General features: G+C 40.7%; 5 protein-coding genes and 1 pseudogene across 5 annotated transcripts; 4 read left to right on the top strand and 2 right to left on the bottom strand.

Annotated features, from left to right (window-relative positions):
* Positions 1-4,099: 4,099 nt before the first annotated feature.
* On the bottom strand, positions 4,100-22,548 carry LOC139472396 (uncharacterized). Its single transcript, XM_071254871.1, has 14 exons — positions 22,228-22,548; positions 19,494-19,640; positions 17,994-18,163; positions 17,092-17,197; positions 15,635-15,735; positions 13,376-13,537; positions 11,725-11,818; positions 10,949-11,018; positions 9,933-10,224; positions 7,565-7,622; positions 7,053-7,270; positions 6,684-6,774; positions 5,322-5,439; positions 4,100-4,424 (listed from the first exon to the last, which is right to left on the bottom strand). The coding sequence occupies exons 2-14, from the start codon at positions 19,621-19,623 to the stop codon at positions 4,226-4,228; spliced, it is 1,809 nt and encodes a 602-aa protein (XP_071110972.1). The 5' UTR covers positions 19,624-19,640; positions 22,228-22,548; the 3' UTR covers positions 4,100-4,225.
* Positions 22,549-29,674: 7,126 nt separating this feature from the next.
* Positions 29,675-50,339, top strand: LOC139472230 (uncharacterized). Its single transcript, XM_071254610.1, has 14 exons — positions 29,675-29,824; positions 34,093-34,262; positions 35,845-35,950; positions 36,608-36,708; positions 38,018-38,179; positions 38,792-38,885; positions 39,716-39,779; positions 41,108-41,301; positions 42,169-42,416; positions 44,362-44,419; positions 45,392-45,606; positions 46,968-47,058; positions 47,709-47,826; positions 48,771-50,339. Exons 1-14 carry the CDS (start codon positions 29,689-29,691, stop codon positions 48,964-48,966), a joined length of 1,953 nt encoding a protein of 650 aa, XP_071110711.1. The 5' UTR covers positions 29,675-29,688; the 3' UTR covers positions 48,967-50,339.
* Positions 50,340-65,890: 15,551 nt separating this feature from the next.
* On the bottom strand, positions 65,891-69,832 carry LOC139472251 (phospholipase A2 phaiodactylipin-like). Its single transcript, XM_071254641.1, has 5 exons — positions 69,687-69,832; positions 68,965-69,089; positions 67,961-68,126; positions 67,406-67,588; positions 65,891-65,942 (listed from the first exon to the last, which is right to left on the bottom strand). Exons 1-5 carry the CDS (start codon positions 69,830-69,832, stop codon positions 65,891-65,893), a joined length of 672 nt encoding a protein of 223 aa, XP_071110742.1.
* Positions 69,833-85,070: 15,238 nt separating this feature from the next.
* On the top strand, positions 85,071-107,583 carry LOC139472510 (uncharacterized). The gene is made up of 4 exons (XM_071254987.1): positions 85,071-85,379; positions 87,529-87,619; positions 106,371-106,568; positions 107,123-107,583. The coding sequence occupies exons 1-4, from the start codon at positions 85,071-85,073 to the stop codon at positions 107,581-107,583; spliced, it is 1,059 nt and encodes a 352-aa protein (XP_071111088.1).
* Positions 107,584-112,756: 5,173 nt separating this feature from the next.
* Positions 112,757-118,414, top strand: LOC139472172 (uncharacterized; annotated as a pseudogene).
* Positions 118,415-119,287: 873 nt separating this feature from the next.
* LOC139472171 (uncharacterized) lies at positions 119,288-123,710 on the top strand. The gene is made up of 3 exons (XM_071254548.1): positions 119,288-119,366; positions 122,770-122,937; positions 123,247-123,710. The coding sequence occupies exons 1-3, from the start codon at positions 119,288-119,290 to the stop codon at positions 123,708-123,710; spliced, it is 711 nt and encodes a 236-aa protein (XP_071110649.1).
* Positions 123,711-124,358: the final 648 nt, after the last annotated feature.

Here is a 124,358-nt window from a genome sequence, read left to right as displayed (position 1 = left end):
GTACTAACAAACACGCCCTGTTAAGAACTTATTAATTCAGGTCGTGATATCATACTAATGTTTAACACGAATGCATGAAAAATTTCACTGGTCTAAGATTCTATATTCACGAATATCCTTTACTCGACTCCAGCAAGGCGGTCTAACTCTCTCACTCACTCAACTAGGATAATCTAACTTGATTCATCAAATCAAACAAAAATTACATCTATAATAATTTTGCAAGATCAACTATTCAAATCTCATTTATCCCAGACCAGTGAAGTTTCGGGTTAGAATAGGTCCTCAGCAAATGCTTGTCTTAAAAGGCGACTATGCATGTCGTAAGAAGGAGGATCGGGTGGTCAGGCACGCTGATTTGGTTGATGCATATCATCGCATCCCAATTGTAGATCGATGCTCGTGATATCAATTAATGGATTGTCTGGTCCAGACTCGATTATTCACAGACCGCCGTCATCGACAAACAACAAACAAACAACTTCATTCAACTCATCGATGATACAAATCGGAGTTAAACAAAGCTTCTGTCTTTTATCAAAGGATTTGGTTTTGGTTTGTTGTTTAACGCCGCACTCAGCAATATTCCAGCTATATGACGGCGGTCTGTAGATAATCGAGTCGGACCAGACAATCCAGTGATTGACAACATGAGCATCGATCCACGCAATTCGGACCAATGACATGCATCAACCAAGTCACCGAGCCTGACCGCCTTTTACGGCAAGCATGGGTTGCTGAAGACCTATTCTACCCCGGATCTTCACGGGCCTTAATCAAAGGAGGTCCGGTAATGTTAATAATGAATCGTGGATCGTGGCTCAAAATATCGATCAAGGTCCAGGTTCGATTGTTTACAGACCACGTCATATAGCTGGAATATTGCTGAGTGCGGCTTTAAACAACGAACAAACCAAACCTTTTCGAGAATGTTGTTGACTTTCTGTAATGCAGAATATCTAAGTAGTCCAGTGTACACGGTATTTAATCGCTGAACGGCAGATCTCTATTACACGCTCCATTGAACAGATTACACCAGAAAAGAAGCAAACGCGTTCGCACGTTAAGAGGGAAGAAAATCGTACTTTTAGTATATAAATGGCTGAATATACCAACTAAATTGTGCACACAAGATGTATATATGCGTAATATACCACCACACCAAAATAATGGTAATACCGATAATTCACTACATTGTTTAATGCGCTAAAATTCAACAATGCTGATGTTTTGATAATATCACAGTCATATTACATTTTTGACAAGTATAATTCATTTAGATAGTTTCTAGGATGTTCACTCGTCTGCATTGATTTAACTTATTCTTATATCTTGAGGGGGCACGGGTGGCCCAGAGTTGCGTCCCTTGGGCACGCCAGAAACCTATGATTGTGGGTTTGAATCCCGGTTCGCCCCGATTATGTTTCTAGGTTTGTCAGCACCATGCCCGTGCTCGTGGGTTTCACCGAAGTGGTAAACGTCTGAGACCTGCATCACTTCGGGCTTTCCTCCCACATTAAGCTGACACGCCGCGATATAACTGGAATACTGTTAAAAGCGGCGTTAAACCAATCTCACTCACTTATATCTTGATTATCCTTAACGCTGAAAGGAGGGGCACCGACAGTTAGTAACAATGTGACCTTGTTGAACGGATTACGCCAAGGGCAATGAACGAATCACACATTTTTCAAATATGTTTGAACGCATTACACCTTTGAGTAATTGCTTTTTGAGATACATTTTTTTTATCGAATTCACTCACATGTGTTCTTGAGAGTGGTTGTCAGGTCTCTCCCCGAGTAGGGATATCTTTAGGGTCTTGATAAGCGATGAGGTTCCACTGTTTATATACTCTCCAAAATATAGGGGATAATCAAATGTAAATGTTATGATCTCTCGTTAGAAGAAAGATCAGATTTGAAAAATGGCTGCCGGAGATAGAACGTTTCCGGAACCAAAACCTAACACCCCAACACACCCGAGACATTCCACGTTGACGATTGAATCGCCGATGATCTCTTATATTTTTTACAGATGAGTCCAGACTTTCTGGATAGGCGTGGACGTGTCTAAGGACGTCCTGACGAAGGTCATGCGAAGGTCAACGTAAGGGAACGTGACTGTTTTGGGGGTCGGGTCTGTAAAGATATGGGGCGGGTTCACTATGACCGCTAGAACATCACTGCATATTGTCCATAGAGTGAGTGAGTGAGTGAGTTGGGTTTAACGCCGCTTTTAACATTATTCCAGTTATATCACGGTGTGTCAGCTTAATGTGGGAGGAAAGCCCGAAGTGATGTAGATCTCAGACTTTACCACTTCGGTGAAACCCACGAGCACGGGTATGGTGCTGACAAAGCTAGAAACATAATCAGGGCGAACTGGGATTCGAATCATAGGTTTCTGGCGTGCCCAAGGGACGCAACTCTGTACAGCGAATCGCGGCGTCTTAGACGACTGGGCCACCCGTGCCCCCTATTGTCCATGGAAGTGTGACTGGACAGTACAACCGAGACAACATACTGGATGGTGGCGGTTCCGCGTCATATGTTGTTGGTCTTTCCATTGTCTTTCAAGACGCTAACGCACTGTCCAATCCGTGGACGTATCGTAACTGACTACCTCCAGCAACAAAACATCACCACCATGCAGGGGTCCTGACCTTTCCCTCAAACAGCCATACAAGGCTCCCTCGGCTTGTCATTTGGAGATTGATCGGGCCCTGCCACGCCGTATAAACGGGCGTATGATCATTCGTGGGCGCATGACATACTAATCAAGTCATCTCAGACATTCATGTCGTTTGTGTTGGATATTTGTGGCAATATGGTGTTGTGGACATTCTCTCCACCCTGTTGGTTCTGAGTGCCATAGGCTCTACACCCAGAGAGGAGTATCACTATAGAAATATTTGTATATGTCATCCAAAACAGGTGGAAACAAATGAAGATGGATCAATTTAAAAAGCTAACATCTGATTGGCGCATGAACTCAGGTATCCTGCTTCTTGATTGGACAGTCAAGTGTCACCTGACAAGACCTGGTTGTCCGGGATTTGTTGTATTCATGTATAACATTTTCATGAGATTGAGCCTCAGACTTCACTGACATCCTAAACTTGCCCAAAACCCATTTACAACAACACACCATGTATTTATAACATATTTATTTCATAAAAAATAATTTATAATGATCATTGAAGTCTGTATCACATGTGGATATTGCATGATAGTGTTACAAAACTAGCGGTACACTCTTTGTGTGAAGTTAATCACCTTGAATATGCAGATAATTATTACATAATTAATTCTATTTGTTTGGCTGCACAAGGTCTTTAAATGACATATAAAAGAAAACAAGTAATAAATAAGAATACTCTCGGGTAAAAATACTGACCTCATTGTATTTATTTGACAAAACAAGGGTAGGTTCTCCTGTAAAACAGTGAGAAAATGAGTTGTGTCTAATGCTGCTTCGAACTAGGGCTGGGACGATACATCAACTGTGAGATCCGATACGTATCACGATACCTTACTCATGATCTGATATGTATCACGATACTTGCATGTGCTCTTATCTGTGGCGCTAAGCCATCTTTTTCATAGACAGGATAGCCAAATACCTGTCACACTGATGATTTACAGTTGGCAGTGTCAAGTATGGCGCAACAGATGAAAATATTAGTGTTTTCACTCTTAACTTGCACTACTGATTAGTGTTTAGTGGGACAGTTATTAAAGCAAACATATAAGGTCAGAATCGATATTTTTTACTTAGTGTGTGACTGTGATCGATACTTGTATCGAGAAGTAGAAAATCGCGATTCACCGTTGCATCGTCCCACCACTACTTTGAACAGTATTCCAGTCAGGGCGTCAGCTTGATGTGTGAGGAAAGCCCGAAGTGATGCAGGTCTCAGACATTTACCACTTTCATGAAACCCGCACTGGTATGGTCCAAGCAATTCAAATCTGCATTATGAATTGCGGCACCTGAGACGACTGGGCCACCCGTGCCCCCTCCAAAAATAATGTACCAGGCCCACTGCTGATATTCTTCTGGAATATTACCGAAAAAAACAACTCACCCTCTTACTCACTCACTCACTCACTCACTCACACACTGATGGCAAGATTTGTCATACATGTTTTAGAATAGCTGCTCTGTAATCACTGGAAGGAATGGATTATAACAAATCAACAATATAAGGATTGAAGGCATCTCATGACTTTGGTTTTCCACGAAACCTAAAAATTGCGTAGCCGGCAGAGAAGTAAACTATTAGCGTTACGGTGAGGGCCATAACATACATGTACATAGGAAGTACAGTCCCGACCTGCTCCAGCACTACGTCTGCCGTTACAAACTCTGTACCATTGCGACCACACTGGGGATACGTGTCCAGCGTAACATTCGAACATCTGAAACAAAAAACAAACAACTGTCCAATTTGTTTGTTTGTAATTCAACTCTGTACTCAATATTCCAGATGGCAGCCTTTGAAATAATTATATCTGGACCAGACAATCCTGTGATTGATATTGTACACAATAAACCGTGCAGCCAGGGTACAATGACATGCGTCAGCCAAGTCACCACGCCTGACCACCAGCTTTTCTTTTTACCTCATATGAGCCGATACAGTTATCCGATTTTTTAGAGCTAAGCATGGTTTAGTATGGGGTTGGCCATATATCAAAAATAAATTCTGCAACAAGAAAGATCAGTGTTAAAGAACAATAGCTCACAAATGAATCCTTATTACTTGAAATCACAAACAAACACTGAGAGATCTTAGATGCAAACTGCCAATATAAACCTACTGCCACTTTTGCCTATTGTATTGTATTGTATTGTATTGTATTGTATTGTGAGAGGTACTACTTTCAAGTGAAACCTGCTCAGAGGTTTTACATTTTGAATTGTAAGACCTAGGTTTTACAACTGAAGTGATATAAACTGGCCTTTGGATATGAATATACTATTACTTTTTCATTGCTTAAAATTCACAAATGTTTTTTCACATGAAAATTCCATGACATGAATCAAACCTGCAACCTCACATAAAGTGTAAAGTTTTGTAACCCACTGGAGCAGGTGATAAAAGGTTGTTTAATTTTACATGCCGTGATTTCAGTTGTGTGCATGCTGAAAGTGGTCTTTCTCTTGCACGCTTTGATCAAATTCCTTTTATACCGCGACACACTGTATTGTTTCACTATAAGGTATGCCAATGTTTCCTGAATTTTTCGGACATTTCTTACATTTAGACGGTTCATAAGTTGGATCTAGTTAACATCTAGACTGAAGATACTCACGGAATTGGGGTGAAGTCAGCAAACTCCAGGATTAACATGGCACTGAGGGTGTGTCCAAACACAGACAGGTACCGAGACCAGAACAGCCATGGCGGCATCATAGTTATGTAAAACCCACCTGGGGAACCGAGTGGACTGGGTTAGAAACTGCCAAAAGTTCATTTTCTGCACCAAATTTCTCAAAGGTAAAGCTGTGCATAAGACAAGAACAATCTGGACTATATTCTCGTATACATAAGTGCTAAGGACTGATAAGAGTTTCTGACACCATTTATCTCCCAAACAGGCTTCCACGGCAGATATAACTTGGGTGAGATCAAACAACATATGCATGGAGATAACTCTACAACAAATTACATCACAATGCTTTGCAGACCATATTTTGTGTGTGATGTCATCGGTTACGTTACGTCACAATCAAATGACATCACTTATCTCATTGAGCGGGTGAGCTGTACTTTTTACACTCAAAACACTAATGTATACAATCTGAAATAGCTTTTGGATGATAAATGGAGATTCACCCTAGTATCTTTTGCTATCAAACACTCGTAGATACAAGTTTAAAGCTCATGGCCAAGCCTCAGGCTCGTGTTGATATATTAATTTGATATCCAAAGTCCCTCGGGTGAGATTCTCTGTATGTGTCCCTAGGGGGGATGCAGAGGGTCCAGAAAACCCATCCCTACCCCCCACCCCACCCACTGAGAGAGGATTTTGATATTCTCTTGAAACAGGAAAACGGATGAAGAAATTGGTGACTGGAGACATGACACATGACCAGCACACTCAAGTGTTCCTACAGATGTTCTTATTGGGCGTTCATCAGGACTCGGAGGCACAGGTGGCCCAGTCGTCTAAGGCGCCGCGATTCGCTGTGCAGAGTTGCGTCCCTTCGGCCCGCCAGAAACCTATGATTGTGGGTTCGAATCCCGGTTAGCCCCTATTATGTTTCTAGGTTTGTCAGCACCATACCCATGCTCGTGGGTTTCACCGAAGTGGTAAACGTCTGAGCCCTGCATCACTTCGGGCTTTCCTCCCACATTAAGCTGACATGCCTTGATATAACTGGTATACTGTTAAAAGTGACGTTAAACCCAACTCATTCACTCACTCACTCACTCATCAGGACTCGAGGTATTGTACTCCAGTGACGACAGACGACACTACACATGACCACCACACTCAAGTGTTCCTACAGATGTTCTTATTGGGGGCTTATCAGCAAACAACAAGTCAGCAACGGGCGAGAGAGAGGTCCTTATCACTGGTGTGTGTGACAGTCCACTTACGCAAATATGGGTATAGGTTGCTAGTGTATTGTGCATTGATGTAATCGCTGATTAGTGCAGATGTACTCACCAACCATTATCAAGGACACCATCGTGGTGCTGGTGATGGTGAGGGCCAGCCGAAATTTCCAGATTCCCGTCCCGATCATGAAACCAATTCCCTGGACAACAATCATACATGAGGTGAGGTGAGGTGAGGTGAGGTGAGGTGAGGTGAGGTGAGGTGAGGTGAGGAGGTGAAATGGGATTTAACGTCGCTTCCAAGATTATTGTACTTATACAGCAATGTGAGTGCGTGCGTGCAAGAGATTTCGAGAGACATTGCACATTTACACTTTGTCAGCAAAAGCAAATCTTAGTAATCGGAATCAGGGTCACACAAACCAGAGGTCAATAACATGAGCGTTTATCAACAACATGAAATCCGTATATCCCCTACCTTACAGTTGAGGACATGGAGGATCATGATGGCGAGTGAGGCGAAGAAGACGTCGGCCAAGGGTCGCAGTCCCGCCATCCAGTAGCTGATGGTGTAGTAGCACGCCGGCAGGAGAAAGGTCAAGGGCAGCTCACTGGTAATTTTGGCCAGATATAACGAGGACAGTCGGTACATTCCAGCTCCTCTCTCCTTCAAGTGAACAGGGCGTTCCTCAGAAACTACAATCAGGAACATTTCCTATTTATTGTGAATGTAATATGAGACAGTTCATTTGTCTTACATTATTTTTTGTAATGATATGAGAATATTTATTTTAATTTGAAATTATTACATCATTATATACCTTAACTGTCTGGAAAGGATAAAGGATAAACTGGGACTAAAGAAAACTTGTAGAACTGAAAACAGCACAACCCCAGTTGAATATTTCACCTATTGTTTCAACTGTCTTTACAACCATTACAGAGTATTAGCAGACCTGGGATTTCTCTGGTTACCATGGTTACACTTACAAGAGACAATACCATCAAAGATGGTGATGAAGCCCATGTGACCAATACCAAAAAACAACTGCAAGTGAAAACAAACAGTTAGTGAAAACAAACAGTTAGTGAAAACAAACAGTCAGTAAGTGAATACTCTTTCAGTGAGTGACAGAGTGAATACCATATTCGACATAATAAGCGCCCAGGGAGCTCTCAAAATTAGAAATAGGGGGCGCTTATTAGAATATTATTTTGGTGAAATGATAAATTTCGTGGTTTATGCTGACGGTCTGAACTGTTTATATACAACAGATATATTTTTCCAGAATTTAATTGCCCAGAAATTGAGGGTGCCTATAACACACGAGTGCGTATTATACACGAATAAATAAGTCTTGTGTACATTGATCAATCGGAAGGGATGCTAATTGGGATTGTTCACTTACCAATATATTAGTAAATATCACCATGGGCGCTTATTAGAGCGGGGCGCTTATTAGATCAAATACGGTAAATGAAAGTGTTAAGAAAGTGAGTGAAAGAGTCATGAGTTTTGGCACTTTTAGCAATCTTCCAGCCATGTCATTGTTGGGGGCAGCAAGAATGGGCATCACGTTGTAACCACAAGGGGAATCAAACCCAGGTTTTAGGCATGAGAAGACTGCACTATAACCACTGGGCTACCCTAACTGCTCCTGAATGGGGGAAGGGTTGAAACCTTCAGCTTGCAACAAACAAATGAACAAGAAATTTGCTATCACAAAAGCTCAGTGTTCCAAGTAAAAGAATATATGACACCTTTTCTTTTATTTGTCGTTTAATGCTACACTCGGCAATATTCCAGCTATATGACGGTGGTCTGTAAATAATCGAGTCTGGACCAGACAATCCAGTGATTGATTTCATGAGCATCGATCCACGCAATTGGGATTGATGACATGCATCAACCAAGTCAGCAAGTCTGACCACCTGATCGTGTTAGTCAGCTCTTACGACAAGCATGGGATGATGAAGACCAATTCTAACCCAGATCTTCAAGGGGGGAGAGAAGCATGGGTTCATGAAAACCAATTCTATCTTCATGGGTTATTACACCATTCCAACAGGGAGACAGATGGGTGAGTGAGTGAGTATCGTTTTAGGCCGTTTTTAGCAACATCCATGTGGGGAATCGAACCCAGGTCTTTGGTGTGACAAGTGAACACTTCAACCAGTAGGTTACCCCACCAGGAGAACATCAGGGCCCTGAACAAATGTAGAGAGTGGACCAGACCAGGGCAGTACTGGGTACAGTTATATTGTACTTCATGGTCAAAACATTTGTTTTCATATGACATCAAATTTAAGATTCCAAACAAAGTGAGCTTTGCAGGCAATTTTGAAAAAAACATTATTTCTGTCAAAAGCCAGGATTTTAAAAAAGTTCTTATTTTCTTAAACTCAGAGGTGTTTTAACTTTGTATTCAATGCAAATATGTAAATCATATATTAAAGTCACTTCTATTTATATAATAATAATAATAATTAAAATGTGGTATTTATTACTGACACATGCAGATTTGGGGCCAATTGGGGTGTGTCTGTCTAGTGTCTAGTGTCTATCTCCTTTTAAAGAATGACAATCCCTAACATATAGAAAATTAAGTGAGTGAGTGAGTATGGTTTTACGCTGCTTTCAGTAATATTCCAGCAATATCACAGCAGGGGACACCTGAAAGGGACTTCACACATTGTACCCATGAGGGGAATCGAACCTGGGTTGTCGGCGTGATGAGCGAACGCTTTAACCACTAGGCTACCCCACCACCCTAGATTAAACAAAAACAACAGGTTCACATATGAGTGAAACACAGGTGTCAAGGGTATTCTTACTTATATAAATGAGTGTGTGCTGCTTCGTGCCACCCTCATCAATTTCCAACTACCGTATTCGACGTAATAAGCGCCCCGCTCTAATAATCGCCCCACTCTTATAAGCGCCCATGGCGACATTTGCTAAGATATTGGATTGTGAACAATCCCAATTAAACCCCCTTCCGATTGATCAATGTACACAAGACTTATTTATTCGCGTATAATACGCACTCATGTCTTATGCGCGCCCTTAATTATGGGCATTTAATTCTGGAAAAATATATCTGTCGCACATTAGCATTTCAGGCTGTCAGCAGAAACCATGAAATTTATCTTTCAACTCTGTTTTTTTCACCAAAATAACATCCTAATAAGAGCTCCCTACTTCTAATTTTGAGAGCGCCCTGGGCGATTATTACGTGGAATACGGTATATGCAGGATAAATAAATGGTCAAATTTGGAGTTCAAATTTGATATTCCTTCAGTAATATTTCAGACATATGGTGACCGCTGCGCAGTCGGTGTGTGTACACAACTCACCAACCCCATCCTGTCTCTCACAGAGTCAGCCGTCCTGGGGATCTGGAACCAGATGAACCCCACGATGACGGCTAGCGCCAGCATGCCAATGATTGAATGCATGGACAGGATCCGACCACGTGACTGCTTGTACGTCCGCCACATGTGCATCTTGTACTGTGTCCAGAAACTGGTGGGATAGCGGCTTCCTTGCCCAGGATCAGGGTCAAGGTCAGGGTCAAGGTCAAGGTCAGGTGTAAATACAAAGCTGGCTTCCTGGCATGGTTGTGTAGATTTAATAACTTCGGCATTTCTTGGAGGAACATAAAACAAAGAAAAACAACACTTTAATCAGCACACAAACCATATTTCTATGCTGCTAACATTTCTTTAACATGTCTAAAAATATACACATTGATGTAGTTGTTGGCACATCTTAGGTATTTATTCTGCATTGTTTGGGCAAGGCCATTTTTACTTTTTTTGACGGGGGGGGGGGGGGGGGGGGCAAATATTTGTATAAGTATCAAGTTCAAGTTAACTTTCACAAGGAAAAATGTTTTCTATAAAAAATCCAGGGGGGCAACTGCCCCTCCTGCCTGCCTGGCTGGCTACGGCACTGTTGAGTGTCAGCAAGCGTGAAGTGTTCCATTGCGCATGCATTGTAAGTTGGTTAGAAATACAAATGGTTGATTTTACATCATAATCTCTTGTGTTGTTGGTTCAATGAATTACGAATTTGGTACAGTTTCTACATGAACACATAACAGATGTCATAACAATTAAATGGCATGAATTCTATCATAATGATAATTTTGCCTATTGTTCTGATTTTGAAACCAGGGAGAATGGGTATAGTGCTAACAAAGTTAGAAGCATAATCAGCGCCAGTCGAGGATGATAGGTTTCTGGCACATCCAAGGGAGGCAACTCTGCACAGCGAAATACAAATACAGCTCCTAAGATACTTGGCCACCCATGCCCTCTGGAGCCATCATCTTTCATTAAAGCTCCACGGGTAGTTGTTTAATGGGTACCTGGAAGTGCTCCCTTGTGATCCACACACCAGCCTCCCCACAGTGTCATCGTCCCGCTTCAGCATCTCCACTGCAACATCAACCACAGCTTCAGATAAGTGTGTGTGTGTGTGTGTGTTTGTGTGTGTGTGTGTGTGTGTGTTGCCTGTAACATCTTTGAATTGTTTGAACATAACAGATAACAAAGTGTCACAATTTATTGATAACAATTACTATTACAGTATAATAAAGAAGTTGTTATCCATAAAATGTGACTGCTCTGTGACAACTTCTTTGAAACCTTGTTATAACAGGTAAGTCATTCATATGTACCGGTAGTTGATTAGTTTTCATTTAAGTTAAACCAGCTCAAAAATATTTAGTTCCACTGCACAACAGGATCAGTGAAAAAGGAGATGGAGATGGTGATATCCCTTCCAAAATGAAGCTTAGTGGTGAAGAGGTCCAGGGTGCCTATGAAGATTCGGGGTAGAATTGGTCTTCAGCAACCCCTGCTTGCCGTAAAAGACGACTATGCTTGTCGTAGGACAACAGGATCTGATGGTCAGGCTCGCTGACTTGATTGATATATCACATTGTATCCCAATTGTGTGGATCGATGCTCATGATATCAATCATTGGATTGTCTGGTCCAGACTCGATTATCTACAGACCGCCGTCATATAGCTGGAATATTGGGGAGTGTGGCGTTAACAAGAAACAAACAATACTTATCACAAAATGGGGATAAAATCCCCTGGACAGTGCAGGATGGTTATATTGTTGTGTTGACTTACACATGAAGTCTGCCGGGTTGCAGTGCGGGGTGCACGGCAGCCCAGCATCAGCAAAGAAATCCAGAGCTTCGTCAGCCTGGCCGAAGTAGGCCACCTGCAGGGCAGAGAAACAACACAGTCTGAATACCTGGACGCTTATATACAACTAACCAGGACAAAGTGATCTTAGCGCTACGGCTATCATAAGCCAGTGATATAGTATGGGAGTCACCTCGCCTTAGCGTAAAGACAGCTTTGTGGAACGGGGCCCTGAATGTTGAATTAAACGCTTTCTGAAAATACAGTGGCGGTCGGGTAGCCTAGTGGTTAAAGGGTTCGCTCGTCACACCCAAAATGGGTACATTGTGTGAAACCCATTTCTGGTGTTCCCAGCCGTGATATTGCTGGAATATTGCTAAAAGCGGCGTAAAACCATACTCACTCACTCTGATTATACAAAGGGTTAGTCATGGCCACCCTGTTAGTCGGAGACTTGGTTGGTTGTTTTTTTGTTTTATGCCGCACTCAGCAATATGACAGCGGTCTGTAAATAATCGAGTCTGGACCAGGCAATCTAGTGATTGATATCATGAGCATCAATCTACGATGCTCAACCAATTCAGCGAGCCTGACCACCTGATCCCGTTACTCGCCTCTAACGACAAACATAGTCGCCTTTTACGGGTTAGTCGGAGAACAGTGAAAAAATGGTGAAAATCAAAATATGACTATATGTATATATGAACGATATGTATGTATGATACATATGAGTATATGTTGCTTTTTCCACCTAAATCTAGTTATTCTACATAAACTGCTTGTTGGGTGTGACAAATGGTGTCTTCCCAAGCATTCACCCATGTCCTGTCCAACCCACACTGATCATCCTATATACACTGTACGATATTAGTTGGATGTGACTGAGTTGGGTTTAATGTCTGATGCAGGTCTGAGATGTTTACCAAGGTGGTAAACCCCCCATGCACCGGTATGGCGTTGACAAACCTTAAAAGATAATCAGGACCAACCATGATTTATACCCACAATCACAGGTTTCTGGAACACACAAGGGCGTAATTCTGCACAGCGAATTGCGTCACCTTAGACGACTCGGTCACCTGTGGCCCTTCCTGTACATGAAATGAAGGCAGCAGCTTTATCATCTTCCGTTGCTGAGTTGACGAGAACACACAGGTAACTGCAGGTTTGAATAAGAACCCAAGCCCCGCAGTTACGAGTATGTTCTCTTAAAACACATCCCTTGTTGCTGAGACCGCCTCTGTGGTCGAGTGGTAGAGCGTCTGCCTGGAAAGAGGAAGGTCCGGGGTTCGATCCCCGGCCACGTCATACCAAAAGACGTTAAAAGGTGGTACTTGTTGTTACCCTGTCTGGCGCTCGGCATTAAGGGGCTAAAACAAGGACTGGTCGGCTCAGAGTCAGTATACTGTGTCTGAGTGGGGTATTCATGTTAAACTGCGGCATGGTATCTCAGTGAGCTAGCACTATAAATTGGCATCAGTCCCGACAGGTACAAGCAGCCACACACACACACACACACACGCGCATGCACGTCGCTATATAGGTGCAATAATCTTGGACGCGACTATAAACCTAATTTCACCTCACCTCACCCTTGTTGCTGGAACCACGACAACTCTACTTGTAGACTGACCTTGCCCTTGGCTAGCAGCATAAGCCTGGTGAACATGTAGAACATGCGACTGGAAGGCTGGTGTATGGTGACGAGGACTGTCTTGTTGTAGTCTGAGGTGTAACGCTTCAGTAGAGACATCAGGTCGCAGGCTGTGCTGGAGTCTAACCCAGTGGTGGGTTCCTGGAAGAGTGGGTGAGTAGATGCGATTGTCAGACAACACAGGTGAATACTAAGAATTTAAAAACTGGGGGTTTGGTGATACCTTAGTGAGCAAGTGAGTATGGTTTTACGCCGCTTTAAGCAATATTCCAGCAATATCACGGCGGGGGACACAAGAAATGGGCTTCACACATTATTGTACACATGTCGGGAATCAAACCCGGGTCTTCGGCGTGACAAGCGAAGGCTTTAACCACTAGGCTACCCGACCGACCCTGGGTGATACCTTAGAGTAATCTTATCTATAACAGTGACTAGTTTCAAGCTAGGTTGTTCCCACCAATGTAGTGTAGGTTTTGGAACTCCTTATGCACCTTTCAGTATCCAGTGGTCCACAGATGATGCGTCAATGGCATGTACTGGTGGACCAGTGATATAGTGTACTTGTGGACCAGTGATATGGTGTACTTGTGGACCAGTGATATAGTGTACTTGTGGACCAGTGATAAAGTGTACTTGTGGACCAGTGATATAGTGTACTTGTGGACCAGTGATATAGTGTACTTGTGGACCAGTGATATAGTGTGCTTGTGGACCAGTGATATGGTGTACTGGTGGACCAGTGATATGGTGTACTTGTGGACCAGTGATATAGTGTGCTTGTGGACCAGTGATATGGTGTACTGGTGGACCAGTGATATGGTGTACTGGTGGACCAGTGATATGGTGTACTGGTGGACCAGTGATATGGTGTACTTGTGGACCAGTGATATGGTGTACTGGTGGACCAGTGATATAGTGTACTTCTGGACCAGTGATATAGTGTACATGTGGACCAGTGATATAGTGTACTTGTGGACCAGTGATATGGTGTACTTGTGGACCAGTGATATAGTGTACTTGTGGACCAGTGATATGGTGTACATGTGGACCAGTGATATAGTGTACTTGTGGACCAGTGATATGGTGTACATGTGGACCAGTGATATAGTGTACTTCTGGACCAGTGATATAGTGTACATGTGGACCAGTGATATGGTGTACTTGTGGACCAGTGATATAGTGTACTTGTGGACCAGTGATATAGTGTACTTGTGGACCAGTGATATGGTGTACATGTGGACCAGTGATATAGTGTACTTGTGGACCAGTGATATGGTGTACTTGTGGACCAGTGATATAGTGTGCTTGTGGACCAGTGATATGGTGTACTTGTGGACCAGTGATATAGTGTACTTGTGGACCAGTGATATAGTGTGCTTGTGGACCAGTGATATGGTGTACTGGTGGACCAGTGATATGGTGTACTGGTGGACCAGTGATATGGTGTACTGGTGGACCAGTGATATGGTGTACTTGTGGACCAGTGATATGGTGTACTGGTGGACCAGTGATATAGTGTACTTCTGGACCAGTGATATAGTGTACATGTGGACCAGTGATATAGTGTACTTGTGGACCAGTGATATGGTGTACTTGTGGACCAGTGATATAGTGTACTTGTGGACCAGTGATATGGTGTACTTGTGGACCAGTGATATGGTGTACTTGTGGACCAGTGATATAGTGTACTTGTGGACCAGTGATATGGTGTACTTGTGGACCAGTGATATGGTGTACTGGTGGACCAGTGATATAGTGTACTTGTGGACCAGTGATATAGTGTACTTGTGGACCAGTGATATGGTGTACTTGTGGACCAGTGATATGGTGTACTTGTGGACCAGTGATATGGTGTATTTGTGGACCAGTGGAGAGTGTTTCACAAACCTGTGGACCGGTGGATGGGTCTACATGTGATGTGTCAAGGTGTAGGACTGGTGATGCAGTGACCTTACGATCGCTTCAATGAAGCTAGGTGTTTAAGCTGTATCGTTCAAGATTTATTTAACAACTCACACTGCCATCAGTCTGGTACACAGGGAATAGGCATGAGGCTCTGATACAGGTGAATAAATATGATGCTTAGTCAATACACTTGGTCCAGTCATATTCATTCACTATACTGTTTCTAGGACTAGTTTCATACTTTCATAGTTTGCAGTTAATCCACATCGGCTGAAAAAACAACTAAATTTTAATAAATTACGTTCTGTTAATATGCGTGAAGCCACTTACATCCAACAGCATGATGTCAGGATCCATCAGCAGCTCACACCCAATGCTGGCCCGCTTCTTCTCCCCCCCTGACAACCCGCGCTCCACCGGCCCGCCCATTCCTGGAACACAAACAGCAGTGTGTTACTCCCTGCATCACTGTGCCTGTCACAGCATCACAGAAACTCCTGTCTAGTAAACTTTAGTCTCATGTCTAGACAGTCTCCATGACTAGTCCCAGTAAACTCCAGTCTCCATGTCTAGTCCAAGCAAACTCCAGTCTCCATGTCTAGTCTCAGTAAACTCCAGTCTCCATGTCTAGTCTCAGTAAACTCCAGTCTCCATGTCTAGTCTCAGTAAACTCCAGTCTCCATGTCTAGTTTCAGTAAACTCCAGTCTTCCTATCTAGTTTCAGTAAACGCCAGTCTCCATGTCTAGTCTCAGTAAACCCCAATCTCCATGTCTAGTCACAGCAAACTCCAGTCTCCATGTCTAGTCTCAGTAAACTCCGGTCTCCATGTCTAGTCTCAGTAAACTCCAGTCTCCATGTCTAGTGTCAGTAAACTCCAGTCTCCATGTCTAGTCTCAGTAAACGCCAGTCTCCATGTCTAGTCTCAGTAAACGCCAGTCTCCATGTCTAATCTCCAGTTTGTGACTCGATATTGATATCAAATTTAGTTATAAATTTACAGTCTTTCGCAAAAGTAAACTTAACAAACACGTTTATCATGTGAACATGTTCAGAGGAGAGCATGGTTCACAAGATAATCCTTATTCAGAACCGGAACATGGTATTAGAAAACTCAATGATAAGGAAAGGAGAAGACTAGGCCGTGGTGAAATGACATTCACAGATGAATGGAAACAGTTGTTCTGGAGTGAGTGAGTGAATGTGTTTGGTTTTACGCTACTTTTAGCAATATTCCAGCAATATCACGGCGGGGGACAAGAGAAATGGGCTTCACACATTGTACCAATGTCGGGAATCGAACCTGGGTCTTCGGCGTGATGAGCGAATGCTTTAACCACTAGGCTACCCGACCACCCCTCAATTGTTCTGGAAGGCAAACCTACATTCCTGAAGGCCCATCTGAACAGGACTGCCCTGCCCTGAGGGATCCTTGAAAGGGGCAGTGGGTTAGCCTCGTGGTCAGAGTGTTGGTCCTGGATTCGATTCCCCCCAAAATATGTTATTAAATATGAAAACAGAGTAACATGAATTGGGAAATTCTTAGTTCTAAATTGGGAGGGGCGTCGGGTAGCCTAGTGGTTAAAGCGTTCGCTCGTCACGCCGAAAACCCGGGTTTGATTCCTGACATGGGTACAATGTGTGAAGCCCATTTCTGGTGTCCCCTGCCATGATATTGTTGGAATATTGTTAAAACCTGTGTAAAGCCTCACTCAAGAGCATTTCTATCCCTATTGTTCTTTAACTCAATAAACAAAGGAAAGAGGGACTGGTGCCAAGGGCAACTCACTTGTGTCTTTGCACGCGTTCAGATCCAGTGCGTCTAGAATATCTTGTAGACATGACATCTTTTCTTGGTAGGGCATCTTCTCCGGTAACTGTACCATGGCTGCAAACTATATCATGGCCATTGTTAAAAATATTTTACCTTTGTTTGTTTGTTGTATAATGCCGCACTCAGCAATATTCCAGCTATATGATGGTGGTCTGTAAATAATCAGGTCTGGACAAGACAATCCAGTGTTTGATATGAGCATCAATCTACGCAATTGGGATACGATGACATGCATCAACCAAGTCAGTGAACCTGACCAACTTATTCCGCTAGTCAGCTCTTACGACAAGCATAGTCATCTTTTACGGCAAATATGGGCTGCTGAAGACCTATTTCACCCTGGATCTTCAGAGGTCGAAATACTTTATCTTATAGTCGCCAGTTGAATTTTTTTGTTTTCTACACACATTTGGCGATGCATAAAGAATCTTTGGTGAAACCGATTTGTACAAGTGTGGCACAGACAGACAAGGATTACAGTCAGGTTGAGTGAGGTTGGAATATCTGTTGGTTAATGCTGAACTCAGCAATATTTCAGCTGTATGGTCTGCAAATAATCCAGACTGGACCAGACAATCCAGTGATTGATACTGTGATCAACGATCCGTGTTGTTGGAGAACACGCCATCAACTGAGGCACAAAGACTGTCAGTTGCCTGTCGAGTCCAGCATAGGTTGCTGAGGACGCCCTAATCAAAGAAAAAATAGGCAGTATCAAATAAGGTGTGAAAACCAAGTGATGTTGCTTAAATGGATACTTTGTCCACAAACTGCTATTTTGTTTTTCTTTGCCATGGGCCTGTAGGGCAACTGTAATAATTGCAAACAAATACAGGCTGGAGGTGTGATTTACTTACATACAAAGTTTCCCTCAGTGTAAGATTACACAAAAAGACATCTTCCTGCATCACATAGCACATGTTTTTCCGCAGTCTCCGGGTCAGTTTGTTACCATTGAGAGTTATCTCCCCTGATTTTCTCGCCACTCTACCCGCAACAGAATTCAGAAGAGTTGTCTTCCCCGAGCCTAACAACATAAAAAATGGTGATTAAACCTTGAGACATTCCATTACTTGAGATCTTTTCTGACATGAACTTAAAAACATTCAAAATATTAAGATCTTACCATCTTTCAATTTTCATATTAATTATCTCTTAGTAAACATTTGAACATTAAATGTTATTATTGAAGGGTCTTTAAATTAAATCTTAAATTCTTTTAATGATATCATGATAAAAAAAAGACAAGAGGACAAAGTCATTGATAGACCTATATATGTGCCAAGTTTGGCCAAGAAATATTGTATGGTTTTCAAGATCTGCTCCGGAAACGAGCACTAAACACTAGCACCTATAGCGCCTAAGTCAAAGTTGTTGGAGTTGAAAATCAACACATATCTTTGTTGAAAATCCCAAACTATCAAAAGGCACCAGTTTACCACTAGACCTTTCCGAGCAATTTCTTTGTGTTTAATGCCGTTTATGTTTTATGTGACATATTTACCGATTTATAGTGTGCACCCAGTTTGTACATCAATAAATCCATAAATGCAAAATATATTGTAGTCAATTCTTAATTGAATGAAGTAGGGTGAAAATGCGTTTTAGCATTCAAGATTATGGCACATATATAGCAACGTGTGTGTGTGGTTGCTTCTACCAGTCCAGATTAATGTCGGTTTCATAGTGCTCGCCCAATGAGATACCATGCCACATGTATAACACGAACACCCCACTCAGACAGCAAACTGACTCCAAGCTGACCAGTCATGGTTATATTTTGTTAATGCTGAGTACCTGGCCTTTAACCTCATTGATGTCTATTGGTATGTCACGGCCAATGATTGAACCACCAACCTCCCCTTCTCTGGGCAGATGTAGCCTAGTGTAGTATACTTTCAGCCAGGCTAGCAAGTTGAATAAAATGATATCTAAAAGCTCAAGATAATGGACTAAGTACCCATTACAAGCAAATTGGGAAAAAATATTTTTTGTTCAAAAATGAGAAACTTTATTTTGAGATTGCATTTAATGCAATAACATAAAGCGAAACATAAATAACATAAAATAGTAAACCATTTACTATTTATAGGTCTTGTTATAAGTGAGTACAGGTTTCTTCTACAAAGCCAAAAAATAAGTTATCAAATATGAATACAGAGTAACATGAATTGGGAAATTCTTAGTCCTAAATGGGAAATGTTTAATGACTTTTTTCCAGACTCGGGGTTAAATATCGGTCTCTGAGCAGGTCAAGACAAATCCCTATGTAAATTAATAATTTCTGATACAAGATACTGAAAAGCAGGAAACTAGCCTAGTGTAGAGTGTCTGGCACAGTAAAATAATGCTCCTACCACTTGGGCCCATGACGGCAAGTATCTCCCCACTGTGGACTGCTCCAGTGACATCCGAGAGAATTTCCTTCGCATCAATTGTCACATTAATGTCCGTAAAACATAACTCAGTTGGTCCTGAGGTCTTCATCTTAAAATCAATGTCTCATGAAACAAAACAGAACAATTAAATACAATCTTTTATTTGTATTTTTTTCAAAAATGACACTATCACAAGTAACCATCTCATTTGGAACTTACCAACAATGCACTATGTATTTCCTACAGAAAAAAATACATATCATAATAAATGAATAAGGTTGGATACACCGTATCTTCTCTAAAAAGTGTTATGTATTTAATAGGCCTAGGCTTCCACTGAGTATGTAGCAGCATAAAACACAATAAGTGCCTGGTCCATAATAATAGCCTGGTCTGTAATAAGCGCCTGGTCTGTAATAAGCGCTTGGTCTGTAATAGACGCTTGGTCTGTAATAAGCGCTTGGTCTGTAATAAGTGCCTGGTATGAATTAAGCGACTGGTGTGTAATAAGTGCCTGGTCTGAAATAAGCGACTGGTCTGTAATAAGTGCCTGGTCTGAAATAAGCGACTGGTCTGTAATAAGTGCCTGGTCTGAAATAAGCGACTGGTCTGTAATAAGTGCCTGGTCTGAAATAAGCGACTGGTCTGTAATAAGTGCCTGGTCTGAAATAAGCACCTGGTCCCTAATAAGCACCTGGTCTGTAATAAGCACCTGGTCTGTAATAAGCACCTGGTCCCTAATAAGCACCTGGTCTCTAATAAGCACCTGGTCTGTAATAAGCACCTATTCCCTAATAAGCACCTAGTCCCTAATAAGCACCTGGTCAGTAATCATCACCTGGTCTCTTATTAGCTCTGGGTCTCTAATGAGCACCACATAGGTTAAATCTTAATTACCGCAATGTCACTGTATTAAAGACAGCAGATTATGTAACACCATATGAAATATTAAGCACCGGATCTCTAAATACTGTCAAGTCTTTATTACCCGCCGGGTTTGGACACTTGTTCAAAGAATAAACCCCAAAGCACTTACTTGGGGAAATATGGTAAATCACATATGCCACATGGCAACCATGCTCTAGGTAATGTTTTTATCCACAAAGTGAGTGAGTGAGTTTGGTTTTATGCTGCTTTTAGCAATATTCCAGCAACGTCACGGCAGGGACACCAGAAATGGGCTTCACACATTGTACCCATATCGGGAATCGAACCCGGGTCTTCGGTGTGACAAGCGAACGCTTTAACCACTGCCCTTTATCCACAAAGTAGTTACTCACATGAAATGATTCTCATCGATACTTGAAGTGCTAAAGTTTTTTATAGTTGGGATAAATCCACTTAAAGATTAATATTTTCATAATTGGAAAAAACATATCTTTTACATATTTCATGTTTAAACATGAGATATGACTTAACTCGATATGAAGGTTTGGTTTCTTAACAAAAGTTTGCTTACTTTAAAAAAGCACATCCTGATATTTATATATCTTATCGTAAACTTTCAACACAAGTTAATTGTTGTCAGATTCTTTTAACAACTTTCTAAACCACTTAATTCTTCACAACTTCGCATATTGGGTAATGGTAAAGAGTATACAAAATCACATTCTATGTGCTAAAGGAGCAACGTTACTACACAAATGTATTAAAATATGGGCAAATTCCTCCTAAACATGTAAAAGCCAATATCTTGTTCAGGCTGAGTAAAAACAAAATGGTATTATCAGGAGTATTTCGAACTTCACCAAAGCAAAACATATGTTAGGCCCGTGAAGATCCCGGGTAGAATAGGTCTTCAGCAACCCTTGCTTGCCCTAATTTGATGACTATGCTTGAAGACTAACAGGAGCGGGTGGTCAGGCTCACTGACTTGGTTGATGCATGTCATCGTATCCCAATTGCGTAGATTGATACTCATATCAATCGACCCGTGAAGATCCCTGGTAGAATAGGTCTTCAGCAACCCTTGCTTGCCCTAATTGGTGACTATGGTGACTAGGATCAGGTGGTCAGGCTCACTGACATGGTTGATGCATGTTATTGTATCCAAATTGCGTAGATCGATGCTCATGTTGTCAATCACTGGAATTCTTGTCTGGTCCAGACTCAATTATTTACAGACCTCCGTCATATAGCTGGAATATTGCTGAGTGTGGCGTTAAATCACAAACAAACAAACAAACAAAATAATATGTATGGGCTGGGGAACAGTTGAGGCTTGCAAATTTATGTGTCATTCAAAAATAATTTAATACATATTAAATCTAAATATACATCTCAAAACTGGGAACACCCAAAATGACACAACCCTTTTTGATTGCATACCATAACAAGTTACGTCAGAAACTGTCTTCAGCAACCCATGTTTGTCGCAAGATTCAACAAAATTGATCCGGTTGTCAGACTCACTGACTTGGCTGATGCATGTCATCATATCCCAATTGCTTAGGTCAATGTGCATGATGTCAATCACTGGATTGTCCGGTCCTGACAAGTGAAATATTGTTGATTACGGTGTTAAACAAAAAACAAATTATAAATGCAAACATTAAGTGGACAAGCCCATTGATGAACACATGCAGAAAAGTATTGATCCCATTCCAAAAAGGACTAGACCCCAATAAAAGTGTGATAAATAAATTGATACGTAACTGGCTGCTACCACGGTAGGCCCGTCTGTAAAACAGAACGTCCCAAATAGAAACATTACCTGATATCCTTAATGATCGCCGGGCGTCCACTCAACTAGATCTGCGAGATCAATGATCCTTCTGAGCGGGATAATATAAATAGCAGCGGTTTCGATTAGACCTCGTTAGGCCCTATTCATTAAACAGAACTTCGGGTCGTGTGTGACACAGCGTTATATAGGCCTAGAAGGTGTTAAACTCGTGTCACGTACGTGAACTGAAACTATTTCTCTAAGTACTGAAATACTGAACACCACGTGAGATGAATATTCAAACTGTCATTTCGAATTAATCTGCTAATTGGGAAAACCGATGCTGTGACATTTTCAGCCGGTCCCAGGTGACATTTCACAGGCATTGTGTAATTTGACCTTAAAATGCGGACATACCGGCACAGCACTAAAGGGGATGTTTAAAAGTGATTTCTATTCGTTGGGGAAATAAAAGCTGTTCATCAGATCAGCTCGTCCCCAAACTAACTTCGCTGGCACAACAAGGGAATGTAAGTATATATTTTCATACAGAGAATTGGCTTTTGGAATTTTCATCGTTGGCTTGGCCTGTGGGACTAAATATAACGATTCTATATTTATTTTTTACAACCAAACACGTGTAATATACCATCATGTTATAATAAGATATCCTTTAACACAATTAGGACATCGAACATTTCAATTACCTATAAGAATTACCTTAATGTGGCAGATATGCCGTTAATTTTCCGATAACCTGAAACATTTGTACATCATAGAGCTAAAAAAAAACATTAAAAAAACCCATGCGTTTACATATTCACATAATCTCTCTTTGGTGTATTGCAGTGTTCGCTCAGATCTAGAGCACGTGGTCTGAGTGAGTGAGTGAGTGGATGAGTGAGTGAGTGAGTGAGTGAGTTAATATTTAAAGTCACATCGGCAATATTTCAGCCATATCGTGACTTGGAGTGAGTAAGAGGGATTGAGTGAGGCTTTATGCCAGTTTTAGCGATATGACGGCAGCGTACATCAGAAATGGGCTTCGCACATATTGTACCCATGCATGTGGAAGATCGAACCCAAGCCTTTGGTGCGACGAGCGAACGCATTGACCACTAGCCTACCCCTACCGCCCCTGATCAGAGTAAGTGAGTGAGTTAGGTTACGCCGCTTTGAACAGTATTCAAGTTCTATCACGGATGTTAGCTTGATACCCCTGTGGGAAGAAAGCCCGAAATGATGCAGGTCTTAGAACTTTGGTGAAACCCACGAGCACAGGTATGGTGCTGACAAACCTAGACACACAGTCGTGACGAGCCGGGATTTGAACCCATGAGCATAGGTTCCTGGCGTGTCCATGGGAGGCAACTTTGCACAGCGAATTGAAGCGCCTTAGACGACCGGGGCATCAGAATATCAATGTAATAGAATACTTAAAACATAATCAATGATGTTATTGCTGATAGCTGATGAATTATGTGTGCTGTGTAAATTGATGAATGAAACATACGGATGGATTTCTCCACATTCATTTATCAACTATTAGTGTTAAAGTGTGCAAGTCAAATAATCAGGTACCTGTTGCATCGTAACACAATGTTCGTCATCTATATATATAATCATACAAGTTTATAAAACAGAGAGGGCACAGGTGGCCCAGTCGTCTAAGTCGCCGCGATTCGCTGTTCAGAGTTGCGTCCTTGGGCAAGCCAGAAACCTATGATTGTGGGTTCGGATCCCGGTTCGCCCCGATTATGTTTCTAGGTTTGTCAGCACCATACCCGTGCTCGTGGGTTTCACCGAAGTGGTAAACGTCTGAGACCTGCATCCCTTCGGGCTTTCCTCCCACATGAAGCTCACACGCTGCGATATAACTGTGTCATACTGTTAAAAGCGGCGTTAAACCAAACCCACTCACTTACAAAACAGACGGGACAGTCTGTCAACAATTAAACATATGTGACAGTCTAAATGAACGCGTAATGAGTGCATGAAGCTCTACACAGCAGAATTCAATAAACTATGTATTACTATAGCGATCTTGTAGGGAAGCTGGTGTGATGTGTCGTTTAATCTGCACAGCTGAATCAAAGCGTTGCATAACGGAAACTTGCCTATTAATTTTGTCATGTGTTACAGGTAATTCAAATGTTTCATGTCCTACTTGTGTTAAATGCTACTACTATTATTATTATTATTATTATCAAGCGAAGGATAAATGTACAACAAAGAATTCCTGTGGCCAGGGTATACTTGTTCTGTGGCTTCCAGGTCATACACTCATTCTAACCTTTGTAAAACTAATTAAAATCTAGAGATAACGCGTATATTTATTCGAGAGAGGAAGAATGGTATCCAACACCGCCCGGCAGAGTATGAAAAAGTGTTGCGCCCACATCTGTTCTCAGATTCACTGCTAACGGCTTCTGCTGAATGGTGTTGATCACAGGTAATTTATCATTTCAGTACGTGAAAAACCCCGACTGTTCACTGTTAGTGCACGCGGAACGTGCGTGTTTTGTGATATTGTACAGGCCCCGCACCTCTCGTAAAGTTTTTATATATCGCCCTTTTTTCAAAGTCTGAAATAAAATGTGCATCCTCTATTTAAAGCAACATAGCATCATAACTTTTTTTAAACAAATATTTTTGTGTGTACCACATTTAATGAGAGCTGTAATGTTTGCCCTTGATTTTATAGTCATCTGACAGGCGTCAGCGGGATTGTGTAGACAGATTTACGTATGTAGTTAAGAAAATACTTTACGCCGTATGATAACAACCATTCTTTGGCCACGGGATTTACCTAATTAAATAATTGAGCAAAAATAAAGGTTATCAGATATGTTAATATGAATATTAATCAGACATTTCAACACAAGCTGAATTTCTTCTTTCTACCACCGACCAAAGGTTTCAAGAAATGCATCCTGATTCAAGAAAGGCCTAACCTGGTCAAACTACCAGTAGGTATTAAATGGTACCTACTTTTCTAATGGGCTTTTGAATCGCCGTTGGCGAAAAAAATAAATTGTCCCCGAAAATTCTTGAAATAAATAAATATGCTTCAGACTGTTTAAAAATAAGAAATTACCTTCCTCGTGAATTACATTGCTGCAAGGTGTTTTTCTTTTTAAACAATCATAGTTTAAAAAACCCAAACCATCTAGATTTGCATCTTTATCTCAACAACAGTATTATGAACAAGACGCCTCCTTGAACTAGCGGTGGAGCGTCTGCCTGGAGAGTTGAAGGTCGGGGGTTCGATCCACGGCCGCGTCATACCCCAGAGACGTTAAAAGAGGGAACTTGACAAAATTTTTATACTGCCTGGCGCTCAGGGGTTAAAACAAGGACTGTTCGGGTCGGTTTCAGCATACTGTGTTTGAGTGGGGTGTTCATGTTAAATTGCGGTATGGTATCTCAGTAGGCTAGCACTACACACGCACGCATGCACGTCACTATGTAAGTGCAATAATATTGAACGCCACGTTAAACCCTCATCTATTATGGACAACAGGTTAATTCAGTTTGTATATCCAAGCTGAAAAGGACAGGAGGTTCATTCGGTAAGTCGTGGGTGGAGTAGATTACTGTAATATTTTTTAAATTTTCATCTAATATTTAAGATTTACCGTGTTATGATTCCATATTTATATGTAATCTGTAATAAATCATTATTCAGGTCTATTTCTCTATTGTATCTGTACATGAACGATCAGGTTCACGCCCCAAAGCGTCAAACTGCGCGAAAACAGCACCAGTTTAACTGATTTGTTTGGCTTCCTTGACTGGGCACCGTCCTTGGTATTTATCGATGTCATCCTCTGTACCCAACATCACTTCATGATTCTTCAAATTTCTGTCTCTACATCTTCTGAAGTTTGAAAAACTGCATCACAAAAACACTCAGTCAACACAAACAATCTATAGACTTGAAACTTAGCGTAAGTGAAGTAAGTGATCAGCTCCAGCAAAACCACGTCAGTATATATTTCATTGTATCATGATATCAGAATATCATTGATCATTAGATCATTTGAATATTAAACAAGGCGATCGGAGCCTTCTGAGGCAGTTAATACGACGAGAAAATAACAAATAAAAGTAAAGAAACCTTTTTACCGTAAGCTTAACATTTATGGACATTGGGTGCAGGCTAAAACGGCACCTAAGCAAAACGTCACCGATTTCTCTGGCGAAAACGGCACAGCATTTGGCGAAAACGGCTACTATGTGTAGCATAGACATGGACATTTACTCTTTTAATGAATATCCAAATGTAATCATATGTGCTTTGACTATCATATACACATGGTAAAAATACTGAAAAGTCAATGGTGGAAACTGTGTTTGTTTTCTTCGAATTATTCTCTTATTTTGTACGTTTCTGCATCTGTTATGTGTCAATTTGCATTCCGTAACCAATTTATGTTTGTTTTGTTCCTGGAGCGGTAATCATATAAGCATGTTGTGCTTGTTTACCAGCTTTTCCGACCCGTGAAGTAGGACCCATGTGTTTCCGAAAATGGCGGCTATGCTTGTCGTAAGAGGCGACTAACGGGATCGAGTGGTCAGGTTCGCTGACTTGGTTGATGCATGTAATCGTATCCCAATTGCGTGGATCGATGCTCATGATGTCAATCACTGGATGGTCTGGTCCAGACTCGATTATTTACAGACCGCCGTCATATAGCTGGAATATTGCTGGGTGCGGCGTTAAACAACAAACCAGCTTTTCTAAAAATACCGAAAATCTTTACTTTACTGCGTCTCCAATTGAATGCATGCGACTGCTGACCCTTAGCCAAAAATGCGACTCAATATTAATACGACTCCCAACCTACACACACACCTCCCATTCTCTTTCCACAGTGGAATGATATATATCCTTACAATTTATCTGCTAAACCATTGTTCTTTTATTCGCTTATAGTTGTAGTAGGAAGAATACACTTGCAGTCTGTACAGTGTATATGAAGAATTTCACCTTTCTTGACAATATATTCACTTATTATTTTAAGATGCTGTCTTACAATAGTTTTTCACTTTACTTTAGTTACCGTAGTTGTGCCAGGATCGGTTGTAGTAGTTATGATGTTTCTAGTGGCCGTTTTGACTGTGGATTGTGGCCGTTTTGACTTTTTCTCTGTGGCCGTTCTGACATGAGGGCGTTTTGACCTGCTCCCGGCAGGACTCGCTAGTCGTGGGTTCGACTACTAGATACGCTCAGAGTACAATCCTTGCTTTATCAGCGCCATACTCTTGGCCGCGAGTGTCACCAAAGCTGTAAACGCCTGAATGTGTTATTCAATTGTTTCAGGCGTAAAATATTGCGGACAACGCTTTGAATAGTAATTATGTGGTACGGTTCGATTATGATCCGGTTCATCATCCGTTGTACATTTAGAGTTATCCGCCCTTTCCGGAAGCACGTTCAGTGACAGGAGAATATCAAATTACCTTTCCTGGAGAGGGCAAAAGTCACTAAAAATAATGTCACAGCTGAGAGCGTTTTCAAATGTAAAATGCCCATGTTCAGTTCCCGTAGCGTTGATTATGTGATCAGGGTGTTGCAGGTAAGTCGCTTTCAATTGATGAACCGGTTCACTAACAGGTTTAATCGACTGAAAATGAATATTGTCTGAGCCGAATGCTATTTTACCGGTGTCTACATAAATGCTATTTTATATAGAACGCCTAAACACGAGGTAACTTCATAACTGTTAAAGTCGAATCGTTGGGGTCAAGATGTTTTCCAGTATGATTACCATATGATTGAAGTCGTTCCAAAGAAATGTTTTCTAAGAACTCTTATGATGGAAAATCTTTAAAAGCATAGATTTACTAAACTTCTAAAGTCAATAACCCATGAGTATAAAATCAACCGGTATGAGGTTACAGTTTTGCTGACTTGGGCTTGAAGCAACATTCACTCTCTTGTATTGATCATGTTCATAACATGTTTATTTATAATGTATACATACACACACTGATTCATTACGACAATTATCTGTCAACGGCATAATTGTGCTATATGCTTGATGATGCTATGTAAGGAAGCCGACAACGTCTATGTCAGAGTGACCCTTGGCGGAGTCCGATTTAAGAATTGGTCCCGAGCAATTTATGCTTGTCGTAAGAGGCAAATTATTGGATCGAGTGGTTTGGTTGATTGCATATCATTGTACCCTCGATATCACGGATCATTGTTCAAAATACATGTAATAACAATCACTGCATGGATTGTGTAGTTGAGACTGGATTCTATGCAGGCAAGGATATTGTAGCTGGAATATGGCTGAGTGTGGCCTTCAATGGCAAACAAACATACAATGTCAGATTGTAAGCAAGTCACTTCATATCCAAGACATTTCCTTAACCCTACAATCTAGTCCTCACCTGTTTGACAATTCATTTTTCTATTCATCTGTGTGTTCATGCCAATTTGATGATGTGTTAGCGTAGCACTTAACCACAATACCAGGGGTAGGCATAACCATGGCCGAATAAGAAACTACCAGTACCCTGCTTATATATGTATACATATCAATATATTCAAATTAATCATGTTAATCATTGGTGTTTTCACATCAATCATCTAGTGATTGTTATCATCATTAAACTGAGTGAATGCTTGTTTTAACTTAACAGTCAGCAACAGACAGGCAGGCAGCTTTTTAACACATCACATGTTTGCAAATCAAGTTAGACGAATAGCTTGGCCTCACTAATCATACTATACTGCTAATGGATTTCATAAACACATTCACATAAAAATCCATGACAAAAAATTGTGCTCTCCCTGTTTACAGGGAATTGTTATTAGGGAATGAGGAACTTAGAATTTGGAATTGTGAAAAAATGTATGTTAGAATTGGTAATGTGTTCATTAACATAGTATCAATTGTCTTTAACATGTTTAACAAAATTTACAAATATTCAAATCATAATCCTGGACGAGCCCCCAACATGTTACGAGTGACTTTCCATATGGTTACCAGTCACAAGGAGAGAGGGAGAACACAACAATGGAGACACTTGACAAACTTTAACGAGAGTAACACAAGAATCAAATGGCTAAGATAAAATGAATCAGTTGTATCAGACAGTCTTAGCAAGTTTGAAGTATTATTAGTACTAGAAGTATGCTTTAGAGTTTCTGTGGTTGTAGAATGTGCTCATGTGATTGGTCTGTTACAATCAGGCATAACACATATTACAAGGTAATTTAAGGACAAAATTCTGAGTGTGCCTTCAGAAGTGTATTCTAACTGCCACTGACTTTGTGTGGTGGTCATCAGGTGCCTCACTCTAGCAGTGTGGGTTCGAATCCTGGACGGTACTCAACCCCAAAAGGTACGAGATTCTGTACTTTACTCTGAAAGTGTTATCCCACATATAACATTTGTTACATTTGACCACTTTCTAAATGACATGTGTGTTCATATCATTGATCATGTTTCAGATTTAGTGAACTGGATTACCGACTCAGTACCGAAGAAGATGAAGCTGACACGGTCGGAGCCTCTGGAGTTTCTGTTCAAGGATCTGGAAGTTAAGATTGAGTCCAACACCATCCTTGACCGAGTCAGCGGTGTAGTCCACAATGGAGAGATCCTGGCTGTCATGGGGCCGAGTGGTGAGTAGGATTTGGGATTTTCTAACTCATTCTGTCTTTGATTGCCCTGTGTATCCAGGGCTCGAATTTAGAAAATTAAAATCGGGTGTGCCCAAGGACACTGGACCTGTTTTCAAGGTGTGCCATTTTCAATTTAGGCATGCCTTGTGTTTATTACTAAACAATTTATGAGAAATAAAGATTGTCTGCTAGTTTTTTCACAACAATCAGCACAAATAACCACTTCCATTTGAAATGCAAGACTTACATAATATTTGTGATACTCAGTCAAAATACAGAAAGATGCGATTACATTTTAATGTATTTCACCCAGTCTAGAAATTCTCGTCAAACATCTGTAAGATACAGTCAATGGAAGTCACCGAATACTGCCAATTGATTTTACAACAGGAAATCTTTTGGCCATAGTGGAACATGCCACTAATGGAGAAAACTGTTTCATTTCAAAGTGTAATTTTATCAAGACATGACATAACAATTACCATTAGTAGTTTTAATGAAAATAACCATGCCCATGAGGCATTGTACATAAAATTCAAGAATGCCATTTCCTATTGTATATGTCCTGTGGCAACGCAGACACTAGTAGCCACAACGACTTCTTTCCGCTTTCTTAACCCTCATGCAAACAGTTTCTACAGCCATCAGTTATTTTATTCCTGTTGCTATATTCTAATATGGTGATTGCTCCCTCTGACGAGAATTTAGAAATTAGATCTATGCCGAACTTGTATTCCGAAGAGGCATTTTGATTGATTGTTGATTTCAAGGGCATGAGATATCAGTCCATTCTAAAACATTGTATGCATGGTATGTGCACCAGTGCACGTATCACATCATATTGTTTACATCAACCAGACAGCATTGTTGATGTTCGAATCTTAATGTGACACAAGGCCGGAATGACGTCGGAGATTGTTGACATCGCACTTGGATGTGTGTCATACTGATTTTAAGTAACTTTGCAGTAATTCATGTCTTACCCTCACTCTCGCTTGGGAAATACAAGAATTCTGGGAAATACAAGAATTCTGGGAAATACAAGAATTCTGACACTTTTACTTTTGTAAAATCAGTGTGACCATGGTGACGTGCATGCTTGTTAAATAATCAGAATGTATCACTTCTTGAAGACCGCATATTTTGTTTAAAATTAAGTCCTAGGTGTCGTTTTACAAAACGAGCATAGCGCTACATCTATCATAAGTCTATGTTTAAGGTATGGGCGTTACGACCACCTTAGAATACTTCAAACAACAGCACCCTTAGCTTTGATACAGAAAATATGAAAAAATTACTAGACTCCATTTCATTGGCTTTTAATATTTGAGACCCCAAAATATATTACCAAGATGCCACAGGACTCTCAAGACAAAGGACTCAAAGACAGAAGAAAATCGCTGTCATTCATTGAACTCTATCAGCCCCTTGTTTTTTCCACGATCTCCATACTACATGCTTCATGGACTTCCTCTTGATCATGTTAATAACAGCAAAATATACACCAAATTTTTAATAATATTTATGACATTGTGCAATGTCCAGTTGAACAAATTTGAACCCCCTCCCCAAATAACATTGATATGTGTTTGTGTGGTAATTGACCAACTGGATGTATTTACCAGAGAACAACATGTTATATATTCAACAAATTCCAAACATTTTTATGTTCTGTTTCATTACCCAGTGCAGCGTTAGAAATTGGCTCTAGTCCTACAGTCCTTGCCAAACTACCCAATAGTTAAGGTATCACATGGACAAGTAGAAATTGGTCCTTTTAAAAGGTTTTGCTATATGTTATCATTATCTGATTATAAGGACTAGTGGACAAAAACTGTTAGTTTCTACCGCTGTAATGACAGTAAAAGATAAGATTAAAAGAAAGTGAAAGTCAGTGTGTATTCTTTTATGTTTTTGGGCTTCTAACAGGTCTAATCCCACCATTGTTAGCCTGTTGTGTTTTTCAGCCCTTTTGAACCTCTTATGACTTTTCGTCAGTTCTGACAGAAAAATAATTGTAAAACGAATGAAATAGTTTGGTGTTTTGTAAATTGCCTAAGTCAAAATTTCAATCATTTTACACATTGACTGTAACATATATAAAGATCTATGTTTATTTTGTATCATGCATTCAATAATATTAATTTCTTTCTTTCAAAAAAGCTTGTACATCTTGTAATTTGTTATCAAACTCTCATTAATATACCTGCTCAAGATACAGGTTCATTTTACAGTATTGGGGGTCTCAGTTGGTCTTTCAGAGGGGGTGGGGATGGTTTGTAAGAGACAGTATACACAAATATTTCAATAGCAAGAAGCTGTCATTGAGATCTATATGTTATTTGCAAGGGGAGGGGGTACTGAACCTCACACACATCCCCCTACTCTCCCTCCTTCCCTCCCTCCCCTTACCCCCACAGCTCTCCTAATTCACCACTGAAGTACCGTATTCGACGTAATAAGTGACCCCCTTTAATAAGCGCCCACTGTGATATTTGCTAATATATTGGCAAGTGAACAATCCCATTTTGTACCCCTTCCGTTTGATCAGTGTTCACAAGACTTATTTATTCGCGTAAAATACGCACTCGTGTGTTATATGCACCCTTAATTTCTGGGCAATTAAATTCTGGAAAAATATATTAGTCATACATATACATTTCAGGCTGTCAGTGTCAGCATAAACCACAAAATTTATCTTTCAACTTCACCAAAATGATATTCTAGTAAGAGCCCCCTATTTCTAATTTTGAGAGCACCCTGGGCGCTTATTATGTCGAATACGGTACTTGTGTTTCGTTCAAAGGAGTGCTGTATAATCTGCCACCATCTGTTTACTGGTCCTTTGTCACTGTACTAAAAAGCATGCTTATTACATGTATGATCAACAACTTTATTACACGCACATCGGTATGCAAACATGTAATACATTGGCCAGTTATTATCTATTGTGTGTTTAAAAGTGTGGATGTCATACGTCGAGGATAAACACTTCAATTGTTAGGGCATTCCGTTCTGATTGCTAAACATGTAAAAGGTCAAAATAAAATACTCTTGGTGTGACATAGTTGCATGACATTGGAGAATGTTACGTATCTCTCCCTCTCCTCCTCCCCTCCCTCTCCTCCTACCCCCCTACCCCCCCCCCCCCCCCCCCCCCCCTTCACACACACAAAGTACTAATTCTGAGATTAGTTCTTTAGTCCTTCCTTGCCAAACTTCCCAATAGTTAAGGTATCGTAAGAACGTGTAGAAATTGCCATATGTTAGCATTGTAAGGACTAGTGGCCTAAAAATGCTAGTTTCTACTGCTGTGCTACTCCTTTAATGACCCCTGGCATTTTTGTCAGTCAGATATCACAAAATGTGTTGTAATTAGCATTTCACATTTACTACTCAACATAACCACTACAAACATGGGTCTAATGCTCGCTTTTCCTTTTGAACCTGCTCTGAAATATGTATTGTCAATAAGTTTTGATGTTGGTTGGTTGGTTTGTTGTTTTACACCGCACTCAGCAATATTCCAGCCATGTGACAGCGGTCTGTAAATAACGAGTCTGGACCAGACAATCCCGTGATTAATATCGTGAGCATCGATCGGCGTAATTGGGATCGATGACATGCATCAACCAAGTCAGCGAGCCTGACCACCCGATCCCGTTAGTCGCCTTTTACGACAAGCATAGTCATCTTTTATGGCATGGGTTGCTGAAGACCTAATCCTACCCGGGATAGTTTTGATGTAATATATGTATTGCGATATGTATTGTATCGTGACCTTGCTGTATTGTTTCACCCCTAGTGCTAAGTGTACTACAGGATTAGAAATCCTTGTATAAGACCACCAAACAATGTTAGTTTAGTAAATGTTAGTTTCTACCGCTGGATTACACATGTATAGATCCAGTTACATCCCGTGATTGGCAACATACTGCCCTGGATTTCTTAGCAGCCTATGGAATAATGTTAAAAGCGGCGTTAAACCCAACTCTCTCACTAACACACTCTTAGCAGCCTATAGTGTTTGTTAAAGGTGAGGTGAAATGGGGTTTAGCATCATGTTCAAGAATATTGCACTTCTGTTGTGATGTGAAGACCATTTGTGTTGCCAGTCCTGGTATTGCTGTGATATTGCTAAAAAAAAGTGGCATCGGTCACTCGCTCATGCATTTAATGAGCCTATTGATATTGTATTCATCAAAATTCAACATATTGAATAAAGAGTTGCACCTTTTACATGATAAATACCCTGTGTATTTTTACAGGCTCGGGAAAAACGACAATGCTAAATACAATCGCAGGGAGAACAACTGCACAATCAGGGGAGATAACTCTGAACCAACAGAAGCTGACGAAACTATTGCGGCAAAGAATGTGCTATGTTCTGCAAGAGGACCTCTTCTTCTCCAAACTGACATTGTGGGAGACTCTTTATGTAAGTCTGTAATTGTTTCACTTTCAGTGTCCAATACTGGATTGTCCTCTCCATTCGATGATCACATGATATTGGACATGTTAGAAGACAAAATGGCTACTGTCCAACTGATCGATGTGTATAGGATGTGACAATTATGATTATACAAAGTCTACACACCCAATTCTGAATGGCACAGAGAGAGTCAAGCGAGGTTGAGATAGGACACATACCTGATGACCGCGTTGCCCAGTTATTGTCCATACTTCACAGGTTTGTTTAATCAATGTACAGGTCTCCATTACCAGTGTTTGAAATTTTGTTAAAAACCAACAAGACAGTCGGACAGGTGACCCATGAGAGTTGCCTGCCCATCCTCAAAGATCCTGCCTGCATTCAGACATTTTGAATATTGAAACATCGCAAAAAATAAGAGACAAATCGCTTCTTGATTCAGTTGAAATAATACAGAATTACCTGATTAGTTATGATAAAACTGAATGCTGTGTGTATTCATGGTTGACATTGTTAATGGAGGAATGGAGTGGAGATAAACTCGCGAAGTATTGACAATGGTCATATGCTCTGTCTAACATTTTTGATGAGATTATTTGTGGCTCTAAAATATCAAATTACATTTTAACCTCTAAAATACAACTTTTATCCAGAGCTCCAGATATGCTTACGCAAATACAGAAAAACATATCACCATTACCCAATTGATGTGAGTTGCTTGCATACAAATATCCATGAGAAATTTCTATAAAACAAAAGTTACATGAAAAGGATAAATGAACTCTACTGCAGTGAAAAATGCAAATAAATCTTGCTTGTTGTTAATTAGACATCTATTTCGCTGTTGTGAGTTTATGCGACGTGTTACACTTGGTGAAGCACACAAACAGATACAAATTAGAAGTCGCAGGAAACATCAATATAAACAGAATTAATTAAAAATAAAAAACTCATTGGCACAATATTACTGAATGAATACCCCCAAAGAAAACTGTCAATACCGAATGTAAAGGATAATTTGTGAGTAAATACTCAATGGCTCAAAATATTATCTGGAGCCCTGGTTTTGTTACTTGCCCGTGAAGAGATCACCTGTTTAATAAACATATAGCTGTATTACACATTGTGTAATACCAAAACGAGTGCTTATGTACTCTCGGAACACGTTTTACGAACAAATATTGAAAGCTCTCAACATCCCTTGGCTTATTCAACGACATTGCGGGTGGAGATGATAAATCACTGAGAGGAGCTTATGCACACTCGATGACCCCAGCAACCTTGTTGCTAGGCTGACGTCACATGGCATTGTTTCGCGGATGGATCTTGCAACAAAATTCCACAAATTATGTCATTGGGTACTGTGACGTGATTGTAAACTTTGCTTTCGCTTTCGCTCCTAAGATACCACAACTATTCACTCGTTTCATAAAATTGGTATAACACGGGAGCTTGTTTAGTATTCTATATCTATCTTATGGGTTTATCATTATCAAGTGTAAAGTTCTGTGTTAGTGAAAGCACTTGTTTATATTTAATGCCTGCATCTGACCCACCTGTGATTCATGGCGTGTTCTGTATTCATCAGTTTGCGGCCATGATCCACCTGCCTGACAAGATGCCTCGTTCCGAAAAGTTGTCAAGAATTGACCAGATCATCGATGCCCTTGACCTTGAGGACTGCAAGAATACAGGTGTGTATATGGCTGTGTATTCTCGGGGTGTCAGGCTCATGACTTGATGCATATTGTGATACTTGAGACACGATACGAGATGTATCACGTTCCTGGAGTCACGACACGATATGTATCGTAATAATTACTTTGCTCCATTTTTCGCTCTGTTCCATGTGGCCTGGCTATCAAGAAGTTGTTGCTAACATCCAGTTTGTGTTTTATATGAATGACTGTTCATATGGTATTATGTTTACACTCAGTCACTCCTATGGAGGTCTCTACAATGCTCTACAGATCATCATGCAGAAGGTTTAGTTTCGGAGTAAATTATTTTATGCGATTTTGTGCGATTGTATCGGGCTCTAAGCATTGATTAGAGGTGACAATAAATGCCAATCTCACACACTCACTCACTCACTCGAGCACTCACTCGAGCACTCACTCGAGCACTCAAGCACTCTTACTCAAGGACTCACTCACGAACGTGCACTGTGATAGCGCACCCATGTACTCACTAACACACTCACTCACTCACTCACTCACTCACTCACTCACTCACTCACTCACTCACTCACTCACTCACTCACTCAGAAATGGTTAAATGAATTCAATATCCAAATTTTGTTTTGAAATGAATTTGACATTAAACAGTCACTAATGTTCTGGATGTTTCAGCTATTGGAGATCAGGCCCAGCGAGGTTTGTCTGGAGGGGAGAAGAAGAGAGCCAGCATCGCCTGCCAGCTGCTCACGGACCCCGACATCATGCTGCTAGATGTATGTAGACTGGGTTACTGGGCGTTGATATGAAGGCGTTTTCTTGAAGGTTGCGATTGGATGACACAATACATTGCATTCATTGGTCAAGAGAAAATAAGTAGTGGAGTTCATGAAGTAAATTACTCTTGCCCAAACTAGGATGAGCAGATATATAAAGTTTATCATTCATAACAAAATTTCAATAGCAAAAAGCCTGAACTGTTAGCTAAAAGCGTGAACTGTTAATTAAAAGCGTGAACAGTTAGCTTAAAGCATGAACTGTTAGCTGAAAGCGTGAACTGTTAATTAAAAACGTGAACAGTTAGCTTAAAGCGTGAACTCTTAGCTAAAAGTGTGAACTGTTAATTAAAAGTGTGAACAGTAAGCTTACAGCATGAACTGTTAATTCTGTGGTCCAGTGGTTGAATGTCCACCTGGAGACTCATAACGTGAATCAACGTTCATCTGGCCATGACAGAATTATTTACAGGCCTCTGTGGTATAACATGAATAAGCAATCAAACAGATATGGGCAGATCACAAAAAATTTGAAATTTCCACGTCTAAACATGCTAAAGTTTGACAAGTTTTTTTGTTCGAAATATGAGATGTCATTGTTTACCTTCTAGTACCTCACAAGGCAACTTTAGTTGTATGATCCCTAGGGAGCTGAAAATAATTTCGAATGCACACTGATCAATTGACAGTGGAAACAATAAATTTTGTTTGTTGTTATTGCCGCACTCAGCAATATTCCAGCTATATGACAGCTGTCTGTAACTAATCGAGTCTGGACCAGACAGTCCAATGATTGACATCATGAGCATCGATCCAGTCAATTGGGATATGCTGACATGCATCAACCAAGTCACCAAGCCTGACCATCCGATCCTATTAGGCGCCTCTTACGGCAAGCATGGGTTGCAGATGACCTTTTCTATCCCAGAACAAATGTAGCCTTGTAAGGATCAGTGGGGACATTCAGCACATTTCAAATGTTAATTATGATGTGTGAGTGAGTTAGTTAGTGAGTATAGTTTTACGCCGCTTTTAGCAATATTCCAGCAATATCACGGCGGGGGACACCAGAAATGGGCTTCACCCATTGTACCCATGTCAGGAATCGAACCTGGGTCTTCGGCGTGACGAGCGAACACTTTAACCACTAGACTACCCGACCGTCCCTTAATGATGTGATGTGATGTGATGTGATGTGATGTGATGTGATGTGATGTGATGTGATGTGATGTGATGTGATGTGATGTGATGTGATGTGATGTGATGTGATGTGATGTGATGATGATGATGATGATGATGGTGTATCCAGGAGCCGACATCAGGGCTGGACTCCAGCACAGCCTACACACTGATGCAGCTGCTGAAGAAGTACACCGCGGAGAGCAACAAGGCCATCATCGTCACCATCCACCAGCCGGCCAGCCAGATCTTCCACATGTTCACAAGGCTTCTTCTCCTGGCAAAGGGACAGGTAAACTACAGCAGCTCTTTCCGTATTGATTCTCACTTCCCAGATATAAAGAGGTGATTGCAGGGAGCAGTATGTATACCTTATGTGGTTTCTCCTATGAGCCAATTGTGGGGGGTGGCCCAGTTGTCTAAGGCGCCGCAATTCAATTCACTGAGGAGGGTTGCGTCGCTGGGACATGCAAGAAACTATGATCATGGGTTTGAATCCCGATTATGTTTCTATGTTTGTCAGCACCATACCCATTGTTGAGGGTTTCACCAAAGTGGTAAACATCTATGTTGGGATCAGTGTGAGTGACTGCTGGTTTATGGTTAATTTGTGCATGTACCATATTCGCAGTATTAAGTGCCCTGTCCCCACTTGTGTACAGTTTTCGTAAGCTAACCCTGTGGTCACTTATCTCAGTTCCCTCAACATCCAGCTGACATATCTTGATATAACTTGATTTACTGTTAGAAAAGCGCTTAATCCAACTCACTCGATTTAAGCTGCACCACACAGTAACCATGGTAACAAATAAAGGGATATTGTAAAGTACCGATGCATCTTCTAGAACGTGTGATGTGACTTTCTCTCGCCTAGTTAGTACAATGGGATTGTTTCATCTTTCAGGTTGCCTATTTTGGTGCTGCTGAGAAGACTCTAGATTTCTTTGAAGGAGTTGGTCTGATGTGTGAACCACACTACAACCCAGCTGACTTTATATGTAATTACTCAAGGGGGATCATTAGTCAAAACAAAAGACAACTTTGCGCTCTGATAAAGATTATCCTTTAATTTTCTTGGCTTAACAGTGTTCAAATGTCAAATGTCAGATGTGGAACAAAGACTGTGTCTATTTATTTTTGTCAATTGTATCAATATACAGTCAAGTCTCATTAATCAGACACTCGTTAATCCGACAATCGGCTTTATCCGACACTAATGATGGGGACCGATTAAATCAGTGCTATTTAGACCCGTTAATCCGACAGTCTCGCACTCCGACTCCGACACACCTAATTTGCAACGAATTACCGAAATCACTCATTAATCAACCTACCAATGAAATGACCAACAGGAAGTTGACGTTAGCCACTTAGAAAGCAGCTTTCTTAAGCTTCGGGTATCAGTTTCAAAGTTGCAATTTCCATTCCAGACTATGCTTTTGAAAATATTTTGAATCGGTCATACAGTCTGTAACAGTTTTGTGTTAAACTCTAGAAGTTGCATGATTAAAAACATATCCCACCAACAATGTAACATAACAATATGAATATATTTTATATTTTTGATTACGTGTTTGAATCCTTATCTATCGTGTAGTTGTCCGATTTTCGATCACGAACTTGATACTACTAAATCCGTTTATCCGACATACTCGTTAATCCGACATAATCATATGCAACCATCGATGTCGGATTAATTGGACTTGACTGTATGTCTATGGCCAGGCATTGAAGAAAACGAGGAGATGAGTGGTTGATCGTTTTTTCAGGACATATGTCATGTTGCTGGCAGCATGTTAAGCATACACTCGTGTTGCCATGGTTTCAGTGGAGACGGTGAAGAAGGACGAAGCAACATTGCAGACCATCCTGAAAGCAGCAGAGAACAAGAGGTAGGTAACCATGGTAACAAGGTTGATTACACTTTAGATTACAAGACAGATGTAGGATGCTATGAAACAAGACGTGTGTCACGTACGTTAGGTGTATTGGGGTTTGGGGGAGAAAGTATCTGTGATCCAACAAACAAACACTTAATGGTTGCATGTCCGATCGTCGGCATTGTGTTGGAGAAGTGTCAGAGTCAGTTCTCATGCTCCACTGGTCGGGTCTGAAGTCACACCAGCACTGCCAGACTTAGGTCTGAAGTCAAGTGACACTGCCAGGCCAATATTTACACTTGTGTAGGTCAGTTGTCATAACAACCTGCAATAAAGACACTCAGTTTCATGTTGGGACGTTAGTCAACCCGGGGTCAGGGGCCGTCGGGTAGCCTATTGGTTAAAGCGTTCGCTCGTCACGCCGAAGACCCGGGTTCGATTCCCGACATGGGTACAATGTGTGACGCCCTTTTCTGGTGTCCCCTGCCGTGATATTGCTGGAATATTGCTAAAAGCGGCGTAAAACCGTACTCACTCACTCACTCCCCCAACCTGGGGTCAACAGATTGGCCAGGCCCATTCCACACACCAAAAGCTGAAAGCCTATTCTGAGTCAATGAAAGTCACGTGACACAGCACAAGTTAACCTCAGTTCAATCAAACACCTGCTTTCTATCAAATTTGAATTTGTTTTGATTCTTTCACAGTGTCAGATTGAAACATGTCTGTTAGATAAATTTGTTGTAGCCGGATCACGAGGGCTACATGGGGTTTTGTGCATCCCTAATTAGGTTTAATACCACTTGCTCCGGCTCATGGTATAAAACATAACTCGGGACCCATAAATCCGCATGTACCCCTCTTGATACTGCTCCAACTTATAATATCGTATTCTACGTAATAAGGGGCCGCTCAGGCTGATCTCAAAATTAGAATATAATTTTGGTGAGAAAAGAAACGTTGAAAGATCGTAAATTTCATGGTTTATACTGACAGCATGAAATGATACAAAATAAAAGTCTGTGCGTATTATACACAACAGATATATTTGCCAGAATTTAATTGCCCATAATTAAGGGTGCATATAACACACGAGTGCGTCTTATACACGAATAAATAAGTCTGGTGTACATTTATCAATCGAAAGCGTAATCATTGGGATTGTTCACTAGCCAATATATTAGCAAATATCGCCGTGCATGCTTATTAGAGTGGGGCGCTTATTACGTCGAATACGGTATTGATTTTGCTAAATGAAGTTTGTGCCTGAGCTGTGGACAGAGACTTAAGGTCCTGTTGTGGGTGGTAGTGGCTAAACTCAAGGAACGTTCATGTCACAGGTTCACAGAGGACTGGCCATTAGAACTAAGATGGAATACCAATGACAGGAACAAAACCAGCGGTGCTGACTCTCCGTCCATGTTGTACGAGTTTGAGGAGGACAACTCGGAGCCCCAGAATGGCTTTATTCCCGGGGGAAACACACATGATGTCACCAAGTCTGCCTGCGTAGCCATCAACTACACAAAGAGAGGTGAGCTACAGCTAAAACAAGGTTGATGACTGACATCCTTTTGTTTGTTTGTTTGTTTGTTTGTTTGTTTGCACTCAGAAATATTCAGGCTATATGACGGCGGTCTGTAACTAATCGAGCCTGAACCAGACAATCCAGTGATTGACATCATGAGCATCGATCAATGCAATTGGAATACGATGACATGCATCAACCAAGTCAGCAAGGCTGACCACCTGATTCCTTTCGCCTCGTAAGACAAGCATAGTTGCCTTTTAGGGCACACATGGGTTGGTGAAGACCTGTTCTACCCTGGATCTCCATGGGTCGACTGACATCCTGCATGGAGCCAGGAGTTTATTTAATACTAGAAGATCATTTTCCTGAGGCAAGGGAATTAACTGACTGCGGAACGAGGCTGGAATTTGTCTAATCCTTCAATGTGGCTCAATTGGATCAATGACGCTGAACCTTCAAATGCTTGTTCCCACCAATGATGTCACCAAAGTTTGTTTAAGAGGTTCAGATTTCTGATTTAAATATCGCCATTCAGCAGACATATTGAAAAATCAGTTAAATGGCTATCACTCGTCCCTTTTCATTCAAGTGTTATGAAACTTGGTATATTTGTAGTTAGTAGTTGGTTCCAGCAATCATGTTTAATCTTTGAACTTGGCCATACTCCTAAATTCTCTCCAAATACATTTCCTCACATTGCAAACATCGTTTCCACAGATTATTTATTTTGATATGTTCTTTATGAAGTTGAGTGACTTAACATGCTTGATTAGAACAAAGACTCCAAATGTTTGAGAAAGTTGAAAGTAGGTTCTGTGTCTAAAGTAGAACAACAAATATAATCTGGTGTTGTGTGATTTTCTGTTTCAGATCTGGAAGATGGTGTTGATGTGGAATGTGTTAAAACTGAGGGTTTCTCCCCTGAAAATATGTCCCGGTGGCCAACATGTTTCTGGACTCAGTATAAAATGCTCAACTGGCGGACATTCAAGCAATCTCGGGGCCGCATCCTGTCCAAGTACGCCATCTCCAATGCCTTGGTCCTGGCCATAGTGGTGGGGTTGTTGTGGTTCCAGATGGAGCGCTCTCACAAGACCATCCGTGATAGGATGGGCATGGTAAGGTTAGCCAGTATCATGCTTGATGAGTCAGGGTTGTGAACTGGATGCTATTAGGACTCAGCCCTGGACCCATTTGTCATCATAGCTTCATATCAAAGCTCCTCACAGTGATAGCCCATTCGCGGAGCTCTCCATACTATCGCTGCCAAGCTCCTCACAGCGATAGCCCATTCGCAGATCTCTCTATACTATTGCTGCCAAGCTCCTCACAGCAATAGCCCATTCGTGGAGCTCTCTATACTATCGCTGCCAAGCTCCTCACAGCGATAGCCCATTCGCGGATCTCTCTATACTATCGCTGCCAAGCTCCTCACAGCGATAGCCCATTCGCGGATCTCTCTATACTATTGCTGCCAAGCTCCTCACAGCGATAGCCCATTCGTGGAGCTCTCTATACTATCGCTGCCACCAGTCTCCCCACTGTGATAGGTGACCCCAACCATGCTTGGAGTTGAACTCGCAACCGAAATTTATCTGGAAAACATGGTCAGTCGTAAACCTTTTCAAAATTCACTATGATGGCATTCTCAAAGACATTAACAAAAGTATGAACATTACTACATTTGGGGTTAGAGGTCAAATTTCAAGATTCTTGTAATGGCCGCGCTCACACTGGTGGCAGCAATGTTACCGAGAGTGTAACGAAGGTGTCACGCGCTGGGAAGGAGCTTGGCTTCATATCCAGTGGCTTTTTAGGGTTATGTCCCTTTGATGTCTCTCCTATGGAACAATCACGTTCCATCTCTCATATCATTTGCATTTGTTTCATTTGCGATTGTCACACCGATCTGATCGATAATCAAGATATATTTTGTAATAAAACGGGTCTTTCCTTGCCATGTGCACCTTGATCAAACACATGAAAAGATAAGCAAAATGCCAGTCGATGTCCAGTTGGTGGTATACATGATCTGAGGACATTTCCGTAGATGGTTGTATCAGGTAAACCCTCGATCAAAACCAGTAAGTCAAACTAAAAGATGCGCAAGTTCTTGAGCCAATCACTTAACAGCTTTCTAAAATCATTCGGCTTCATTTTCTTGCTGCCTCAATTCACAGATTTCAATGTCTGCCAAAGTAAACCCTCAGTTACAAACATACACTCCTCAGTAACCCTTTCTGGGTAGGTGCCATGGCACTCAGGAGTGAGTGAGTATAGTTTTACGCCACTTTTAGCAATTTTCCAGCAATATTACAGCCTGGGGACACCAGAAATGGGCTTCACACATTGTACCCATGTCGGGAAACTAACCAAGGTTTTGGGCGTGACATCAAACGCTTTAATCACTAGGCTTCCCTACCACCCCTCATGGCACTTGTGAACAACAAGATGTATACAAATTCCACAATATAGGGCAGCATAGTTGATTGTGTGTGGATTTCCTTGATTATTTACGAGGCTTTGATCACTTGTACTGATGCTGATTGTCTGATTAGAAAGATCACCTGACGTGATCTCCTATGGAGGTGTCTACAGATCTTCATGCAGATGGTTTCGTTGCGGAGTAAATTATCATTTTTTGTGCGATTGTATCAGGTCCTAAGCATTGATTAAAGGTGACAACAAATGCCCATCTCTCTCTCACTCACTCACTCACTCACTCACTCACTCACTCACTCACACTAGAACACTAGAACTCTCACACTTGCCAACTCACTCAGCAGTATAACCTGTGTGATAAGAAGCAAGATTAATCTGTGGATAGCCCTCTAACACACCCTTCATAGATCTGCATCACTTCAGGCTTTCCTCCCACATTAAGCTGACACGTGGTAGAATACTGTGAAAAGCTGCATTTAACCCAACTCACTCACTCACTCAGGGGTATTAATGGCATAAAAGATCTGTTCTTCATACCCTGGAGCTGGACCAGCGTCTATTGCTGACAATACCGCTTCCTTCGCCTGCTGTCTACATAATCCACAACCTCTCATTTTTCAGATTTTCTTCACTGTGATATTCTGGGGACTGTCGCCTGTGTTTGACGGGATAACATCATGTAAGGATGTGGTTCATTATAATGTCTGTTTCCATTGGTTACCTATCAACAACAGCAGCTTCCTTGTTAACATTGGTGGGGGAAATTCTGTTTCACTGATAATTCTAAAGGACCGACCATTTGATATTCTGGGGGAGGAGCACCTGGGATTTTAGTAAAAAAAATAAATTGTCCCAAAAAATTATTGAAAAAACTAGTTATTCATGATTATGCTCCACATTGTTTTAAACAAAAGAAATTGTCTGCCACAAAAATTAGATTGTTTCAAGTTGTTTTTTTAGAATAGTTTTAATTAAAAAAGTATCTGGTGTTGTAGCTGTAGCTGAAAAAAAGATATATCTAATCTCCATGCAGTAAAAGTAAGGTGTGAATTTGGTGTGATTGTTATCAATTGCGTCTAGCACAATAAAATGCTCACTTACCCTCTTCCTTTATTTGGACAGTTTGATTAAATATCTAAGATTTGAGACATACCTACGTTAAAAAATGTAAATACTCTATGACAGACCAGAAAACATGCTTAAACAAACAAGACACATCAGGATAAGGGGGATTCTAAATGTTTTCAGCCTTAGGATCCTAGATTTTCCAATGTGTTTACGTGTCCCTTCTGTTTTGGTGAACCCATTCACGACCAAGGCTTCTTTTGATGTCGCCATCTCTTTAATCACCAACTCACCGCAGAACTTCTTACGCTAATGAACTTGCAATCAATGCACAATTAGAATGACTCTTCTAAACAAGAACTGGGCCCACTGGACTATTGTAAGCCTTTGCTAAAGTATGGAAGTTACGATGATCTTAGCACTTAGATTGCTTTGTGTAAGTGGGCCCTGACTGATACTTCGAAATTGCAGTATTGAGCCTTCCATTTTCCTGTGTATTAAGATAGGGGAGGTAAGTCCTTGTGTTACAAGGTGTTCCCAGTTGTATTTGAAACAGTTTGCAAAATAAATCTATTTGTGTGTACAGTCCCTTCCGAGCGGCCAATCATCCTGAAGGAGAGGGCAGCGGGGTCGTATCGACTGTCGGCGTACTACCTGGCCAAGATGACCAGTGAGTTGCCGCTGGTCATCATCCTGCCGTCTGTGGCCACCACCATCATCTACTGGATGGCGGGGATGAAGGGCGTGGCCGAGTTCTTCGCAACAATGGGCATCATCATTCTTAATGCACTGAATGGACAGGTACAGATATTGTTTCTCAATCCTAGGAAGTGTCTAGTCAACTTCCATTCTTGAGAAATAAGCATTTGAAAGCAAAGAGAATATTATTCTTGATAAGCCATTAAGTTTTTAATAGTTGGTTTACAGATTTTATTGCTGGCTGAAATGAAAAATAAATATCCTGTATGACAATATTTTTATGATGTGGTCAGTAGATAGTATTTTGACAGTAGGTAAAATCAATAAATTAGTTTTACAACTATTATAATAAAATTTTCGTTGTGTTCATTGAAATTCCTGCATTTGGATTAGCTGAATTGGTCACGTGTTATTGCATTCATTTCTCAATGAATGTAAAAAATTAAACCACGCCCACCGAGGCGGACTACTTTTATTACTGCGGAATGTCGGGGAATCCCAATATTACAGTCGAGGGAATTCCCTTTCTGCTCACGTGTATCGTCATGCACAGGGCATTTAGCGACTTTCATGCATATTCATTGTCCAAACTGCCCTTTGAAACTGAAGGCCGAGAATGAATGAAACAGCAAACGTGCAGTCTCGCTCGCCTGTTTTTTTCCCCGCTTGCTTCCGTTCAACTTTCATGTCTTCGGGCTTCATTTCTAACTAGCATTTCAACTGTGTTTTACCGTCATCAGGGAAGTAATGTTTGAATCTGGCGGTAACTGACCATGTTATTTGAAACAGCTGCCTTCTCCCGGACATATTTCTTCCGGTTCGTTACAGTCTGCACAGTTTGCACAACAGTTTTCCGATTCATACCTCAATAAACCGAAAAAAATACACAGTCAATCCTTAATTGGCAAGAATCAGTAAGCAAGGGTAACAATTATCACAGACATACCCTCTTTTATACATGGACGTTTTGGTTCAAAGTTTCTGATACCTCATTGGGTCGGTTGGGTAGCCTAGTGGTTAAAGTGTTCACTCCTCAAGCCGATGACTCAGGTTCGATTCCCAACATGGGTACAATGTGTGAAGCCCATTTCTGGTGTCCCCCGCCGTGATCTTGCTGGAATATTGCTGTTGCTTGTTGATAATGCTGCTTGCTAGCTTATGTAGGATTTACCAGGGGTTAAGGTTTTATTGGACACACTTTTTTATTCTTTGATGAAAGTTTTGTACATTGGTTTATAAGAAATCTTCCAATGGATTGGGCGGTACAGAGACTGGGATATTGATCATTACATCAATGATTGGTTGATAAGAAATCTTCCAATGGATTGGGCGGTACAGAGACTGGGATATTGCTCATTACATCAATGACTTGTGCGTCTTCTCCACGCTTACTTACAGGCCGCCATTAAAGTATAAACAAACACAAGATTCTGTGTGTGATTTGGATGCTTGTTTTTTTCCAGGGAATTGGTCTGTTAATTGGTGCGTGGATCTGGAACATGCAACTGGCCTTGACCTTCACGTCGACCTCCATGCTCACAATGCTGCTCCTAGGTAAAAATGGCTACCACCATAAACCATCTCCATCACACTGACTTGTTGCTTCTCACAGGTCAGGGAATGTTCATATTTAGTGTTACAAATGATACACCCTTGGTTTCCAGGTTAGATTTGGTCCCCAGCAACTCATGCTTGTCATACTGAGCCTGATGGCGTGGCCTGGCCGTCAGGATATATCACTGGATTGTCTGGTCCAGAAGGCATTATTTGTAGACTGCCATATATATTTGGAATATTGCTGAGAGTGGCGTTAGTTTGTTTGTTGTTTAATGCCGCACTCAGCAATATTCCAGCTATGAAGGTGGTCTGTAAATAATCGAGTCTGGACCAAACAATCCAGTGATAGACATGAACATTGATCCATGCAATTGGGATACGATGACATGCATCAACCAAGTCAGCAAGCCTCATGCTCGTGATGTCAATCACTGGATGGTCTGGTCCAGATTTGATTATTTACAGACCGCCGTCATATAACTGGAATATTGCTGATTGTGGCGTGAAACAACAAACAAAAAACAAATCCTTATCCTAGCCTGTCTTACAGTCCCTGAACCATATTATTTTCCTCAGCCCTTACATAAATGCTACAGCCCTAAATACAGTGTAGGTTTTCTAAAAGAGCATGTACTTGTCTGTTTCAGGAGGTTTCTACACCACTCAGTTTCCACCCTGGTTGTTCTGGGCCAGATACGTCTCCATCTTCAGCCATCCCTTCAGTGCCGTGTGTATACTGGAGTTCTCTGACACCCCACCCATTCCGTGAGTACCTCTTTCAGTGTTATGTGTATCCTGGAGTTCTCCGACACCCTACCCATTCCGTGAGTACCTCTCTCAGTGCCCTGTGTATCCTGGAGTTCTCCGACACCCTACCCATTCCGTGAGTACCTCTCTCAGTGCCCTGTGTATCCTGGAGTTCTCTGACACCCCACCCATTCCGTGAGTACCTCTCTCTGTGCCCTGTGTATACTGGAGTTCTCTGACATCCCACCCATTCCGTGAGTACCTCTCTCTGTGCCCTGTGTATCCTGGAGTTCTCCGACACCCCACCCATTCCGTGAGTTCCTCTCTCAGTGTCATATGTATCCTGGAGTTCTCCGACACCCTACCCATTCCGTGAGTACCTCTCTCTGTGCCCTGTGTATCCTGGAGTTCTCCGACACCCCACCCATTCCGTGAGTTCCTCTCTCAGTGTCATGTGTATCCTGGAGTTCTCCGACACCCCACCCATTCCGTGAGTACCTCTCTCAGTGTCATATGTATCCTGGAGTTCTCCGACACCCCACCCATTCCGTGAGTTCCTCTCTCAGTGTCATATGTATCCTGGAGTTCTCCGACACCCTACCCATTCCGTGAGTTCCTCTCTCAGTGTCATATGTATCCTGGAGTTCTCCGACACCCCACCCATTCCGTGAGTACCTCTCTCTGTGCCCTGTGTATCCTGGAGTTCTCCGACACCCCACCCATTCCGTGAGTTCCTCTCTCAGTGTCATATGTATCCTGGAGTTCTCCGACACCCCACCCATTCCGTGAGTACCTCTCTCTGTGCCCTGTGTATGCAGATATCTGACTCTCCACCCATTCCATGAAGATCCAGGCTAGAATAGTGTTAAACAACAATCAAACAAACAAGTCCATGAGTACCTCTTTTAGTGTACATGACTCTCACACACCCTACCACTCACAGATATATTCCATTGTTTCAGATGTGCCAATGTGACAGTCACAGAGTACCCCCGATGTGGCCAGAATGGAACTGAGTTCATAACAGCTGAGATGTTGTTGATAGACTCGGGCACAAAGCTGCCAATGTACCTGTATGTGCTGGCACTACTTATTTTCACCATCATGTTTCGGATCGTCGGCTACTGGGTCCTCCGCTTCCGGACCAAGCCCCACTGATGCTAGACAGGCTCTGTACTTTCAGTCTTTCATACAGTCATATGACCAATAGTTTGAATCCTTAAACAGTTTGGATATTACCGACATTATGCTAAGTCAGCATTCTTCTGCCAATCAATGAAAATCCAGTGACAGCTCGATTACTTACATTATCAAGCCATAACAAAAAGGATCTTATAGGATCAGAAATGTCTTATTCCTGCAATGTTGTCAATCCAGACCTTATTCATAACGGGAAATACGAGCAGTTACTTCACTGCTAGCCAACTGAAATCCATAGAATGAGAATTTAAGTGCAGTGTTTAATTTTGAACATGGAAAGCATATGAAATTAAAGAAGTTTGGGGGTTTGGAGTGAAAATACATCTTTGTACAGTACTTCACAAGGACACTTTTGATTTCTAACACTGACATGAAAAGGTCTTTGGTAGATGTTGAGAAGTTTGTGGTTCATGAGCTACAGGATATTAGGATGGAACTTCTGTATATATATACACAACGTTTTGAGGCTTTGTCAGGTGCATGTTCATGATGAGAGGACAAGCAGTAGTCTCCAAGTGTTCAAGGAACAGTTGACTGTATATATAGTGCAGGGGTTTACCTGGAGGCCTAGAATTGGCCCCAAGTCTGCAGCGAACGTTGCTAAAACTTCCAGAGTGGGAAATATTAAAATTCCCAATTCCTGTTAGTACGGTTATAATGTGATGGCTTGGTCGAGGTGTCATGTATTTCACTCAAGGACCAATAAACTAAGAGGCTTCAATGCCTAAGTTACATTATTGCATTGATTGCGATGTTAATATTCCTGTGAAATTATGAAAATATGAACTCTAAAAGAATCCTACAAAATAATAAGGCACTTAGTTTAGAACTCTCGGCTTGTGCCTCTGATATGAATAGTTCCAGGAATTAGGGCAGTGTCCCAAGTAACAGGGTCTTCTCTGGGTATTCATTGATCAATATAACCGATTTGTACATCTCAGTTAACATCCATGAATCCGAGCATGAATCACCAACAGAAAGTCCCGTTCCACAAAGTGATCTTACGACTGTCATAACTTGTACTTACATCTCAGTTCATTGACTGTTGTATCTCGTATTTACGATCATATCAGTTCATTGACTGTCGTAATTCGTACTTATGATCATCTCATCTCAGTTCATTGACTGTTGTAACTCAAGCTTACGATCATCTCAGTTCATTGACTGTTGTAACTCGTACTTGCAATCATCTCAGTTCATTGACTGTCATAACTCGTACTTGCGATCATATCAGTTCATTGACTGTCATAACTCGTACTTGCGATCATCTCAGTTCATTGACTTTTTGAACTCATACGTACGATCATATCAGTTCATTGACTGTCGTAACTTGTACTTGCGATCATCTCAGTTCATTGACTGTCATAACTTGTACTTGTGATCATATCAGTTCATTGACTGTCGTAACTCGTACTTGCGATCATCTCAGTTCATTGACTGTCTTAACTCGTACTTGTGATCATATCAGTTCATTGACTGTCGTAACTCGTACTTGCGATCATCTCAGTTCATTGACTGTCATAACTCGTACTTGTGATCATCTCAGTTCATTGACTGTCGTAACTCGTACTTGCGATCATCTCAGTTCATTGACTGTCTTAACTCGTACTTGTGATCATATCAGTTCATTGACTGTCGTAACTCGTACTTGCGATCATCTCAGTTCATTGACTGTCTTAACTCGTACTTGTGATCATCTCAGTTCATTGACTGTCATAACTTGTACTTGTGATCATCTCAGTTCATTGACTGTCGTAACTCGTACTTGTGATCATCTCAGTTCATTGACTGTCGTAACTCGTACTTAGGATCATCTCATTACATTGACTGTCGTAACTTGTACTTACGATCATATCAGATCATTGACTGTCATAACTCGTACTTGCGATCATCTCAGTTCATTGACTGTTGTAACTCGTACATGCAATCATCTCAGTTCATTGACTGTCATAAGGGGTCCGTACACCGGCTCACCTGCTGGCTTCAGGTAGAACCAGTGATGCAAGGGCTGTACATAGGATTCTGGCAAAAACTGGACCCTGATTAATCCAGACTTCTGTCAATACCAGACCACATTTACTGCCCTGAATATAACTTGCAACATTATCCTATTTCTTTATTCCTGCTATTTTCTCACAAATCCAGACCTCTGCCTAATCCAGACATACCTGTTGGTCCCAAGGAAGTCTGGTCATGAGAGATTCCACTGTACTGTGGAATGCTTTTAGTATTGTTTTTATCTTGTATTTGTTGCTTGCTCGAGATTCCATTGCATTTATTTCTTGTTATTGTATCCTCAGAGGAAAAAGGTGTTCATTTTTAATCATGAAGCCAATGCTTAGCCGTTTTATTTCTGTAGTATTTTTACATGTATATCCACTTTCAGTCACCCGCCCATCTCACACGCCTACCAATATTGTTCACAGTCACCAAGAATTATTATGGGATGTAATTGGCTGTGCAGAGTTGCATCCTTTGGACACACCAGAAACCTATGGTTGTGGGTTCGAATCCTGATTCACCCGATTATGTTTCTAGGTTTGTCAGCACCATACCCGTGCTCATGGGTTTCACCAAAGTAGTAAATGTTTGAAACCTGCATCACTTAGGGTTTCCTCGCACAGTAAGATAACACGCAATGATATAGCTCACTCACTCACTCACTCATACCGGTCCCTATTTTAACACCAAAACCTACTTTTGTGTTTCTGTGTTTCATTACATTCGTTACTAACATCAATGATAGGAGTCCAATTATGAATCTACTGATTGCAAAGGACATCTCCGCTAGACATTGACCAAGAAAATCTACAACAGCAGAAAGAACCACCCCCTAAAAATGCTCGAAATCCAACTTGATTCAGGGAAAACTGGTTCGGTCAGGTAGCTGGATAGGGGTAATTCCTGTACCGAAAGATACAAATGTTGTGGCACCGATTCCATGGTTCAGATGATAAGCTTTTTATAGCCTGTTGTGTATGTGTATAACGTAGCGTAGCTCTAAAACCAAACATGCCAAATTATATGACAACTGTCTGGCCATGGCCTTTTTTAACAAAGAGTCGGAATTTCTGACGTTGTCATGAATGTGTGTTTCTGCTGATGTGGCATGTCTTAGAACCAAAAATGTTCCATCGTTTCAGAACTGTTTCACATCAGATGGAGATTCAAAGTGTTTCAGTACAGTGATCGAAATAAGTGCCTGCCTGTAGGCCTGTGGCAGGTAGATATCGTGTCGGGCCGTGGTTTTAAATTTTGAAGGGTCCTTGTGGCCTTCAGTAAATTTACGTGTCGATGTATTTAGCACATTAAGCTGAAGTTTTTTTGTTTTTTTAAATAAGGGCCCGAAGAGTTAGGTCAGGGTTGCAGCTTCTAAAGACTTGTGGGTCGTTATGGCAGCCAGACAGTCTTTTGTTTACAAACATTGTTGTAGTATCCTGTGAGTGCAGGAAACGTCCAGTTTTATGACATTTTAATCATTGTGTGTGATACCAGTGACAATCGATATCTCAGACTGTGAACAATTGCCACACTCTCTACCTTGATTATTGTAGCGCATGGGCCCAGGGTATTTATCAGATGTTGGAGATATCATACCCTAGATAAGCGAGGATGACACTTTGAACTAGTACTTTAAACTGAGTCCCGTTAGGCAGTTGCTATGGTTACAGATATTCATGTTTTGCTATGAGCAAGAACAAGGGATGGATGTCATCTCATTTCTTTGTTGGTGCTTAACCTGTCTCATTAAAATCAACACTTGGTGCTCAGAAGCGACAGGATGTATAAAATGTTCACAAGAAGATAATACCAAGTTTTTTTTTCATTTGGAACTTCCCAGTATATTCATTTTTGACTGATTAAATCGTAAAGCTGATGTGACGTCCGATGGAGGTGTCTCATCAGAGATACAGATCCGATTTTAGTGAGATTACTGCTTTACAAAGTGTTGAAATATAATGACACTGTATGAAGACAAACTGTACAGTATAACCCTGTTAATCTGGACACCCCACTATGGCAGAATGTTGTTTTGTTTATAAGTCTGCGTTTCAGGATCTGGAAAGTAACTCATTTTCTATCCCACTTGGTTGTCCACAAAAGGAGTGTCCTCAAAAATTGGGTTCCACTGTAGAGTGTTTTTGTGTCAGCATGAGAACCAGCTAAAGTCCCATTCACTCAATCAGCTGTAAAAAACTCAATATATCAGGTATTGAAAATTATTAGGGAGAGAAGTTTGATGTCGACTTTTTTATTATGAGGAACACAATGTTTCAGAGTGTATGCCTACACCTTCATCAGGTGATGAGGGGCGGTCGGGTAGCCTAGTGGTTAAAGCGTTCACTCGTCACGCTGAAGACCCGGGTTCGATTCCTGACATGGGTACATTGTGTGAAGCCCATTTCCGGTGTCCCCTGCCGTGATATTACTGGAATATTGCCAAAAGCGGCGTAAAACCTCACTCACTCACTCATCAGATGATGAAGGAGTAAGCATATACTCTGAAACGTTGTGTTCCTCATGATAGAAGTTGACATCCATACATTCTCCTCCTTATGTGTATCACTTCCAAGACTTGAAAATTATTGTTTTAAAAAAAGTGTTTTTGTTCCCAAATGTTTTGTATCTGGACTTTTGATAGGGCTGAGTTTGTTGTTTTTGACAGTCCTATTATATGTTATTTATCATTGTTTATAGGCATGTATTGATATTGCGATATGTTGTTAATAGTGCTTTTACCTTTTAGCAATGAGCAGTGCAGCTCCTTTCACTGTTTGTCATACTTTGAGAACCATTCATTATTTATTGGATGCTTTTGTGATGCCCATATAATCATGCTGTTCTATGCACCAGACATTCTGCATGGAGGTACTCCTTGCCCAGCCGCAGGATGCTGCACCTGTAGTGTCCTGATGAATGGCGGCAGCTAGGAATAGTCTAAGGGTAATGCATTTGTAATAATCTCAACAATTTGGGATTAAACATTGATATAAACTTTCATGTGATTTAACCTTGTTTCCGACATTGATCATTTGATATTGTGGGAGATCCTTTGATTTTGTTTTCCATTTGACAAAAATAATTGTTCCAGAAAATACTGGCAAAAAATGGCTGATACATTATGTACAAGAATTAGATGCAGAATCCATCGTCTTTGATAAGAAATCTAAACGAAATGATGAAAAACTGCATTTTCTGTTTGTTTAATTTTATGCTTGTCATCAACTTTTGTTTGCAACAGCTTCTACCTGTGTTCCAGTTAGTCCTTTTTTGTAAGCTTTGGTCGTTAATGTTTTGTTGATTATATTTGTCTTGTATTTTTCTGTTATTCTAGTCATCTTGTTTGCATGTACACAATCTTCTTTATGGTGTAATCACAGATCATTAAGGGGAGGGAACTGGTTACAAGGGAGGTAACTGGTTGGCACCTGATGTGGAAGAGTTATTTCCCTTGCTTGGATGTTGTAATGTGTATGGAAATACCAGTTTGTTAGCAAGCCAGTTGTCTAACAGTTGGTATGTGTGAAGCAAGCAGTACTGAATAGTAAGAAAGATAGTGTCAGGTCTATGGAGTCCTGTGTATGGAAATTTTTTCATTCATGGCAGATGTCCACTTCCTTTATCTTAGGAAGTCATTTACACTTTACTATGGTACGGGTCAATTTTACCCTCACAGAGGTGATATTCCTGTAAAATCTAAAATTGGTAAACTAACCATGGTAAGATCAGCCACAATATGCCTCATAACTGGAAATGGAGTAGCCTAGTGGTTTAAGCGCTCTCTCACTCTTCTATCCGAAGACCCGTGTTCCTCCTCCTGATATTGCTTGAATATTGCTGAAAGCGGCATACTCAAACTCACCCACTTCAGATCTTAGAACCTGCCTCTGAACTAGTTCTTCAGGGAGTATGAACTTTACAACAGTATCGGATGTTTTTATACAACAAACCTTGGGACGTGTACTAAGAAAGTGTTATCCGAAATATAACATTTGTTAAACCTTGGGTCACCTTGAAAAGTTGCCGTAAACTCTCCTTTGACTGTTGTTAGTGACAGGATATTTTAGGTCACTGCTCCAAGACGTATAAAATGAGAAGAAGCCGGACAAGGTGTTTCAGGACACCCAGGGCCTTGTTCCAGAAAGTGATCTTAGCTTTTAAACTTTGTAACTCCCCAACTTACGACAATCATAGTGCAAAGATCACTTTGTGGAACGGTGCCCTGGCAGACACTTCATTTTTGTTTGTAATGCCAAGGTACTTGTTTTCCTGTTGTTTCCCCTGACACCGACTCTGATTTATTCTCAAATCCATGGATATTCCCTGTAAAGAATATAGATCTTATAGGTACCTATTCTTGTTGAAAGAGGCAGCTGAATGCATCGGGTGGTCAGGCTTAGTGACTTGGGTGATTTCAACCACATGGAAGGATGTTCATGATACTCATAAGGGGTGGTCGGGTAGCCTAATGGTTAAAGCATCACGCCAAAGACCCGGGTTCGAATCCCGACATGGGTACAATGTGTAAAGCCCATTTCTGGTGTCCCCCGCCGTGATATTGCTGGAATATTGCTAAAAGCGGCGTTAAACCATACTCACTCACTCATGATGCTCATCACGCTGGATTGTCTTGTCCAGACTCAATTTATTTACAGACCGTTGGAATATTGCTGAGTGCATCGTTAAATAACAAACAAAACAATGATTCTCATATAATTTAATCATGATTTAGATCACATCTTTTGGTTATCAGAAGAATGAGAAAAAGTATTTCTGTGAGAATATATTTGCTTGTCCTTTGTCAGTCAGATACACAGAATTATTTTATTTTGTTTCAACCTGCCAAACATTTTGGTGTGTCAGAAGTCTTTAAACAACATCATAATTAAAATTAGCTTGGAATGTTTGAGTAAATATTCTGCTGTTCATTGGGTGAAAGAAGGAGAATTCTATTCGAGAATGATTCAGGAATACCATACTTTATTGTGAGTGGAATTCAGCAGCAGATATTTAAATAAGCTTTTAACAACAGGCCAGAATGATCCCCATACTAGTTTCTTCAGTGAAGATCATTTTGGCAGAGACTGATTCAGAACTAAATGTTAATGACCTACTGATCAGAAAATGAAGCATATTCCAGATTGCCATGAATCAAGGGAAATAACTCTGTTTTATGCTGGTACCCTAGGCCCATGTGGTTGGTCATGTACAAAGCTTTAAACCATTTACTCCAAGTGTCGAGTAAAGAATCTAAAAAATGGCATCAATTTTAACTTGGTTTTATGATGGTTTGAATATGCTGTTTTTACAGTTTTGGTCATGTGTTCTGTTGTAATTCTTGGTCATTATGTTTATGCCTGTAAGTATAGCATATATATCACAAAGTACTTGTAGAATTTGACGTACTTACATCGTCAATACTGCGTGGTTTTGTACAGATCAACTTCCTCCATCACATGTGAATACATATGAATAGTTGTGACACATATCTTTTCAGTAAAATTATTAGTTGATGAACCTTCAATTTAGAGGTGTTGAACTTATAGTTGATGCCTGTAAATTTCATTCCCAACTGAATCTGAAAAAGAGAGGTATCAAATTGAAGTTTGAAACCTCTCCACTGAAAAAACAGAAGTTCTGCCATAGACTCAATACTGATGGCAGACCAATCAGGTTGCAGGATTCTAAAATGTCATGGTAGAATATCAAACGGGCCCTCCCCTTTGCCTGAATCTGAAGCAAGGCTGTGGCACGTGCGTTGTCCAGTGAGACACAATGGTATGTGTGCGAGGTATTCTGAGCATTGGTTGCTCTGAGAACTCACTTGATTCACCCTTGCTGGAACAAAGCCTTTGCTTCATTTGTTGGTTAAAACTAGAGCACCATCGCATGTCCGTTGTATGTATTCACAAGGGATGGAGGAACGTAGTGTATACAGACTTGTCAAGTGGTGACATTGACGGACTTAAAGCTTTGATCATCCTGATGTTACCATGTTTGTGATGAATGATATTGTCAGACATTTGACATGTTTTCATCCCATCATTAGAGTGAGTGTGTGATTTGTGATGATAGATGTCCACAATATATATATTGCCCTACAAAGTGTGTAGATGGTTTATTTTTGTAACCAGCAAACTAGACATATCAATTAAGAAGCTCATATGTTACTGATTTAACTAGTTGTTATGGACGTGACCACAATTCCTAACCATTTCATATGAGGTTTGTCCATTTTATTGTTAATGAAATAGGGCAGGTAACAGTATTAGGAATATTGTGAGTATTCCCATTTTGTGTAGGGCGAACCCTTCCGTTTTTGTTCATGATGATAATTGTATTGTGTGCAAAATAGTCCCTGATTGTGTGGAACTTCAGAGGATGGGGTGGTGTGCGAGAATTGGATTGTGTCCAGTAGTTGATTGTGTTGAGTATTGGATTGTGTTGAGGAAGGGATTGTGTTGAGAATTTGATTGTGTCCAGTTCTTGATTGTGTCGAGTATTGGATTGTGTTGAGGATGGGACTGTGTCAAGAATTGGATTGTGTTGAGGGTGGGATTCTGTCAAGAATTGGATTGTGTTGAGGATGGGATTCTGTCAAGAAATGGATTGTGTAAAAAGTTGGATTGTGTCAAGAGTTGGATTGTGTTGAGAGTTGGATTGTGTTGAGAGTTGGATTGTGTTGAGGTTTGAATTTCATCCTAGGAGGAATTGTGTCAAGTATTTCGTTTATGTTGAGTTTTGGATTGTGTCAAAGATAGGATGGGTCGAGAACTGGTTTATGTGGAGGTAGGGGTTTTGTTGAGAATGGGATTTTTAGAATTATATTGTGTTTAGGTTTGGATTTCATCTTAGGTCAAGTATTTCATTGTGTCTAGTTTTAGATTGTGTCAAGTATTGGATTGTGTTAAAGATGTGATTGTGTCGAAGATGGTATTTTATGGAGAGTGGAATTGTGCGAGAGATAGTTGTAAAGAGTGTTAAGATCCTTTTTGGGATGAGAATGTGATACCGGTTGGGGTAATTATAATGGATTGCATCAAAAGATGGAATCATATGGAGATTTGTGCTAAGGTTGGTTCCCTGTAAAGGGTAGAGTGATATCGAGGTTGGGCATTTTGGCAGATATCTGTACTGGTCATTTGGGCAGATATCTGTACTGGGCATTTGGGCAGATATCTGTACTGGTCATTTGGGCAGATATCTGTACTGGGCATTTGGGCAGATATCTGTACTGGGCATTTGGTATTTTAGATGATTGTGTCCTGAGAGCAGTCGGCAAAGTGTTGCCAGTGGGGTTAATACATGTGGATAGTGATGAGGCGATGGACGGATCTAGGGAAATGTTGGAAGGTGAAAGAGACTTTGTTGAGTTGGCTGAGGAACATTGTCACTATAACAAATTATTTGAAAGTCACTGTAAATGGGACTCAAAAACTTGGGGACATTTTGTACTGAAGATAGTGATGTTACCAAGGTCATACACGTCTGATGTTTCTGATGCTGATTGATACAACACTGAAGAGTTATGGTAACTTGAAAGTCTCGACATTTGTAGATCTGACAAGTGAGTGATCCACAAAATATAGCTCACCTGGACTTCATCCAGTTGTGTGCAGGTGATGGGGGACCTAGACATTGTCCAATGTGATCTTCTACCAGTTGCCATAAACATGATTTTGTCAGATTTCATATTTTGTCTATTGTTTGAATAATATCAAGGCATTAGTAACCGTGATAACTTAAGTGTAGATCAATTGAAAATCCTTATGGTGTTGGATGAAGCAGAAACGTCCTCTGTTTCTAATATCATTTTTATGTGTAATTAAGATAATGAGTTGCTAATTGTAAAATTTGGACAGTCAATCTTTGGTAAGTGTTTGTCTCTTGAACATTTTGTTACTTTTTTCATTATTCAAATCACGTTGAGCTCTTACTCATGTTTAGAAATTTGATCTTGAATATGTTAGTTATCCAGTTAAGATGGGCATTTATTTCATGTGTAGTACTTGATGCTAGGGTGAGACCTGTCCTGACTAAGTCACACACTGTGATGGGTTTTTGTTTTTGATATAAACACAACATCTATGAATATGCAGACTTACTAAAGTGCCAAATATTTGCATCAATGTCTGTGTTGACGTTTGTATGTTGGTTTTGCTTGTCCTTCGACAGGAGATGAATAGTGCTGATGTCTGATTTTAGTCTTCTAAATGTACAAAATGTGCTTTTAATCTCTATATGTTATTGACAGATGGAAACAAATTGCATCTAAATATATTTTAATATTTAAGAAATGTTGATTTTTTCCTCAAGTTTTTTAAAAAACATACATGTTCAGTATATACAGCTGTATCTGTGATTGTCCAGTATGTTTTATCTCCATTACATTCTGACAGAAACCCTTGACACATTCACCACCATAGCTTTGTTTTGGAAGGGAGTGACTTCACCATCTTATTCTCTCCCTATCTCCGTCTTTTTACAAAACTATACTCTTATATGAGTAACCCGTAAAGATCCGGGTAGAATAGGTCTTCAGCAACCCATGCTTGCCGTAAAGATCCGGGGTAGAATAGGTCTTCAGCAACCTGTGCTTGCCGTAAAGATCCGGGGTAAAACAGGTCTTCAGCAACCCATGCTTGCCGTAAAGATCCCGGATAGAATAGGTCTTCAGCAACCTGTGCTTGCCATAAAGATCCGAGTAGAATGGGTCTCCAGGAACCCGTGCTTGCCGTAAAGATCCAGGGTAGAATAGGTCTTCAACCCGTGCTTGCTGTAAAGATCCGGGGTAGAATAGGTTTTCAACCCATGCTTGCCGTAAAGATCCGGGGTAGAACAGGTCTTCAACCCATGCTTGCTGTATAGATCCGGGGTAGAATAGGTCTTCAGCAACCCATGCTTGCCTAATTGGTGACTATGCATGAAGAGGCGACTAACAGGGTCCGGTGGTCAGGTTCGCCGACTTGGTTGATGCATGTCATCGTATCCAATTTGCGTAGATCGATGCTCATATTAATTGACCCACGAAGACCTGGGTTAGAATAGGTCTTCAGAAACCCATGCTTGCTATAAAAGGCAACTATGCTTGTTGTATGAGGCGACTAACGGAATCGGGTTATGCATGTCATCGTATCCCAACTGCGTGGATCGATACTTATGATGTCAATCACTGGATTGTCTGGTCCAGACTCTATAATTTACAGACCGCCATCGAATTGCTGTAATATTGCTAAGTGCAGCATTAAACAACAAATAAATAAACAAAAATCATATCAATCACTGGATTGTCTGGTCCAGACCCAATTGTTTACAGACTGACAGTAAGACAACAAAAAACAAACGAAACACATGTGAGTAATTTGATAGATGGCTATTTATAGGATGAAGTCATTTGAATCAGGCTCCAAGCGAAGCCATGGTGATGAATGTCATTGGTCCAGGGTATCATGGGGTATGTGTCCTGTTTGGATGGAGATTTAACCCTGGAGAATCAGGTCGATGAAGCTGTCACTACTGTATGTATGATGTATGAATATATCGGAACCTATGACATAGCTTTAGAGATGCTTACCTGGTGTTTTCTAACATGTTTTCTTACACAGTGATCACAGTAATCCAGTTATCAATCTCACTAAAATCAAATGTTTTACACCATTACTTAACTCCCAGCGAGAAGATCTGAGGACTTACCTGATGACTGCTTCTAGGAAATGTGGAAAGTATAGGGGCACCATTGAAGGAAAACTTCATGTTCTGTGTGGGTTTCCTTTTGTTAAAATCCAAATTACTAAGGTGGAATCCTGAGTTGGAAAAGAAGCCATATTGTTTTGGAAACATAACATCAGATTGGCTCAAGAACCGACAATTCCTTTGTTTAGATCAGGCAGTTAAAGCTGATTGGCTGAAGAACCCACGTTTTCTTCATTAAGATTGGGCAGTCAAAATTTGCTGAAGCTGATTGGCTGAAGAACCCACGTTTTCTTTATTTAGATTATGCAGTCAGAGTTCGCTCAGCCTTTACCTGAGGTGCCCCTCTTTGAAGGAGTCCTCAGATCTTGATGCAGAGAGGTATTATGGGAGTAGAAGATCTGAGTTTAGTGGTTTTGTCCAGTTGTGGTTTTGCAGGTCCACATACATCTGTGTTTGGATGTATTTCAAGACGTTTTCTATATTTTGTTGTATTTATGTTCTTGTACTCATTAGATGCTCGTTTTGGTCACTCAAATAAATGTTGATTTTAAAATGGAGATGTTTGTTCGTTGTTTGGCACAGCAATTGCATTATTCTTGCTGTATGATGTAAGTCACCTGAAAATGATTGAGCCTCGGCTTGATCCAGTGATTGATAAATGACGAGAAAATTTTGTGTGTGCTAACCCGTGAAGTACTGACGATGTGGCGATGGAGGAACTAGTGTATACAAACACGTGACGTACTGACGATGTAGTGATGGAGGAACTAGTGTATACAAACCTGTGACGTACTGACGATGTGGTGATGGAGGAACTAGTGTATAGAAACCTGTGACGTACTGACTATGTAGTGATGGAGGAACTAGTGTATACAAACACGTGACGTACTGACGATGTGGTGATGGAGGAACTAGTGTATACAAACCTGTGATGTACTGACGATGTAGTGATGGAGGAACTAGTGTATACAAACCTGTGACGTACAGACGATGTGGTGATGGAGGAACTAGTGTATACAAACCTGTGACGTACTGACGATGTGGTGATGGAGGAACTAGTGTATACAAACCTGTGACGTACTGACGATGTGGTGATCGAGGAACTGGTGTATACAAACACGTGACGTACTGACGATGTGGTGATGGAGGAACTAGTGTATTCAAACATGTGACGTACTGACGATGTGGTGATGGAGGAACTAGTGTATACAAACACGTGACGTACTGACGATGTGGTGATGGAGGAACTAGTGTATACAAACACGTGACGTACTGACGATGTGGTGATGGAGGAACTAGTTTATACACACCTGTGACGCACTGACGATGTGGTGATGGAGGAACTAGTGTATACAAACCTGTGACGTACTGACGATGTGGTGATGGAGGAACTAATGTATACAAACACATGACGTACTGACGATGTGGTGATGGAGGAACTAGTGTATTCAAACACGTGACGTACTGACGATGTGGTGATGGAGGAACTAGTGTATACAAACACGTGACGTACTGACGATGTGGTGATGGAGGAACTAGTGTATACAAACACGTGACGTACTGACGATGTGGTGATGGAGGAACTAGTGTATACACACCTGTGACGCACTGACGATGTGGTGATGGAGGAACTAGTGTATACAAACACGTGACGTACTGACGATGTGGTGATGGAGGAACTACTTTATACAAACCTGTGACGTACTGACGATGTGGTGATGGAGGAACTAGTGTATACACACCTGTGACGTACTGACGATGTGGCGATTGAGGAACTAGTGTATACAAACACGTGATGTACTGACGATGTGGCGATGGAGGAACTAGTGTATACAAACCTGTGACGTACTGACGATGTGGTGACGGAGGGACCAGTGTATACAAACACGTGACGTACTGACGATGTGGTGATGGAGGAACCAGTGTATACAAACCTGTGACGTACTGACGATGGGGTGATGGAGGAACTAGTGTATACAAACACGTGACGTACTGACGATGTGGTGATGGAAGAACTAGTGTATACAAACCTGTGACGTACTGACGATGTGGTGATGGAGGAACTAGTGTATACAAACCTGTGACGTACTGACGATGTGGTGATGGAGGAACTAGTGTATACAAACCTGTGACGTACTGACGATGTGGTGATGGAGGAACTAGTGTATACAAACCTGTGACGTACTGACGATGTGGTGATGGAGGAACTAGTGTATACAAACCTGTGACGTACTGACGATGTGGTGATGGAGGAACTAGTGTATACAAACCTGTGATGTACTGACGATGTGGTGATGGAGGAACTAGTGTATACAAACCTTTGACGTACTGACGATGTGGTGATGGAGGAACTAGTGTATACAAACCTGTGACGTACTGACGATGTGGTGATGGAGGAACTAGTGTATACAAACACGTGACGTACTGACGATGTGGTGATGGAGGAACTAGTGTATACAAACATGTGACGTACTGACGATGTGGTGATGGAGGAACTAGTGTATACAAACCTGTGACGTACTGACGATGTGGTGATGGAGGAACTAGTGTATACAAACCTGTGACGTACTGACGATGTGGTGATGGAGGAACTAGTGTATACAAACCTGTGACGTACTGACGATGTGGTGATGGAGGAACTAGTGTATACAAACCTGTGACGTACAGACGATGTGGTGATGGAGGAACTAGTGTATACAAACCTGTGACGTACTGACGATGTGGCGATGGAGGAACTAGTGTATACAAACCTGTGACGTACTGACGATGTGGTGATGGAGGAACTAGTGTATACACACCTGTGGCGTACTGACGATGTGGTGATGGAGGAACTAGTGTATACAAACACGTGACGTACTGACGATGTGGTGATGGAGGAACTAGTGTATACAAACACATAACGTACTGACGATGTGGTGATGGAGGAACTAGTGTATACAAACACGTGACGTACTTATGATGTGGTGATGGAGGAGCTAGTGTATACAAACACATGACGTACTGACGATGTGGTGATGGAGGAACTAGTGTATACAGCCCGTGAAGAACTGATGATGTGGTGATGGAGGAACTAGTGTATACAAACACGTGACGTACTGACGATGTGGTGATGGAGGAACTAGTGTATACAATCACGTGAAGACTGACGATGTGGTGATGGAGGAACTAGTGTATACAAACACGTGACGTACTGACGATGTGGTGATGGAGGAACTAGTGTATACAAACACGTGACGTACTGACGATGTGGTGATGGAGGAACTAGTGTATACAAACACATAACGTACTTACGATGTGGTGATGGAGGAACTAGTGTATACAAACCTGTGACGTACTGACGATGTGGTGATGGAGGAACTAGTGTATACAAACCTGTGACGTACTGACGATGTAGTGATGGAGGAACTAGTGTATACAAACACGTGATGTACTGACGATGTGGTGATGGAGGAACTTGTGTATACAAACCTGTGACGTACTGACGATGTGGTGATGGAGGAACTAGTGTATACAAACCCGTGACGTACAGACGATGTGGTGATGGAGGAACTAGTGTATAGAAACCTGTGACGTACTGACGATGTGGTGATGGAGGAACTAGTGTATACAAACCCGTGACGTACTGACGATGTGGTGATGGAGGAACTAGTGTATACAAACACATGACGTACTGACGATGTGGTGATGGAGGAACAAGTGTATACAAACACGTGACGTACTGTCGATGTGATGATGGAGGAACTAGTGTATACAAACACGAGACGTACTGACGACGTGGTGATGGAGGAACTAGTGTATACAAACCTGTGACGTACTGACGATGTGGTGATGGAGGAACTAGTGTATACAAACCTGTGAAGTATTGAGTGTATACAAACCTGTGACGTACTGACGATGTGGTGATGGAGGAACTAGTGTATACAAACACATGACGCACTGACGATGTGGTGATGGAGGAACTAGTGTATACAAACACATGCCGTACTGACGATGTGGTGATGGAGGAACTAGTGTATACAATCACATGTACTGACGATGTGGTGATGGAGGAACTAGTGTCTACAAACACATGACGTACTGACGATGTAGTAATGGAGGAACTAGTGTATACAAACCTGTGACGTACTGACGATGTGGTGATGGAGGAACTAGTGAATACACACCTGTGACGTACTGACGATGTGGTGATGGAGGAACTAGTGTATACAAACCTGTGACGTACTGACGATGTGGTGATGGAGGAACTAGTGTATACACACCTGTGACGTACTGAGTGTATACAAACCTGTGACGTACTGACGATGTGGTGATGGAGGAACTAGTGTATACAAACACATGACGCACTGACGATGTAGTGATAGAGGAACTAGTGTATACATACCTGTGACGTACTGACGATGTGGTGATGGAGGAACTTGTGTATACAAACAAACCTGTGACGTACTGACGATGTAGTGATGGAGGAACTAGTGTATACAATCAAACCTGTGACGTACTGACGACGTAGTGATGGAGGAACTTGTGTATACAAACAAACCTGCGACGTACTGACGATGTGGTGATGGAGGAACTAGTGCATACAATCAAATCTGTGACGTACTGACGATGTGGTGATGGAGGAACTAGTGTATACAATCAAATCTGTGACGTACTGACGGTGTGGTGATGGAGGAACTAGTGTATACAATCAAATCTGTGACGTACTGACGATGTGGTGATGGAGGAACTAGTGTATACAATCAAATCTTTAACGTACTGACGATTCTCACTAATCTTTTTAAGCATCCTACGGCCAGAATACGTTTTGTTTGTTTCAAGGCATACTCGAGTCACACAATTGAACTTTAAACACTCATTATTTTCAGGCCAGCTCTATAACATTCGTTTATAACAAATTGGGCCAAAATAAGTATGTATGCGTTCTGTGATGGCGGTAGGGCTAGGATTTCCATCACTGGTTTAAAGTGACGTCTAGGTGTGTTTATTATGACTCAAATACGTGAGTATTCACAGCAGTCAAAAGTGAGCCAGTGTTTCTGAATCGGAAAGCAGCGATTATCGGAAAAAATATATTGGAAGCTAAGACAGGAAAACAACACACTGGGTAAATTAAATATTTATTGTAGAAATGCAAATGATATCGCTCAATACTTGATATTGACATGCACAGAATACCTTTTTCTTTCATCTAAAAGCCTTTGACAGATTGCCACACAGCTGTGCTTGTCTTCACTAACATCCTGCAATAAAGACACAAGACTTGTATCAGCTTTGAAAGCAAAGTGCATGTACATTATGAGGCTTTGATAAATATTGTAATTCATACGTGTATTATGAGACATGTATTGGATTGGAATGTAAGTCTCAACCTTGCCTGTATAACTGTCTTTCATAAATCAATGTGAGGTGCGGTGCAATGGGGTTTAACGTCGCTTTCAAGATTATTGCACTTATATAGCGACGTGTATTTGTGTGCGTGTGTGCGTGCGTGTGTGCGTGTGTGCGTGCGTGCTGGCTTGCACACGTGTCTGTGAGGCTACTTGTTCTAGTCTTATGTCGGTTGATAGTGCTAGCCCACTGAAATACATTGCCGCATTTTATTATATTTTGCAACGATGCGGGCTGGGGGATCGATTCACCCACCTCCCGCTCTTCGGGTAGACGCTGTCCATTTCACCACGGAGGTGTGTCAACACTCAAAGACAAAAAGAACTGTTATCATACATATTTATTGATATTTAATTCTATACTATATGGCTTTCCAAACTGAACAGTCTTCTAACAGTAGGTACAGTCAATCACTTGTTAAGTTTGTTTGTTGTTTAACGCCGCACTCAGCAATATTCCAGCTATATGACGGCGGTCTGTAAATAATCGAGTCTGAACCAGACAACCCAGTGATTGATATGAGCATCGATCCACGCAATTGGGAAACGATGACATGCATCAACCAAGTTAGCAAGTCAGCGAGTCTGACCACTGTTTTAGACAGACCAAGGTCTGGTTTAATTAGTAGTGAGATCAAAAAGAAATTCGCATCCCTAAGTTTCTCTCTCTCTCTCCCCCCAACACCCCACCCCCTTCAAGTGCTTAACATTTGTAATTAGGGATGTAATTAACCAGACATCTCACCCAACCTGTGTGGACAGCGCACACATGGATAACTCGTATTTGAAATAATGAATTACGCTATGAATGTTCAAAGAATAAGAAATAATTTTCCAATAATGTGCTTTCAAAATGACAAAGTAGAATATAATCACACCTAGTTTTGTGTTGGAGTATATTCAATATTATTGTATTAGAATTGAAACGCCATTGCACTTCTAGTGTGTTTTGTTATAGAGAGGGGCTTTTTGAGAGCCAAAAAATGTCAGAATATTCTTTTATTTTAATCAGAAGTGCAGAATACAGTGATAATAGATATAACTAATCACCAACGCCAGATAATGACTATTATCCGCCAAAACAGATTCCCTTGAGCGCATAGGCACATTATATGAATGGATCACTGAAAATCAATGATGACACCAGGTGTTCGTTGAAAGGGTAAGCAATTCCTCCACCCATCACTCGCACAATTTGTATAGATTAAGTAAGTGTTTGTTGCCGACGCTGCACAAATATACGGCTTTGAGAATACCAATTATAACAAAACCTATTTGCAATACAGGATGTCGCACGTTACATGACAAACACTCACAGTTTCCCTTTCTTGAAGACCAGTTTCTTGGTGGTGCGTTTTACATAGCAAGTCTGTCCCATGACATTGAAGTAAATCCAGCCTATGGTGTTGGCAGCCGTCTTCTCGGCTAAGCTGGAGGATCCAGACTTGGCGACATCTTTGAGGCAGGCGTGGAATATGTCGTCACAGCTGCAGTGTAGCCTGTAATATAAAATGTCACAACAAGCACGAAGTACTCATATCCCCTGCCAATATGACATGTCTTGTTGTGTGCAAGGCAAGAAATATTTACGGTTTTCAAGATCTGCTCTGGAAACGAGCACTACCGCCATTTTCAATCCAAGTCCAAGTCATTGCTATGGAGACTCGAAAAATTAATTTTTCAAAAATCCCAAACTATCAAAAGGCTCTCTGATGCATGTCCTTTTATCCCCATTGCGTGGATCCATGCTTATTATGTCAATCACTGGATTGTCTGGGCCAGACTCGATTATTTACAGACCGCCGTCATATAGCTGGAATATCGCTGAGTGCGGTTTTAAACAACAAACAAACAAACAAACAAACACATACCTTGTCCATGGTACCGGGATACAGAACGTTCCTTTACATTTCATGGATTTGACGATGTCGTATGCACAGTCGTTGTCGTGTGTGCGACAACAGCTGTCCGTCCTGGTGAGTGACCCCAGGTCATTGTAGCCACTGGCCGTGTTTCCGCCCCCACACCACTTTGTACCTGGGGCGGGGTGAGTGAGTGAGTTGGAGCAGTATTGCAGTTATATGTACCATGTGTTCTTTCAGCTGTATAACTGACTTGCCTTTGCATGTGTTTGTAATCGGTGACAAATCCTTTTTTCGAATACTTGGTATCATCACTATATGAGAGTTATTCACAAACACATGTTCATGATACAGTCGGAATCGTACATTAGACTGTTACGCTTATGGAAAAGAGTTTTGGAGTATATTTTAAGGTTTATGTTCATATGAAATCCGAGTGAGTGAGTGAGTTGGGTTTACGCTGCTTTTAACAGTATTCCAGTTATATCGCGGCGTGACACCTTAATGTGGGAGAAAAGCCAGAAGTGATGCAGGTCTCAGACGTTTACCACTTCGGTGAAACCCACGAGCACGGGTATGGTGCTGACAAACCTAGAAACAACTGGGCCACCCATGCCCCCGGATAAAAGCCAAAGTGATGTAGGTCTTCGACATTTACTACTTCAGTGAAACCTACGCGCAGTGGCGTAATGCTGACAAACCAAAACATGGTCTTGGCAATCCGGGATTCGAACCAATAGCACGTCAAAGGGACGCAACTCTTCATGGTATATAATAAATTTTGAAGGTATGGTTTGTATTCTACAATCACAGTTGTTTTACCATATTGAATGATATGTGGTTTTAAATGGCTGATATATAAATGCTCAGACAATAGCCATGTAAGCTACAAAGACTGGTGTGGGTGACTTAAGTTTTGCGTCAAGACGGAAACTAACAGAAAACATGGCCACGAGAGGGGCACAGGTCACCATGTCCCGAAATGATACAAGTGGTCACGATTGATATCCTACCTGGGTAGATTGTTGAGATGGACCACCTCTTGTGGCGGATGTTAGGGGTAGACCCACATGTGGTCAACATGTTCCTGAGACGCTCTGAACTGACCCGTTCCACGTCACCAGTCTGTGGAAGATCGCTGGAAGGGAAGATTTGTGTGTCTTAACCTGCGTACTTACTTTAGTTGACCTGCACACACCCACCTGAGCAACACGATCAGTGAGAGAGTGAGTGAGTGAGTTTGGATAACGCAGCTTTGAACAGTATTCCAGTCATATCACGGCGTCTCAGCCTTATGTGCTGGGAAAGGCAGAAGTTACGCACGTCTTAGACGTTTACAACTTTAGTGAAACCCACGAGCACGGTATGGCGCTGACAAACCTAGAAACATAATCGGGGCGAACTTGGATTCGAACCCACAATCCTAGATTTCTGGCGTGCCTCTCTGCACAGCGAATTGCGGCAACTGGGCCACCTGTGACCCTACGACTAGTGTAATCAACGAAACATTCTCTTTTTTTTTTGTAGCCCATGATATATCTGACAGTAGGAGTAGTAGACGTGACTGTAGATGTGTGAGTTGAAAGATTGTAGATGTGAGAGTAGATCTGGCTACAGATGTGAGAGGGAAGACGCAAGTCATTAAAGATGATGAGAATAGATGTGAGAATATTGTGAGAACAATATGTAAATGTTCGGGACAAGAAGACGTAGAAGATAGGGACATGCGCAGTACCTTGCATCAACCTTTGTGCAGGACAACTGCCCGGCATCTCGACAGATCCTCAAGACGGAGAGCCCATCTGACCAGTACGTTCCCCCTTCACACCCGAGACACCGAGACACGCACAAGACCACCACGACGGCAAAGACAGACTTCATCCTCCTCCAGGACCACTGACATGGACCCCAACACTGGACGTTAACTCGTCCTCGTCAGACTGAAGGTCGTGCTTGGTCAATTCATCACCCAGTCACAACAGCCACAGACGGAATACATCAACAGTTATGACTGATTGGCTCTGAAGGGATTGACCCCCTCCACGGTATTGTTCAGTCAAGGTCGGCTGGACGGGTTAGCACAACACCCTCCAGCTATCTGTCAACTGCGTCTCGCTTTTCGCAAGTCACTGGTTATCAAGGAACACTCGCTTTACACAAGTCACTGGTTATCAAGGAACACTCGCTTTACACAAGTCACTGGTTGTCAAGGAACACTCGCTTTACACAAGTCACTGGTTATCAAGGAACACTCGCTTGACACAAGTCACTGGTTGTCAAGGAACACTCGCTTTACACAAGTCACTGGTTACCAAAGAACACTCGCTTTACACTAGTCAATGGTTATCAAGGAACACTCGCTTGACACAAGTCACTAGTGATCAAGGAACACTCGCTTTACACAAGTCACTGGTTTTCAAGGAACACTCGCTTTACACAAGTCAATGGTTTTCAAGGAACACTCGCTTTACACAAGTCACTGGTTATCAAAGAACACTCGCTTTACACAAGTCACTTGTTATCAAGGAACACTTGCTTTACACAAGTCACTGGTTATCAAGGAACACTCGCTTTACACAAGTCACTTGTTATCAAGGAACACTTGCTTCACACAAGTCAATGGTTATCAAGGAACACTCGCTTTACACAAGTCACTGGTTATCAAGGAACACTCGCTTTACACAAGTCACTTGTTATCAAGGAACACTTGCTTCACACAAGTCAATGGTTATCAAGGAACACTCGCTTTACACCAGTCACTAGTTATTAAGGAATATTCGCTTTACACAATCACTGGTTATCAAGGAACAATTAATTTACACAAGTCACTGGTTATCAAGGAATATTCGCTTTACACAAGTCACTGGTTATTAAGGAATATTCGCTTTACACAAGTCACTGGTTTTCAAGGAACACTCGCTTTACACAAGTCACTGGTTATCAAGCAACACTCGCTTTACACAAGTCACTGGTTATCAAGGAACACTCGCTTTACACAAGTCAATGGTTATCAAGGAACACTAGCTTTACACAAGTCACTTGTTATCAAGGAATACTTGCTTCACACAAGTCAATGGTTATCAAGGAACACTCGCTTTACACAAGTCACTGGTTTTCAAGGAGCACTCGCTTTACACAAGTCACTGGTTATCAAGGAACACTCGCTTTACACAAGTCACTTGTTATCAAGGAACACTTGCTTCACACAAGTCAATGGTTATCAAGGAACACTCGCTTTACACAAGTCACTTGTTATCAAGGAACACTAGCTTTACACAAGTCACTTGTTATCAAGGAACACTAGCTTTACACAAGTCACTTGTTATCAAGGAACACTTGCTTCACACAAGTCAATGGTTATCAAGGAACACTTGCTTTACACCAGTCACTAGTTATTAAGGAATATTCGCTTTACACCAGTCACTGGTTAACAAGGAACACTCGCTTTACACCAGTCACTGGTTATCAAGGAATATTCGCTTTACACAAGTCACTAGTTATTAAGGAATATTCGCTTTACACAAGTCACTGGTTAACAAGGAACACTAGCTTTACACAAGTCACTGGTTATTAAGGAACACTCGCTTTACACAAGTCACTGGTTTTCAAGGAACTCTGTTCGGTTAAACCAATAAACTGCCTAATGTTTCTTTACTATTTGAAACTGGCAAGGTTTGTTATGGATTGCACAAGGTAATGCCGATTGTCGCATTTTGAGAGTTTATTAAGGCACAGATAAGTAATTCCAAAATGATTTATTAATCTCCATTATACTTTCATGCTTTGAAAGGTGTTATATTACTTCTAGAAGTGAAAAGGGCTTTCACTGCAATGTGTTTATGGCAAACATGACATTTGACAGTTGATGGATTTCGTTTATCATGGCATGACAACCTCACCATTGTCTAAGTGGCTTTAGACACCTGACAACCTCACCATTGTCTAAGTGGCTATAAACACGCATCGTCCCCCCTGGTATGGCGGGAAACCAAGTACAGCGTTACATCATTCAGTGAAGGTGTTATTCAGATCTTTTACGTAAGGGCACGTACTTCCCAGGGCACTTGTCAAGAGGGACATGTTTACGAATGACTTTGAGATTATAATGCTTCGCCGCTCCTCTGGGTAAACCAGGGCGACGTCATGGCTGCTTGTGGCAAATACATTAAAAGAACACAATAGCATATGCTCGGGTACCTTGCATTCACAGTTATATTGACGCCCACTGATCAACATGTTATTGGGATTTGGTATTTCATTTTGCGTAGCTCAAGCTTAAACGTTATTAACTGAAGCATGGCTTTGTACACAGAGAGAGAGAGAGAGAGAGAGAGAGAGAGAGAGAGAGAGAGAGAGAGAGAGGGAGAGACACACACAGAGAGACAGACAGAGGGAGAGAGAGAGAGAGAGAGAGAGAGAGAGAGAGAGAGAGAGAGAGAGAGAGAGAGAGAGAGAGAGAGAGAGAGAGAGTGTCTTGCGGATTAGATCCCTCATAGGAAAAGACGTTAAAAGATGGTACTTGTTGTTACCCTGTCTGTCATGTTAAACTGCGGCATGGTATGTCAGAGGGCAAGGACTATAAATCGGCATCAGTCCGGACTAAAAAAAAAAAGTACTCACTGGAATGATAATAAAGTGTTTTTCTCAATTTAAAAATCGACACAAAGTGTTAGGTAGCTGTAAATACGAAATAACAAAACAACTCGAAAAGTACTAGTCTGGATTTGCTCTGTTTGATCTCAGTGAACAATAAAAGATGAACTTTACAGGAGGTAATTTGTCGGCACTTTCAACATTCAAAAATAAAACTAAGTCCAAATTGACATAGCAGAAACATACTGTGGGGATTATGCACCTGTTCTCACCTGTCGTCAAGGTGTCATAGGTCACCTTGATCTACTTACACCTGGTTATGCTCTGTTTCACAATAGTCTGTTTTATTCACAATTGTACACACTTTTACGTGTAAAAAGGCATAAAAACATTTCACACGCTGTATTTGTGCCACGGCCCAATTAGTACTAATTTAGTTGTTTGAATATTTGCATATTTTGTATATTAACTGCATTTATTTCAGATCTGAGGTCGAAAAAACAGTTTTTTTTTCATTTCCGTGAGTACTTTTTTTTTTTTTTTTTAAGTACAAGCAGCCACACACACACACCGCACCGCGCCGTTTAACACCGCACTCAGCAATATTCCAGCCATAAGACGGCGGTCTGTATAGAATCGAGCCTGGACCAGACAATCCAGTGATTTTCATCATGAGCATCGATCCACGTAAGCATAGTCGCCTTTTACGGCAAGCATATGTCGAAATATGAAATAGGTGTCAGACTGGCCTCTTTTATTTCTTGTTCAGGTGGGTAAACTTGTTGAAGGGAATTGGCCTTTATTGACTGATCATCGATGTAAGGTTATTTTCACCCATATTGTCTATTGATATCTGCTGTTGGAAAAAAACTATTTGGTTCATATTCTTTTCTAACTTAATATTTTGTATATCAAGAGCTGATGGGTTCAAGAGCTGATGGGTCCATGCGCAGATCACACGTACCCGTCGGGGAGACGATGCAGTGTTCATCGTGTGACTGAGACAAAGCTGTGTTTGAAATTAGGAGTGTGTTCTTAATCACTGTGTTTATTGCCCTTCAGGTTAACCCCCAGTGCTCTTCATCAACCCTTGCCTGGCGACTAGCGAGAGCGGGTAGTCAGGATTGGTGATTTAGTGTTTGTTACCCTAATGCAATTGCATAGATCGATTTCCATATTAAATGCTGGATTGTCTGGTCCAGACTCGATTATTTACAGATCGCCGCAATAGAGCTCGAATACTGTTTCGTGCGGGGTTAAACGAGCCAACATTTCCTTCGTTTCATTAACATTAACCGAAAATACAGATGGGACACGGAGCTGGCATCTGACAAAACAAACCAAGACGTTTCGTCTTATGCGTCTAAAAATGTACTGTGAGATGAAAGGTAGCTAAAGAGTGAAAATAAAACTGAGTTGATGAACAAACTAGGGTAGTTCAAAATGCAATTTAATTACTGATAGTATTATTGTGTTTCTAATATGTTACCCCTGTAATCCACAGCTGATGTGTATCAACCGGATGTATGTTCTGAAGAATCTATTCCAAACGCATCCTGCAGTTCTGAGTCCAAGGTGGCAGGGAGTATCAGATCTTGTACCTGTCACAGCAACTACAGAGATGTACCCCTGGACGTCGTCAGTATCAACAGCACCTGCATGACGAATGGCAGCTGGACTCCACCCTCAATTAACTGTTCAGGTAAACTACTTTGCTCCTTTTGTGAACAAAGCACCATCGTATACATATATATTTAACTGTTTTATATAAATGATAGTTTTGCGAATGTGACCTTTGCAAATAAGATGACATAGTGAGTGGGTATGGCTATCACTATTCTAGTATAGATCACTGGGGGGCATGTCAGAAGTTGGTTTCAGGCATTGTGCTCATGTTGGAAATGGAACCCGGGCACTTTCTCCACTAGTTCCCAATGTCGAATCCTTTTCTCATGGTATCGGTATGTCCTTTGGACTCGACAGTCTTCATCTAAAACGTGTCAAGGTAGAAGAGGGAGGATCAGTCAGTTTACTTAGGAGAGGTGTTACTGACCATCTCGTGGAAGGTCATGCCTACATATACTTGGACAGGGATGCAGGTTAGGGTCTTCGCCATGCTTGTGGTTTTGACACAGAGGTCTATCCATGGTTCGACCCAGAATATGTATCAGGCGTCATGGAAAATGATAAATACAAAATTCTTTTGGAAGAGCCTCAAACCTATCCAGGCCAACAAACCTGATCTTGTCCTTTTTCATATATGCAATTAAATCATTAATATCATTGAATTTCCTGTGAGTCTGACGCTAATGTGATTTGACAAGATTCAGGAAAAACATGGCAAATATGCAGACCTCGCTTTCGAAATGTCCCGCTTGCATTACAAATACAAAGTTGTCCCACCCCCAATTGTTATCGGTGCCTTAGGTTTGGTACCTCTGTTGACTGAAATTTGGAGAGTACCCGTGTTTGCTGCCAGTAACACAGCCCTTCTGACAATCTGGGTGCAGTGTTGGGGAGACTTGGGTTTGACTAGGCAGCACTTCCTGGGAGAAGTCCCATTCGCTGTCTAGGCTGCGTGTAGAAGGGCAAGGGCTGTGAGCTGATGATGAGACTTACCAGCCTGACTGTGCCAGGATCTCCAAAACCCTCCTTACTGCATTTATTATTTAATCTGTATATGATGATGATGGTGATGACGATGATGATGATTTCAATTCCAGGTCCAGGTCCCTACATCAGACTGACCACTCCCAGTATCAGCACATGGACTTTCCAACAGATACCTCGTATCAGCCAGCATACTTACATGCAATCCTTGCAAGCCCAAATTCAATGATGTCCATGTTGAATCATCAATTGTCATGCATCGAGTACAGAACATTTTGGCTGACCAGCTGGCAGAATGACTTCATCTCTGCGGGAAAAAGACTGGCTGTTAGTATCAGTACCTTTACTAATACTCCTGGCACGTGGCTATTTCTACAGCAGTAAGATACACATCGTCAGTACGTCACAGGTTTGTTCACACTACGTTCCTATATGTATGTATGTATGTATGTATGTATGTATGTATGTATGTATGTATGTATGTATGTATGTATGTATGTATGTATGTATGTATGTATGTATGCTTTCAGAGTGGCGTAAGAATACCAAGCATTGATATGTAATGTAGTCCGCATCGCCGAATAAATCAGATCTTTACCGCCTAAAGTGTTGTGTGGTTGGGCTGGAGTTATATAACCCTATATGTCTGAAGACATATACAATAATTGGCGACGATGAATTCTAATTCTAATTCTGACGTACATTGGACCGAAAACATACTGGGTACACATACAGCAAATGCGTCCAAAAGTTATTAATAGATAGTGAACGTTTTGACTTATCATTTGTCACCAACACCTCTGTTGCTAAACGTGTTAGATTCTATAAGCGAGATCAGCTAGAAGGGGAGACAATCCAAACTTTCATTATTGAATCTAGGACATTAACGGAACATTGTCGATTTAGAAATGTTCTCAATGAAGCACTAAGAGACAGATTGGTTTGTGGGATAATGCGAGTATTCAGACTATTAGCTGAAGACAAATTGATCATATGATCAAGCCATCAAGATATCTGTTGTCATGGAATCTGTGACAAGAGATACACATGAATTACAGAAACATTGAATAGCTACGGTTGCTGTTTACAAGGTGAATTTCTCAAGAAATAGAAAGACTTCAGAGATAGTAATGAGCGGAGTTTCAAGTCCATCTGTGAAGGTTTTTCCAGTGTTTGCAGGTAAAGAGTTAGAGATGGAGTTAGATTCGGGATCAGCTCTATCTGTGATACCAATCGTTATTATCAGAAGCTCAAGAACCTGGGACAGTTTTAAGATATTCCTCTTCAGAAGACAGGTGTGGACATGATGAAGACATACATCGGAGAGAAATTCAGCCTTGTTGGGGTTTTGAAAGTTAAAGTTTCACACAGAGATAAGACTGAGGCTTTAGATTTATATGTGGTCCATCATGGTGCACTTCCTCTCTTCGGAAGAGATTACTTGAAGATATTCTTTGTAGATGACTGGTTCAAAATACTTATCTCACCGTTTTGATCATATCGAGAGTAAAGCTATCCATATGGTAGATCAGAATTCTTCAGGCGAAAGGGGAGATTATATGGAGAAATACAGTGAGGTTTTTCAAGATGGTATGGCAAGTTAACAGGACAGAATGCTACACGTGCACTGAAGGACAACACTAGACCAGTATTCTGTACAGTGCCTTACTCTATCAAACCATAGGTTGAAGAAGAGTTAAACATGGTTGATGAACAGGGAATCCTCTAAAAAGTGAAATAGTGAGTACCCACGCCCATAGTTCCGGTAGTGAAACCTGGAGACAAGATTCGCATTTGCGGAGATTTTAAGGTAACTCTCATCCCTCAACTGAAGATTGAACAGTAGACATCTTTCCTTCACTTAGTGGTGGTCAGCACTTCATGAAAGTGGATTTAGGAAAAGCCTATTTCCAGATGGAAATGGACAATGAGTAAAAGAAAATACTCACCATTAATACACACAAGGGTCTCTATCAATACAACAGATTAGTATTTGGAGTAGCATCCGCCCCAGCGATATGGCAGAGAGAACTTCAATGTATGCTTAAAACACAGTGCATTCTTGATTATATGATCATCAACGGCACGAACATTAAGATCACTTTGAAGAAGTTGTGAAAAGACTGTGATGGCCAGTGTGCATTCTTTCAAAAGGAAAAAAAGTCTATTGTGGACGCAGGATCGATCAGAATGGGCTCGACAAGACTCAAAATAAGACTGATGCTGTTCTTAATTTGCTTGTGCTTGTAAATGTAAGTCAAGTTAGGTCAGTGCTTGGATTTGTTTATTACTATGACAGGTTCATGCCAACCCTTGCTTCTTTCACCCAGAGAAGGTACTGCCTACCACAGACGCTAGACTTCTGCACTATGCAATCTTCCTGTCAGAATATACTTATGGTATACAATACAAGAGTACTCTGAAGCATACCAACGCAGAGGGGGGTCAAGACTTCCAACTGAGAGTATCGAAGAGGATCAGACACCAGATCCCATCGATGTTTTTCATCTGTCACCATTTTGGCCTGCTACCACTTACAGAAGTCGTGAGACGTGACACTTTGCAGGATAGGACTCTTTCTAAATTGTTTGAATTCACAATGAACGGATGGAACAGTGAACATGCCATGTATTCTGAGTCAACAGAAATGAAGCCTTATCTTTGCAGGAAGACAGAGCTTTCCCTCTTTCCATGTGTCCTTATGTGGGGTAATTGTGTCATCGTTTATGAGAAACTCCGAGAACACGTTCTACGGGAATTTCACAGTGGTCATTTTAGAATGATAAAGGTCTTGCTTGAAGCTAGGTGTGATGGCCGGGAATATATGATGCTATCGAAAACACTGCAAGAAGTTGTCATGGATGCAGAGAGTTACAGAACATGCCTAAATTGAAGCACCACTTCATCACTGGGAGTTTCCTACAGTCCTATGGTATCGGATACATATCAACCATGCTGGGCCGTTCCAAGGACACTTGTTCTTTGGACAGTCATTCTAAATTGCCGGAAGTTGTTTGTTGCAAGTTCCCACCATCAGCAAAGACCATCGAAAATCTCCGAACAGTGTACCTGTAAAATCATTGAACAGCAAAACACATTCGAACACTGCAGGATGAATTTGGACGCTACGGTAGGATTTTAGGATTCCGCTGCAGTAGCAGATGTTGTCATTGCCATTCCTGATCTTCACAGGCTGACGTGTGCTCGTGTAGGGTGTGGATATGATCTCATATTACGTGCGCTTCTTTGAGGATATCTCTCTCAATTTATAGTCCTTTCCAATAAGTTCTTATCTCTCCTTTCGTGTATTATCTTCCTTTATCAAGGCCACTTCCGGAGATGTTTTCGATTCAAAATGACGTCGATAGAAGGGCATATAAACAGGAAAGCACAATACCTAAATTTGAATGTTGACAAATTAAATGTGCGTGAACTCAAGACCTAGCTATGGGATCACGGTGAATACGTTTCAAGGAAGAAGTCGGATTTGATTTTGCGCGCCAAACGTGTAAGTGATATTGGGAAACGAACTACTGAAGGTGTATATACAACAGACTAGTCAATGTGAGACAAAGATGATTTGAGAAGTTTCTGTCACCTCTCGGCGAACTTTTATCAGACCCATTTCTCCTGAAACATGGCTCCTTGAACTTGCGCCATCATTTAGTTCAAGTGATTTGTATAATCATTTGGTTTTGTGCAAACAGCGGACACTCGACAAGGGCCAAAACAACGCTAAACGTCAGTTGAAAGCTATGGTTTTCTTTGAAGATAGACACGTCCATACAATCCAATATCACCATATATCCAAGGGCTTTTCGCGTTGTTATGTCAGTGCCAAGGTGATTCCTTCAATACCAACACAGAATATGATCAAAAACCGGATTACGGTGTGTGGTTTCCTTGTCCAAGGTTATTGGCCACGTACCTGCTGTTGGATGCAACTGTACTGCTCACTACATGGTTAGTAGATCCATTACATTACCATTAGATGGTAGCTCTAAGGTGTCAATTTCATTTGCATTTGCTGAAAAGTACCTTAACTAGTGTATGTAATTGTATGATTGTTCTGCAACTGAATGAATTTTGCAAAACATAACAATAGTGCATTTTCTATGTATGTAATGTATAGAGGTTGTAATGTTTAGGAACATTTTATTAATCCTACATTATTGTTATGCTACTTAAACTTTTGGATATGGAATGTATTTAATCAATAATTTAACAATCATTGTACAATGTATCTATTTCAGTGAAGGTGAATCCTAGGATCATGTTGCTGCTCCCCTTTATGCTTTAGTTCACATCTCAGAAAAGAAACTTGAGGGATTGCATGCATTTACTTCAAAGGAATGCAAGTGGAACCAGCCCAGAAAAACTCAAATTGAGCCCAGTTAAATTACGAGATATGACATTCACAAAACACAAGTGGACAGAACATATAAAGATATCAACACTTTCAAAGCAAGATGCTACTTATGCAATTTGTAAATCAACTGTTAACCAATAAATGTGGATAGATTTGCTGCAAACTATGTGGAAGTGAACAACATGCAGGGTTGTTACTGACTCTGTTGAGTCTGTTGTCAATATGGCTCAAGAAACAGATGTAACAGTACCTTCCCTTCACTCGTTCCAGTCGTTTTCAACTGTGCAGACGCCTGTGATTTGAAAAATGAGGAGTGTGCCAGACATTTGTCACAGTATTTCAGTGATCTGTGCCTCTCAGAAGAAGATTGTGTTCACACATGGACAAGCAAACAATAAATCGTGGAGCTCAACAAGGGAAGGCCGAATATCCTCTTTCAATTTTGGACTTGTTTGTCAACTGAAACCGTCTGATAACCACCCCTGATAATGTGTTAAGACCATTTTTTAAATATTTATCATTCGATAATGATGGTTTGAAATGGGAACGTAATCATGAGCCCACTGCGAGGCGAAAATATGCAAATCTGCTGAAAAAAGATAACTCATCTCGGATCAATTCGCGATGATGTTGTTCAGATTGAAATTAAGTGTCCCAATTGCGTGGATCGATGCTCATGATGTCAATCACTGGATTATCTGGCACAGACTCGATTATTTACAGATCTCAGTCATATAGCTGGCATATCGCTGAGTGTTACGTTCAACAACAAACAAACAACATGCAGAATATCCTCAGTTCTGTTCTTCACTTCAGGCAGGAGAAATTCATTTGAAACTAAACCATACACATTACTACCAAAAACAAGGTCAAATGGCTTTTCCCCAGATGAAGTGGTGCGAGTTTTTCATATGGACTGTCATGTGGAAAGGATACACTTTGATGAAGATTGTGTCAAAGTCATTCTACCAGGGTGTGAAACGAAGAAAGCATTTGTATCCTGTGTAATTGACATAAACGGCTTCGCACATCAATCCAATAAGATGATATCTAAAACGTAAATGCAGCAGCATAAAACGTGGGTGATGTGTATATGTGTATATCTACTCGTAACTATAGACAGTGTTCATTCTAATAGCCATACAAAATGTAGGGCTCTCTGGGCCAATTAAAATGGGATCATTTTGAAATTAAGGGAGACACAACCCTAAAAAAGCCTTAAACGTATAACTCAATTATAACATCATTCATAAGTTTTATATTAGTTTTACAAATCTGAATTTGAATTATTTATCCTGGACAGTATAAGATAATCTTTTCAAATAATGATGTTAACAAGCTTCTGTCGTTTCCCTTTCCAGCCGCATTTCATGTTTGTGCAATGAACACTGTTCAAAGATGAAGAAGGGTCTTCTGACATTTAAAAGTTTCAATACCTGTCTAAACATTTACGTCTGTTCGTCTTTTCTATCACCTGCTGTTATCGTTTCGTTATGGACAGTTGTAGAATTCAGTCCCCAGCTGTGGCATACCAGAAGACTTTATTTATACGTAATTGTTGGTACATCAATGTACATGCTGTTTCTCTCCTTGGTGCTGGTATTGAAAGGGATTACGAAGGGACTGGTTCGACCAGTCAGTATGTGTCCCAAGTGTGTGAGTGAGGTAGCAGCTGAACTAACATTATTATTAATGTTACAAGTCCAAGCTAGTACAAGCAGGCATGTCCATTCAACAGTTTAGAAATTGGCACTAGTCCTATAGTCCTTGCCAAACTGCCAAATAGCTCAGATATCATTAGGACTTGTGCCCTTTTTGGGGTTTCGCTATATGTTATCATTAGTGGACTAGTGGACTAAATCTTTTTCTGTTTTTATCTCTGTGTAACAAGATCCCAGGATGCTGGCATCTTAACAGCAGAAAAGAACAGGTCCTCATGCAGAGACCGAGGACGGAGCAATGCTGAAAACCACCTCTGGTTCGTCAGTATCATGGGGAACTCTCAGGTTTCACATTGTACATGTACCAGGTGTTTCCTGCTATAAATCGGGGTTCCTTGAGATATCTTAAATACTGATGAAAATCAGTGAAAATGAGCTCACTCATCATGATCATAATTATTTTCTATATTCTGTTTTACTCTAGAAATGTTTTGTAAAAAAGGAATAAGTGAGTGAGTGAGTTAAAATCTAACGTCGCATCGGCATTATTTCAGCCATATAGCTACGAGACCAAGTTAATATATTCGCAATTTTGCTATTTATGCAAAGTTATTTTGAAAAACAATTTTGATATAGCATTTGACATATTATCATTCAATGTTTGAGTTGACACAGTCAAACATAAATTATCAAATATGTCACCACCCGTCCATCTACCCCTTCCCTCTATTATTTGAGCAGACAGTGCAATAATGCCCCTGTTTCGTTCTCGTTTAATTCATTTTCGTAAACCTCTCCGGAAGTGAACGTCAAGCGCGTGAGAGGGCCGTTTTATTTCTGTTTACGAAAGAGTTAACAAAGGGAGATAATAAATCAGGGGGAGATAAGAACGTATTGGAAGAGACTATATATTTAGTTGCCTAATACCCAGATACGCCACCACCGCTCCTAAATACCACTATATTTATAGTCTACTGTTAACCACAGGTATCGGACAGGTTTTCGAAAACATTTAACAGTTTCGGCAAACCAGGCACCGTGTCTGAAACAAAATAACGTCTTCAGTAAATAAAGCGACAAAACCCTTTCCACATCAGGTAGAAAACCCTGCATAAAGCAGAGTCGATTGTACAATAACAGAAACATGTTCAATACACCAGGGAAATTGACAATGGGCAGTAAACCATACAACCTTTGTCTACATCAACCATAATGCAAATACACAATGCATTTCATTTATTGACAGGTCTGTCATGGCAAACTATAAATAATGAAAGATATATATCTATGAAAATTAAGAGTCACTTCACGTTATCACGTATTCAATAGTAGAATCTGTCGGTAACATTTTTTTAGCACAATAGCTTCTAAAGTGTTCTCTCCATTTACGACGCGATTGGTGGCCCAGTCGTCTAAGATGCCACAATTCGCTGTGCAGAGTTGCGTCCCTTGGGTATTCCAGAAAGCTATTATCGTGGGTTCGAATCCTGGTTCGTCCCGATTAAGTTTCTAGGTTTTCAGCTCTATACACGTGCTCGTGAGTTTCACAAAATAGTTAACGCCTTGGACCTGCATCACTTCGAACTTCCCCCCACATTAAGCTGACACGCCGTGATATAACTGGAATACTGTTCAAAAGCGGAGTTGAACACAACTCACTCACTATCCAATACTCACAGGTCATTACAATAGCTATATGTTTGTTCATCCGTGAAGTCTGCACTGGACAGTTATCCTAATGACCCGTACAGATCCGGGGGAGAAAAGGTCTTCCGCAACCCATGTTTGCCATAAGAGGCGACTATGCTTGTTGTAAGAGGCGACAAACGGGATCGGGTGGTTAGGCTTGCTGACTTGGTTGATGCATGTCATGTTATCCCAATTGCGTAAGGACCCGTGAAGATTCCGGGGTAGAATAGGTCTTCAGCAACCCATGATTGCCGTAAGAGGCGACTAACGGGATCAGGTGGTTAGCCTAGCTGACTTGGTTGATGCATGTCATCTTATCCCAATTGTGTAAATCGATGATCATGATATCTATCACAGGATTGTCTGGTCGACACTCGATTATTTACAGACCGCCGTCATATAGCTGGAATATTACTGAGTGCGGCGTAAAACAACAAACCAACCAACCAAATCAGTGAAGGAAAGACAAATGAAACAAGATCGCCCATGTCGGATTATCCGGGTGGTAAGTCAAGGGTGTCGTTGCACAAATCAACCTTAGCGCTACGGTGACCGTAACTCAATGTAAACGTATAGGAGTTGCGATCACCTTGGCGCTAAAATCCCTTTGTATAACGGGACCCTAATAACAATTTTCATAGAAAGACAGTGCTACATGGGAAGTATTTTGAGGATTGTAAAATTCCAAATGAAAGATGTCATTGATTCGCTTGTTTGTTTTATAATGCCAAACAGCAATGTAATAGCTACAGGAAGGTGATTTGCAAATATCTGGAGTCTGGACAGGACAATTCAGGGATTGACATCATGAGGTTCGAGTCACGTAAATAGGAAACGAAGAAAATGTAATCTACCACGTCACCGAGCCTGACCATCCGATAAATTTAGTCGCATCTCGCTACAAGGACAGGTGGCTGGGAGCCTGTATCGGCACCAGGAATCCAAACCAGGCGGCTAAAGTTAAGGTTACCATACACGTAGACGAGACATTGGTCTAGTTACAGCACGGTTTGATTTTGATTTCTGATTTGTTTGTTGTTTAACGCCGCACTCGGCAATATCCCAGCTATATGACGGCGGTCTGTAAATAATCGAGTCTGGACCAGACAATCCAGTGATTGACATCATGAGCATCAATCCACGCATTTGGGATACGATGACATGCATCAACCAAGTCAGTGAGCCTGACCACCCGATCCCGTTAGTCGCCTTTTACGACAAGCATAGTCGCCTTTTACGGCAAGCATGGGTTGCGGAAGACCTATTCTACCCCGGATCTTCACGGGTAACAGCCCGGTTTGGCTCGGCCTTTGATTGACGTGCGAAGGGTCCGGGAGGCGGAGAGACAAACCATGCTGTAACTAGACCAATGGCGAGTCGTGGGTGTGGTAACTGACTTGTGGTAACTGACTTGTAGCACTGATTGTGAGCAGTGATGGTGACGTAGAGTATTGCATGACGTCACAAATAAGCTCAGTTACGATCGAGTAGAACTGTGTTTTCAGTATGTAAGTTACAATTTTGACATTGTGAAATAGTTTGTTTCCCGCAGAAAACGACTTGAACGTTATATTGAGAACTTAAATATAGTGCCTTGACAATACGATTTTGAAGTTTTATAATGGGTGTGCAATGCTTAGAACCTTGACAACATTATTTGAAACCCTGACTAACTTGTTCATTATTTCATCGTTTATGAAAACTTGTTCATTTACTTGACAAAAATAAACATTGGATTTCTCAATTCCTCTTGTCTTGTTTACAATGTTCATCTTGTAACTTAAGTTCAATAACATTGTTGCATCTTTTGCAATACAATGTTGTATCTTTGCATAAATTTCACTGGGCGGGGCTTGCTGCTGTAGTGGCAGCCAATGGGGAGCAGGCCTCGCTGAACATGGCACAGCCGTACTGTTGCTAGAAGGATACAGCACGGCTTTGATCAAAGGAACCGCTTGCTATCGGTGCTACAAGTAAACCAAATGACCAACCCATTGTTGTCTGCACAGGAAACTTCACACGTTGCATTGGAACATGATACTATGCCATGCATGTTTCATGCGAACTGATGCGGCAAATTGCACTAGAAAATCGATGCTTTAGAAGGCTATATAGATCTTCAGTCAAACAGAATCTGTAAAGATGCGAACTATGACTGGTGACTAGTACGTGTGACAATCAACGGAAATCCTTTAAGATGGTGCCGATGATGTTATATTTCATAGCAACTTGTATTTGTCCAGTTCAACTACTTTGCTTCAATGAAGCGGGCATCATAGCAGATAACCGTTATTTGGAAAACAACTTATTTGGCATCATTAAGAGGAGAGTACCCTCTGCACGTGAGTGTGCCGTTGAATGCTTAGCACATCTTGATTGTTTCTCATTCGGATTTGAACCTGTACTTCACATTTGCCACCTTCACAAGAAAGACAGTTCAACAACACCAACCGACCTTGTGGCGAAACCACAATGGAAACATAGTGATATTTCTCACTGGCCGAAGGTATGTATCCCTATGTGTTATATCTTATGTTATGTATAGGTACGCGGAGACACAGAGAGACAGCAGGAGTGTGTACCCCCTATTGAAAACATGCTGGCCATGTTGCCGTATGACAAACCCATTACCAAATCATTATACTGACAGTTTAGGGGCAGGATACTCGCCATCACCATCATATGCTTAGGATGTAGCCGAAACAGTACAGTGGACTCGCAGAAATGACTTATGCTTACGGTTTTTATTATTCAAGAACACTAACCGAGACATAACTGTTGTTCTTGGCTAACGATGCATATTGTTTCCTAATTTATTTCCTTTCATTTTTTATATTTAAAGTACACTGCGCCTTTTCCAAAAAAAGCTGTATCCACTCTTGCTCATGAAGGCAATGGACAGTTGAAAACATTCTTTATTTATAAGCTTATTTTCTTTATTTAACTCTCTGTACTTGTTCATATCAGACATAATTCAAAACGAACATACCGCTTTTATCAGCATACCCTCTACACCAAGAGGAATCTGTTTCGGCAGACAATATAAGCTGGATATTCTCTTTGCATTGACAATTAATATACTGAGTCAAACTAAAAACTTCACATTTTTAAAAGTAATCCCATATATGATATACAACGGACAAATGTATCAGAGAAGGTAATTTTTAATCATTAATGTCCAAAGAAGGATTTTAATTAACGGTGGTAACCATAATTTGTTCCAAGCACCTTCGGTATTCGGTAATAACATCAACAGTTTAAGTCCCAAGCACGAGAACCTGATGGAACACAAGTTCAGTATGGCCACCATGTGCGTTGACAACTGCCACACAACGCCTTCGCATGGACCTTGTGATGCTTGTGAACACATGATTGGGAGGACGACGCCATTGTTGCTGCAAAATGGTGCCAAGATCTTGTAAATTCTGTGGTTGGTTCTGGAGACTGCGCAGACTTCTGCCAAGAGCATCCCAGACGAGTTTGATGGGATTGAAGTCGGGAGACCTTGACGGCCAGTCCATGACGTTGACTCCCGCATTCTGAAGGAAATTCCTTGTCAAAATTGCTGTGTGGGGTCTGGCATTGTCGTGTTCGAAGATCAAACCGGGTCCATGTGCTGCCATAAAAGGCAGAAGTTCTGGTGCCAGTACCTGGTCGCGGTAAGCAGCAGCGTTGAGGTTGCCACGGATGACAAGAAGCCTGGAACGTGTATTGCCACAGAAAGCACCCCACACCATGACACTTCCGCCTCGAACTCTGTCAACTTCCTGTACACAACACTGGGCGTAACGTTCATGACGGCGCCTCCACACCCTCGCCCTTCCATCAGCAAATCGAAGATTAAATCTGGATTCATAACTGAAGACGACTTGATTCAAATTCCTCTGAGTCCATCGTAAGTGTCGCTGTACCCACAATTGACGTTGACGTCTGTGTAATTGAGTCAGAATCGGCCCGCAGTATGGCCGTCGTGCTTGAAGGTGAGCAGTTCTCAGACGGTTTCGAGCAGTTTGCGCACTCAGTCTACCCCTAAACAGTTCCTTTCTGGTTGATGTAGCCGTCAAAAATCGGTTACGGAGGTGACGTAAGACAATCTGACGATCCTCTGCATGTGACGTCACACGTGGTCGGCCTGGCCGAGGGCGATCTGCAGTGGTAACCGTTTGCTGTAGACGCGTCTGTAAATTATAAACAGTCCGTCGACTACAACCCATCGTCCTTGCGACTTCAGCTACGGACGTTCCTGTCTGCAATATGCCGATTGCACGTTCAGGTTGCACATTTGAAAGGCGTGGCATGACTTTTGTCTTCTTGTGTTTTTCTTTTTTTGTTAATGACTGCTAACAAGTATGGCTGAAAACACGTGCGGTATTATGGCCACATGACCAGTTGCACGTGAAAACCAACTTTTGCCACTATAGTGCTGTGCACATGATTTTGATCGTTTCACCTGCACAAAAACGGGTGTTATCTGAAGACAATACGTGGCCATTACTGTTTAAATACACAATAAGGGCCCACAATGATAACTGGTCAAAATGTTAAAATTTTAGGATTGTGAAGTTTTTAATTTGGTTCAGTATATTTACCAAAATTACTTTCTAATTAACAATGGGAATGTAGATAACTGTTAAGAATATTTTATTTATTCCAAGGAGCTGATGGGTCCGTGCGCAGATCACACGTGTCCGTCAGGGAGGCGATGCAGTGTGCATCGTGTGACTGAGGCGCCGCTGTGTTTGGAAGGTAGGACTTGGTTCTTAAAGACATCTTTGGTGATTTGAGAGATCGGATCTGACAATAACAAAACGAATTAAGCATCTGCGTCCAGAGAGACGTCAGTTTACACTGGCTATTCACTGTTTTCGAGAATCAGTTGACTGTGGCCCCCGCTGGGAGTAGGGGTAGAATTATTGTATGTTGGTTGTGAAAGTTGACTTAATGAATTGTCTGGCGAATTCCTTGATACGCACTACTTAGAAGTAGACGGATGACAATGTAGATACAATGTATGGATAACGACTTCTGTAATTACTGTTAAGGCGACGTTTCGACCCTTATACCCTTGTCAAGCAAGAGTGAATGATAAGTGAGTGAGTTACAATTTAACGTCGCATCAGCATTATTTCAGCCATATAGCGACGAGACCAAGTTAATATACGGATGTTTTCCCAGTTGATGTTGTGACTGGGTCAGTTGCTGATATGGTACAAGATGGCTGATTTGATGGTTGCAGTTTTGTGCTCTTTGATTCTTGTGTTGATGGGGCGGGATGTTTCACCTTCGTAGTCTATTTTATAAACTACACCTTTAGTTTGATTGTGTTTCTGCCATTGGCTCTTAGTAGGGTATTGAGGAAGGTGTAACTGGTGAAGTCGGTATCAATATGGGATTGCTGTTTGAGGAGGCGGTTGAGGATGTGGGAGGCTTTTCCTATGAGTGGGAGGGCGCTGATTCACGATCAGGGGTCGCAGATCGGGGTGTGGTATGGAGTACAGAGGAGATGAATTTGTCGACAAGATTATGGGGGAAATTGTTAAGGTGGGTGAAGATCTCTGGTTTGGGTCAGCAGAACTAGATTGATGGCTCGTCATGAGTGAGTGAGTGAGTGAGTGAGTGAGTATAGTTTTACGCCGCTTTTGGCAATATTCCAGCAATATCACGGCGGGGGACACCAGAAATGGGCTTCACGCATTTTACCCATGTCGGAAATCGAACCCGGGTCTTCCGCCATGAAGGTGGAGATGATGCCAGTCTTAGGTCTAAGGTGATGGTTTGAGTTTAAGTGGATGTATTGATCGGTGTTGGAGGGTTTCCGGTAGACACTGGTTTGGATTCTGTTGGTTGAGACCGCCTCCGTGGTCTAGTGGTAGAGCGTCCGCCCGGAGAGCGGAAGGTCCGGGGTTCGATCCCCGACTGCGTCATGCCAAAAGACGTTAAAAGATGGTACTTGTTGTTACCCTGTCTGGCGCTCGGCATTAAGGGGCTAAAACAAGGACTGGTTGGCTCGGAGTCAGTATACTGTGTCTGAGTGGGTTATTCATGTTAAACTGCGCATGGTATCTCAGTGAGCTAGCACTATAAATCGGCATCAGTCCGGACTAGTACAAGCAGCCACACAAACACACACACGTACATGCACGTCGCTATATTAGTGCAATTATCTTGGACGCGACGTTGGTTGGGGTTCTGGTAACAAGGACATCTGAGAACGTCAGTTTTCTTTTCTATTTCGATGGTGAACTGTACTCGGGGGTGTTGTTTGTTTAGATGTTGAAGTAGCTGTCGAATGACAAGGTGTCGTCGATTTTCCTGTACCAGCAAATTGGTTTGAAGCGAGGGCTTACTGTTCAAAAAAGGTCATGTAGATTTCAGTGAGGAGAGGAGAGAGTGGGCATCCCATGGGTAGGCCGTGTATCTGTTGAAAGTACTCGTCCCCCCAAGATGAAGTAGGCGGAGGGGATGCATGCGGTGGTGGAAGCGATGATAGATTCTGTGGGTGGGCTAGTTTCAAGAGGAGTGTCAGTGACAGCGTCTCGGAGTACATAAGTAGGCGGACTCAGGGTTCTTGTGGATTTTGATTGTGGCTCTGGCATAGGGTGGTTTTGGGTGATTGACGGAGAGTTAGTGGTGAAGTACTTGGCTAATTTCAAAGTTGTCAAAGACGAATTTCATTTTCAGTTTGACTGTAACGCCCCGTGACTGAAAGAAATATAGATAAATATTATTATTTACGGCCAACTTTATCTTATCTTCACAGAAAAAAGCTACTGCAAAAATGTATAAATATATACATTAAAATTTATTACTGTAAACACGAGACGGTTCTGCGTGTTTACCGTCAATACTATCTTGTCTTGCGTTTGATGTAATACATCAGTGACATGTATGATATGCTGCTAGTACCACCGTGGGTGGTTCTTCTTAGTATCATGTGATGGCGTTTGATTGATTGACCAATAAAACTGACATCACACGAAGGGACAGGGTTTCTCAAATTAATGCCTGTTAGGAAATCAACGTGTCATCTGAGGCCCCCAACACCAACGTTAGAAATGAACGTATCATTTGGCTGTCAAATTTACATCAACTACGTCATGAAAGAGCATTCGAGTCAATATGAACATATATGAAAGAGGTGTGTAAATAAAGCCATCGTTTTTATGTATTGTCTAATGTGTGAAATAATCGTAAATGCTGTTTATATGTGACACATATTTCATTACCCTTGAAATCGTGTCTGACAAGGTTTAGATTTATCCTTTGTTTTATACGCTCCGAAATGTTCGGTCATAGGCAAATAGCATATATTTCAATGTTTCGATAATACAACTGCTTTATATTGTCACCATTGACTCGTTAGTGTGCAGCGATCACATCAGTGACGTAATGATCTGGCGAGGAGATCACTTTACCACAGACCATTGAAGTTTGACATGTGCGCTGAGTAATTGTTAACCTAGACTTCACCGACACACTACATTGAGTGAGTGAGTGAGTTGGGTTTTACGCCGCTTTTAACAGTATTCCAGTTATATCGCGGCGTGTCAGCTTCATGTGGGAGGAAAGCCAGAAGTGATGCAGGTCTCAGACGTTTACCACTTCGGTGAAACCCACGAGCACGGGTATGGTGCTGACAAACCTAGAAACATAATCGGGTCGAACTGGGATTCGAACCCACAATCATAGGTTTCTGGCGTGCCCAAGTGACGCAACTCTGCACAGCGAATCGCGGCGCCTGCACTACATTGAAGTGCTACCAGGTTTTGATTTAACAATAGCTATAGTGAGTTTAATGTAAAGGTTGTGGATATGAAAACTTTAAACATACTTAACGTGTGGGTAGACTCCCCCACATGTTTATGAGATTGGGAGTTTATCTGAAACAATTTTATGTATCTAATGACTATACTGTTTATAATAAACATGTTTATTTTGGGCAAATGTTTCACATAAGTATGTTCCCACAACATACGAATAATCATTCCCCCACATCCGCCAATAATAAATAGTCATTACCAAAGTGAAGTCAATCTTTTTTTATTCATGCAATCTTGAATTGAACATGTCGCTGTAAACAATCAAATTCCGACAATACACATAAATCGATCTGTGAGCTAAACGGACTTTCTGTGTCAATGAGTACCGTCTTATGCCAACAAGTTCACAATTGAGTTAAAAAAAAATTGATTGAAACGAAACGAAAAACATCGGTTAATTTCATATTTACACAATGTTAGCCAAAACTTGATTATCATCCAAGAACATTCACTATGACCCGAAACGAAAAAGACTTGCAAATTAAACAATCTCGGGAATAAAGTGCCGGGCAAAAGAAAGTAAACACATAAAACTTGGCTTTAAGCAAAAAATACAAACGTCATCAAAACATTATACAAGGCTGACAACAGTCGCCGAGACGATGCAAACCTAAGGTCCAAAACACAGCTATGGTACCCGCATAACCTGCAGCACCATTCCCTGTCGTTCCATATTTATCCACTATCAAGCTTTAAACCTCAGCAAGACTTGCAATGCTCACTCATTGTGACGAAAACTATGTTACATCTATGTCGGATATAGGTAAATTGCCTGAAACCTGGAAATTCACTCTCTTGTCGATTTCTATCGAGTTCACCTTCCCAAAATGTATCTTCACAAATACTTTCAATTGTTACCGCAAAGGGTAACATTGATCTTTCTCTTTCAGAAACGTTAAAAAAGAATCAATATGTGCTTGCTTTCATTTTTTAACACAACTTTAATGTATAGGCCATCACTGTGTGAGTCTTGTCATGTCACAGGGGACTGGTAAATATTTACACAGCGTGTTAACCAGCTTGACATGAGCGACACGCATGTGCAGATAAGTGATTTTCCATTTGTTATTTCATTTGGGAAATGAAACGAGAGGACACATTTTACATCCTACATTTCCGAGCAAAGGAAACATTGCGCATGCTAAGCTCAAATACATGCTTCGCAAGAGAGATATTTCTAACTTGAGAAAGGGAAAGGGGCTAATTCGCTTTCTTATCAATATTGTTCACAAAGTGTGTTTCATGTCAGTGTCTTTGAAAAATGCCTGGTATTCAGACACTACAAGTAAGAGAGTGAGTTGGGTTTTAACGCCGTTTGTGAACAGAATTTTCGATATATTGTATATCATGGCCTCTTAGCTTAATGTTGTTGGGAAAACTGTACAGATCGTAAACGTCTAAAACATATCAAAACACCAAGTTTGCGAAGGTCATGCTGGCCATGGCCCTGGGTGTCGCGCTTCAATGATACGCAGCGCTTATACAACTCTTACAACCATGCTGATCGACAGAAAAACAACGTTAACCCACGCATCTTATAGAAGCTAAAGGACGATACGTCAATAATCAGCCACACATGAACTGCAAACTGACACAGTCTTGTGCATTATTAATGTTTTCCGATCAATCCTTCCACAGTTAATACAACGCCAAATGAAGCATGTGTTTTCCCAAAAAGATACGTGGGATTCCTCTGTGAAAATATAATACAGAAATATGACGTTTCAGCTTTGATATATTGAGCGTTGGGTAATGTCATATTGCATTGGTAATGTCAATGCTGATCGGATAGGCTAACTTATCTCAAGATCATAAAATATTAGTGACTGTGAAATTTACTTGCTTGCGAGCGATATGTTTTGGATTGGCTACGGCAAATCGCGACTTGAAAAGGAGGCTACGTGGTGCGCATGCGCTGCTTGTCAAAACACAGCGAGATAACTGATCTGCATTGACCTACGTATACGTTATAACTTCTTCAATTTCAAACACCATCCTTCTTATAACGCAAGCTGTTGAAAGTATCTTGTCGTAGTCATGAGTTACCACATACACATCAGCTTCGTCTGGTCGGAGTCAAAGCTGCAAAGCGAAAAACGTTTTGAACGGTTACAGGCCGGCAAAGCCACTATGTCAACAAAAGAATCCTTTCAATTAATCCTCTCTTAATGCAAATGCGACATTCGTCTTGGAAGGCATTGTAGAAAGCATTGTAATAAATTGCCTTTTTGTATAATACATTAGGCAAACAGACGCGCGTAAGGCGATGTAAACCCTTTGGTATGCTCAAAGATTATGAAAGAACAATCCTCCCTTAAATCTTCTCGGAAATACAGCAACATTTGTATTGAGCATAGTTCGTCTTTAGAGGAAAGAATGCACAACAACAATATGATAACTTTGCTGAAGGAGATGGGGAAGGACAATGTCTATATGGTAAATAAAAGTGGATTCATATCTTAACAGAAGACCACGACCAACTCTCGTAGCTAGGGGTTAATGCTTGGACTGTGGAACGTCGGTGGATAGTCCCTGTTTAATGAAGATAATCAACAATTTAGGGAAAACACTATTAGTTATTACGATTATGATATTCTATGTGTTTGTGAGACGTTTTTAAGAAATAATGATAGAATTAACATGGATGGGTACGGACATAACAGGACACATTTGCATCCTAAAGCAAAGCATGGGTCGGGTGGAGTAGGAGTGCCTATGAGAAGACGTTATTATCTAAGTATCGGGTTGAAGTACTTGATAAGGTCCAGGACAACGTGCTGTGGTTACGTTTTTGTGGTGAATCTGCAGCAGAAAACGTGTACATGTGTAGCATACCTGCCTCCGCCTGCATCTAGCAGACCACGTGATCCTGAGAAATTCTTCGACACGCTTTTACTTAATGTCCATGAATACCAGAACCTTGGTAAACTGATTTCAATGCACGTATTGGGAGCAATTCAGACTATATTGAGGGTGTGGATAATATTATCGTAAGACACTTCTTAGACGAAAGCACAAATGCATCAGGTTACTTACTTTTGGATTACCTGATTGACTGCAACATAGGTGTTGTGAAAGATAATTTCACGTTGGTGTCACACAGGGGCAGTGCTGTGGTGGATTATATCATTGTACCCCACGAACAGTTACATGATATAGTTGACTTTAATGTACATCTTATTACTCAAAAATACATCCCAAGTTGGCTGTGACAGTATACCAGATCATTCCTTGATAGACATAACCTTCAACTAGCGAGTGACAGGCACTTGTAACAACTCTGATCAACATTCAGCAATCACAACCGAGAGTATCCCGAGATATCACGCTACACACCTTCCTAAAGATTTTCTGAACGAGGCAACTATTGAAGCAATTCGAAAGATAGAAGAATCCCTACAGGCTGATCAAGATATCACCTCGGCATACCAGAAACTGACTGAATAAATGATTCATACAGCACGAAATAAATATCAAGTTAAAGAGAATTAGAAGTGAACAGGGTGACAGCAACAATAAACTCTTCTGTAGAAGAAAGCCTTATTGGACCGAGGAATTGCAGTGTCTATGGAGCAGGGTATGTAAGAAGAAAAAGCAGTGTCTTTCGTTTAAAGGCTGTGCTCATCAGAGACGTAACCTAAAGGTGGACTTTCAAACTGAGAGAAAAAAACATTGACAAATTAAACCGGAAATCAAAGAGACGTTATCAACATTGTAAGCAACAGGAACTGACTGATCGTCAGAATGTGAATAACGGGAAAGATTTCTGGAAGAAGATTGGCGCCTTGGTTTGGCAAATGACAGGAAATCAACTGATGTTATCCCCATGGAAACGTTAGACCATGACGGGTCCGTGATAAGTGATACTGTCGCCGTACTAGACCATTGGAAGAACTCTTACTCTTAGTACCACCCTAATTTCCATACCATGTAAAGTGTACGCATGTATATTGAACTGTAGACTACAAAAAATGGCTTGAAAAAAATGTATATTGGCTGAAGAGCAAAATGGCTTCAAGTCTGACAGAAATTGTGTTGACCACTTGTATGCTCTGTATAACGTTATTAACGACCGTAAACCTTCAAAGTTGTCAACTTATGTGTTTTTGATGACATTAAGAAGGCATTCGATAGAGTTGAGCGAACGTGCCTATGGTACAAACTGATGTCACTCGGTACACATGGCAAAATGTTAAAAGCTATTCAAGGTTTATAAATGAATGTGACATGTTCCGTAAAGCTAAATGATTTTATCACAGATTCTTTAAATGTAACACTTGGTGTACAACAATGATGCAAATTGTCGCCCTCATTGTTTTCCATATACTATAATGACCTCGTCATTGAAGTAAATGCGTTAAAATGTGGTATTGAATTTGATGATTCTACTCTCTCAATATTGTTATATGCTGATGATATTGCCTTGCTTGCCGCGGATGAGAACTCTCTCCGGGAACTGTTACATGTTCTAAATAATTGGTGTAAAAATGGTTTTTAAACATAAATTCAGAGAAAACAAAAATAGTTCATTTTAGGGATAAACTGTCATCAAATCTGAGCGGATTTTCTTCTGCGGTGAACATGTTGTTCAGTATGCTTGTACTTATAAGAATCTGGGATTGATTTTTAATGGACATCTTGATATGCATAAAACAGTAACAGAACTATGTAAATCAGCCAGTAGAGCTCTTGCTGCTTTGTACACAAAATTTATTCAGGCTGGTGTCATGTCTTATGATGTCTTTGACAAGCTTTACAAAGCCCTTGTTGAGCCTGTTTTATTTTATGCAGCTGGTATTTGGGGTTTAAATACATATAAAGAGATTGAAGTAGTTCAAAATAAAGCCTGTCGACTATTTCTAGGAGTAAAAAGAATGTATCTGTTATTGCTCACACTCCGTCGCAGTGGTGACTCAGCATAACACCACTGCCACAGGCTAATTTGCATATCACGTGACCGGACTTTTCTCTTGTTTGTGAACAAACGCGCTTTTTCAGAAATCAGTATAGAACGGACTAATGCAAGTATTTGGGGGCGCTTTACATATTGTTTTGCATAACTGTATAGATACGCTACTACAACTGCGACAGTTGAGTTGCATGACAATATATATTTATGCATCAAAGTGACCGTGTCGCTAGCTCTCCGTTTGGCTTCGATGACAGCACGTGGAGCCGTACAACCAATGTAAACATAGGATAACTATGCAAATAAATAAGTAGATTTTTACGTATTTGCATACTTTCTCAATGAAAGTTAACCATTCTTTGACATTTGTTTATGAAAATGTGTAGACTTGTCAAACATGAATTGGATGAAAAGCATATGCAATATCTTGAATTGACTGTGAAAGATGTGACGAATCGTCACACGGCGCTGGCCTGTAGCAGAGGTACTATGCTAGCTGGCTGCCGGCTGCATGGAACTCTGGGTAGGAGAGTGGTTATTGCTATGAGAGGTGACATGGGATGGGGCTCTGTGAAGGTCACACAACGTACTGAATGTTGTCGGTTATATTTTAGACCATATAATATGCCTCATTCGCGTATCCCCTATGTTGTTCACAAATGGTCTTCTAAGAAATTACAGTCCTGGGATAAAAGATTTCTTAAGGTTTTAACTCATTTTAATGTGGACTTCTTATTGAGATTGGGTTTGACTATGAAACAATGCATTGCTCATGTTAGAAATGTTCTCACTTCTGATGATAACGATAAATGGCTTGCCGCTGTATGGGATGACAGAAATAAACCAAACGGGAATAAATTACGAACTTATAGAACTTATTAATGTTTTCCGGATATCGATTTTTATGTCAAGAATGTAAAGTTCAAAGATCATAGAAGGATGCGGTAATCTTCCACTGCATATTGAGACCGGCCGATACTCCGAGCCTCCCACTCCTTTATCTCAAAGATTATGTAAATATTGTATATACTCTCATGATCATGATGCTCCCCCAACTTATATTGAAGATGAATGCCATTTCTTAATCGAATGTAACTTTTATGATGACTTACGTTTTGATCTTTTACAAGAAGCTTTTGCTAGTAACAGAGATTTTTTAAATTAAGGCAGCTAAGACAAATTGATTTTTATTATGCAAGAGGAATCACTGCAACACATTTTAACTAAATGTCTATATTATATGTATAAAAGATGACAAAACTATAATAGTTAATTATCATTATTACTACAATTATTATTGTTACTTTAAAAACGTTAAGCACCACTTTTCTCTTATTAGTTTAGTACATATATAATAATAATAATGATATTATTATTCTTATTATTATTATTATTTCACAGTGGATATACTTGTATTTTAATGTGTCTCCAGTTACACTGATAAATGCTTGTAAAGTCAGTTAAACATGAATGTAGAAGATAGACATAAAGAGTATATAGAGGATGGTTCGTGTGTATTATTGATAGTAAGTAGCTTTTTGAAATATCGTTCTGGTTTATTTGATTGTTATCACTTTCAACTAACCCAGATTGTAAACTTAAAATCCCCAAGGCTGTATGGAGATTAAGCACTGCACTTCATGAACATTGGCGTGCAACCAACCATATTCCCTTGTTGTCTTCTCTCACGTCCGCGCTGTTTCTAGGCCAATGGCCAAACACGTCATTCCATTATGATTGTCCTCTATGAGGTCCGTGCTGATTCTGCAGTATTTCAAGTTCATTTCTACTTTGTCTTAGCATAGTCTGGGCCGAGTGACCAAACAATACAAGCTGATTGTGGACATGCCACTAGGATCTTATGGGGCTTGAGTAAAATCTTGAATGACTAAAGAACGAGACAACATTCACATCCAAATCTTGGCAGACAGATTTACCCTACACCAGTCAATGTAACAAAACGCACACGATATAAACAAATATTACATTCAATCTGATATTTGGTTTTACAAATTCCAGTCGTCTGTGAAACAACTTTGTACAACAGAAGTGGGAGGAGTTAGCCTTCGGTCAGCTGACATCTACTGCGCGAGCGAATCTAATTATAGTAAACCACGTGGCGAACTCGCACATGGCACAACAACTTCTCGAAGTGTCTGTTTTCTTGCAACGAAACTGCCAAAAACTACCAAATGGTATTACAAAGAAGTTTAGTTCAATACCACAATAGACACATACCCATATACAGTTTACGAGTGTTTTATGCAAGTATGTTGTGAAGTTGCAAATGTCAGAATGGAAACTATTTTGACGTACATTGAAATGTCACATCCATGTGAAACAATCTGTGAGCCAGACCCAACAACTTCTGACCCGGGAATTCCAAATTAAATATCTAGATCTAGCTACTGAAACCTTATAACAGATTGCTTATATTTCTTTAAAAGGACTAACACGACAGGTCTAGTCATTGTAAATGGTGCAGGCTAGAACGGCACCTCAGCAAAACGTCACCGATTTCACTTGCGAAAACGGCACCGCATTTCGCGAAAACATTGTAAAAGCGACTATATTAATTAACTTATACAAAATAAATAAAAGTCATAATGTCGACAATATGTAGTTTATTTATACACAAATCTATCATCTTTGGTGGACATGCCAATATACAGTTTACACATACAAAATATGAAGTAATTCTTGATATGATTTCTTCAAATTAGATGATCAATTTGAAATATGTAGACAGTGCTTGTTTATAGAAATATGCATGTTATGAATAGTCGATGTTTACCTCAGGAGACGTCTTACCTTTCAACTTATTTAGCATATTTATCACCACGTATGTTCCATATAATCCATATTCAGAATATACAATGTATTTGAATCCAAGAGCACATGCATGGTTCAAAACACAATCAGACATAATTTCACGGCGCACACTAGTCCGAATTATCATCAACAGTTTCGTACAAACATTCACGAGTTAACAGTCTTGAAAAGATCCCTCGATGATTCCTCAAAGCATTCCTTCTGTCCAACATCGTCCAACAGTTCTTGGAAAGAGTTTTGAGGACTACCACCACCTATGTCCCATAGAATCCCGATTAGCAATGTTTGGATATAACCCACGAACATGGTTCAAAACACAATCGGGCATTATTTCCCGGCGCACACTGACAACAGTTTCGTCCAAATGGTCACGATTCAAAAGTCTTCTCTTCTTGGAAAAATACCTTGGATTCCTCCATGCATTTCGTCTACCCAACATCGACCAATAGTTCTTGTAAATAGTCCTGCGAACTCCACTATTTCTGTCGTGAGGGGCGGAGCCAAGACCAAGCCATCTTTGAGTAAATGTTGTCACACACGGGCGGCAAAAACAAAATGCACATTCCTGAAGTTCCTGGAAACGATCGTCGATCTAAAACGTTCACCCCATCCTAAGCATCAATAAAAGTAGGGGGTTCCTCTGACGAATCTACACTTGCATCAGTCAACATGTCTTCCATGGCTTCGTGCATGTACATATGAAATTACATTGTCATGACAGGAATCCGGTCATCAATATATTTATTAGGGAGGAGCGCCCTGCTACAACGTCAACAAATGACACATGGCATGCTACGAAAAATGTTACAAAGGAAGTTTAATGTGTGTGTTTTGGTCAGAAATACAAAGAGGGTGTGACGTGGCATCGCGAGATGAACTACGCACAGCTGCTCTGGATGTGTGCAGGAGGATCCCTAGGGCCTTCACAAATCGTCTGATCCACTCAGTGTACAGGTTATGTGTGGCAGTGTACAATGTTAATTGTGGTCACACCAGGTATTGACTGACATTTTGGGTATTGCTCCGAAACTGTGTAAGCCCTTAACATTTGAAAGAATACAATTATGTCATCTGCCTTTTAATCCATTAAACTGTCTTCAGTCAAATTTTTGTCAATCTTGACCTATTAGTATTTCTTGTCTTTACTGTTGAAAATATATAACATGTATACTGCATACTCGACTTGCGTTTCTTTTGCGTGTGAGTATAGATTAACAAGGTTAATTTGGTACCTACGATGATGTGCATAAATTATGTTCACGAGTTGCCGATTACCGCATGTATTTTAGTTTGAGACACGTGGGTTACTATAATTAGTAAGCTCCGCCCATTTGCCCTTATACGTAAAATATTTAATGCGCATGCGCCCCGATTAGGCTGATCCGACGTTTGGCTTTAATGTGAACAGGAATAATAAATGCTGTGCATATTTGACTGAGATTTCATTACTCTTAGATTTATCCTTTGTTCTATACTCTCCTAAATGATCGGTCATATATAAATGGAAGATTACCATATGGACAGAAATTAGCATTTATTTCAATGGTTTGGTGGTATAATTGCATGATATTTCCAGCATTGGTTCGTGCAGCAACCACGTCAGAAGAATGAGTCTTTGTTAACCAAGACTTTGAATTGCCGTAAGAGGGGACAATGCTTGTCGTAAGAGGCGGCTATTCTTGTCATAAGAGGCGACTAACGGGTTCGGGTGATCAGCCTCGGTGACTTGGTTGATGCATGTCATCATACCCCAATTGCGTGGATCGATGCTCATGATGTCAATCACTGGATTGTCTGGTTCAAACTTGATTATCTACACCTTGCCGTCATATAGCTGGAATAATGTTGATTGCGGCGTCAAAACAACGAACGAACGAACGCAAGAAAATATGTTTCTGTTAACAAAACCCAACACCAAATACTTCCTTCATTGTGTGACAATGGCTGTGTCATGTCGTTATAAATTTTAAGCCTATTCACAGTAGAACAGTGTAACTTTTAGCATGCACTACGTCTGGTAGACAAATCAATTATTTTGAGAGTGGCGGTTGGCAGTGATGAGACTAGCAGCACCAGGTAAACATTGTCAGTCGTTGGAGGAGGCGACTAACGGGATCGGGTTGTCAGACTCGCTGACTTGGTTGATGCATATTATTGCACCCCAATTGTGTGGATCGATGCTCATGGTGTCAATCACTGGATTATCTGGTCCAGACTCGATTATTTACAGACCGCCGTCGTATAGGTGGAATATTGCTGAGTGCGGCGTTAAACAACAAACAAACAAACATATCTCAGCGAACATCACATACATCATACCATATTACAAGTATCTTGTTCCTTTGTGTTTAGAATATTAGATACATGACAACATGCACGACATATCATTATTGCACGTTTACAAGTTGTATTGTTTAGGATGTTGCAAAATGTAACATATATGTTTCTTTGGAGTGATAAGGTGATTATTGCAAAACGACGCATCAACAATTGTTCTGCGATCCGCAAGGATTCCCTAGGATCGTGGCTCACATTCAACTAAGTGAAGGGAAAACGGGCGTCCTGTTTTTGCAGATTGATTTTTTTTTGTATGTGTGAAAAGTCACACACCAAAATCCTATTTACTTCCCTAAGCATGGTTAAACAGTTTAATATTTGCATGTAAACTGTTTAACATGTATTTGTGATATTTCATAACAGTTTTATTTCATTAAATACGTCAAGGCTATTCTAGTGCTTTACTATGACGTTAGTGAGAGCATGCGTGCATGTGCATGCATATTTGTATATGCGATGTGTTAAAAAAACGCACGAAGAAATAAGACAGCCCAAAAGCATAACAACACTGCGTAATTACCCAAGGTGCTATTTTCTGCTTGCGTTCGTGAATGTTTTGCAGATCTTTTATTAAGGTACTGAATGCAGGCATCATGTATACAAGAAATCAGCTGAAGTGGATAGTGCACAACTGTACAACATCTCGATTATCGTAACTTGTATCTCTGTCATGAAATTATGTAACTCACAAACACATGCACATTAGAAGCTGAAACCTAAAACAGCATAGAAGTAAAGTTATTTTCAACCACTAACTTGTTTACAAAACCTAATGGTTTCGATGAGAGTAATAATACAGTGAAATCCCTAACAAACTATCACTACCCAATGTCAATGATAACGTGTGAGAAAACGCTCAGTGGCTTGACATTTTTTTTGGAAATCCTGGTTTCCCACACTCCGACTCAGTTGTCTTAAGGACTGGCAACCCGAGATACAAATCACACATTAGATGTGAAGGAATCGGAATAGTAGTAAAAAATGGATCTGCAGATCATATAACTGTGATTGACAGTGAAATAGACTGTGTTTTGAGGGTAAAGATCTGCAAGTAAACAGATTAACATGTATTTATGATATTTGAAAAGAGCTTGTTTTCATGGCATGTGTCAAGGCTATCCTTGTGCTTTACTATGACGCGAAGTTAAGATGAAATATTATTAGATAATCATAAACTTTTCTGGGGACTAGATTTAAATATCACAGGAGATGTAGGAATCGGAATAGTAGTTAGAAATGGATATGCAGATCATATAACTGTGATTGACATTGAAATAGACTGTGTTATGTGGGTAAAGATCTCAGGATCTCTATTTGGCTTGTCTCATGATCTCTACTTAGAAGTTATGTATGTGCCCCCTGAGTTATCCAAGTATTCATATGAAGATATATTCCAGGTCCTTGACAACAGTGTTGTGAATATTCTTTGTGAAAGTTATTTATGCTGATTGGTGACTTCAGTGACAGAACAAGACTTCTAAAAGTTTATTGCACATATGCCAATCACATTGCTGATGAGCCTGATAAAGATGATCCAGGGTCAGTGTGAGATGATGTATGTAGGTCAAGAGAAAGATCTAACATTGACACATCAAATCCTAACAACTATGGATTTAAGGTGGCTGATATTTGTGAAAATGTTACTTAATGTGTTTGTAATGGGAGAATTGGAAAAGATAAGAATGTGGGTCAGGTAACATTTTAGGAAAGCAGTGTGATTGATTATGTTGTTCCTTCTGATAAGCGTTTACCTTTTATTACAATATGCTGTAGAAGAATTAACAGCAATGGAAACGGACGAGCATTTGTTCCCCGATGAAGAAGACGTCAGGGGTTTTAATGATGATTTTATGCATAATGACATTACAGAGACAGAAATACTGACAGTCATTGAGGGATTACAAAGATGGAACTCTTCTGGATTAGATAGTTTTACAAATCAATATTTAATTTCTCTAGACACAAATCACAAACATTCTATACTGAATATTTAAACTTTAGTTTTACAACGGCATATTACCTGATATTTGGCTAACTGAAATAATTAGGCCTCTTTACAAAAGAAAGAACGACTGCACTCTTCCAAGCTCATACATACCAATTTCGATTCCGAGTTGCCTTGCGATATCTTTTACAGGTTTAATAAACAATGAACTAACTGGATTTGTGGAATAATATTATATGATTACTCATATACAGGCTGGATTTCGAAAATGATTCTGTACAATAGACAATATGTTTATAGTGCAAAATTTCAAAAGTCAAAGAAATTTTATTGTGTGGTTATATATTTCCCTGAGGCGTTCTAGAAATTTTGGAGAGTGGGGCATGGAAGAATGATGACACGCTGGTAAAAGCAAAATATATAATCTGATCACAAATATGTACAGTAACATTAAATCATGTGTGATGATGAATGGTGATATGTCCGACGTTTTCTCTGTCACCTCCCTTATTTATAATCCATTATTCATTTAGAATAAAACTTGTCTCCTTTATCAATGCTAGATAGTGTACGCTGTGTAAATCAGACAGAAATGTAACTGCAATAATATGATGTTTAAATTATTATAACAGAACAATATTTGTTCACGCATAACACACAAACTGAGTTACGCGATTGGAGTGAGTGGACAGTGTTGTTTCACACGCAGATTGATACAAAACAATTCCTTCTTGACCAATGGCAGTTTTTTTCTTGAAATATGCCTTTAATATGATTATTGATAATAAAGGAAATAACCCACGCGGTACGAGGGATTACAAAGGTCACTCGTGACACACGTGATATATTTTGCGGAATCTCTCGTACCGAGTGGGTTATTCTATAGATATTACCATCTAAATAAATGTGTATGACGTCAACTAGTGTTTTAATTACTTGACTATGGTTTGATCTTTTAATATTGGTCAGCATTGAAGATGACCGCTTATGACCAAAGTGATGACATAAATCCTGCTGGGAATCACTGTAAGTCCCCGTGATCCCCAGTTAGGTGGTCTGGCTTTGGATGCCAGTGGCCTATAGCCTGGTTTGATCTTGCTACTTAATCTACTGAAGTTTTCTTTGTTTTTATTGTGAACTGGTTTGTTTTATACCTAAGCTGTGATACATGAATTACTGTTTTACTGTCCTTTGTTGACGGGTATTTAATAATAATGAACTTGTTTTCATCGCAATATGGCTGCAATATTGCCGATGCGATGTAAAATTTTAACCCACTCACTCACTATAGTTATTACATTTCGTGACATGCGCAGTTATAGATGACAAACTTCAAAGGTAACAGAAGCGTTAAAATTGAAGCTCTTTATTAATATCCCTACGCTAGCAAATCTAGAACAGCGATGAAGTGCATAGTGTATTTGATTTTGAACCTTTTTGTCCAAAATACAATAACCAATAAATAGGCAGTTTACAAATTTCCTAACAATGCCTTCGGGTATTCCGAAATCGATACTTTTTATGGACGTAAAGAAGTGACCCATTGAGATCCGCTGTCAGAGATATTGGGTAAAGTCATCTGTTATACTTAACACAAGGAATATAGATTATGACGGTGAACACACTGATAGCCTTGATGTGATCAATGGTTATGATCATGCATGTTGAATCCAGTACTTGCAGACACATGTACATGGGTTTGTGAAACAAGTCATTTCCCTTTGACTCCACCTGTGAATAATTTGTCTGTTTACCGTTAAAGGTAAAAGTTACAAATGTATAGTATAACGCGAAGAATGTATGTTATCAATATTACAACGATATTCAAGTGGAGCTGTTTCCTGTCAATCAGCAAACTTATATATTTATAAAGTATACGAAACCCCGTTTTATCATGGGTAGTGCTTATGAATAAATCGGCGGTCTGGAGAAAATCGAGTCTGGACCAGACAATCCAGTGATTGATATTATGAGCATCGATACACGCAATTGGGATACGATGACATGCATCAACCACGTCAGCGAGCCTGACCACCCGATCCCGTTAGTCGCCTCCTACGACAAGCATAGTCACCTATTACGGCAAGCATGGGTTCCTGAAGACCTATTCTACCCCTGTGGTGTGGACGGTGAATATGCACGAATTTAGCTGAATTGTCAAGTGTATGATAATATGTGAGCCGAAAGGGAATTCTTTGACTGTAAATATGGGACACATGGCATTCAGTAGTGGTGAAAGCGATCAGCTTCCGTGGGCGTGGCTTAATATTTTACTTAAGGTGGGAAAAACATGCAATAACATGTAATTAATTCAGCTGATCAGAATGCAGGAATCACATTGACCACAACGAAAATTGAAGTATTACATAGATGACATATTTTTGGGTAAGACAATAATACAAGAGGTACCAACTGTACTCTGTCTTTGTTGATCTGTTTCTTTATGCTTAAGATCAAACTTTCTGCCATGATTGAATATGGCCAAAAAGGTTAAGTTAAGATTCGGGTGTATGGGTGATCGTTCAATATAATGGTGAAATAGCAAATACCCTTCCACTGGGACTGAGCTGGATATATAATATATAAATACAAATGTATGCATAGATATTAAGAGTGACGAGAACATATCCTCAATCCTGTTTGACAAGAGGTATGACTTCAACTTCGAATAGTCAATTTTCCCTTTTTAGACCAGCAACTCCAACCGTTGATGCCTTCATTTTAACACGTGTTTGTTTGTTTGTTATTTAACGCCTCACTCGGCAATATTCCACCTACATGACAGCGGTCTGTCAATAATCAGTACTAGTGATTGACAACATGTGGATTGATCCACACAATTGGGATACGATGACATGCATCAAGCAAGTCAGCGAGCCAGCTGTTCACCCGATCCCGTTAGTCGCCTCTTACGGCAAGCATAGTCGCCATTAACGGCAAGAATGGGTTGCTGAAGACCAGTGCTAACCCGGATCTACACGGGTTGGGTGAATCGAGTAATTTTAATTCGACGAAGTTGTCTTACGAAGTTTGCCCAAGAGTTATTGATCAGGAGTGAGTGAGTGAGTATGGTTTTACGCCGCTTTTAGCAATATTCCAGCAATATCACGGCGGGGGACACCAGAAATGGGCTTCACCCATTGTACCCATGTCGGGAATCGAACACGGGTCTTCGGCGCGACGAGCTAACGATTTAACCACTAGGCTACCCGACCGCCCTATTTATCAAACAGTTTAAGGTAGAGGTGTGGACGATATTTCAAAATTTAATGCATCAGTGACAAAGTGATGTCCGAGTTTGTCAAGTACCCAATGTTCCCGTGTTTTCTAAGGTAAACGATTGGCATGCCATTGCATGTGTTTGTGATGGGTGGCACAGGTGGTCGCGATACGTTTACCTATCGCAAACATGGCATCATCACTCTCATAGTTATTCATAAACACATGCTTATGATGAAGTCATAATCATACAATGGACTCTGGTTTCTTGTGATAATGGAAATGTGTTTTTGTCGCTGTTTAAATATTATAATATTCCGTCTACTGTGTCAATCAATTAATCTCATTGTCAAGATGTGAAACGCTTGCATGCGCAGACTCATACCCAAAACAGAATCAAAGAGTTTCATTTCAAGGAATTTTTCTACTCCACAGCTGATGTCTATCAACCGGATGTATGTTCCGAAGAGCATATTCCAAACGCAACCTGTAGTTCTGAGTCCAAGATGGCAGGGAGTATCAGATCTTGTACCTGTCACAGCAACTACAGAGATCTACCGCTGGACGTCGTCAGTGTCAACAACACCTGCCTGGTCAATGGCAGCTGGACTCCACCCTTGATTAACTGTTCCGGTAAACTTTGATCCCTTGATAAATCAGTGTCGCCTTTTTCAGTCATCAACTATATGACCCAGTCGTCTAAGGCGCCGCGATTCGCTGTGCAGAGTTGCCGTTGGGCACACCAGAAACCTATGATTGTGGGTTCGAATCCCGGTTCACCCCGATTATGTTTCTAGGTTTGTCAGCACCATACCCGTGCTCGTGGGTTTCACCGAAGTGGTAAACGTCTGAGACCTGCATCACGTCTGGCTTTCCTCCCACATGAAGCTGACCCGCCGTGATATAACTGGAATAATGTTAAAAGCGGCGTTTAACCCAACTCACTCACTCACTCACTCATAGAAATAGCAAGTCATCTTGGGCAATTGTTATACGCAGGTGCGGCGATTCACTGCGAACTACTGCCTCCTTTCATTGCCAAAACCTCGTAAGAAGGAAACCCGAATCAGATCCGTGTATGTTCCTTATCATGTAACCACCCTTGGCTTGCCCAGTGGAACAACAGTTTAAAGCATCGTTAATTACGTGGTCACGTTATAATCATGTCTGAATCATTTCATTTCCAGGTCCGTACATCAGACTGACCACGCCTAGTATCAGCACATACACCTTCCAACAGATATCTGCCAGCAACCTACACACAATCTCAGGTGGCACCTCCACCGTGGTGTTTCTGGTCAAGGCGTGCCACGATGCCAACTTTGCCCTGCACGCAAGTCCTAACACCTACACCACTGATGTGTATGAAGTGGGCTTTGGTGGGTATGGGAACACGAAAGCCTTTATTCGTGACTGCATTCAGTGCAGTATCATGGATTCCCATTCTGAATCATCTTTTGTATCATGCAACGAGTATAGACCATTATGGCTCAGCTGGAAGAATGGCGTCATCTCTGCAGGAAGAGGACCGGTTGCTGGGACCCAGAAATTCATGCAGTGGGCGCCAAGAAGCCCCATTGTGATAAATCACGTTAGTATCAGTACCCATCTTAATAATCCTGGAACGTGGCTCTTCCGAGAGCAGTGACATACTCATAATACCTCATAATAACTTTCAACCCAGTGTTATCTTTACTTGTTCACAAACTTCTCCCTACTCCCCAGTTGGGATATGCAGCTTTTTATACTCCAAAATATACAGACACTATAATCAAATCCCAGCCGTGGACAAAATATAAACGTGAAACCTGTTGACATTTATGATACTGGCTTTAACCGTGGAAATACACTGAAGGACATTTTGCATTACTCACGTTGGGTATTGATTAATTGACGAATTGACTTCCCGTTCTTTGATGCGTTACAATAATGTATTCATGCCCAAATCGAACCCCATACACACAAATACACAACACATAATATTTATACTATCCTTAATCTTAAAATTATTTTTTTTAAAGATTATTCCAAAAGCACAGAATAACTGTCAAATTATTTTTTACAAAAGCTAATGTTAAGTTAGTATAAGTAAAAGCGACAAAACCTTTCCCATAACAACATGGTCATTTGGTACATTGCATATAGTTAGTTAAAAGTTGCACATTTTTCAATAATATATTGCATTTGATCTTTTTTGAGAACAACATTCTGGATCATGCTCTTCTCAAATTCTCTCAAAACGCATTTGCACTTTGCGCTGTAAGCATCCTCCTCGGAACCTACTGGACCAGTGAGGCTGACACATCACATGGTTGTTTCAATCAATGACGAAAATTTACGAACAGAAACTCATTGCCATTACAGAATATAGGGCTTTCGGTATTTTTTAAGTGCTCAGTTCAAATGAAGGTCAAAATTGAAAAGGTCGCCTAAAACGGAACAAATATGTTAAGCTGTATTACCCGATTCACCCAACCCGTGGAGATCCGGGTTAGCATCTTAAAGCAAGCAAGTGTGAAAACGAACGCTGTGCTCGAAAACTGCACTTGTTTGAAATGTAAACAAAGCAAAATTCAGATTTTAAACTATTTTTACACAGATTTTCTCCTATTTTGAACTATCCATTCGCCTATTCGTTCAAGATATTGGCTCAACATTTTCAGAATATGCATGGTAAGGTAATCGTAGCAAGAATTAGGGAATTAAAAATAGATACATTGCAATTATGTGATATTTTCAACAGAAATTGTCAACAGTTTCCGTCCTGTGTGACGCCATGATTGACGCAAAGTCACGCACAACGACAATGGTATTTATTGAAATTTCTGAATATTACCGTTGGTTTCAATGAAACATGTCACAATAAATGACAGTACACAGATTGTCAGAATGTTACTGATAACTTACATGTCACTTTTATGTATATACGATCCCTGAATCAACGCAAGTCTCCTCGTAAAACCCCGCATACTGTTGACAGTGAGCACGCCATAATTTAAAAGTCGGCCACCGGTAGTAATGTCATACGTCAACATTGTTGTACATATTTGGTAATTTCTTTGAGGTGAAGGTCCTTGGATGAAAGCATACACGGTCTTTGTATTCTGTTGTGTACAGATGTAGATTTTGCACATCTGTTATACATTTTTTTCAAACAATTACACTTTGGATAGGGGCCACGGGTGGCCCAGTTGTGCAGAGTTGCGTCCCTTGGGAACGCCAGAAACCTATGATTGTGGGTTCGAATCCCGGTTCGCCCCAATTATGTTTCTCGGTTTGTCAGCACCATATCCGTGCTCGTGGGTTTCACCGAAGTGTTAAACGTCTGGGACTTGCCTCACTTCGGCCTTTCCTCCCACATTAAGCTGACACGCCGTGATATAACTGGAATACTGTTAAAGCGGCGTTAAACCCAACTCACTCCCTCGCTCACTCACTTTGGATAGTTGTCAATGTTCAATATGATATCATACGTAGATATAGGCCACAACATGTATGAACCTTTGCTAATCTCGTGTTTGTTGGAACATTGTGTACATAAGAAATTGATAAGTCTATAGTTTCGTATATACGATATTTCTTTCCTTCGGACAAGTGTTACAAGATTGAATGTAAATGTATATGTAACTGCGGCATTCATGTATTTTGGGGAGTGTAATAAATATTATAAGTTCATATAAACAAAGTCGATGAAAAGCCGTTTCATTTTATTTTATTACTAAAACTAAATATATTACTTTAACAAAATGGATAATATTTTTCGTTTAAAATATATGCATACATTTCTAGAAGAATTATCTTGGTCTTGGAATTGTCTTTTATGTCGTTTGATATACAGATTAGTGATATCCAACGATTTGCCAGGTGCGCGTTTGTCACAAACGAAATACGAATTGTTCCTCTCGTTTTGCATTATATAATCAATTGGTACACCTTTTATTAAATACTGTGATCACAGGGTATTAAGCTGTTTTCTTTATTTCTCCAAGAATTGTAAAAAGTATAAAAATATAAACCGTGCCATGTACCCCGTTGGTCAAACCTTATATGATTATCCTGATACTGCTATACCAATTGAACTCTCTTCGCATCTTTTGTTATATAATTCTGAGACAAGATGAAAAGAGAAGTAATGACATAATAATCAACAAATACATGTACAATACTGAATATAATGTTGTTTGTTTTGAAATATTCTTTTGAGTATTTGATTACGTAAGTTTCATGCCAAACAGGTATGTATCTTGTCCATTTAAGATACACGGTTGTTTATCTTTTTAAGACATTATTTATATGGTAAAAGCAGTCATTTTATGTTGTGTGGAAAAAGCGTCAAATTCCGTTTTAAACATCGAGATTTTCCATACCATGAACGAAAATTAGGGGAGATATATTTTAATCAAAATACCAACGTCGTCTTTCCCCGACGTTGTCAAAAGACATAAAACCAGCAACGACGTCGTAAAGAATGGTGTCATGTGTTTAGTAATTCATTACATTTGGTGATACGGCTAGTGCTCCATTAATAATGGTGCAACATGGGCCAAATTACACCTGCACAGTCAGGAGAATGTTGGAATCTAAGGACTAATTTATAGGTTAAATATGTCCATCCATGTCGTTATTACTTCTTTTTTTTTATGAAGTACGATTTTATCATTTCTCATGGTTTTGTTCATACCTAAACGTATACAGTTTCAATACCGATATTTGTGTTGGACTAGTTTGTTTCCTCGTGAACAAAACACCATGAAAATATATTGTCCTTACCCACAGCTAATTCTCAACAGGTGACCTGAGTTACAATAAACTAGTGCTCAGCATAGCGGAGTTGTGCCCTCTGTACTTGGTACGTGTGTAACCTCTCTGTTGCCCTTTTTCCCCCTGAGAGGATATGTAGGACCACATCATGCAAAGTACATTAATTCTTACATCGGTTTTGAATCGTAGTATATTTGTTAGTTTTAATCAATGGCTAAACTTGCATACAATCGCCAGCGATTGAAGGGATGGTGTAAATCCTGCTGGGGTCCATGTAGGTAGCAAAGGTACTATAAGTCCCCATGGTCCCTAGTATGGTGATCTACCTTCAATTGCTGGCGATCTATAGCCCGTTTTTACAATGTATTGTTCTGTTTAGTAATGGCTTTTTATGGTCACATACTAGTTTTAAAAATTGATAATTGAGATAAGTCTAGTGATTTTACTGTCCTTTGATGACAGGTTGGTATATAGTCTAAATTAATGTTGTTGTTTTTATGTATAAATTGCTTTAGTCACGATATGGCTGAAATATTGCTGATGTGACTTTAAATATTAACTCACTCACTCACTCACTCTGTTGCCTTTTGACGTCATAGAAAAAAACCCAGTTTTCGTCATTTACAACAGGCTAATTTTTGCATTGAATGTATGTCGTTATACATACGCATATGACTCCATTTCAGCACACAAATGGTATAATTAATTTTGTATTTTGTATCTGACTTTAAAATAAATAAATGCTTTGGTTCTGGTGTTTGACGTAGTTTGCAACATGAAACAAAATGGATTGCCCTTACGGTGATTCAGATATGGAATAAACTTATATGACGTCATATATAAATCCGCACTTGAAGGTTGAGCTCGCTTTGGCGCATCGAATCATGTTAATGTTTTTGTTCACTTTCCTCTAACCTACTTTTAAGATTAAGATTGATCCTAAATATTTCTTGTCAAATTGTTTGTTGAGAGAATAAACTTTTGTTGATGTTGATATCAAGCTCGTAGGTTCACAGTTTAACCAGCGTTTGTAAATCGTTCCCACTTTAATGAACCCATCCAAACTGACGTTCAGTTCCAAAGTACACTTATTAACAGCATTTACCACTTAAACGTAATAACCTTCGGATTTAAATCAACTGTATGGTTATAGCTAAGTGGATAGAATTATCATTAAACCGCCTGCATATTATCAGAAATGAGCGGGCCAATGTAACCTGATAATGCCCTCATATTGCTTGACGACGGGCCATTATCACGCCCGTTGTTTGGTGACGTCATAGGGATAGGTGATGTCACGTTCAATAGTGACGTCATTTGGTTTGTTCTATGACGTTTCGAAATTTGTAAATGTGGGTCAGTGCCATTCGCGCTGATTGCAGTAAATGTTTCAAAACGGATATTGTTGTTTCTTTGTATTTGATAACAAATTCCATCCATTTAAACTATAATAACGGCAACGCTATTTTTCAGGGCATTATCGTTTGCAGAAGCCCTCAGTCTTTTCAACTGCCCTCCTTCGTAGTAAATGGAAGACCTCGGCCTCCTGAGTGAGTGAGTGAGCTGGGTTTAACGCCGCTTCTAACAGTATTCCAGTTATATCACGGCTTGTCAGCTTAATGTGGGAGGAAAGCCCGAAGTGATGCAGGTCTTCGACGTTTACCACTTCGATGAAACCCACGAGCACAGGTATGGTGCTGACAAACCTAGAAACATAATCGGGGCGAACCGGGATCCGAAACCACAATCGTAGGTTCCTGGTGTGTCCAAGGGACGCAACTCTGCACAGCGAATCGCGGCGCATTAGACAACTGGGCCACTCTTGCCCCCAATTAATAAATTGAAGCTACATGGCTTCCAGTATATGTCCGGGCTCTCACTTCATTGTTTTTAATATTTACTGGTGTGCTGCTTCAACTGAGTGCATCTTTCATAATCCACTTGGACAGCTAGATGTACAGCGAGTGATACATGACAGGACCTGATTCACAGTTGCTGATGGGATACACGTGAAGAGGTATCACACACCCGCCCCTGCCTATGATGTGTGGATTTAGACGATGGCGCCTGGTATATATTGCAAACAGTGGTTTTCATTTGGCGTTTTCCCTTCTCTGGGGTAAATATTTGATCATCTATAGGGTCATTAATGTACATTGTATCATTGATAGGTTGTATGTCTTACAGCATTCGGGAATGATTGAACAAATTAGTACCGCAGTGCAATGTCCATTGATATTATACAGGGCCAATACGTCGACGGTTCTGAGCGTTTTTAAATCATGTTTGAAAAAATGTCCGAGTGTGACGTGACACCTTCAGTGCACAATTCAATTTTCAAACCAAGACAATAGAGCTCCGCACTGCGTAGCCGACAACCTACTTGATTGGATTTGAAACCAGTCTACCAAAGCCTAGATCACAAAATTAATGCCTCGGTGCTAATGAAGCCAAAAGGCAGGGGTATTCCCTGGAAGGCAGTGCTTCTGACCACCTTATAAGCCCTACTCCCATAGAAGGTCACTAGAGCAGAAACTTATCTCGCGGAATTAGGCGAGAAGAGCCGAATAAGCTGGGGGATTATCGGCTGTTGTGCGAAAACAATGCCTCAAAACGGTCGACGTCCTGTCCCTGTGAACAAACCTACAGATTACGGATTGAACGCCATAAGTGTCTGTCAGTTTTCTAAATGCTAATGGGGCACGTGTGGCCCAGTCGTCTAAGGCGCCGTGATTCGCTATGCAGAGTTGCGCCAGAAACCTATGATTGTGGGTTTGAATCCCGGTTCGCCCCTATTATGTTTCTGGGTTTGTCATCACCATACCCGTGCCCGTGGGTTTCAAACCTTGTGTGAAATAAACGCCCAAAGTTAGTTCGTATTGCAAAACAAAAGCCAGTCCGTATTTGCGTTTGTTTCAATAGTGTACAAACCGGATTGTGGTCTTGTGTGAATCTCAAACTAAATGAGATTCCCCTAGAGCTTGGTTTGTCCGAGAGTACTCTTCCGTGATTGGAAAAAGTGAATTTTATATGTTATTTCTCTCTTTGGTGTAAGCCGTGAAGTGTTAAAAGTCCTTGTCATGCGAAACTAAAATGCATTCAGTGGCTATATTTGAGTGAGTATGTGCGTGAGTATGGTTTTACCCTGCTTTTATCAATAATCCAGCAATATCACGACGGGGGACACCTGATATGGGCTCCACCATGTGGGAATCGAACCCGGGTTTTCGACGTAACGATTGAACGCTTTAACCACTAGGTTAAATGACAGCTCCCTATGTTTAAGGGTTGGGAATATATTTTGTGTGCATTCTGTAACACTATCCAGTGTGGCCAGAGGCTGTGTACACAAGTGGGCTTATTGTGATCATCAGAGGAAAACAGTTACTGATCCATGGTAATAGGAAAGAAGACACCCTCCATGCGTTCTTGTATTTAATGACCAGGTGATGGTCATAGATCGGGCAGTTCTGACCCTGTGTTTGCAGCTTATTGTACCACAAGCTTGTTTTGACCCCCCCCTCCCCACTAAAGATTTGAGGCTCACTTATCCCCCCCCCCCCCCTCCCCCCCCCCCCCCTCAAAAAAGAAGAAGAAAAGATTTGAGGGTCACTCATGGCCCATTTAGCGACTGGCAGTAATACCGGTTGATTTAGCTGGACGGTTTTGTGACCGCTCTGAGAACTTAAGTATCACTAATAGTCCATTTACCGACAGGCGCTAGTGCCGGTTGACTAAGGTGGACGGTTGTTGTCACCACCTGGTGGAGAACCTGCTAACCAGCTGAGAAACCCCTATATAAACAGCACCGTCAGTAAAGTCGGCAGAAACCCTACTACGATCACTAGCTATCACTAAAATTCAAACTACCTGGGACAGCTGGGCACATATATACACTGATGGATCCAAGAATCCTATCAACAACAGTGCTGGTTACGGGATCCATATCCGCAGCTCCAAACCCCAAGCACATTCAGTTGGCCTGCCTGATGGTCAGTCAGTATTCGCGGCTGAATTGGAGGCAATTCATTATGCAATCAAACTCATACCGGAACTTCCGGAAGCAAAGGCAGTCGTCCTATCAGAGTCGCTAAGTGCACTTCAAGCCATCGGTGACAGAAACTCAAACTACAGGCCAAACAGTTAACAATATTCTATACGAATATACAAAACTATCGGACCAAGGGCAACAGGTGGAGCTGTGTTGGATCCCCTCTCACATAGCTATTCATGGAAATGAAAAAGCAGACTCACTGGCGAAGCTAGCTCTAGACAAAGCGGATATACAGCCTATTCCCTTTAGTAAACTAGAGATAAAAATCAAAATCAAAGCCTCCATAGCAGAAAGATGGCAAGCCCAATGGGACGCAAGTAAGATCGGCAGATGGCTAAACAAAATTCAACCCAAGGTCCAACAAAAGCCAAACTCATACTCAAATGATAGGAAAATTGAAATTGCTATCTCACGCCCCAGACTCGGTCACAAAAAGCACTATGACAAGGTTTGTTCATTTTGCAATCAGGCTGAAACCATTGCTCACGTATTACTAGAATGTCAAGACCATGTCCCAGCCCGAGCTAGGTTAAAACAAGAATTGCAGTTAGATCCGCTATCTGTCATAGATCTCCTAAAGCCAAGAGATGCAATCGTGAAGGCCACACTAACTCTATTTCTGAGAGATGGACAGCTACGCGAACGCATATAAACAGAGCAGCCAAGGATAAAAATGAAATCATATCAATGTAAGAAAATAGAAATCATATCAATACAAAAACAGAAATAATGTGAATACCAAACTCACAATAGATATGTATACCCTACTCACACACAGGAGTCCAAAAGAGGGACAGGTCAGCAGAAATTGCTTAGGCAGAAGGCAACCTCTTAAACACTTAATGCAACAACAAAATCTGTAGGGAGGCAGAGAAGGGCGCTGAACACTGAATAGGACCAGACCGACAGAGCAGTCCAGAAGAAACGGTATAAGAACACGAGCCAACGGCCAACAGCTAACAGTCAAGTCATCGCTTAGAAGGCCAGCACACTAGTACTGGGACGAGCTCTAGACACACTTGGTCATGCCTGAAACAGCCCATAGCCTCTCTCACAGTCTCTTCCCACGCCCTTGTTAGCCGATAGTAGTACCAGCGTATATAGAGTCCTTATTATTAAAGCTGCTGAAACCAAAGATCGTTTTTGTCTGCCGTGCTACATGTACATATAGAGCACGTTGGGGTTCTTCTTTGGTGCCGAAACCAGGATCCCTCTCAAAACAAAGGAACAGCCTGAGACAAGTGAAGACTGACGCTCAGACCAACTTGGAGAGAACGTTTCCTCTGAGTTTACTCTTCCTCGTGGGGTTAGCACAGGGTTCGATTATGTACGAAAACATTGTATTTCAAAAGCTGAATGATATTACCACGACTAGGTCGAAATTGCTAGTAACCTTCATTGTTGATTTAGAACCATATAATCAGTTTATTGGGAAGTGTACGTATAATATTGATCAAGTCGCGATGATGGTTAGACAGTTCTTGAGTCACTACCACTCCTATAAATCAACAGGCATCTTAAGCATTTGTATCAAATTAGACGAAGAAATTACAAGACTAAATACAACCTTAAATAGCCTAGCAGACAAGTTTTTTTAATACGGTAGGTTGCGCACACGACCCAAGCGTTCGCTATTGCCGTTTGTTGGTAGTGCTTTGAGTTTCTTATTTGGCACTGTGTCTGACGCTGACCTGAGCGCTATTAAACAAAATGTACGAAGACTTGCAGAAAATCAAGCAGGTATGGCACATGCCATTCAAGAAGGGTTCTCTATTATTAATACGACAAGAATTCAAGTATCGGAGAATCGACATGCCATTAATGAAGTCATTACTGATCTGGATAGAGTGGGACAATAAATTGCTAATGTTTCCAGTACATTGAGCAATCAAATAGCAAAGTTAGAATGGGCCACAAAGACCTATTTGCAAGTTGAATTAGTAATCGAAAATATTCGAAGCATGGTACAAACCTTTTTGTCATATTTAGAACACCTCCAGCTGCAAATGAATATGTTGGCTTTGGGTCATTTGTCACCCAGCACCATAACACCAAGTCAGTTATTGGCTCTATTAAATGACATAAAAAACACCTACCTATAAGATTCCGGTTAGCGAATAATCCAGTAGACAATTTATGGGGTTTCTATAAGACTTTACGATGTACCACTGTCCTATTCTATGATAAGATATTAGTAATCACAACGATTCCACTTTTAAGTGTTAATGGTGAATTTGGAATATACCAGGCTCATAATATGCTGGTACCACTAGTCATGAATCACATAAGCACAGGATCAAACAACATAAATAATATGGTAGCAAAATATCGGTTAGAAACAGAGGTAATCGCAGTCAATGCACAACGTACGAAATATGCATTACTGGAACCCTCAGACGTTCAGACATGTACAAAACCCCTTACGTGCTATTGCCATATCCAGAGCCCAATCTACCCGATCAATCTTAGCCAACTATGTGTAACTGCTCTGTTTACAAAAGATGAGACAAAGGTCCAGCAGACATGTCACACTGAAGTCCAACCAAATGCTTTATTGCCTAGGGCAGAATATCTTACTGCAGGACACTGGTTATTGAAAAACAAATAAGAGGTTGGATCTTGTAGTGGTATGTGATAAGGATAACAAGTTTTCATACACCATAGTGGTCTTGCCTCCGTTGCAAATAGTTAAACTGAACGCCTCATGTTCAGCATCTAATGATCATTTGACCTTACTCCCTTATTATCATAAGGAAAACCAGTACGAAATGGAAGATAATTTTCTACAGTTAGTCCATAGCCCGAATGTTTCAAACATGTTGCTCTGGAAACCTTTCATGAAAACTGCCATAAAACTGAACTTGACTAGGTTACTTGATAAACTCAAGAGTATTGAGAATATTCCCATGAATCATCTTATTGATCAGCTTTATGATTTACATGCCATGGTTCCAGGAGAGGAGACGTCAGATTGGAAATATTTCTTGGGAATAACCTTAATTATAGTGGGAATTCTTGTGGGGATTTTCCTGTCTGTAAGTGTCATCAGACAACGGCTTGTTGTTGTTTGTACATACATTTGAGGTATTCGTATTAACTATATGCTATTGAAATTGACAACGGCTTGTTGTGGATTGTATTTTGAGGTATTCATGTATCTACGGATTGTCATGATTATTTTAAGAAATTCTATGCTGAAAATTTCTCAACAAGAAATGGGCAAATGTAACACTATCCAGTGTGGCCAGAGGCTGTGTAGACAGGTGGGTTTATTGTGATCATCAGAGGAAAACAGTTACTGATCCATGGTAATAGGAAAGAAGACACCCTCCATGCGTTCTTGTATTTAATGACCAGGTGATGGTCATAGATCGGGCAGTTCTGACCATGTGTTTCCAGCTTATTGTACCACAAACTTGTTTTGATCCCCCCTCCCCACTAAAGATTTGAGGCTCACTAATGGCCCATTTAGCGACTGGCAGTAATACCGGTTGATTAACCCATGAGGCTTGTTGTGACACTCTGAGAACTTGATGGCCCATTTACCGACTGGTAGTAGTGCCTGACTGGTAGTAGATTTAGCTGGACGGTTTTGTGACGGCTCTGAGAACTTGAGTATCACTAATAGTCCATTTACTGACAGGCGGTAGAGCCGGTTGACTAAGGTGGACGGTTGTTGTCATTACCTGGTGGAGAACCTGCTGCCACAGGGTCGCAGCTAACCAGGTAAGAAACCCCTATATAGACAGCACCGTCAGTAAAGTCGGAATCAGTGAGCACAGATCCTCCTGCTCACAGGCACAAAGCCACTGCAAAACGGGAGGGGAAAAAGACCCAAGCTCCCTAATCAAACCCCATGCCTTCTAATTCTCAAACTGAGGAACAAAGCAAACGAATCAGTCAGGCAAAGAAAACACCAGCTCATGGTAAACAAATGGCTCAGAACACAAACAAAGTTGTAGAGTTCACTGCCCCGGCATTGATCCAAATTACAAGCAGAAAAATGAGTGTCAAAGCCAAAGCCACCTGCATCCTTAAACTGGCTTCCAAAATAATGAAATACAAAGGAACAAAGAAACAGTTCCTAAATAGGGTATGCCCTAAAACTCAATAAGCGCTCAACTATAAACAATCATGGACTTGCTTTTACTACAGTGGAACGCAAAGAGCCACGGCAATAAACTGAATGCACTCGTCAAAAAACAGGTGATGAAGCCGCATGCCATTTTAATACAGGAGACTAAACTCAGTGAAAAAGCCAAATTCACACTACCTCAGTACACCCAATATAGAAAAGACAGAAAAATACTTACGTCTGGCAACAAGGGTGGAGGACTAATCCACGACAGCTGTACCTCCAAAAATATCGAATCAAAAGTAGGAAACCTTGAAACCCATGTAATCTCCCTAAAACTGGCAAATGGCAATGAATTACGCATAGCTAACATATATCACAGGGTTACCCATGAAACGAACATGGAAGAGCTATCAAGCCTAGCTCAAATAGGCACAAATGGGATAATCCTTGGTGATTTTAATGCCAACGGCCCTCTTTGATCTCACAATTGCCACCTACAACATCAGCCTTCGCCCAAGTCCGGGCAGCCAGGACAAAAGTAAGACAACTCATAGACGATTCTAAAAAAGAGTCATGGCAGACCTTCTGCAAATCCCTTAATGAGAAAACAAATGCTAAAACAGTCCCGAGCAAAGTACACGCAATCAGGGGTAAGCATAATCCCACAAAAATTCCCAAGTTAGCCAACGCCCATACAGTCAAAGAAGAGGCTGAGGACTCTCATCTGTCAACACAAATTGCAGCAAAGAATTCAAACATGAAAAAATGCTTATGCTTGAGATCTCTAAATGGCCGCAAAGCAAGCATCTGGTATACAATATACCATTTACTGTGAGTTTGATGATGCGATACAACATAGAAAAGGCACAGCACCTGGTCTTGACACAACCAGCTACGAGATATTGAAAAACCTACCTGATCAAACCAAAGGCTTACTCACTGAGTTGTATAACACGATATGGTTCAAAGGAGAACCCCCAAAAGCATGGAAACATGCTGCAGTTATCCCGCTGCTAAAGCAAGGGAAAGACGAAGCCCTACCAAACTCTTATCAACCGATCTCACTCACCTCAAACATGTGCAGAGCCATGGAAGCCATAGTTACGAAAAGGCTCATGCACCACCTTGAAACTGGCAACCACATAAAACCTGACCAAAGTGGCTTCAGGAAGGGAGACTCGTGTCTAGATCATATTCTTAGACTGGAAAATGAAATAAAAAAAGCTCAATTAAACAGACAATACCTTGCCGCAGTATTTCTGGACTTCAGCAGAGCCTTCGACATGGTATGGCATGACAGACTCCTCTCAAAACTAGCACAAAATGGAGTAGAAGGGAACATGGCAAACTTCATATACAGCTTCCTGCAAGACAGGTCGCTGTCAGTTAAAATAGGGAACAATCGATCTGATCCTGATCTGATCCTATGGCACTGGACAATGGCACGCCACAAAGCAGCATTATAAGCCCGACCCTGTTCAATATCATGATCAATGATCTTTTTGACCATGTCAACTCTCCTACCGAAACTTCTAAATTCGCTGATGATGGAGCAATATGTGTAAAGCACAGAGATATTTCACAAATCAGAAAAAAAACTCCAGTCAGTTCTTGGGGTGATCCTTGATCAACACCTCACTTGGCGCAAACATATAGAATAAGTGGAAAACAGATGTCAGAAAGACCTGCAATAAGTGTTTAAGAGGTCGCCTTCTGCCTAAGCAATTTCGGCTGACATGTCCCTCTTTGGGACTCATGTGCGTGCGTATGGTACACATATCTATTGTGAGTTTGGTTTTCATATAATTTCTGTTTTTGTATTGATATGATTTCTATTTTCGTAAATTGATATAATTTCATTTTTATCCTTGACTGCTCTATTTATATACGTTCGAGTTGTTGTCCATCTCTCAGAAATAGAGTTTGGTCTTCGCTATTGCATCTCTTGGCTTTAGGAGATTTATGACAGATAGCAGATCTAACTGCAAATCAACCAAGCCCGGACTGGGGCATTGTTTTGAATATTCTAGTATTCTAGCAATGGAGTCAGCCTGATTGCATGATGAACAAACCTTGTCAGTGTGCTTGAGCCAAGCTGATGAAACGAACCCTTAATGCCCAGGTAACATGATTAAATAATTAGATTAAAACTGGAGCACACACCTGACTCTAGTAAAATAAAATAAATACATTGACAATTAATTCTCCACAGAATATCTCATTGTTTCATACATATTGTTGTAAGACAGATTAACCATACATTCAATTCAGATTAATTGCCTTTTTGTCATATAACATTTCACTTAGTCTCTGTGGTAATCCTATGTACTCCAGTTAGGACTGGTCCATTACTCAGCAGGTGTTGTCTTACTTAATCCTCTCCTGGCCTCCTCCAAGGCTGTGTAACAACTGGGAATATAGACATGTGTGGCAAATGGGACGTGTAACTAATGGGAGATAACCGTTAAAATGGGAGGTCTTTATTAATATCTTGACGCTTGCAAATTTAGAACAGCGATCAAGTGCATAATGTATTTAATTATGAACCCTTTTGTCAAAATGCAATAAACAATAAATAGTCAGTTGAAATGTTTGTCTGTTTACCGTTAAAGGTTAAAGTTACAGATGTAAAGTATAACGCGAAGAATGTATGTAATCAATATTACAACGACTTTCAAGAGGAGCTGTTTCCTGTCAATCAGCCTACTTACATATCTATTAAGTTAATATAACTCAATTTTATCATGGATGTCTTCAGTGCTTATAAATATACACAGTTATACCTGAACACAATATTATTGTATGACTGTAAATTTAAAACGTCAACGCCAGAGAATAATTTGTCTCGATTATCTGCCGACAAGGGCGTAAAAGGCAACCTAGCGGTGAAAATTATGTTAATGGATCACTTTAAATGAGAGATGAGTGATAAGGTTATGCTTAAGTATGTTCTGTCTTTCTCTAAAAAATGTAATGTGCGATATTTTTATCATAATTATATAATTAGCAAGCCTTATCAGCTAAATGTTGGCATAACTCATTTTTCTTTCAGGATTCCACCTCACTGTGCCCTCACCTATTGTTATAGGGTTCAGGTGTTGTCAACCGTGTTTAAGCAGGTAACAATAGGGGGATTACTATTACTATTAATAGAGAAAATTACTATCTGTCAGATTCATAACATTTCATATACATTTTAACAGTACATTCACTTTACAGAAGCATATATTTCATTAAATTTCATATATTTCATATTCATAAATTACGTATTGCATAAACAAATATACATTTCAAATTCACTTTACAGCAGAAATATTCAGTTCACAATCCAACATATTTAGCCACAGCGTCAGCATATTCAATTGGTGTCAGTCTGACAAGTTGTCCTTCTCTATCAGGATGTTGTCGTCAATTTGGAGATATTTCCTTCTCTTTGGTGGCAGTCTCCTCCGATTTCTTCAGCTTGGAGTGCCAGCCTTCTAAGTGATTGGTTGTCCTGGAACCCAGGGTCCCAAAATGGTTCCACACATCTCTCCTGTCAGCTTCCACCCACTGTTCTATCACATAATCCGCAGACTTAAGGATTCTTGCATCTTCAAGATCAGCATCTTCTAATGCATTCAGCCAAACGTCGGTTGGAACAGGTCTGCTCTCTGTCCGAACTCTGTCTTTCAGATTTGCCAGGAACACTGCAGCAACCCCAATGTATGGTGGTGTTTCTTCTGTTCTTAATTTGGAATCTGTGTACGTTGAAAACACTTCCGTGTTTATTGTTTTTGAAAAATATATCATAAAATTCATAAAAACTCTGTATAACATGTGTAGTTATCTACCAATGTGCAATAAAGTGTTGAGATGAGCCCTGGCGACTCTTATTGTTCTTCCAATCAACACACATGACTGAATCACCTATTCCAAACAACAGGTGGTGGCAAAGTGAGGAAACCCGATTCCAAACGCTACCTGCAGTTTTGAGTCCAAGTTAGCAGGGAGTATCAGATCTTGTACCTGTCACAGCACCTACAGAGATGTATATCTCGACGTCGGCAGTGTCAACAGCACCTGCCTGGTCCGTGGCAGCTTGAGTCCACCCTCGATTAACTGCACAGGTAAACCTTGATCCTTTAAAAAATCATTGTGGCTTTGTTTAGTCAGCAAGTATTTGTTTCATAGAAATAGCAAGTCGTGTAATCATGGACAAGTGTTAGACGAAGTGCAGCGATTCAGCGTCCCTTCATTTCCAAAACCTGCTGGTCGTAAGAAAGAAACCCGAATCAGATCCTAGTATATTACTAAAAATGTAAGCAGTCTTGGCTGGCACAGTTGAACATCGGTTTAAAGCAATGTTAATTGAATGATCACGTTTTCCGTGACTTTCACTCTTAATTATGGTCATGTCTAAATCATTTCATTTCCAGGTCCCTACATCAGACTGACCACACCTAGTATCAGCACATACACCTTCCAACAGATATCTGCCAGCAACTTACACACAATCTCAGGCGGCACCTCTACCGTGGTGTTTCTGGTCAAGGCGTGCCACGATGCCAACTTTGCCCTGCACACAAGTCCTAACACCAACACCACTGATGTGTATGAGGTGTCTTTTGGTGGGTATGGGAACAGGAAGACCTTTATTGGAGGTGAATGCATTCAGTGTAGTATCATGAATTCCCATGCTGAATCATCTATTGTATCATGCAACGAGTACAGACCATTTTGGCACAGCTGGAAGAATGGCGTCATCTCTGCGGGAAGAGGACCGGTTGCTGGGGCCCAGACATTCATGCAATGGTCGCCAGCTAAACCCATTGTGATAAACTACGTTAGTATCAGTACCTATGTTAATAATTCTGGAACGCGGCTCTTCCGAGAGCAGTAAAATACTTATCGTTGAAGCACCTCATAATAGCGTTTTTTGTCACCCTTCAACCCCGTGTTATCCTTTACTTGTTCAACAACTTATTCCTACACTCCAGTTCGGATATGTCACTTTTTGTACCCCGAAATATACAGACGCTATGATCAAATCCCAGTCGTTGACGCCTAAAAATGAAACCTGTTGACATTTATGATACTGGCTTTAACAGGGGAAATACACTGAAGGACATTTTGCATATCTCACGTTGGATATTGATTAATTGACTCATTGACTTCCCGTTCTTTGATGCCTTACCATAATGTATTCATGCTCAAATCAAACCCTAGATATTGTACAATACTTAACATTTATATTATCCTTAATTTTAAAATTAGTTTGTTAATGTTTATTTCAATGCCACAGAATAACCGTCAAATTAACTTTTAAGAAAGTTTATGCTGAAAGGGGCATTGATTTAAAGCAATTCCCCGGGACTGGTTGTTGCCTTTCTTCTTGTTTTTCCCTGTGAGTACCCGGATGATATAGCAGAAATCTAGACTAGTTCTCGACCTATGCTGCACCATTCGTAAGCACATTTAAATTTGTCACTTAAATTGATAGTATAAGGGCGTATGGACACATTGATCAACAAAATGAAATACAGTTTTG

This window comes from Haliotis cracherodii, unplaced genomic scaffold (genome assembly GCF_022045235.1).
Source record: "Haliotis cracherodii isolate W230 unplaced genomic scaffold, xgHalCrac1.p SCAF_24, whole genome shotgun sequence".
Classification (NCBI taxonomy): domain Eukaryota; kingdom Metazoa; phylum Mollusca; class Gastropoda; order Lepetellida; family Haliotidae; genus Haliotis; species Haliotis cracherodii.
Note: the sequence above shows the minus strand (reverse complement) of the source record. Positions and strands in the feature narration are given on the sequence as shown.

Coding starts and splice junctions, on each gene's coding strand:
- LOC139472396 (XM_071254871.1), bottom strand. CDS start 19,623: ATGAAGACCTCAGGACCAACTGAGTTATGTTTTACGGACATTAATGTG. Junction 15,736..17,091: donor GAACGCGTGCAAAGACACAA/GTGAGTTGCCCT, acceptor TTTGTGTTCCAG/GAATGGGCGGGCCGGTGGAG. Junction 6,775..7,052: donor TCCATGTCCTCAACTGTAAG/GTAGGGGATATA, acceptor ATTGTTGTCCAG/GGAATTGGTTTCATGATCGG.
- LOC139472230 (XM_071254610.1), top strand. CDS start 29,689: ATGAAGCTGACACGGTCGGAGCCTCTGGAGTTTCTGTTCAAGGATCTG. Junction 38,886..39,715: donor CAACCCAGCTGACTTTATAT/GTAATTACTCAA, acceptor CCATGGTTTCAG/TGGAGACGGTGAAGAAGGAC. Junction 44,420..45,391: donor GTTTGACGGGATAACATCAT/GTAAGGATGTGG, acceptor TTGTGTGTACAG/TCCCTTCCGAGCGGCCAATC.
- LOC139472251 (XM_071254641.1), bottom strand. CDS start 69,832: ATGAAGTCTGTCTTTGCCGTCGTGGTGGTCTTGTGCGTGTCTCGGTGT. Junction 67,589..67,960: donor ATCCCGGTACCATGGACAAG/GTATGTGTTTGT, acceptor TTTATATTACAG/GCTACACTGCAGCTGTGACG. Junction 65,943..67,405: donor GTCTTCAAGAAAGGGAAACT/GTGAGTGTTTGT, acceptor TCTTTATTGCAG/GATGTTAGTGAAGACAAGCA.
- LOC139472510 (XM_071254987.1), top strand. CDS start 85,071: ATGGTGCCGATGATGTTATATTTCATAGCAACTTGTATTTGTCCAGTT. Junction 85,380..87,528: donor ATATTTCTCACTGGCCGAAG/GTATGTATCCCT, acceptor ATTTATTCCAAG/GAGCTGATGGGTCCGTGCGC. Junction 87,620..106,370: donor GGCGCCGCTGTGTTTGGAAG/GTAGGACTTGGT, acceptor TCTACTCCACAG/CTGATGTCTATCAACCGGAT.
- LOC139472171 (XM_071254548.1), top strand. CDS start 119,288: ATGCCAACGGCCCTCTTTGATCTCACAATTGCCACCTACAACATCAGC. Junction 119,367..122,769: donor TCCGGGCAGCCAGGACAAAA/GTAAGACAACTC, acceptor TGGCAAAGTGAG/GAAACCCGATTCCAAACGCT. Junction 122,938..123,246: donor ACCCTCGATTAACTGCACAG/GTAAACCTTGAT, acceptor TTTCATTTCCAG/GTCCCTACATCAGACTGACC.